Below are 111,783 nucleotides of genomic sequence, written 5' to 3'. Positions count from 1 at the left end.
GCCATTTTTTTTTTATATAGAAATTGTTACTTCTGAATTCTATTGAAATTCTCACTAGTTACCTGAATCAACAACACGTATCTCTTAACACATAGTTCCCTTTCTAGGATTAATTAAATTTACATGTCCGTTTCTATTTCTGAACACACTAAGTTTCACACGGACAAATGGTCATCCCTACCATGTCATATAAGTCTTGGTTTAAAGTTACCGCATCATGGTACATTTGATTTCCTCTGAATGAGAAACATAAGGGAAGATAATCCAGACCAAGAATTTTCTGTAACGAGGGCGGTTGTTGCTCTTGGATATCTCTTTTGTTTTTTTACTTTTGAAAGCTTAAGAATGTCCTTAATTAATAGTTTTTTTAATCGGTTTGAGAAACATTAACTTTGAAAACCTTATTCTTTTAATTAAGCAATCCAATATAAAAGCACGCAAATAAAAAATTACGAGGATATTTGGAACTTGATTCCTTTATAGTAAGACCAAATCCTGAAGGTGAAATAATAGACTAATCTCTAAGAACTGTAGACTAGGGCCACTGACATAAGATTAATCCTAGTACTATTTTAGGTTAATTGGGTTTTTTTTTTCTTTTCTGATTTGATAATGACGTATAAAATATATTTGTTCGTGAGTACCAGAGATATTTCCCCCTCCCTTTTCATTGTTCCAAATTAAATTTATTTAATGGGTAAATGGAATTTTACCATGGTTCAAATTAGGAAATGGCCATTTACCAAAAAAACAACAACTAGGACATGGCCCCTCCTTAAAAAACCCAAAAAACGGGGACAGTAGTTGGCCTTAGCTGAATAGTGTCATCTGTTTTGCTAACAAATCAATCCTCAATGTATTAAACACGTGTGAGCATTTTTAAGATTTTTTTTTCAATTATATTTTTATGGGTTTTTAATTAAATATCTAATTTAATTATTTTTATCATAAAGATATTTAAAAATTATAAATATTTGTTAGATTAATTAGTGTTGCATTTGATCTTTAAACATTAGATTTTTAAGTTCAAGTCTTGTGTTTAATACTATTTTTATTCAATATTATTTTTTTATTTAAAAATTAATGGATAAAATCACCTTAAATATATATATATATATATATATATATAGATATATATATATATATATATAGATATATATATATATATATATATATATATCAAATCAAGTTATTCTCTCTCTATATATATATTATAAATTCAAACATTTATTTATATATGTAACTTATTATAATTTTTAATTACATATAATAAATATTTAGCTTGAGCATTTCATAAGCTAAAATACTAGTTTAAAATGAAATATGATATATATATATATATATATATTATAACATGTTTATTTGTTATAATTTTGACTATTATATAATTTATATATTAAATATTTATTCATTATAAATTTATATAAATAATAAAATTTATTCGATATACAAAACTTTGATGCATCATATTCTTGCATGGCATCATATTATTGGTTTAGAGAGATTTTATTGCTAACAAGCAACGATTTGAATTTAGAACAATATCTTCTTTTATTTAATTTTAAAAAGTTAGGGTGGGGGTAAGGGGGTTGTTTATACAGAGCAATAAGTCTTATGTAACTAACGATCACTTTTGAATTGGCTAGACGGCTTTATTATATAACACATAGTATTGTATAAAGTTATCGTCATCAATCTTTTTAATCTTATTCAATCTGTCGTATTCCTCAATCATGAGTTGATCATAGCACATAATAGAATCAAATAATGTCATCAAAGACACATGTAGTTTGATTAGGGAGCAAAAGATATTTAGTAAATGCACTTAAACACCCAGTTTGATAATCATTAAAGTTAGCCTAATAGTTGGGTAGAAAGAGGTTAGAGTAGTTAGAAGCATGAAGACTTAGGTTCAATCCTTAATGCAACCATCTTTCTAATCATTCTTATCTTTAAAAAAAAAAAAAAACTCACTTTGATTAACAAAGTCTTTATAGAGTTTTTAAGAATATTATCATTCTCATGTTCAGAATGTCAGGGGGGAGACTTTCTGAAAATATAGTCACTAATTGAATTATTATCAACTTTGTCTTTTCTTTTCAAATTTCAACTTTAATTACTTGTAGTTTTTTTTCCCTTTTATATTAATATTTTTCTTAGTAATTGATGTCAGTAATAATTTATAAATATCTTCATCTGTTAACTCATCGAGATATAAATATCTCAGATGCAGTTACTTTAAAAGATGAAAACAAGATAAATAATATATATATATATATTATTTTTTCTGTTCATTGATTGGTGTATCGGTTTCGTCGCTCTTTCATCACCTTCGCGATCTTCTTCTTCGTTCACTAGCCATAACAAATTATACAAGTAATGATACAAACTTTAAGTCTAATATAAAACATTAAGGTGTTAAGTGCATATTGTATAATTTTTTCCTACTATTATATTACCCAACTTGTTTATTTTTACCAAACGTGAAACATTTTTAATCACACTTCAGGGTTGTTATATCATACTTCTTTTAATTTTTAAAGTCAAAATTTCTTCCAATACCAAAGTTTTACAGGAATCACCTCAGTTAAAAGTGCAAAAAAAAATTGAAATTAAGATTCCCCTGTGCCCTGCAAGATAATAATAGTCGGCATATAATGATTCTTCATCCTTTCGACAAGTTCAGGGAGAATAATTAGAAACTATTCCATAAGTTGTGCTATATGAAAATACATCCTTTTTAGAGCTTTAGGCACGCCTACACTTTTATTAGGATAATTTGATTACAAGCCGTTGAAACTTGAAAGTTTATTGCAAATTTAGAACTATATTTTATGTTCCTTCTGAGCATCCATCTTATTAGTCTTTTTAAAGGGCAATTAGAAAAGTCTTTTTGTTTCTTCGTTCTTATCAATATTATTATTTAATATTATTTGACAAACTGAATAATTCTTGGTACTTAGAGGAGGCCAACCTTGGGCCATGCGTGACAATTTTTTTTTATCCCCATTGAAATTTGTGGGTTTAGTTTTTCAACCATTTTTTTTTTGTTAATGAAAGTGTAATCTGGCAAAAGGACTTCTGTGGGGTATATTACTTATTAGTTAAATATTGTTCTGTTTATATATTGAAGAACCGCTTTGTCGAATTCTCAACAATAATTGTGATTCCTTGTTGATCTCATCCAGTCATTAATTGATTTAATTATCGGAAATTCGGAACAATAATGCAACACAAACATACGCGGTTGGGAATTTCTTCACCAACACTGTTGTACCTTTGTCTTGTCTCACTAGGATTCCTGTGTTCCTTGAAAAACTAATTTGGGATTGTTTTCTTAGTCAATGACTTGTTTTGATTTGGTATATGCCTCATTGAAGGGACACTACCTACTCGAAGATATACATGGGGACTCCTCAGATTCCATTTTTAAAATCCAGTATCAAACATGATCGTCCTTCATCTCTGGAATAAGTTAGGCATACATGTGCCTATGCCAACTAATTTATTACCTAAGGTCTTTCATTTTAATACGCTTCAATTCATTCTTGATCCTCATAGCATGACTAATGTGCAATTAAGATATCTAAAAATTTTATTGCACATTTTGTTTGCCATATAATTGTATCATCGTTAATTTGAGATGTGAAAAGGTTAAACAGAAAATACTGAGGTATCTATTTCATATCAGATAAGATGTGATAATGGATTATTTTAAGAATTAGGAATTACCATTTCGTTTACTTGGTCATAAATTAGTCAGTGAAAAATAATTCCATAGAAGAGGGGATTTGTTTTATCACTTCAGAACAAAAAGTCATTCGTTAAAATCAACTAAAATCTATATTTTATAGTATCAATTATTCAACTCCGATCACTGTAAGTTAATCCAACCCACATACGAAATATGAACTAGTGCAATAGAAATTGATCCTCTGTGCTTAACCATTGGAAATCATCCAAATTAAATTGCTAACGGGCAAGTACAGTCCAAATCATACATTTGATTTTGTTGTAATATTGTATTCAATAAAGATGATGTTATCATTTTGTTGAGCAAAAGGTTTTTCATGTCAATATGCAGTTATAAGCAAATGCATTGCCTAAGTGTTAAACATGATCTCGCTTGAACAGCCTTTAAGCCAAATTGCTGCACCCATTTCACCCAAGTTGTTTTTATCCTGATGCATGGTTTCCATCATTAATGCAATCCTATCCTGTTATCTGCCAAATTTGTACAAACGTTCCTTTTGCAATAATGCAAGTGTAGTGAGGACAATTTTCTCCTATTGCAATTTCAGCAGCACGGACTATGGACTCTTCAAGCTTACCTGATTCAGTACTGTTGCTGGCATTTATTTCATCAACTGCATACATAATCAGCCACAGAAAGAGGATAGAACCAGGTTTCTTAACTGCATTAAGTTTTTAATAAAAACTTGACTCTGTATCCAAGAATAAAAAATACGTATTTTGATGACTTTTCTTTATATTATCTTTTTTGTTTTTCCTATTCTTGGTCTTTGTTTTGGTTATACTCCTTTAAATTTACTTGTGTATTTTGGTCTGTTATTTTTTTTTCTCATTTGCCATATTTTCCCAAAAACTAATCTAACTCAACTGTATCTTATCCAATTCAACTGTGGACAACGGTTAAAAGAACAGTGAACATGCAAGCAGAAGCAGCATCAACAGAAACAGAATTCTTGGGCATTTAGTGCCTTATTTTAAATTGAATTATGCAGCACCTGAAATTTGAATAGGTAGATGCAAAACTTCGATAATGAAAAAGATCAAAATCCATTATCTAAAAGCATATTTACTTGCATGGTGTTGAGTTTAATTACTAAAGTGTATTTTAGGTATTGTGTGTAAAACACGTTTAGACAAAAATATCTAGTAGAAATTCATCTTATTATTGCATCATATTAATAAATGAAATGATGAGGTGAGAATCAAAAACTAATTCTAAAAAAAATCATATTCACAATGCATATAAATTATTTTTTTTAGAATTTTTAATATAAAATATTTTTATACAGACATATAATAGAAGTTTATCATCAAATCATATTAATAAATGAAACAAATAAATCTCGTTAGATGTATTTGTAAAAAAAATTTACTCGTTAAAATATATATTATTTTTTAAACATTATTAAATATTTCATATTGACTAATGAGGTAGTTAAAATAATATATAGTAGTGGAAACAATTTTTATTTTACAAATTGATTTTATGTTTAAAGTCATTTTAAGAGATATGAATTTGAAGGGTAAAAAGATGAATATTTTTGCATGCTTAGCACGTTTCATTGTATTTATAAGTTACAACTGGTTACACTTAAAAACAATGTAATGATTGATGATCAAGTTTTATCCTATGCGTTAGAGAATGTGTCGGCACGAGACAGATGTTGACTTGAATAATCCCAAGTTATTTGGTGCACTGCCTCAATGAATAGTATTCTCCATAGCCTCACTACCATTCAATCTACATGGCTAGAGAACAAAATCAAGTTTCATCAGTTAGATTAATTTATGCTGTAGGTGAAGACTGAACACTCTTCACTTCTTTAACGAATTCACGCCCTTCACATAAAGTAAGACTTTCATATTTGTTTAATATAGGCAATTTGAATGCAAAAACAAACTCCATCAATATTGTACCAAAAAATAAACCGTGTAACTTTTGGACATACGATCTAGTAAAGTTGACGAAGGATGTGGAAATGTAGCAAATAATGATGCCATAAGTTCCAACATTTTCCAAATTGGCATCCTTTGAGTCTGTAAAGGTGAATTCCAGCAAGGTAGAACAGATTTTCAACCCTTTGGGGCAAGACAATTTTTTTTTTTTATTCAATAGAAGTTTCTTCGTTTATACATTTATTTTGTTATTTCAACGCTTGTTGTGAATAAGTAATGAAAAAAATTAAAAAAATGCATAAGCACGACTATTTCCTGGCATTTTTATATATAAGTATGTTTGTGCACTGTTTCCATACCAACTATTTTTCCCTCCTTCTCTTATAGTCTGCTTTTAGAGAATCAAAGCCTACCATTGAAGTGATATTCCGTGAGGCGAAGTAAAATGGGGTGCCAGCCATTGGAAAAGGCAAAACCTAAACATAAGAAGGGTTTATGGTCACCTGAAGAAGACAATAAGCTCAGAAACTACATCCTTAAGCATGGTCATGGATGCTGGAGTTCTGTCCCCATTAAGGCAGGTTGGTTTAATTTCTTTCTTAATCCCTGTTTGTGATCTTTTGTCAATCATATCACAGTGACCATATTCCTAGTATGTACTAGACAAAGGGGCATTATTGCATAATCTTAATACTGTTATATAATTAAATGAAGACATCCTTGGTTTTTTTTTTTTTTTTGAAGAGTTCATGTTTCTCTTCTTTGATTTGAAAGTTGCCTACAACTTATTTGAACTCAGATTATGTTGTCAATGGGAAATGTGGGCATGTTTCACTGATTTTAACATCAATAAATTGGAGATACCTTATAAGCTTTCCTTTTCCCTTTATTTGAATTTATTCTAATAAATTTGTCCAATAAATTATGGTAAGAAAAGGTTGTATTGATTAGGAAAGTAATATTTGTACGAAGAGGTGTTTGTGGCACGATAAGAGCTAGAGAAAAAAATTCATAAATAAGCACTGACAATATAAAACGCTTTTAACTAAAATATTAGTTTAAAAAAAATATAAAATTTGGATATGATTGGTTTTTAATTTGAATTTGAAAATCAATCCGATTCGATATTATTTGTTTTAGTTTTTGAATTGTTCAGTTTGTTTATAATGTTTTCTGATGATATTGATGGGGTAAATACATTGTGTACAGGCTTGCAAAGAAATGGAAAGAGCTGCAGACTAAGGTGGATTAACTATCTAAGGCCAGGATTAAAGAGAGGGAAATTCAGCAAACAGGAAGAGGAGACAATTCTGGCCCTTCACCACATGCTAGGCAACAAGTAAGCCACAAGAGTAAATCTTCTTCCACTTTATCAATTTTTATTAGTTTCAGTCTAAAATATTGATCTAGACTTGTCAGGAGTAGGTGTTATATGTTAATTATGCTTTAATTAGTGCAAAATGATTCAAATATATAGGAAAAAAACAATTTATCTAATTCAATGTTTGTGGCTTAAGCTAGAGAATGTAATTGGATTGGGAGTAGCTTCATATTTAATTCTATTATAGAAGCAACTGGGTCCTTTTCAAAACGAAAAATAAAAGAAAGAACTGGTAAGTAAGTCAAGCCATGAATTGCCTTCGATGACATGATCATTTTTTTAAAGGGGTGAACAATGAAAACAAAAAAAGTCTATGTTACTATTCCTCAATTCTGTATATTCAATTCAAGTCTGCCCCAACCCAATGTTATTTGTCCATTTTATAGTGCCCCTTCTTCAAATATTCTAATCACATAGCATCAAACATCAAACATTTACACATTGAAAATAAACTATTCACATAAAGAATGTGTGTATACTGAATAACATTAATTCACAGTTGCCATCCTTAAATATAGAATAGAATTCAGTAATATGGAGGGAAGGAATAAAATAAGAGAAAAGAAGATTGTCTCTCATAAGTGTAAAATAATTTTATATTAGCATCAAATTATAAATGATCATGTATGATAATTTTATTAATTTTTATAATTAATTTTATAAAAATCATATCAACAATGATTTCTAATTAATTTATAGTAGTAAATGATCATTAAATTCATAAAATAATTTTGTGTAAATTCTTTCCTTATATAATTTCTTCCCATTTTGATTAAAACAAGTTGAATATATTGACTAGGTGGTCACAGATATCACAGCATTTGCCAGGAAGGACAGACAATGAAATAAAAAACTACTGGCATTCATATTTGAAAAAGAGAATGGCCAAATCTAAGGAAATGGAATATGAAAACCAAATGAAGTATGGTAGCTCAAGCTCAGATACCATGGACTCTTCACATTCTTTCCAAAAACTTGCAACTCAAGGCCCTCAGAATTATGGCTTCAACAAAGAGGCTTGTCAAAGCTCATTACCAAAACTTTTATTTGCTGAGTGGCTTTCATTGGATCATGTAAATGGTGGGAACACAAATTCAGTTGACTCTTTGGGTTTGAGAAATGGATTTGATCAAAATTCAACTTTTCAAGAAGCTTCAATTCATGATATGTCAGAGGTACCCTTTGGTGGAGAGTATCATAGATGTGTAACCAACATTTCAGCCTCTGAGATGTTCAATTCACAGCTAAAGTATGCAAATCAAACGGTGGAAAATGGTTTCCTCCATTGTGTAACCGGGGTTGACTTATGTAGCAATTTCAGCGTGAGCAATGATGCAATAATGTACGTATGATTGAGAGCTAAGGCCTAAGAGTGAGGAATAATATTTTCTAATTATACATACTTAAAACAATCAAACTATAGCCATATAAAATAATAGTTCCATTTCAAGTTGTATGTACTATACTCCTACCCACTTCCAATGAGTTCAATGCCACCACACTTGATTAATTGTTATTGTTCCATGATTGTCATTGCATAAATATATGTAATTTCGTTTCAAATTAAGAAGTCAACTTCCAGAGGTCTTTAATGTTTTTACTGAAAATCTTTGCCATTGATTTAATTGCTATAAGCGTTAATGTGTATAAATTTGGTCGTGGTTTATAACAACTTTAATGTACTTAAATTTTTTTTCTTTTTTCTTTGGTAACCTCTAAGAGTGTCTTTAATGTGAAATTCATTAAAATAGTATTTGAAATTCTCCATCTAAATCCCAAAACATTTGAAAATTTTCATAATGTGTACAAATTTGGTCGCGGCTTGTAACCTTTTTTTTTTTTATAAAAATTCTTCATATATTTTCTTTCTTATCTCTTTTATCTCTTATGTTTCCTTTTATCTATCTTTTTCAATTTATTTTCTTAATTATTTAATATTCAAAAATCAATAATTTTTAATTATTAAATATTTAAAATTTGACTAATGTTTATTTTTATAAAATTTAATTTTAAAATCTTAATATATATATATATAATCAATTTTAATCATGGTAAAAATCAAATTATCATATCAAAATTAAGAATTTAAATTAAAAAAAAATTGGAATAGAATTATTCAAATAAAATATTTTAAAAATGATAAAAAAAATTAAAATTAAATTAATTTAGATTTTAAAAATTTTAAATTCTTTAAATTTCTTAAAATTTTCATAGAAATAGATGATGGAAGTTAGAAGAGTGCCATTTTAAAATGTACTGTTCGAAGAGGATAGATTGAGGTGATAGGGGGTCCGTTTCAAATTCAACTCAACATGGTGCAGGCCCAATATCACAATTTAAATGCAACTTTTTTTTTGGCTTGTTGAGCAGTCAATGATGCCTCTATCATCTAGTCAAGAGGTATCGGTCAGATTTGGTTGAGCCCATAAATTTGAAAATTTAAACCAAATTAATTAAATTAGTCAATTGTTTTTTATTCTAAATTTGAGCTAAATAAATTATATTTATTTCAGCGTTCGACTTATTTTCTCTCTTATTTTGCTCATTTATTTGCATTTTTCTTCTCACTTATTTTGCATGTATAATTATTTATAATAACATTAAATCTCAAAACTTAGGTAGACGTATCTTTTTTACTTATACTACTTTACACATCAACGACACACATATTCTCCATATTTTTAGAGGGATTTTCAATATAAAAAATAATTTCATTATTGAATTTTTTGCCAATTTCATTATTCAAGATTCATACTTCTAGAAAGATTTTCAATACAAGGGATCATCTGCTATCAATTATGTTGGGTCAAACTTCAACTCTGATATCACTATTGGGTCAAAGTGTTTAAACACCTAGAAACATATCGATGAATTGTGAGTAAATTACATAAGTAAGTTTGACAATATAATTTAAAACTTTAAGACATTAAGTATGTGATTCTAATTCTAATCAATGTGAGGCTCAATTTAACTTATTTATTTGCATAATTTTTCCCCCACTTATTTTACATGTATGATTATTTATATTTTAATAATACATTATGATTATTTATATTTTAATAATAATTACACAATCTAACAAAATTTATATATAAAAAATTATGCGAATTTTTCCTCTCATTTTACAAAATGTCATAATTTTACCCCACATATTTAAACTATCATAACTAATATATTTTGGTGACAGTTATTCCTCTAAGCTACCATAATAAGATAATTTTGTGACATTATTCACCACAAACAACTTGTCTTATTTATGGCAGTTTAAATACGTGATGATAAAATTCGTGATATTTTAAATTGAGAAGTAAAACTCATAAAAAAAAATTTTAAAAGCAAAATTTGTAAAATTGTGTAACTTTACGATAAAAAGTACAAGTCTAATAACATAAAATAATATAATATTTTAAAACATTCCTTCATATATATATATATATATATATATATATATATATATTATTATTATTAATTTTCTTCAGTTTTAGTTGATGAAGTTATTATCATTAACCTTTTTGAGTCTACAGTGAGAGCTCCTGTAGCAGTCGATTGAACTTCTGAATTGTGTACGTGTAAATGCCAAATTATTACTATATTTACAAATCATTTAGTACATACTTAAATATCAACGCAACTCGTGCATCCACAAGTCAATGCACCAGTTCATTTAAAAAGGAAACATTTCACTTTCAAGCTAAAGAGGAGAAACACCGTCACAATGTATCTCTCCTTCTCTGTTTTTCCTGGATCATGTGTTGGGAAGAGATGGCAGTTGGTAACCCCATATCTTTATTTTTTTCCTCCAACATCGATTAATGTTGTTGTATCACTAATGGGCCATGACATTTCTTTAAGTCCTTGCAGTGTTGAAGTTTTATCGTATTAAATCATCATCTTTAGTCATGATCAGAGGGATTAATTGTCACCACCTTGAAATAATAAAGTCGTCAGTGAGGGCTAGGCTAGCCCACACAAGAGCCATCGAAGTAATTACAATGATCATAATAGGTGTCCATTTCAAAGCAATCACCTGTGCCCCAAAAGAATGAAATCATCAATTAATTAACATTTTTTTTTTCTTCTGCTTTCTTGTCTAGGAACTGGTGGAAAGAAAATTCAATTTTCAAGAATTAGTTTCTAATTTTCTATGAGAAAAAAGTAAATGCACCGAGAGACATTCAATCACAAATCACTATATAATCAATTTGTTAAATTTTACAATATAAATAACTATTTTTATTAGTTGATAGAGTAGAAAAAAATTTATAGTAAAAAGTACATTACAATTAAACTCGTTTTCTACTATAGCATACCTCAAGGCGTGGGGAACACCATATTGTGGATTCAGGTTGAGGAGTAGCTTGTAACCTTCTCACTATTTCTGTCATTACAAGATATTGCCGTGTGACCAAAAAAGTTGCATGACTTGTGTTTGCATTTTGTTCATGCTTCTTAGTGCAAACAATCAGAAGTATCAAGTTAAGGAGGGGGAATAATCTTACCTGAGTTTCTCTTTCTTTCTAAAATGTTGTAAATATCTTCAGTAGCAATATCTAAATCTTGTTTCCGGTTAGCTTTAAGTTTTGACAGGTTGGCCTGGGTTCTTGTATCAGTGTATTGTCTACTAAAGTTTGCAATTACACCATCTGACAATAGAGATTGTGATTAGTTTGACAAGGAAATATGGGGAAAGCAAAAAATTCACACAAAGAGGAAATGTTAGGGGGAAAAAAAAGTGAACCTCCATATCCATTTCCTAAGTTAGCAAACATTAACACCAAGTGCTAGACAATGAGATCATTCATTGTAGCAGACTAATGGTTTAAGGGAATTACCAAATTTGACAAAGCTGTATGGCCTTGTGATTTTGCCTATGAGGGTTTTATCAAATTTCTCAAACTCCTTTTGTATATCTTGTAGGTAATGGAAAGCCAGTTTTCTTGGGTACGTGGACTCACACAAGACAATGAAAACAACCCCGTTCTCCACCAAGTAACTTAATGCCACAAGAGTGTAATCACAATCAAATTTATTGCATTGCAATTCAAGAAACTAGAGAGGAAAAAGAAGAACCAAAAAAGGCAAGTTTCATTTATTTAAACACCGTGGTTTAAATGGAATGTTAATAGACTCAACACAAACTCGACTTTTTACATTTTCTTAAAGATTGGCCTGTGATAAAGGGTGCAAGTAAAAGAACAGAAAATTGCAAACATGACAACAACTTCATCGATAAAAGAACCAAAACTGAAACTTAAAGAACAGAAAAAAGATAAAGAAAAAAGGAAGGATACTTGAAGCAGAAATGATCAGCATGAATAGTCATCTTGGAAGCCATCAATGCCCCCCTTGAAATTTCTTGGAGTATGAACTCTGCTTGTTGTTTGTAACATGCAAGATATCCATTCTCTTCATTCATATATCTCAGTCCTTGTGCTAGAGGCAATCCATCGCTTACCCTTCCAACTATAGTTACCTTAACCATTTCCTTTGAGCTAAAACCAGCCTCTGAAAATTTTTCTTTTATAATTATCTCAAATAATGATTTGGTTCTCCTTTCTTAATGACTTAGATATAGATGGATTTATTTGCAAGGCCTTTTATAGAATGTGTGAGGTGAAGGAATGAGTCAGAGAACTTGGAAAATAAGTTATTCCTAGTGTGTGCAAAAGTAACCATTATGGATGGACAAAAGATAAGGGCGGCAAAACTTAATATGATAAACCCCTTAAGAAGAATATGCATTCCCCTTCTTCACTTTTTCCATCTTTTCAATTGTCATGGTACTCGTGGAAAATTGTTACATTTTCCCCCATTTTTTAGTGCAATGCGAGTATTGTGATTTGGGGAATTGATCATTCGTAACCATAAAAGATAAACTATCCGTTTTAAAATAAATTAAGAATAATATACCCTTACTATATTATAGTACTGTATATACTCAAATTTAGAAAAATATATAAATTCTTAATGCGATCGTAGTGCAATGTATCTTAAAATATTAAAGCATAAAAGCAACCACATGAATACATTTGAAATGTGTTTGATATAAAGAGTCGAGTAATGAAATTTTTAGTGAACAAATAGACACAGAATTTAGTTTTTAAAATAACTATTTCAGTGTTGAAAAATTATTAAAAGAAAGTATTATGATATTCCATTATCATATACAGGGATCACTTTTTCAGCTGTGTTTTGGTTTTCATTTTTATATACACATTTTTTCCCTAATTAATTTTCTGCAAACCTCTTCTTTTACGTCAGTATATTTTTTTTAGTTTATACATCTATTGTTTTATTTTATTTTGAAATGAAACTGCTCGTAAAATTAATTACTGAGAGATGAAATGAGTAAAACTTGAATACAGACACCTCTTTCATAGAACTATCATTATTATCATTTTTATTGTTATTATTATCTTAATTATTATTATGTAATGACAATAATAAATTGATAATAATAAATATAATAATAATAATAATGAATATTATTATTATAATCAATATCATTATTATTAATACTAGTATTTATATCATTATTAACAATCATCATGAGTAATTGTAAAGATAATAATAATAATCATCGATATGTTTATAATAGAGTTTGATTTTTGATTTAATCTTAATCATAGCCTATTACCTAACCTTCTCATCTTTTATGAAAAGTCATATTTTCATTTGATAATTTGAGAACCTTCCTATGTTTGTATTTGCTAAGATATTTTTATTAGGATGACATGTTTTGTCTTTTCCATTATTAATTGATTGAAAACCAAATATTTTGGGGGTTCCCACTTCCCACCATTGAATTAAATAAGATGTGCGACTCAAAAAATTTACTTTTTTAATATTTTTTATTATAAAACACTCTTAATTGAATTACATAAATTAATTTAAATAATCATGTTAGTTAATTTAATGAATTTATAAAATAAAATTATAATTTAATAATTTTATCTTTTTTATTTGTCATTAAATTTTCATGACAGGTGAAAAATTATTAATATTAATAAAAATGATAAATAATAATTAAAATTTAAAAAATCACCTAAAAACACATATTTGAATAATTTCTTAACGAAAATGCAAAATTAAAATGATTTTTTTTTATAAAAATTGTAAACTGCCTCGTATAAAACACTTCTAGTTCTTTCTAATTGTACTCTCTAAATAAAATATTGTCTAAAATGTTTAAACTTAAATACTATTTTCAGTAACATTTAGTTTTTTTTATAAAATTAATAAATTTATCTAATTTCTTTAACACGTGAAACTTTATTTATACTTTGTTTGATAAAAAAGAAATATGTAAGAAATAAAGTGAAGAAAATAAAAATAAAAAAAATAAAAATGAAAGAAATTGTTTGGCCAAAAAAAAATTAAAAAGAATAAAAATAAAAAAAATGAATCTCATCTTTTTATTTATTTATTTCTCTCTTCTCTTTTATATATATAATCAAATAATTAAATTTTTTTCCTTATTTCTCTTCATTTTATTTGTTTTTCTCCTACTAAAGGTGAATGAATAATAAGAAGAAGAGGATGAATGTTGAATGAGAGAAGGAAGTGCAGTCGGTATTCCTCTGGCTTTATTTATTTATTGTACCACATGCACCCATAAAATGTGAGGAGAAGAAGATTGCTTGTATATGAACCATGAAAGGAGAGTCGGCCCCACATTCATTCTTCAATTCGGATCCGGATTCTCTGACTTTAGAAAAATAGAGTTATGATAACTTAATACATTTCAACCGTTAAATGTATAAAAATAAATCAGATTGTGACACGTGTACAATATATATTTTAACTTAAATATACACGTGTCACAATCTGATCATTTATTACAAATCTAACGATTGAAATGTATTAAGTTACCCTAACTTTCCTTCCAATTCCTCCCAAGTGAGATGAAGGGACGTTGACTTTGGTTTGACTGTAGGGACAGTTCAGAACATAAATGCAGAACCTCGTCAACACCGTCACTCTTCACCTTAACCAATAAGCATTCATTAGATTTGACGGGAGGGATTCCAAATTCCAATTCCATTCACCACACCACACTGACACTCTCTCTTCTCTTGTCTTTTCTTCCACCGCTCCGAAATCCTCTTCTCCTACCCTTTTGGCCTTTTCCTCTCCTCCTTCAACATTCCACTTACAAGAGTATGTATGTTTTCTTTCTCATGAATCTTCCTCTGTAGCCGCCCACTTGTCCTATTATCATATCAACACATGCATTTACATTTACTTCTGCAACACTCTTCCTCTCTCATCACTCATCACTCATGACATGTCCACACCCTCAGCCTCACCCAACCTTTTTCTTTAAACCACTTACCAAAACCACCTTATTAACTCCTGTTAAGACTAGATGGGTAAAGCACCTTGCTGTGAGAAACATGGAGTCAGAAGGGGAGCTTGGACCCCTGAAGAAGACCAAGCTTTGGTTCACTACATCAACAAACATGGCCATGGAAGTTGGCGTACTCTCCCCAAGCATGCAGGTCACTTTCTTCTTCTCTGCTTTTTCTATGATGCTTTTCTCTATTTTTTATTTCATGCAAAATTTTCATCATGGGGAAGGGCATGGCTTATTTGCTTATTACTAAAGTTTTCATTTTTCTTCAGAAAAATCTTGGCTTGCTCTTGAAGTAAGCCTGCTTGTTGCTTTTAGGTGTGTTCTACCAGCAATTTCTGCATGTTACAGTACTATTTTGGGGGGTTAAGTATAGTTTCTTTATAGACATGGACTATTCACTATTGAGAACGTTAAATTGTTAATTTGATTGTGCTCTCATTCAATACTTGCTGTAACCAAATTTGTTTTGCCATATGCATGTAGCTTTATTTTGATCCAATTGTACTTTCCCCTTTGGAAAAATATTTTGGAAGTTTGTGTTGCATGGGGGATTTGATGTGCTATGGAAAGGGTGAAAATTTGAGTCATTGTGAAGAAGGTGAAGACGTAGATATAAAGATGGTGAAATTATTCAATGAAAAATCACCTAATTAATGTGTTTTTTCAACTAGGTCTTCTACGATGTGGGAAAAGTTGTCGGCTTCGGTGGATAAACTATCTTCGCCCTGGCATCAAGCGTGGCCCATTTACTAATGAAGAAGAAAGTACAATTGTTCAACTTCATGGCATGCTTGGCAACAGGTACCACGGTGCTCCATTTGCTTATTCTCTTCAACATGCTTATACAGAAACCCTTGGTCCTGAAGCCTTATTTTACTTATAAGCTGCATAGTATATATGTTGCATGCTTCAAAAAAATGTGTCACAACCATTGGATATTGTTTCAGTTGGAGTTTTGTTGCCATTTCTCTCGATCCTTTTTGTTGACAAGGACTCTTATGTGCTATTTAAAACTTACCTTAGACTTATATACTGTAGTCTCGTGCTTGTACTTTGATATTTGTTTGAATTATCTATACTTGTGATATTATATTCACTTAGGTGGGCTGCTATAGCATCCCAACTACCTGGAAGAACAGACAATGAGATTAAGAATTATTGGAACACCCATTTAAAGAAGCGCCTCGTTGGACCATCTCATTCCCTAAGAGCAAAGCAACCATGTGTCATTCCTGATTTAACGATTATCAAGTCCGAATCTCCTTCAACGCGTCACATGGTACAATGGGAAAGTGTGAGAGTTGAGGCAGAGGCAAGGTTGTCAATGGAATCCTTGTTGATTAATTCATGGCCAACGACTAAAACATGCTCTGATCACTTTCTTCAACTTTGGCATTCTGAGGTTGGACAGTCATTTCGCATGCTCAAGGGAAAGGAAGGAGTACTGTGTCAAAGTTGTGTTTCACAACCATCATCCTCATCAAAATTGGAGTCTTGTTCAGATGAGTCATTGCAGGTGAAAAACACTGGAACCAGTAGTTGCAATCCAAATCTTGAGGATGTGAACATAATTCATGAACAAACAAGTAGCTACAAACCAAAGCTTGATGATGACACAGCAGGGTCAGAGTCTGGCAATTATGAATTTCTTGATATTTCTGATTCTTCACTAAAGCACCTACTAGATATGCATGATAGTGATATAGGATTCTTGGGACAGAATGGCAATTTCCTAAATCTCCTCGATGGTACATATGACTAAGATAGTCCTCTTTCATATTTCTTCAGAGAAAGGCAACCAATACTTTGAACTGATGGGAAATTTTTCTTTGCCTTTTTATGATTTCTTCATTTTTGTAAATGCACTCACCATGTAGCTGGCTTTCAATAGTTGGTCTAGAGTGGGAAAAATGGTAGATATATTGATAGTTGCTAGAGTTTAAGTTTATCTTCCACTCGATGACAGTAGCTAAAAGTTAAAATATTAATGGATTCAGAATTAATGATATTGTTCTTGTCCTTCAACTGCTACTGCATGTGTATATGCTGGCTCCATCTGTTGGTGATGTGTTCTTTGGTTCACAAAAGTACAGGGTTGAAATGTCACGAGTAGGAATTATAGTATTGACATGCTAATAATTAACATGAAACAGCCTGAACTTCAAATCCTCATTCTGTTATGCTGAGATGAGGCTTACTGAAGAGAGTCAAGAGACTACAAAATTCAAGGGAGGTAATTTATTATCTAGTTGAGTAAAGATTTAAGAATATTACACCTTTTGAATAATTATTTAATTAGAAAACAAGTTAGTCTAAACTAAATTTGCTTTAAAGAGAGTAAATGTGTTTTAGTTTTGAATTTTAATAAATCACATTACGTTTTAAATGTCGTGAATTATTTACTCTAATACAAGAATACTTGAGTAAAATAATCTAATTCTTAAGCAATGTCCTAATTTGATAAATTGTCCAATAACCTAACTTTTAAGTTTGTTGTTAACAAAGAACTAACGGGGTGATAAATCGACTTAAGATCAAAATTAAATCCGCTGAAAATTTGTTCTTCTGGATCATGAACAGCCGTATGTCAACCATCAAATTGTCCAACAAGGCTAAAATACTTGGAAAAATTGCCCGTTTGGGACTGAGAAGGGTTAGTGGCCTAATGCTACAAGAAATTCGAATTACCCTAATTGAATAATTCGATTTATTTTTATACCCAGTAATTGTTATATATACACACCAACATATCACTGCACACGACATAATAAATGAATATGAACTACAACACACTAAAAGACAACCAAACCACACTGTACTGACTTGAACTATCAAAGAAAATACCTAATAGTAACAAATAATAATAATAATAATACAACGTTATTGTTAATGAGACTAGTTAGAAACAACCAAAGAGCTTCTTAGGGGCTGTTCCAGTTGCTCTGTACTTTGCAGCTGTCTCCTCTGCCTTCAGGAAATCTTCTCCTTTTTTGGCCTCAATAAATGCCCTCTTTTCTTCGGCTTCTCGGTGGATCGTAGCTATTTGGTTTTTCAATTTCTCTCCATATTCAGCCTTTTTCTTCTCCAGTTGTTCCTGCTCACACACACAGTCAAAAGTCATTTTTCCTCCCCATCTTTGCCAAGTTCAGTATGTCGTCTGTCAGCCATGAAAATTGGAAATTTTATTTTGCTTTTGACTAGGCATGTTAGAGTTTGATGCATTTTTTTCTTTTGACTCTAAATTTTTCACACCAATTCTTATTTCTTACCTCTACATTAGTTTTCTTCCTCTCCTTTTTCTTAGTATGTCTCTCTATCCTAATGTGTACACTCATTGGGGTGTGCTAAATTTTCATTTTAAGTTGACTTTGGAATAAACATTTATAATAGAATATGCAGATTGCATTCTAATAAAAAAAAAATATTTGGGGAGCTGAAATATTAATGTAAGACCACTTTTCTGAATAAGGAACTGAAATAATTATTCTATATTTTTATTGTAAGAAATGATTGATCCACCCAACCCTCTTATTCTTCAGAGAGAGCGAGTAGAAATAAGTTTGTTCGTTGCAATTCAAAAGATAAAGACAGATACAATACCAGTTCCCAAAAGAATGGACACAATTTTAAACAGTACTCACTAAACAAGTTACAAAATATAATGAGTTCTTACTTCAGTCTTTCTCAATTCAGCCTCCGTAGCAGCTTTCTTACTATTCTCCCATGCTGAAATGGCTGAAAGCTTTTTGTGAGCTCTGCTCATCAAATTCATTTAAATTAGTAAAAGAAAAGAACTAGTTAAATAACATCAAAGAATCAAAAATCCTGATAAAATAATATGAATATCTAATGTTAACATCAAATACATGGTTCAAGCTCTTACTTGTTCTCTGCTTTGGACTTTTCACTTTCTTCCCATGCTTTGATTAGTGACAGCCTCTTCTCGGTTGCTACTCTTGCAAGGACCGCATCTGAATAAGAATGAGGGAACATAGGAATTAGGATGTGACGTCAGCATATGAAATGCATAAAGGGATATCAAGTTTCACAAAGACGAACAAACACACCTCGGTTCACAGATTCCTCAATTGGCTTCTCTTCAGCAACTTCATTAGTCTCTGACAATAACCAAATTCACAACAATAACACAAAAATTACTTCGTTTGAGCCTTTATAGCAATAATCATGATGATTAAATAGGAAAATGAATTGTGGTGAACTGAAGAGACAAGAGTGACTTAAAAAAATATGAACACGAAAAATGAAAATATTAAATATATCAAGTGATTTGTTTACACACACATATGTAGGCAGAGTGATCAATTTGACTTATATTAAAATCATCATGTTACTCAGAAATTTAAAACTGGTCACCTTATCTGGTTTTGGTAACAGATACTAATTAAAAAGATAAGAGAAATGCAAATTAAGGTGAGTTACAGTGTCATACTAGTCTGAACTATGGCAAGAGCTTTGGAGTCATCAACAGGCTTGTTATCCGGATGAGAGGGTTGTGGAATTACAGATTTCTCCTCAGCCACATCCTCCTTTAGAGAGTCATCAACAACATGTTCAGGTTCAGGTTCAGGTTCAGGTTCAGGATGAGAAGGAGTACTCTCAGTTTCCTTTTTGGATTGCTCCTCTGTCATTTTAATTTCCTAAGGGTGATGGGAGAAAGTTGTGAGTTATTAAGGAGTGTTAAAAATAAAATATATATGTATATTGATATATATGTAGTAGAGACTAGAGAGGTTGAGGAAGAAGGACAAAGTTGGTTGGGATATTATAGTTGAAGGAAGGTAACTTAACTCAAATTCCAAAGCCTTAGCTTAGTTGGGTGGGTGTGGTAGGTACTTGTGTCCTCGTATGAGTTGGCACAGCACACCAATGGCGACACCACCTGCACAGATTATTAATAAATAAAATAAAATTTTCATTTTAATTTACTTGTTTTATATAAATGAATTTTACACAAATATGTTTTCATTTCTTAGAGTTCCTTTAATTATTTAGATTATACTTAGCATAAGTATTTTTTCTTATCATCTCGAAACATATTCTAATATAATCATCTCTTTAGCCTGTGACTCATTAATGCAAAATAATTTTTAATCGTTAGTTTTGAAGTATGGACCATATTTATGAAGAAAAAAAATTGTTATTACCTTCTAAACTGATCCCAGTTTTGACTAGGCAATAGGCATGTTAGAGTTTGATACATTCAACGTGTTTATGACGAAGTTGCGGCAGTGCCGAAACGGCACTGCATTTAGTGCCTTACGACTCATAAACATTGAAATTTGGATTTATTCATTAAGATATTTTATTATTTAATTAACTATTTCGTATTTACTATTTAGTATTATATTCGCTTCAACATTTCGTTTAAAATTTTCTATTTCATTTTTTTTAACTTCTAGTGTCAATATGAATATTTTTAAATGTTTTAGTTCTTTTTAATTTGTTAACTATATAAAATTATTATAAAATAGAAACATTATAGAATCTTTATGCATAGGAACAAAAATTATATAAAAAAATTGGTACAAGTAAAAAGACTGAATAATTGATTTAAATTATATTTTATTTATATTCATTTTTTTTAGTGTGATTCACGGATATCCTTTGTCACTTGTTTCTTGATGGCAAAAGAATCTTCATGTGGGACCTAACTTGTAAAGATGATAATTATCTCTTGCAACCAATCATATTACCAATCACATTGGTTAATTTTCTCAATTTGTAAAACCATCACGGCTTTCCATAATGCATAGTAAAGTTATTTTCCTTGTAGCTGAACATGTTTTTGATAATATTTTTCATAGTTGATTCACTGTTGTTACTATATACTGTATATTCTATAATATATATATATATATATGTGTATATATATATATATATGAATTTTATTGAAATTTAATTTTATTCGAACCCACTAATGCTTGTCATGATTTGGTTTTTTTGTCATTTGCTTTTACATTTTTTTTTTCATACGAAGTAGCTGAATAGTGTGGGTCTCTTACTATATACTGTATGAGAGAAAAAAAAATCATGACTAACCATTGCGTGCACGTAAGCATAACGAATTTGTGGCCACTGAACAAATACATTAAATACGTTAATAACTTTTAGTCACTCTTCTTTTAATGGATTTAGAATCTCTTTAACGTTAATCTATTCGAATCGCCCGAATCTTACTAATATGGCATGTGACATGTAAAATATATATATATTTTTAAAAATATTTATAAATGAGACTATAATGATATATTTTACTTTTAACATCACTTGTAATAATTTATCTTAATTATTATACTTAAAGGTTCACTTATCACAAATAACAAAAATTATTTAAATATTTATATCATCTAGACATATGTGTACGTATACACACATACATACATATATATATATATATATATAGAGAGACATACATATGTTATAAACTTTAAGTTGTTGGTCAATATAAGACCTCCAAAAGTATCATCTAATCATGAGCCGTCAACATGGCTTCACACGACATTCATCTCTAACTAATTTTACTTTGCTTTCATGAAAACATGAAAACACTAATATCACAGTCTAACTACCAAAAAAACATGCAAAGATAATATATATATATATATATATATATATATATATATATATATGTGTGTGTGTGTGTGTGTGTGTGTGTGTGTGTGTGTATTAGTGAAAATATAAACTTTAGGTTGTCGGTCAAACAATGTTTATACAAGATCTCTTCAAAAGTACCATCTAGCTACATGCCATCAACATGGCTCCACACAACATCATCGCCTCTGACTAACTCTGCTCCACTCTTATAAAAATATGATTATCCCAATCTAGCCACTAGAAAAACATGTAAAGGTAAGTTAGATTTAAAAAAAGAATGTAGGTGTAGGAAGAAAATATTTATACTACCATCAACATCAATGCGCAAACCAACAATAACACCACATGATTCATAAAATTCACCAATTCAACAAAACACCAACATGTTTAAAAGATAATACTCAAGCAATTCAAACATTCACCACCATTATACCATACAACAAGGTATTCATCTAGTGCATATGAACAAAATCAACTCACGCCACATCACATGCACATATTACAACTAATATGTTGTCATGCATTCATTTGCAGAAATCCCCTAACACACCTAAGTTGTTTAAGTAGCTTAATCATATCGAATCAACTGAGCATTTTCACGCCTCATGGGCCTGTTAGATCGACAACTAAATTAAGATACCAATCCTTATCCTCTAATTTCCTGGATGTTGTCACTTTTTGTCCTACCTATGTCTCGTGCCATTAAACTCGTGCTTGACGTGGCTAAGGTAGAGAGCCCTTAGGACCTTACACTCAACCCCATTTTAGGCAAGGAGCCTCCGTCTAACTCATGCTCGACATCACCTCACTAGCACCTGGTGTTGTCTAGGCAGAAAGTCTCTACCTTGGTCACGCTTGGCGCCACCCATATGGGGTCCAAGGTCACCAAGTTAGAGGCTTTTCTAATGCTCTCACACTCGATGTCATCCCAACCTGAAATGAGTCTCTCTCCTCACATTTGACACCATTGATCCTGCCCTTAGGTTGAATCGAGATAGAGGTCTCTGGTTGAAACCGTGTCCGACACCATGAAGGCATGCCTCATGCAACATCATAAATCTTCAATTTCAGAACACAAATTGTCCCAAACCATCTGAAAAATAGAAACCTCTGAATATGCAATGCATCAAACCACACATATACATCAATAACAATTGATTTCACGCCAAAAATCTAGCATGCAATAGCAAATGTGATCAAACCATCAAATTTGTACCATATGCTCAACACCAAAACCCACCCCCTTCATCCAATCATTCGAAAATCCAACACATGCACACATTATGGGTCAAAGAAAGCAACATACAACTCATCCATTCAACCATAAATTATTTTAGCTTTCCTTACTTCAACTTCAAGCAACTAAAAACGAAGAAGAGGAAGAAAGGGAAAGAGAACTTCAAGCTCCAAAATAACAAAAGCTCCACATCAAAGGCTCTGATTCTCAATTAAGATTTAAGACTATCAGGACTTGAACCCAAAACATATAAATCGATCAACAATTATTGGGAAAGAATCTTCCTACAAAGAGAAGGTTTAGAGAGAAGAAGAAACCCACAAACTTAGAACACTTCTCTCTAGTTTATCTATATAAAATTATGAAAAATTAAACTTATGAGACTCAATTCTTAACAGAAACCTTAAATATTATTCCCCTCGAGGTCAAATTGAACTTTAAGTCAAAAAAACCCTCTAAACATCTCAACAACTCTTTGAGAGTTCCTTAATTCCTTGGAGTTATTCAACCACATCACAGACATCAAACATACAATTGTTGATAAAAATAATAATAATAAGGTACAATATTACACCACTCAACCACTAAACTAATTGATTTTTCTAATAGTTTTATAAATATAAATGTAAATATATTAGAAGAAATTTTAATGAAAATATTAAATATATGCTATAAATATTGAGTATCTAATTTATATATTTTAGTCACTAAAAATTATTTTCATATCATATATTTCTAGTTAACATTCTTTCAATGATTTATGTTTTTCAAAAAGTATATTAATGTATATTAATTTAAATTTATTAAAATATTGATTTATCAAAAAATATATTATTAATACTATTAATATTAATAATATATAAATTCTAATTATTTAGTAGCATATATATATATATATATATATATATATATATATATATATATATTCTATTTAACATGAATAAAAATTATAATATATAACTTAAATAGACAAACAATTACATAATTTTACAATATTATGAAAAATAATAATATATTATTTTCGTTGATTCTCTGGTTGCTTATCATGATTCCCAATTGCTTAGAGATGGCGTGGCGAAACCACTAATTGATAGGACTTGCTTAAGAATAAAACAACTCAAAATATTAGGTTATTAGGTAAGAAAGTCTTTGTTCAAAAGAAAAATGTAGAAGAGTATCATGACTTAAGTATCACATTATTTTTTATTTTATTTAATGTGAGACTTTTATAAATTTACTCCTACTTATATATGATTTACTATTATCATGTACTTTATAAAAGACAACAGATCATTCTTATTCCTTTTCTGTTTTTATTTTATCTTATCAAGTAGTTGGTTGTGGCTTGATCTTAGGAGCAGTGATTCTTATCTTTCTGTTAGAGTTTGTTATTTTCAGATTTATATATGTTCAATGATGTAACACATTCTATATACGAAGAAATACATACAACAGTTTCTTCCAAAGATTTATTATGGCATCAGAGCGGGAAAGTAAGGGACCGGAGAAGAAAACTAATAACCTTGTGGGCAAGGATGAAGCAGCTGCCATCACGCCATCATCTCCTTACTATCTTGGATCTTCCGATAACCCTGGAACGCCGCTGGTAGCAGTAATGCTTAAAGGCGATAATTATCGAAATTGGGCAAGGTCTATGAGAACGTCACTGAGAGCCAAGATGAAGTTGGGATTCATTGACGGGTCCATTAAGAAGCCGACTTCTACATCACCAGACTATCAACACTGGGAGAGGGCAGATTCCATGGTGGTTGCGTGGATCATTAACTCCACTGATCCGGTTTTGCATGGAAGCATATCACATGCCATGACGGAAAAAGAAATATGGCTTGACTTGGAAGAGCGTTTTGCCCAAGCCAATGCACCGCGGATACATCAATTATGGCGCAACTTATGTCTAATGCAACAAGAAACCAATGTGACAGTCACCGAATACTATACAAAATTCAAAAGCATCATTGATGAATTGAGCGAACTTCAACCATTGCCAGAGTGTACCTGTGGGGCAGCAAAGAATTTAGCACAAAGAGAAGAGGAGCATCGTGTGCATCTCTTTCTTGGAGGACTAGACAGCGATCGATTCGCTCATGCAAAGGGGATCATTCTCAATACAGATCCGTTGCCGTCCTTGCGTCGTGTTTTCAATCACGTACTTCGAGAAGAAACACGAGTCTTAACGGAAAGAGGCAGGGACCATAAAATGGAGTCTGGAACAGCTTTTCATTCCTCAAATTTCAACAGGAACAAAAATCGTGACGGACCGAAGCCAAGATGTGATCATTGTGGAAAGATCGGTCATGACAAGACGAAATGCTTTGAGATAGTGGGTTACCCCGCCAACTGGAACCCACGGAGGAATACCAGAAATTCAACTAAACGCACTGAGCACTCAGGTGGAGCAAACTTGGCATGGGAAAACAACCAAGGGACCGATGGGCATGCACTTAGCGGCTCTCATGATAGCGGTGGCTCCCATGGTAGCAAGAATGACTACATGTATGGTAATCAAATGATAAATAATGTTTGGGTCTTGGACAGTGGGGCCTCCCACCATATGACCTCAATATACTCACAGCTTGATGAAGTACAGGACTTCAGTATACCCCTTCGCATCACTGTACCCACGGGCGATGTTGTCCTAGTACACAAAAAGGGGACAATAAAGCTAAATGAAAATATTAAATTATATGATGTTCTTTTTATTCCAGAATTTCGCTATAATTTAATATCTATTCATAAGCTAACGCATGACTTAAATTGTGTTGTGACTTATTCTGTTGATGAATGTGTAATTCAGGACCAAACCAGGAAGAGGATGATTGGATTCGGTAGATTGCATGATGGGGTTTACATTTTCACTCAACAAGTAGATGGATACTCCCTTGCAGCGAGTTCTGGAGACATCACAGCTCTTTGGCATGCAAGAATGGGCCATCCTTCAGATCTGTAACATTGTAAAAAAAAAAAAAAAAAAAAAAAAAAAAAAAAAGAGGCTGATTCAGTAGCCCAGAACGGGCCGTTCCCAAACTGGAACGGGCCGTTCCACACTACTGAATTGAACTACATATTGTAGTTGAGAACGGGCCGTTCCGGCAAGGAGAACGGGCCGTTCTAGGAAGGAGAACGGGCTGTTCCTGAGGGAGAATGGGCCGTTCCGGAGGGAGAACGGGCTGTTCCTGAGGGAGAACGGGCCGTTCTGGATGAGTCCCGGAACGGGCCGTTCTGTTTTCAGAACGGGCCGTTCTGGGCGTGGATTTTGTGCGTGATCTGGGAGTTCAGAACGGGCCGTTCCGGTATCGGTACGGGCCGTTCTGGCCACTCCGGATTGCCTATAAATAGGGGTGAAGGGGGGGCCGTGAGGAGTTATGGTTCTAGAGAGAAGTTTTAGAGAGAAGGTCTCTGGGTCAGTGAGCTCCTTTCTCTCCCAAATTTCTCTGTTTAACTCCTTTTCTCCTCTAGATCAATAACTCCTTCTGTCTTTTCTTGAATTTCAGATTAGAAAGCTTGTTTTGGGAGGACTGAAGTTTCGAGTTGAGCCTCGAGGGGAAATTATACTTTTGATTCAGTCTTTGGCTATCTGAGCCAATCTTCAGGTAAGGGAAGCTAGATTGTTTGCATGTGGCTGAATTTGTTAGTTTGGATGAGAATTTTGAACTCTCTGAATAGTTTTAGGCCGGGCGCAGGTTGAGCGTATCAGGCGTGGAAGAGCTTAGAGCTCTTGGGTTGGTGTTAGGCCAGGCGCGAGTTGACGGCACTGTGCTTGAATATATTTATGAATGAATTGATGCTTATGCATGTTTAAAGTTGAAGTTTTAGATCATGTATGTATGATATATGATGTATGGTGAGGTGTGATTCATATGTATGCTTTGTGATGATATATATGAATGTTTGAATATGATACGTTCATATGGTATGTATTGATCATAATGGTAGGTAGACCATTTATGATGTATGATGCATTATTGCATGTGATGTCTTATGACATGTGTATGGTTGTTGATCATGATGGTGGGCAGACCATTATGATGTATGATGCATGATTGCATGTGATGCCTATGGCATGAGTCTAGCCTAGGACTTGAGGAGAGGAAAAATATTTCGAACTGGAAGAGCTCACATAGAGTCTCTTGAGAGTGGTGCTTGGATAGGCCACTAATATATGAGAGTGGTGCTCTGGGAGGCCACTGGATTTGGGAGAGTGGTGCTCAGATAGGCCACTGGGTTGGGTGAGTCTCCTCTAAGTCCTTAGCTAGTGTTGGAGCGGGGTATGAGGTCGAGAGTTATTCCCTTAACCAAGTACTCGGGAAGGTGCGTGGATCCTTGCGGATAGTCGGTGGGCGAACTCCACAATTGACTTGGTTAATGCATGCCAAGGTCGTGGTAAGCCCGTACCCAGCTGTGCTATACCTGACGGTGGATCTGGACTTCCAAGTGTGTAAGTGACATCATCCGAGTAAATCCAAGGGAGGATTATATCCTGTTTAGCTGTGACCGAGCGGGCGCTTTGGGCGTGAAAACGGTTGGGGTGGTTTCGGTAGGATGGAATGTCACTTATACAGCTCTATTGTTATGGAGATCTCCTAGGTGTATGCGTGACGACGCATTAGATGATTGATATGTATGCCTATCTGTCATGAGTTGCATTCATTGCATGATTATTAATATGATGAAGTGTGGTGTTTGACTTCATGTTTGGTGAATGAATGATTGATTGAGATGAAAGGTTCCTTAGGGACAGGATTTGGGATGCATGTGTAGTATAGAATTTTTATTCTGTACTTGTATTATTGATCTTTGAATTCTAGCTTACCCTTCTGTTTTCCATGTGGTGGAACTGCGATGATCATACTTGGTATGGGAGCAAGTCAGGGATAGCTTGGGAGTAGAGATGATCGTTGTGAGACGAGGAGCTGAGTCTCGTGTTTTGAGTTACCATTCTGGGTAACATTTTTTTTGTCAGTGCTTGACCGGCACTAAGGAATATTTTGGGATGACTGTACATATATGGTGCTATATTTTATATACAGAAACTTAATTATTTCGATCTTTATATTTATGCCTGTATGTATGTGTTATCCAGTTTAATATTCTCTTAGTTAACTTGTTGTAGTGCGATTCCACTAAGTGTAGAGACCGTGGCGGGTCGTTACACTTTTATGGTATCAGAGCCGGTCGAGTCTTTTAGGATACTATGTGGGGAGTGATCCTTCTAGGTTTCTGTTGTGTCATATCTCTGATATGTGTTAGCCTTTGGTGAATTGTGGGGGTATTATGTTACTAATAGGATGTTTGAATTCTTGTAGTATGGTGAGACCCCAGTATGACCAGATTGCTAGGGCCATGGAGATGATAGCCATGGCGATGCAGCAGTAGAGTGCTCACTTTGCTCATATGGAGGCAGGTAGAGCTGCGGCTGAGGCAGCTAGAGCTGCGGCTGAGGCAGCTAGAGCTGCGGCTGATGCAGCTAGACCGGTGGTCTCTCAGGAGGGGAGAGATTTAGCAGAGTTCAGGGGATGTCAGCCTCCTCAGTTCAGAGGGGATTCAGATCCTGATGTGGCGGATCAGTGGTTGAGGGATATGGAGAAGATTTTTAGTGTTTTAGGATCTTCTGATGAGAGAAAGTTGGCTTATGCAGTTTACATGCTGGGGGGCGAGGCTGAGTACTGGTGGAGAGGCACCAGGCAGATGTTAGAGAGCAGGGGTGTGCCTGTTGACTGGGATTGCTTCAGGAGGGTCTTTTTGGAGAAATATTTCCCGGATAGCGTTAGATACGCTAAGGAGGCAGAGTTCATGAGATTACATCAGGGGAGCTTGTCTGTTTCTGAGTATGCTATGAGGTTTGAGCATCTAGCTCGTTTCTACTCTCAGGCCATATCTGAGGCTTGGAGATGTAGAAAGTTTGCGGAGGGATTGAGGCACGAGCTGAAGAGGGTTATAGTCCCCATGTCCATAGTAGAGTTTCCTGCCTTGGTTGAGAAGGCAAAGACTGTTGAGAGTTTGGAGAGTGGTGGTAGCAGCGGTAAGGCTGCTAGAGTTCAGGAGGGATCATCTGGGTCCAGGAGGGGAGGCCAGCAGAGGGGACCTTATGACAGACCTGTACAGTCTCAGAGAGGAGCTGTTAGTAGGGGACCTCGACCTGTTACTCCTCAGGGCGGAGCACAGTCGATGCGGTGTTATCGATGTGGAGGAGCACATATGGTGAGAGATTGTTCCCTTCCGGGGAATGTTTGCTTCAGATGTGGTAGGCCAGGCCACATCTCTAGAGATTGTCAGACACCGGCGACTTCATCTGGGAGTGCCCCGAGGCCACCCAGACCTACAGCTGCGGGGAGAGTGTTTGCATTGTCAGGTGCAGAGGCTTCTACTTCATCAGACTTAGTGAAGGGAAAGGGGAAGGCAGCAGGTGAGGATGTTTTATTTTTATTCGATTCTGGAGCCACGCATTCTTTTATTTCTGTTGATTGTGTGAAGAGATTGGGTTTGTCAGTATCTTCCTTGCATGTTGATTTGTTTGTGTCTACTCCGGCTTCAGTTTCTGTGGTGACGTCGGAGATGTGTGTGAGATGCCCGATAGAGGTGTCTGGTAGGAGGTTCCGAGTGAACCTGATTGTGTTGCCCATGGTGGATATCGACATAATCTTAGGGATGGATTGGTTATCTGCCCATCACATCCTTATAGATTGTGCTCGGAGAGAGTTGATGTTTCCTCAGTTGGAGGATGAGGTGTTGGTATCAGCGGGTCAGGCTGAGCAGTTGATGAGGGATGGAGCTGAGTGCTTCATGTTGTTTGCAACTTTGAGTATTGAGACAGAGAGAGCTATCGCTGGGATCGAGATTGTCAGTGAATTTCCTGAGGTGTTTCCAGATGATGTGCCAGGATTGCCACCCAGGCGTGATGTTGAGTTTAGCATTGATCTGGTACCAGGTGCAGGACCGGTATCAGTGGCTCCTTATAGGATGGCTCCAGCTGAGTTGGTAGAGCTGAAGACACAAATTGAGGATTTGTTGGAGAAACAGATGGTGAGGCCCAGTGTTTCTCCTTGGGGTGCTCCGGTACTGTTAGTGAAGAAGAAAGATGGTGGGGCCCGTTTGTGTGTTGATTATCGGCAGCTGAATAAATTAACGATAAAGAATAAATATCCCCTTCCAAGGATTGATGATTTGATGGATCAGCTGAGGGGAGCTTCAGTGTTTTCAAAGATTGATTTGAGATCCGGATATCACCAGATTAGGGTGAAGGAGAGTGACATACTGAAGACTGCCTTTAGGACTAGGTATGGTCACTATGAGTATGTGCTTTTGGTGTCACTAATGCTCCAGCAGTGTTCATGGATTACATGAACAGGATCTTTAGACCGTTCTTGGACAGATTTGTGGTGGTCTTCATTGATGATATTTTGGTGTATTCTAGATCATTGGAGGATCACCGTGAGCATTTGAGGTCGGTTTTGGAGGTGTTAAGAGAGAGACAGTTGTATGCCAAACTGTCCAAGTGTGAGTTTTGGTTGTCCGAGGTGAGATTTTTGGGGCATGTGATATCGGCAGAGGGGATTGCAGTAGATCCAGCCAAGGTGGAGGCTGTGATTCAGTGGGAGCGTCCGATGACTGCTACAGAGATTAGGAGTTTTCTTGGGTTGGCGGGTTACTATCGGAGGTTCATTGAGGGTTTTTCTCGAATAGTAATGCCTTTGACTCAACTGACTCGAAAAGATCAACCTTTTGTTTGGACGGACGCTTGTGAGCAGAGTTTTCAGGAACTAAAGAGACGGTTAACCACTTCTCCAGTTTTGGTGTTACCTAACACTGGTGAGCATTTTGATGTGTTCTGTGATGCTTCTCACCAGGGGTTAGGTTGTGTGTTGATGCAGGGAGGGAGAGTAGTGGCATATGCTTCGAGGCAACTGAAGACCCATGAGAGAAATTATCCTACTCATGATTTGGAGCTTGCAGCTGTGGTATTTGCCTTGAAGTCGTGGAGGCACTATCTGTATGGTGCGAGATTCAGTGTATACAGTGATCACAAGAGTTTGAAATATCTGTTTGATCAGAAAGAGTTGAATATGAGGCAGAGGAGGTGGATGGAATTTCTAAAGGACTTCGATTTCCAGTTGATGTATCATCCTGGAAAGGCGAATGTGGTAGCTGATGCATTGAGTAGGAAATCCATTCACATGTCGGCTTTGATGATTAGAGAGTTGGAGTTGATTGAACAGTTCCGAGATTTGAGACTAGAGGTGGAGGTTGTTCAGGATCACATTAGCTGTGGTATGATCACCATAACTAATGAGTTCTTGAAGCAGGTGGGAACTAAACAGTTACAGGATCCAGAGTTGTTAAGGACTTTGGGATTACTTGGTACTGAGAGGGCAGCTGGTTTTGAGCTTGGTACTGATGGGATTCTAAGATTCAGAGGTCGAATTTGTCTGCCTTGTGATTCAGAGTTGAGGAGAGTTGTTCTAGAGGAGGGACACATGAGTCGTCTTAGCATACATCCTGGTATGACTAAGATGTATCAAGACATCAAGAAAAGTTTTTGGTGGCCTGGTATGAAGAAGGAGATAGCAGAGTTTGTAGCCGCTTGTTTGACTTGTCAGAAGGCGAAGATTGAGCATCAGAGGCCCGGAGGGGTTTTACAGTTGATGGAGATTCCTGAGTGGAAGTGGGATAGTGTCACTATGGACTTTGTGGTTGGATTGCCTAGGACAACTAGGAATAGTGACTCTATCTGGGTGATTGTTGATAGGTTGACAAAGTGTGCTCATTTTCTTCCTGTCAACAAGAGGTGGTCCTTGGAGAGGCTTGCACAGTTATATATCCGAGAGATAGTACGGCTGCATGGAGTGCCTTCCAGTATTATTTCTGACAGAGATCCAAGGTTTACTTCAAGGTTTTGGCAGACTCTACATCAGGCGTTGGGAACGAGATTGAGGTTGAGTTCCGCCTATCATCCACAGACAGATGGTCAGTCGGAAAGGACAATTCAGTCACTAGAGGATCTTCTGAGAGCTTGTGTGTTGGACCATCTGGGTAGCTGGGAGGAGGTGTTGCCATTGGTAGAGTTTACCTATAATAATAGTTATCATGCGAGTATTGGCATGGCACCTTTTGAGGCTCTATATGGCAGGAGGTGTAGGACTCCATTATGTTGGTATCAGGAGGGTGAGTCAGTAGTGGTTGGTCCAGAGTTAGTTCTTCAGACTACTGAGATGGTGAGACAGATTCAGGAGAGGTTGAGAGCTACTCAGAATCGACAAAAGTCTTATGCTGATAAGAGGAGGAGACCTCTAGAGTTTGAGGAGGGAGAGCATGTGTTTCTCAGGGTGACACCCACTACTGGAGTGGGAAGGGCTGTAAGGGCCAAGAAACTCACACCGAAGTTCATTGGTCCTTATCAGATCCTTCGTCGTGTAGGTCCAGTAGCTTATCAGTTGGCGTTACCTCCGATTCTGTCCAACCTGCATGATGTGTTTCACGTTTCACAGTTGAGGAAGTACATCAGAGACCCGAGTCACGTGATAGAGATGGATGAGGTGCAAGTTAGAGAAAACTTGACTTACGAGAAGAGACCGGTAGCTGTAATTGATCACAAGTTGAAAGAGCTTCGAGGCAAGTCTATTAGCTTAGTGAAGATTCTTTGGGATGCAGCTACTAGTGAGGCAACCTGGGAAGAAGAGAGTCGGTTCAAGGAACAGTATCCATTCCTCTTTTCAGGTAAGCCTATTTTCGGGGACGAAAATTCTTATTTGTTGGGGAGTATTGTAACATTGTAAAAAAAAAAAAAAAAAAAAAAAAGAGGCTGATTCAGTAGCCCAGAACGGGCCGTTCCCAAACTGGAACGGGCCGTTCCACACTACTGAATTGAACTACATATTGTAGTTGAGAACGGGCCGTTCCGGCAAGGAGAACGGGCCGTTCTAGGAAGGAGAACGGGCTGTTCCTGAGGGAGAATGGGCCGTTCCGGAGGGAGAACGGGCTGTTCCTGAGGGAGAATGGGCCGTTCCGGAGGGAGAACGGGCTGTTCCTGAGGGAGAACGGGCCGTTCTGGATGAGTCCCGGAACGGGCCGTTCTGTTTTCAGAACGGGCCGTTCTGGGCGTGGATTTTGTGCGTGATCTGGGAGTTCAGAACGGGCCGTTCCAGTATCGGTACGGGCCGTTCTGGCCACTCCGGATTGCCTATAAATAGGGGTGAAGGGGGGGCCGTGAGGAGTTATGGTTCTAGAGAGAAGTTTTAGAGAGAAGGTCTCTGGGTCAGTGAGCTCCTTTCTCTCCCAAATTTCTCTGTTTAACTCCTTTTCTCCTCTAGATCAATAACTCCTTCTGTCTTTTCTTGAATTTCAGATTAGAAAGCTTGTTTTGGGAGGACTGAAGTTTCGAGTTGAGCCTCGAGGGGAAATTATACTTTTGATTCAGTCTTTGGCTATCTGAGCCAATCTTCAGGTAAGGGAAGCTAGATTGTTTGCATGTGGCTGAATTTGTTAGTTTGGATGAGAATTTTGAACTCTTTGAATAGTTTTAGGCCGGGCGCAGGTTGAGCGTATCAGGCGTGGAAGAGCTTAGAGCTCTTGGGTTGGTGTTAGGCCAGGCGCGAGTTGACGGCACTGTGCTTGAATATATTTATGAATGAATTGATGCTTATGCATGTTTAAAGTTGAAGTTTTAGATCATGTATGTATGATATATGATGTATGGTGAGGTGTGATTCATATGTATGCTTTGTGATGATATATATGAATGTTTGAATATGATACGTTCATATGGTATGTATTGATCATAATGGTAGGTAGACCATTTATGATGTATGATGCATTATTGCATGTGATGTCTTATGACATGTGTATGGTTGTTGATCATGATGGTGGGCAGACCATTATGATGTATGATGCATGATTGCATGTGATGCCTATGGCATGAGTCTAGCCTAAGACTTGAGGAGAGGAAAAATATTTTGAACTGGAAGAGCTCACATAGAGTCTCTTGAGAGTGGTGCTTGGATAGGCCACTAATATATGAGAGTGGTGCTCTGGGAGGCCACTGGATTTGGGAGAGTGGTGCTCAGATAGGCCACTGGGTTGGGTGAGTCTCCTCTAAGTCCTTAGCTAGTGTTGGAGCGGGGTATGAGGTCGAGAGTTATTCCCTTAACCAAGTACTCGGGAAGGTGCATGGATCCTTGCGGATAGTCGGTGGGCGAACTCCACAATTGACTTGGTTAATGCATGTCAAGGTCGTGGTAAGCCCGTACCCAGCTGTGCTATACCTGACGGTGGATCTGGACTTCCAAGTGTGTAAGTGACATCATCCGAGTAAATCCGAGGGAGGATTATATCCTGTTTAGCTGTGACCGAGCGGGCGCTTTGGGCGTGAAAACGGTTGGGGTGGTTTCGGTAGGATGGAATGTCACTTATACAGCTCTATTGTTATGGAGATCTCCTAGGTGTATGCGTGACGACGCATTAGATGATTGATATGTATGCCTATCTGTCATGAGTTGCATTCATTGCATGATTATTAATATGATGAAGTGTGGTGTTTGACTTCATGTTTGGTGAATGAATGATTGATTGAGATGAAAGGTTCCTTAGGGACAGGATTTGGGATGCATGTGTAGTATAGAATTTTTATTCTGTACTTGTATTATTGATCTTTGAATTCTAGCTTACCCTTCTGTTTTCCATGTGGTGGAACTGCGATGATCATACTTGGTATGGGAGCAGGTCAGGGATAGCTTGGGAGTAGAGATGATCGTTGTGAGACGAGGAGCTGAGTCTCGTGTTTTGATCTACCATTCTGGGTAACATTTTTTTTGTCAGTGCTTGACCGGCACTAAGGAATATTTTGGGATGACTGTACATATATGGTGCTATATTTTATATACAGAAACTTAATTATTTCGATCTTTATATTTATGCCTGTATGTATGTGTTATCCAGTTTAATATTCTCTTAGTTAACTTGTTGTAGTGCGATTCCACTAAGTGTAGAGACCGTGGCGGGTCGTTACAAGATCAAGTTTTATCTAAATTGTCCACTATAATTAGTTTTTCCTTTAATGCAAATAATAAGATGGAGTGCTGCGATATATGCCATCGCTCCAAACAATGTAGACTTCCCTTTTCCTTGAATTCTAATAAAGCAAGTAAAGTTTTTGACTTAATCCATTGTGATCTATGGGGGAAGTATCATACTGCATCACATAATGGGTCACACTATTTCTTGACCATTGTTGATGATTTTACTAGAGCTGTATGGATTTATCTATTAAAGGATAAGACAGAGACAACCAATGCAATTATCAACTACTGCAGAATGGTGCAAACTCAATTTGACACTAAAGTAAAGGTTGTGAGAAGTGACAATGGAACAGAATTCGTTAATTCTAAAATTCATTCTTTCTTTCAAGAAGTAGGTATATTGCATCAGACTTCATGTGTGAGCTCACCGCAACAGAATGGCAGGGTAGAACGCAAACACAGACACATACTCAATGTGGCACGAGCACTAAGATTTCAAGCAAATTTGCCTTTGACATTCTGGGGAGAATGTGTGCTAACAGCAATACACCTTATCAATAGAACTCCGACAGTGGCTAATCAAGGTCTGACACCCTATGAAATGTTATATGGCAAACAACCTTCTTATGCTCACATCAGAGTTTTTGGATGCCTCTGCTATGCCAAAACACTCACTAAGAAAACTGATAAGTTTGAAGCCCAAGCTGATCGTTGTATCTTCATTGGGTACCCTCAAGGCCAGAAGGGATGGAGAATATACAATCTACAAAAACAGCAGTTCATGGTTTCAAGAGATGTGATATTTTATGAAACTGTATTCCCATACAGTGCAGGGAATGAAAGTCCCACAAACGCTCTTCTGGACACGGTGCAAGTTCCAGAAATAGAGACTACATATCACAATGAGATATCCCATGATCCCTTTGAAGGCAAAATCGCACAGGAAGACAATAACTCAGAAATAGAAAATGAAGGAGTTCTTGAAGAAATTGGAGTTAGTAGCCAGGGGGAGTCAAATGCTGAAATTAGAGCTTCAAATGACAAGAGAACGAGACGGTCACCATTGTATTTGAAGGATTACTATTGCAATGTGGCAACAGCTAACCCCTCATGCATGACACCAAAGACATTATCCTCTCCTGGTAAGTTCTATCCAATTTCACACTATATTAATAATGATCAATTTTCTTCTAACCACAAGGCATTCCTTGCGGCAATCATTACCAATGATGAGCCTAAAAGCTATTCAGAGGCAGTTCAACATGCACATTGGAGAGAAGCAATGAAGTTTGAAATTACAGCTTTGAAGGACAATCATACTTGGACACTTGAAACGCTACCTTCTGACAAGAAATTGATTGGTTGCAAGTGGGTTTATAAGATAAAATATAAACCCAATGGAGAGATAGATAAGTATAAAGCACGCCTAGTGGCGAGGGGCTATACACAAGTGGAAGGGGAAGATTTCACAGAAACGTTCGCACCTGTGGCCAAGATGACGACGATACGATGCCTCTTATCAATTGCGGCAGCAAAGGGGTGGGATTTGCACCAAATGGACGTGACTAATGCCTTCCTTCATGGAGATCTCGATGAGGAGGTATACATGGCAATCCCCCCTGGATACAAGGTGCCAAAATCAAATCTTGTATGCCGACTACGCAAGTCATTGTATGGTTTACGACAAGCATCAAGAAACTGGCATGCAAAGCTATCTCAAGCACTAATTAAATATGGCTTTGTTCAGAGTTCCTCTGATCATAGTTTATTCACATACTCAGCTGAACACATTTTTTTGGCTGTGCTAATATATGTGGATGATCTTGTGATAGCTGGAAATGATAACAAAGCATGTTGTAGTTTCAAGTCATACCTAAATAGGTGCTTTCATATGAAAGATCTCGGAGCTCTCAAGTATTTTCTTGGTCTTGAATTGGCACGTGGTTCGGAAGGTATTTTTGTTTGTCAAAGAAAATATACTCTTGATGTTCTAAAGGAGTGCAAAATGCTAGATTGCAAACCATTTGGTTTTCCTATGGAACAAAATCATAAACTGTCAATTGATACAGGAGAATTATATGCTAATGCTCCACAATATAGGAGATTAGTTGGACGTTTGATTTACTTAACTATTACGAGACCAGACATAACTTATGCGGTCCACATATTGAGCCAGTTCATGCAGAGTCCACGACAAGACCACTGGGATGCAGCCATACGTGTGTTACGTTATTTAAAGGGATCTCCAGGTCAAGGGTTATTCTTACCCAAAAATAATGACTTGCGTTTACAAGGTTTTTGTGATTCAGATTGGGCAGCATGTCCCACAACCAGACGTTCTGTTACGGGATATCTGATGAAGTTAGGATCGGCTCCCATATCTTGGAAAACGAAGAAGCAAACAACAGTATCACGATCATCTAGTGAAGCTGAATATCGTGCCATAGCTCATGCCACGAGTGAAATAATTTGGCTGCGTAATCTGTTAACCACATTACAAGTTTCATGTGATATGCCAACACCACTTTTCTGTGACAATCAAGCAGCACTCTATATAGCTGCCAATCCAGTTTTTCATGAGCGGACAAAACATATTGAAGTGGATTGTCATTTCATTCGGCAACATCTACAATCAGGCAATATTGCTACAAGCTACATACGTAGCGGACAACAACAAGCTGATATATTTACAAAAGCTCTAGGGACCAAACAGTTTCATCATCTTCTGTCCAAGTTGGGAGTTTACAATGCTCACTCCCCAACTTGAGGGGGAGTAATAAAAGACAACAGATCATTCTTATTCCTTTTCTGTTTTTATTTTATCTTATCAAGTAGTTGGTTGTGGCTTGATCTTAGGAGCAGTGATTCTTATCTTTCTGTTAGAGTTTGTTATTTTCATATTTATATATGCTCAATGATGTAACACATTCTATATACGAAGAAATACATACAACAGTTTCTTCCAAAGATTTATTATACTTAACATTTTCCATTCCAACATTAAACTTGAATCAATAATTGCAAACTAAATAATTAACAATACAAGGTAACTGATTATATGAACTAGGATCAAGCTCAGCTGAAAACAGTGTGTATTCGCTTGATGTAACCATTCAATGTTGTGAAACTAATGTATTCAAATTTTCGCCCCTCCTTTCAACCCCTCGAAAAAAGTGTTAGAAAGCATCATGTCAAGTAATTTCACTTTCGGATTGGATAAGAATTAAAACAATGTATTTTCTTTACTACCCTTACCTTACAAAAATTAAATGAATAGATATAACGTGGATTGCAAGGGTGTTGCGAAATCCGAAATCACGATTAAGGGGATAATAACACGGGAGCTAACCCACGAAAACTATGACTAGTGAGTGATATATTCACGTCAAAAAGAAAAGGTTTGGGTCAAGTCGATCAATCAAAGACAATACAAAATGTGAAAACAAAATTGATGGTAAGAATAGTCCCCCTGTGTTGGTTCCTTCAATTGGTAACGACAAATTCCAAAAAAATCCAGAAGTCACTCTTTGTTCTGTCTCGTCTCCTTTTATACAGGTTACCACTCAACACTCTCGATAACACCTAGAATGTAACATCATAAAATAAAAAAAATGAAAGTACATGATGTATACATTTGTTCACTACTTAAAAATTTCAACGTTCTATCTAAACGAGAAAAAAGTGAACGTAAACGATTAAAAGTACAAATAGACTGAATTTTCAATCAATGGCTGCAAATTATGAGCTAATCTCAACTGCTGATACAAGGAAAAGATAACAGTTAAAATTACTGATGTAAACCAATAACTAATTTCACAATTTAGGATTTTACGTGTTAATTACAAGCTTTGTGTCCAAGAATACAAACATCAAGTTATTTCCTTCTTCGGACTCCCAATACAAACTAATAGCAGACATGAGATTATTCAATAAAAATAAAAATATGGTACAAATAGAAGTCTATATGGCTTCATAGTCATCTGCTGCAGGGGGGGCATCAGATACAGCAGATAACACAACAAAGGCACCAAATAGGACTGTGATGACAGCAGTGAAGTTGACAAGCAAAGCCTCAGAACCATATTTTGCCAATCCTGAGTTCTCCAGGAATGTGAGCTTCTCCAGAAACCCAAGAGCAGCAGTGCCTACAGCCAAGACATATACAAACAGCCCAAATAGCACATGCCAAGGAAGTGAGTAGCGTCTAATGTCTGGTGTCCCACCAGGGAAGAAAAATATTACAAACCCATATATCCACTGCAAGTAACCAACACAATGTTAGTAGATAATTGAGTTTCATCCAGATTTTCAATCCAGAGCTTGCACCATAGAATTTATGCCTAGTGCTCAAACTGTAATAAGCCCAACTTGTCATATTTAAGAGAGGGTTGAGAAAGCAATGCTTAAGTAAGGTATTGGCAGTAAACAGCAGAGTCAGTGACAGACTGAAATTATAAGCTTAAGGACTTGAATATACTTTTACTCTTTTAGCCCTTCAAATATGCGATAAAATTGATTTTGGTCACTCAAATTAAAAATTGATTTTAATAATTTTTTTATTTGCCAAAAAAAAATTAATCCTTCCACTCAAACGTTGTTACTCGTTAATGAAACTGTACAACAAAATTCACCTCTTACTTAATCTGTTGCACAAAATCTATTAAAATATTAAACTGAACTGATGTTACACAATTTTATGTTTTTAGTGGTTTTGAGAAACTTAAATAAGTATTTTTAAGAAATTATAGAAACTTAAAAGATCAATTTTAAATTTCAAGAATCAAAAATAAATTTACACCAAATTTAAAAGACTATAAACTTAAGACTATAATCATATCTTGTGTGTTCAAGGAATACTAAAGTTATAGGATAGTTTAGTCTTATCAGTGGTTTACCTGAATGCCATAAAGGACAATAACCCCAATTCCAAGCCATGAATGCAAGCTGTACAAATTGGCAATCCCACTTTCATTATGATACTTGAAGGCAGTATAAATTCCCACTATTCCAAGTATTAATGCGATGGCATGGAGAACAAGATGTATCAATTTCTTCACTTCCTTCTTCAGGGGAAGAGCTTTGTAACTTATAATAGCTGCAATTTTTTTACATATGAGAAATCAGAGAAATAATTAGTGGGTCAATAAAATCAAATGGAATTGATTCATAAAGCAGTTCCTTGTAAACGTATTTTGATTACCTTCACCTCCAGAAACTATTAAGCCAATAATTATAAGAACTGGATGAATCTGTACAAAGAAAATGTACGTAAGATGTTGGACTTCCCAAAAAAGTAATAGCACAATTTCAACTATAAATACTCTATATATATCAGCTTGTACTGATAAGTATATTTATTCTCGGCCAGAAGGAAACAACAGATGCAAATAGCACACAGACGTGAGAGTATGCGACACTGCAAAATTCAAAACTCTATCACAAAAAAATAGACAAGCAGCACATAGAAGTGTCACGTGACAGCTCATTTCTCATTCTAATACGAAACAGATAAGCACGTGGGGTCCATGTTCATACCACTGGTTAGAAATTCTGGACCCCATGAATTATTATATTAAAAAATAAGTAGTAGGTAGAGAACGTGGCTAACAATTAGTCAAAACATAAAAAATAAATAAATTAATTAATTAATCTTCAGAAGCTCAAAAAATCCATTTAATCCTGAAAGTTTGTTGATAAAGCATCGTTCTGAACTTCTAGTGTTGTTTGAGAGAAACGCAGAGTTTCCAGTTAACTCCTCTGAACCTTAGAAGGCAGAAGAACTTAACCCACGAAATAGCAGAAGATAAAAAATCACTTAGAATCCAATTTGCAATTGCAACACCTATAATCACTAGAACAATCCTTTTTAAATACAGTTTGAATGTGGAGCTTTTCCTATCTTAGACTGTATCCCCTTCACCATAATTTTGTTAAAAGAAAAAAAGCAAAAGTAGGCACCAACGCAGGTAATTTAGCCATCAGAATTAAAATGGCTCCCCATAAAAACAAAACTTGTTTTCATTTAATTTACCAAAAGACAAATGAGATCTGGTACTGCAATGATGTGAATGACTTTTAAATATAAAAACAATATCTCATATTTAATTTATTCACAACTTGCAGCAGCCTCGTACGGATTATACATATAGATATATATCACGAGGTACATGCACTCAGTTAAGAAATGTTTCAGTAAATAGTTTTTTTTTTCCTTTTTGAGGAACAGTAAATAAAATTTGTAATAAATGAATCATATCAAAATCATTCAAATGTTTGTAAGCTAAAGAAGAAAAAAAAAAATCTTTAATGCACCAGGTAGTCAAAACAGTTGGAATACATTCAATCGCATTAATTTTATGATTATTACTCAAACAAACAGAAATTATAACCAAAAAAAACCTTAAACTAGCTGCATCTTACGTTTCAAGCTATTTTTAAATTGATAAAACTTATCTGGAATTGGTATTCTTCTCCAATGAGAATTGTAATTTTACTTCAATATTATACAAATTCATTTAATGCATACTATGAAATTACGAATACTATGAAAGTAAAACTCTAACTCTAATCGAAAAACAGGACCAAACACATATTAGAAATGGTAACTAAGTTTTATAATTTTTAAGGATTCAAAATACATAGCTTCTGATGAGTTTTTTTTTTTTTTTTTTTAATTTTAAAACAGATAGTTATAAGGTTAATAATTTAGGAAAATTAAGTAAATATACAAACGCCATTTGAAAAAGCAGCTTACAAGTTACAGCTACAGTTGTGGAACAGCCTAACATGTTATTTGTATGCATATAAGAAACAAAAATAAGAAGAAAAAAAAGAGAAAAGAGAAATTGAATGAGGGTGAACGGGGGACGTACATTGAAGATGAGGGCTTTGTTGGAAGAATTCCATGCCAAGCCACCCCTGAAATATAGGTTCCAAACCAAGACGAGGATGATGGCAACGATGCCCAGAAGGTGAACCACGTATGTGAAGGGAAGAGCGGATACACCCAAAGCCATCTTCTTCTTCTCTCTGCTCAAGGGAAGGGAGTGTGGCTGGAAGTTCAACAACAACCGTAGACCAACCCCTTTTTATTTGACCTTCCCAGGCCCATCCAGATCTTTTTCCTTATTCGCTCGATGTTTGCCACGTGTCTCTATCTCATACCACTCTTTTACCTTTTCAATAAATCAATTATATTTTCTCATCATGATTCATGATTCATGATTCATGATTCATGATTCATGATTCATGATCATCATGCCTCGGATAAGGATTCAAATTGATTTTTACCAAGCAGGGAATTAGCTAGAAGTGGGTCCCACTCCCTTCATGGCTTCATTTCATTTTCTTTGGTATCAGTGTGGTTGGTTTAACTTGTAGTTTGTTTGGAACCAGGTTGGTTCCCAGCTTTTTGCATTGACGAAGTTAACAACAGCATTAAGCATTTCATTTGCACATCCATAGCAGCCATGTCATCATGTGCGACTCTAGCCACGTTCTCTCTTATAAATATAAAATAAATAAATAAATTTTAATGACTTCTCTATTTCCACACAGAATTTATTAAATACTTTAACATCTTCGCGATGTTTATTATTTATTTATTTACCAAAAAAAAATATAACACGTGCATTTATGAAATAAAGTATTTTAATAATTATACATGTTAATAAATTAATAAGAGATATTTATTATTTTTTAAAAATATATTATGCTTCAAAACAAAGCTGGTAGAATGAGCTGATTTAAACAAACTGATGAGATAAATGATTGAATTTAAACTCTAAATTTTAAATGTGAATTAAATGTATGTTTTTTAATCTTATGAGATAAAACCCATGAGATAAACAAGTTTATACTAAGCTAGCCTAGTCGGACCACCTATTTGCTTTATTTAATTTTGACAAAGTGACTAAAATATGTTTAATAATCAAGAGACAAAAATTAAATAAATTAATATTTTTTTGTCCAAATAGTTAAATATAAAACACTTTTTCACTATAATTTTTTTTATAAAATGATAATAAGATTGATATGTTATATATAGTTAGATTTTATATTAAAAATAATTACAACAATTGTCACATCATCCATTCTTATTTTTTTAAAATGTAATAATAGAATAGAATAATTAATTATATTTTATTTAATGCATTAAAATAAATATGTCAATAAATTATTTTTTACAACTATTAAAAAAATTTGATTATTATGACCGATTTCAAGAGGATGCATGATTTAGCTCTCAATAATCCATAATCACATAAAAAATCTAATTAAACGTGCTTGAGTTAATTATTTCATATGACGTGTGGCGTGAATGAAAAAAGGGTGTGAGGAGGGAAAAAAAGGTGAGTGGAAATGGAATCAACCTTTTAGGTGTATTGAATTTTGTAACCCAACAAATTAGGCTTTGGATCATGATATATATATCTCCTTTTTTTTTAATTATAAGTACACCTTTTATTAAAAAATAATAATTGAATTCTTAAAATGTTCTTAATTTTTTTTTAAAATTTATACTCCAAATATTTAATTTAATATTATTTTTTACATACCTTTTTTTCTTAATTTTACATGCACTTCTTTAATTTTTCTTCACTCCCATCTATTGTAATAGGTAATTTTAATTCTTTTAGTTTTACATTATTCTTTTTCCTTCCTCTTTCAATTTTTTTCACTGATTTCACTATTCGCATAATACTCTAAAATAGTGAATATGTATTTTTTATAACACTAAACTTAATATTAAGGTTTTTGGAAAGGTGAAAGGAAAGGAAGTGTTAGAAGAAAAAATGTGTGTTTAATTTGATAGAAACTGTCAAGGAAGCTACATATACTTAGAATGTTGTCGCCTACCAGTTTTATGATTTGGGTGCATGTGAAAAAGTGAAAGTGATAAAAAAATAAGAGAGTAATATAAGAATTTAGAGAACTAAAACTGTCAACTGAAATTGGTGAGGAATTAGAAGAAGATAAGATAGTACATGTAAAAATTAAAAAAAAGAAGGAAAGAAATGTGTGAAAAGAAAAAATAATAAATTGAAAGTTAAAGATGTAAAATTAAAAATTTTAAAAATAAAAAAAATTATAAATATTTTAGAATTTTTTTAAAAATAAAAAAAATGTACTTATTAAAAAAAAGGAGGTGTATATATCATTAACTTTAGGTTTTTCCTGTTGGCCCAATGATAAGGCCCAAAGTTTTTCCAATGCTCATATAATGCAATACTTAACCCATAGAACCAATATCATCTTAATTTGGTTAAAACCCTATTTTGGTCCCTTATAATCTTTTTTATTTCAATTTAGTCCCTCATTATTTTTTGGTCTCAATTTGGTCTCAAATTAATTAATTGGTTTCAATGTGGGACTTTCCGTCCAAATTGCTTTAACGGTGTTAACTTTTGGCCACGTGGACGCCACGTAGATGCATACGTGGCATTCACGTGGATAAGAATTTTTTTGAAAACACCTGGACCCAGAACGGCTCGTTCTGAAACCGGAACGGGCCGTTCTGGTTGCAAAATTAAAACACCACCAGTGAAGCAGAATGGGCCGTTTTGAAATCAGAACGGGCCGTTCTGCTTTCAAAACGGGCCGTTCCAGAACTGTTAATAAAATATTCTTTACTTAATTGTGTTTTTGATATTATAATTATGCAATTTTGATCTCTAAGGTTTTAGTTGAGTAATTTCAGTCCTTAAAAGATTATAATTGTGTAATTTTAGTCTCACAATTTTTAATTGAACAATTTTAATCTCTCAAATATCATAATTGTGGAATTTTACTCTTTCTCATTAAAATTTTAATAATTTTAAAATTTTAATATATATATATATATAATGTTTTAAAACTATATAATTGTTTGTTTATTTAAATTAACGTATATTATTTTTTTTAATGTATCAAATGATATATATTTACTATTACTGAATAAATAAAATTTATATATTATTAGTATTTTAATATTACTGATAAATTAATATCAATAATATTTTTACCCTTTTTATAAATAAACTAATAATTTGATAAATATAACTTAATATATATTAATATACCTTTACAAAAATATAAATATATAAGATCAGATATATATTTCTAATTAATATACTTATATATTTGTAAAAGTATATTAATATATAACAAGTTATATTTATCAAATTATTAGTTTATCTATAAATATATTAATAATATTATTGATATAATATCGAAAATTATAATATACGTTAATTTGAATAGATAAATAATTATTTAATTTTAAAACATTATATATATATATATATATATATATATATTAGAATTATTATTTTTTAATGGGAGAAACAAAAATCATACTATTATGATATTTGAGGGACTAAAATTGTTCAATTAAAAATTGAAGGACCAAAATCGCGCAATTACAATTCTTTAAGGACTAAAATTATGCAATTAAAATCTTGGAGATCACAAAACTGCACAATTGTAATACTTGAGGGATAAAAAATGCAATTAAACCAATATTTTTAATTAATTTTATTAAAAAATATAATAATTAATAAGATAAAAGGAATATCACTTTATAATTTTTTGCAACTTATTTAAGATTAAAGGAATAAAATGATAAAAAATTAATAAGATAAACATAATAAAATAAAATATAAAAAAAATATTAATATATTTATTTTATTGGATATAATAACATAATTAAAATATAATTAATAATATATATTTTATAAAATTATTAATATTTTATATATATAAAAAATAAAATAAAACCGGAATGGCCCGTTCTGAAACTGGGACGGGCCGTTCTGGTGCATTTTGGGTGTGTTAATTTTGCACTTGGAACGGGCCGTTCTGGATGCAAAATTAACACACCAAAAGTGCACCCAGAAAGTCCTGTTCCGGTTTCAGAACGGGTCGTTATGGATCCAGGTGTTTTAAAAAAAATTCTCATCCACGTGGATGCCACGTATGCATCTACGTGGCGTCCACGTGGCCAAAAGTTAACACCGTTAAAACAATTTGGACGGAAAGTCCCACATTGAAATCAATTAATTAATTTAGGACTAAATTGAAACCAATTAATTAATTTGGGACCAAATTGAGACTAAAAATTAATTAGGGACTAAATTGAAACAAAAAAGATTATAAGGGACCAAAATAGGGTTTTAACCTCTTAATTTTGGGCTTTTATATATCATATACGAATTTTAAAAAAAATGACATTTTGTGCTCGTAAAAGTTACTTGAACAAAAAAAAAATGTGTGTATATATATATACATACATAAAAGTTAAAATAAAATCGAAAATTCACGATTTTTAACTTTATTATATAGCCGAAATTCGACAAAAAGAAAAGGAGAATATATAGCCTAAAAGATGGATATCAATATAATGAATTTAGGTGGTTTTGAATATTTTTTTTTAGTATTGTAAATTGATGTTGCAGTTTTATAAGAAGAAAATAAGTCGTAACATTTGAAAAAATGTTTTAAATTTTTATTAGATCTGTAAAAAAACATACTAAAACAAAAAAATAACAATCACTATAATTAAAATAATTAATTATGAATTATTATTCAAGTAATTAAAATTTATTTTGATTTGATGATTTATAATATGTTATTAACTTCATGACTGATAATCATGGAATATCATCTCTTATCTATCATATTCATGTATAAAAAAATAGAAAAAAAACTAACTCATAATTTAGCTATCATTAAAAAATAATTAACTTGTATTGATTAAATAATTAAAAACTAAAAAATTATTAATTATCTATTTTACATTGATTCACATATGATCTATTTGTCTATTATTTAGCAATGAATTTTAAGATTTTACTTATAACAAAAATTATAAGTACAAGTATTTAACTTTTACTTACACTGAATATTTATAGGTAGATAAAATAATTTTTGGTTTTACCCACAGTTATTGTGTATGTAAAAATAAAATATTATTCATGTGTCCATAAATAGTAAAATAAAGTTTTGAGTCTTTACAATAGTATAATATTCTATTATATATATATATATATATATATATATATATATATTTTTTTTTTTTCCTCCCATGTTAAATATTTTTAAAACTTTTAAATTAACCACATCTTTTTTTTTTTATATTATCAAGTTAATTAATCCAAAATTATTTTTATGTAGAAAATTTATCCCTCTCTTAATGTTAGCAAATTATATATCTCAACTTAATGACTTTTACATCTAATTTCATACACTAAATTAAAGTATATTCTTTCAACAATGACTTCATATTTTAGAGTGAATACTCATGGAAGATTCCACTGAAATATATAAATATAAAGCCTAAACTAACCTTTTATTTTAATATTTATTTTTAACATTATAGATGAATTAATTATGTATACTTTTTTTGAAGAGGTGGAAATGAACGGGTATTTCCTATTTCCTAATATTGTTCATATTCGAATCGAGTAAAATATTATAGTTCAACTAGATCAATGGTTTAATAATTAATACTGCTCCATTTACTCTATTGGGATATGGGTAAGAATTAGTAAATTGCACCTAAACGGTATATGTTAATGTAGCTGTATCAGACAAAATATTTAAATCAAGTGCACACCCCACTTCCTGAATCCTGATCTACCCAAGATTCGCCATCTTAGTCTTCTTATTTATTAACTTTTTTAAAAAAAATTTATAGATAAAAAGAAAACAACTAACCAATAACATCATGATTTGATTGAGATAAATTGAGTGAGAAATAGAAGAGCGGAAAAATTTTAAAAATGGGTTCCACGCTCTTTTCTCTTTCTTTTTTAATATATTTTATTTTTCATGTATGTATTTTCTCTCTATCAAATCCATCGTAAAGAACAAAAGAAGTTATAAATAGTCAACAATGCCATATCTATCCTTGTTTTTATATGTGACATTGAGAGTGGGAGATAAGATTAAGAAGCATAGATTAAGATAGCATGTGCAATGAGGGACCAAGCATAGCCAAATCATGGTATTGCGTCAAAAATTAAGTTTGATAGACGATAGGTCGTGACCTGGAACTTCTACTGAACAAGGCAAGTAGCTTATGAACAAACCTCACAAGTAACGAACTTCACTTTGTTACTCTTTGAAAGAGACATTGCAAGGGATTTCTTTTCAATTTTCCTAATCCTAGTTCTTTGCCTATGGTATCAACGTACCCCATCTAACACAACAAAACGAAATGATAAAAACAGAGAGATTCACCTTTTTATAAAGATTGATTCTATCTTTATGCTGATTAAAATTATTGATACTATTTTGTCCCAACCGGAGATAAAAGCTAGATTTAGTTGTTGATCTTTTTCGGTTTTGTTTGATTATGTTTTCATTTTGCATTGTTATTGGATGTACTTTTATACTTCGTACAGTGGGTTTAGGGAGTTGGTGTACGTAATATATGTCATGATATCACCTTCATTATATTTATGACATTTTTGTTTGCTAAATATAAAATTATTATATGTCCAAGCAATCTATTAATCAGCAAAACAACAATTAAGTAATTATTGTATTTTATATCTATATAAAGTGTGTTAAATTCTCACTTTGTTGTTTTTTAAATCAAGGTATTTCATGACAAAAAAAAAAGGACTAATCTCTCAATAAGAGGTTGACTTCTCTTTAAAAAAATTGTACACATTGATTAAGGATTGAACCTACCAAAATTATATTGAATGAGTATTTTTATGGATTGTTCTTTAATAATAATGTTTTTAGTTATTTTTTTACGATAACGTTTTTTATATATATTTTTTGATTTGTTATCTCTATTAATTTATCTTTTTATATTTATATTTATATTTTTAATTTTAATATTTTTGAAAAAAACCATTCATAGTTAAAATTAATTTTGTATTATAATATAAATTATTTATAAAAAATATAAAATGTGATGTAGATGTTCAAAATTTATAAAATAAAAAATTTATCCAATATATTACACACACTAAAATACTATCATATAAAATGATTTGGAAAAAGGAATAAGTTGGATATGATTTTATTCACCGTAAATAGAAAAATAATTACTTTTATATATTAAAAGACTAACTATCAAAAACATAATTATCAAAAAAAAAAAAAAAAAACTGTTTCACTTACCAATTGAGTCTAATTGGTTGAGTAATGTATATGAGTGTTGTGGGATTTAATCGCATTTTGTGTTTCAACCTTTCACTTTGTTACAAATTTTGTCCCCCATATTTTTTACACAAAATTTGCTCCCAAGTTATGTTGCAAACTATGTCGCTCCATCACATTATCTATTTTATATTGAGTTGTGATCAACTTTATAATTTTAACGTTAATAAATAGATATTTAAAAATAAAATTAAAATTGGATTATTGGAGAACTAAAATCGCTAAACTAACAAACAGAAACCAAAATCATGAATTGAATATCATAAAGGAAAAAAAGTAAATTTAGCATTAAAATAATTGTTTTGGTTGTTAAGTTTATTTTTTTTCCAAATAGTTATTTTTATCTCTAAAACAAATATTTTTAATTTCTAATAATAATTTAGGTACACATCATTTAATATTTTAATAAGTAATTAATATTTACTTATTAAAATTATATAAGATTTAGAAATGTGTATTAAAGGGCTTGGAGATGGAGAAACAATTACATTTTTGATGAAGAAAAGTGGGATATTAACAAAACCATCTGCTATGTTTACACTAACCTGTCAGACCTAAGCTCCATGAAGAAATCACACGGGATCAGTGATGAAAATAAACAATGGCATCCCCCAGCTGATCTGTTCGTCAAGGTCAATGTGGATGGAAGCTTCAACCCATCCTCTAGCAGTATGACGATTGGTGGAACTATTCGGGACTGTAATGGCAAATGGCTCTTTGGCTTCTCGAAACACATGGGAAAAGGAGATCACATTTTAGCTGAATTACTCGCCATTAAAATTGGCCTGAAGACTTGCTGGAACAAAGGTTGGAGAAATATCATATGCGAATCTGACTGCCAAGAAGTCCTGAAGGGAATAATCGAAGGTGATAACCCGAGACACTTACATTTTGAGGTTATTGAAGAGATCAACCACTTCCGGAGAAGAACCTGGAATACTAAACTCAACTGCATAAATAGAGAAGCAAACAAGGTAGCAGACATACTTGCGAGGAAAACCAGCAGCGGAGGAGAGCTCACTTGGATGTCACCGCCTAATGAAGTGATTGAACAACTCACGTTTGATTGCATGGGAATTACATAGCTGTCTTGTCGACACCTACCCTTCTTTTGGTATTTTCGTTTTGTGTTTTTGTTTTTTTTTTAACTTTCCACAGTTGCCAAAAGAAATGTGTATTAAATTGTAGAAAATAATCACCTTTCACTTGCAATATTATAAAAACTCTTAGAATAATGATAATGATGATATTGTGAATGAAATTAGTTTTTAACTCACAAGTCTCCCATCCAAATACAATATTATGGTGGTCAAATATAAAAAATAAGGATCAAAATATGTCAACTCTTTTTCATGTACTACGTTGATTCTAGTAATTTATATTGATATATATTTTCTTAAAAATCATAAAGTCTTTCATGAAATATTATCTATTTTTTTAAGTAAGGTAGGATTATTATAAATGATAAAAAGGTGTTTAAAAAATACTGACCAAATACATTTTAAAGAGTTTGTACGATCACTAAATATTTATTGACATTTGATAAAAAAAAAGTATTTTTAAAAGTAAAAATATCAATTAAGGTAAGACACGATAAAAAATATGTTTAATTTTGATGCATTTAATTATATTAAATTTATATTAACTATTAATTAAATAACTTTTGTTATACCCACCATATATTATTTAAGAGAGACAATCATATTTAAGTTAAATTATTAAATGAGAAAACCTATTAAACATAATTACTTAAAACATAAAATTGAGATTATTGTTTAAGTTAAATTAATTTAAATATCGATGGCAACACAAAATTGATGGTAATTAATAACTTACTTAAATGTCTATTTTAAAATGAGTGATTTTGATTTTGGTTATTATAATTTTTTTTCCTTTGTTTTTTCATGTTTCTAAATATTGATTTTATAATTTTAAAATGAGTAAATTTTGATTTTAGTTATTATTAAATATTTTTATTTAATTTTTATTCCTTTAAAATATAATTTTTTTTATCTTTAATAATAATTTTTAGGTAGATAAATATCATTAATTTTAAGAATTTATAAAAAAATTTAAAAGCATTACATACTAATACATTGTCACCATAGATAAATCTAGAAATGATTACTTAGTCTTTTAATGAGTAAAAAAATAATTATAAATAATTGCATAACAATAATTATTCTAAATTTTAGTGTGATAAAAAATAATTTTTTAAAAAGGATCCAAATTAAAATTCACTTAAAGGCTAAATTCAATAATAAATTATATATAAAAATAAATAATATATTTGAATATATAAATTACATTTAAAATTTAAATAAATATATTTTTTAAATATATATATATATATATATTATATTATATTTTCAATTTAAGATAAATAACTTATATTGCTGCAAGAAATTATTTTTAATTATTGATAAATCATTAAAAATGTTAATTTTTATTTATATATAAAAAAACTGAATTTGATGATGTTTTTCTAAAAATACTTTATACAACATAGCAATTCGCACTTAATTAATATATATATATATATATATATATATATATATATAATTAAAAATTAAAAATATTTATACTTTAACAAGATTTGTGAATTTTGATTTACTTAAAAAGAAATTACATAGCCCCGTAGCTGGCAAACATAAATGGGCAATGGCACGATTAAACTGAAGATATTTGTACCTATAAAAAAGAAGTGAAGATTCCCGCATTGAATAGGGAGAACTGATTTCATTATTTCATGAAATCTCAAAGCCTGATTTTTGTGAAAGTGGGGCACTCATTTTTAATTCTTTGTTAGCCAATTTTTATTCGTCAGCTTTAGCCTTTTGGTCCTACCTCCATTACCACTAGTCCAACCACATACTACCTCTTATCCCAATTCCACGCCGTGCTTCGCAATCCATGATTTGTGGTCACTTTTGAAAAGGTAATTCAATTTTTATTTTTATGATGATGATGATGATGCAAAACCAAAGTCTGAGACATGGGAGAAAAGTTGTAGCCCTCAGTGTGGTAGGAAGAAAGTGAGTTGTGGAGACAGGTAACCAAGAAAAGATGAATGAGGGAGGACCTATATATATTTTTTACAATGACCAAAAAAGTAGCAAAAGAAGTTGGTATTTTGATTTATGGCAAATGAATGGCTTCAAGGGTTGGATACGCATCCAACTAGCTGCTACTAACTACACTAGACTTGACACTGATATCTCTAATGGAATGGGGCGTTGGAAATCACTCTTAAATTTCACTTCTGCAACACCAAGACTTTAAATTTCTATGGGGCTATGTGGATCACTACGTTCTTATTTCTCATTCTATACGCCTAGGTTCTCTCTCATGGTGGACCACACTAGCCACTTTTTCTAGATACCTGATGCTCGATTATTTTATATAATGCTATACTGTTATTATTTTTTTATTTTATGCGTACCACATTTGAGAAGACCATTTTTCCTGCAACTAAAAGACTCTATTTTACGTTAACTATGTTCATCAAGTATGTGATAGGGTTCCTTCATCATGTGTATGAAAAAATATTTATTAAAAGAGGCATTTTTTTTTCGGATTTACACATTTTAATTAGTTTGTAACATTTTTTTAGGATTTAGGGCTTGCATAACATTTTTTTTTTCCGGAAAGGATGTATCTGTGTGTATATATATAATTATAATTTATTATATTTTTCAGATCTTGTGAAGTGAGTCTCATGTCATGTGTTAGGCACCTAAATTTTAATTAAATTTATTGATTTGTTTGAATTTTCTTTTCAATGATATGCATCAAATAATATGTGGTTTTTATTTTAAAGGGTTTCTATCTTATTGTTGATGTGTTAATTGCTTATTATTTAATATACATGAGAAAAATAATTTCAACACGTTAAGGATCTGTTTGGCCGCCGACATGGCATGTGCTGAATTTGTGTTCAGTGTTCACAAATGCCTAGTTTGCTCTGCCTTGTTTTACGAATGCAGTTGTTGTATTTTATTTTATTTGCATATTGCCTCTTAGAGACATGTTGAAGAAGGCTCAACACTTGTGGGGACCATACCTCTTTGCATTTACAACTCATTTCTGAGTAAACTTTCTTCATCATGCCCTTACAGCAGAAAGGTGCTACATTTATGTCTTGGTGGGTTGGTGCTTATCAAAGACAGCACACAGGCACATGGACACTGTTATTTCTCTATCTTTTCACTAAACCCTTTGGAAAAAAATTAGATTTCTTGGTAAATTTGGTCAAATGAAATGTCTCTCTCATTCCCATTTAAATGCCGGAACAATTACAATCCAGCTGCTGATTTAAACCTCTTTTCCTAACTCCATTTCAAGATAAATCTGAGTTAGGTAATATAGTAAAAGTAATTATTTTATTGGAATTTTAACTCAAGACAAATATTAATATTAATAAAAGGAATTTGTTTACCGTGATTTACACTCATGTGTTTGGTCAATGTTGTCATTTTGATTTTCCTCACTCCTTTGTCCTTGAAATAAAGTAAAAAGTCGACCATAATGGGATTCAGCTGTGTTCCCTTTACATTATCTTTGGTGCATGAAGACATGCGGAGAAGCTTCTAATATCAGTTTTATTTTCTCTATTGCTTTTTTGTTAGTTTGCTACTAATGCAAGTTCAGTATCTTAGCCAAGAAACCAGGAGGTACACAACTCACAAGACTCTTGGCTTTCTGAAGACGCTGACACTTCATTCCTGTCATTAATTGAATTTGTCACGCTTAATAAATACCCCAGTTTCAAAATCAACACATAGCATTTCCTCACCAATGAGGTGCCGCTTATAAGAGTCTGGTCTTGCATCTGCATCCCTGCAACCGCCATATTTATCAACCTGAAAACATGTTCAAGTCATGGAGCAAGAAGAACAAGATCAAAGCTGTGTTCAAACTGGATTTTCAGGCAACTCAGGTGAGTGTAAGACAGACAAAAACAAATCCCTAGAGTTTAGTCGCTATTAAATCTAAAAATAGGTTGTTAGAGTTTGAAATTTACACAGTATGGCACAATTGTTTTAGTTAGAAGAGTTTGACAGTTTGTGTAGTGAAGGAAATATGTTATGCACAAACCAATGTACTGATTCTGCAGGCAGTGTTTTTGAGCTTGTTCTATGTCTCTCCTATTTTATCAGGTGCCAAAGATGAAAAAGTCTGCAATAATGGTGTCTTTGGTGCCAGATGATGTTGGGAAGACAACAGTGAAACTTGAGAAAACTGCTGTCCAAGATGGGACCTGCTCATGGGAGAATCCAGTTTTTGAGCCAGTTAAACTTGTTAGGGATGCAAAGTCAGGAAAAATTCATGAGAAAATCTACCATTTCATTGTTTCAACTGTAAGCAGTAGTTGTAATTTCACACTGTCCTTTACTCAAGTAGGATGTTGGTTGGTTGGGATGTCTAAACTTTGTGGGCTCTTGCAGGGATCTTCAAAATCTGGCTTTCTTGGAGAAGCCTCAATTGATTTTGCTGATTTTGTTGCAGAGACTGAGCCATTGACTATTTCTCTTCCCCTAAAGTTTGCCAATTCAGGCATAGTTTTACATGTTAGTACTCTTTATCTCCCTCCATCCCTTGCTTCTTGTCACACTCTCAATTCTCAACAAGCACTTTCACATTATTCATTTCTTAACATGTCTCAAGGATTTGAGCTTTTTGAGAGCTTTGTTTCCTTTCACACTAAAGAATGAAAAGTACTTTAACATAATCAGATTACAAATACCACTCAATTTTATATTTCTCACATAAGAATTGTTGAGACAGGTGACTATTCAAAACGTGGAAGGATATACTGCTGAAAGGTGAAAATGAACCATTACAGCCTGTTAATTTAAACATTACAATTTTCCCTACGTTTCTCACTATGTTCTCTTAACCTTATACTTAATTCCAGCAATGGGGAATATAATGGAGCTGAGGGGCTTTGCAGTGACGGAAGCTTGAAACACCAGCTGAGCTATGGCAGTACAGATCATGAAAGTTATAATGTTGATGAAGTAAGGTCTTATAAGATACTTTTATATGGTTAACAATTCTATTTAACACTGTTGAAACTTTCCTAATTATAAACTTCTGAAGAGGATAAGTTATGCTAAGAAATAACTCATTTATAGAATTTTAGTTATATTAGTTTTTGTTATTATCTTATAGAATGGGCACATGGCGAGGACCAGATCCGAGTATTCTGAGCAAGATGCATCTAATGGCATTAGTCCCGGGGTAGCTTCATGGGAGGATCCTTATAGCTTCAGACAAAATTCAATGCCATCAAAAAGAACTGTTAAGGAGGCCATTGCAACAGAAAACCAAGTGCATGAGAGGTCAAACACAAACTGGTCAATTGGTTCAGCATCAGATGGAAGTTTAGGTGACTGGACTAACAGCCTGGAAGACAATCTCCCTAGAGAAAGATTACATGAGCCTTCAGATAATGCCACTGAAAAGCTCAAAAGTGAAATTTCTTCCTTAAAGAGGCAGGCAGAAGTATCAGAAATAGAGTTACAATCACTACGAAAACAGATAGAAAAAGAAAGCAGCAGGGGACAGAATTTGTCAAGACAAATAATCAGCCTCAGAGAGGAGAGAGATTTGCTTAAAACCAAATATGAGCAACTAAAGTCCCAGCAGAACTTCAATAGTGAGAGTAAAACCCCTAAAATCTTCAAGTCTGAGATTGAAGATACTAAGCTTCAGTTAGAGGCAATAAAGGAAGAGCTTGTTTATGAAAAAGAATTGAATGCCAATCTTCAATTGCAAATGCGGAAGACACAAGACTCAAATTCTGAATTACTTTTGGCTGTGACAGACCTTGAAGCAATGCTGGAACAAAAGAATAAGGAAATATTGGATCTATCTACCAATAAAAAATCCCAAAGGACTTCTAAACAGTACGATGATGCCACAGAATTAGATCTCTTGCGGCAAAAAATTGCAGACCAGAATGATGAAATAGACAATTGCTATAAGCAACGTGAGGAACTAAGTGAGCAAATAAAAGATCTCACTTCAGAGTATGATCTTCTTAAGAAGGAAAATGTAGAAATCTCTTTGAGGTTAAAGCAAGATGAAGCACAACACATCATGTTACAAAGTGAACATTCATCTTCTTTAGTTACAATACAACAACTTGAATCCCAAGTAGAGAGATTAGAAGAAAAGCTAAAGGCGCAGGAAGATGAATTTTCAGCATCCCTGGTCTGCATCAAAGAACTTGAAAATGAAGTCAAGTCTTTGGAGAAAGAACTGAAAATGCAGGCAGATAAGTTTGAAGAAGATCTCCATGCTATGCAATGTGCAAAAACTGAGCAGGAAGAACGGGCAATCCAAGCAGAAGAGGCCTTGAGAAAGACAAGACATAATAATGCTGTTGCATCTGAGCGTTTTGAGGAGGAATACAGATTGCTTTCTGTTGAAATGTCTCAAAAAGTTGAGGAGAATGAAAAGATGACTATGAAAGCAGTAGGAGAAGCTGATGAATTGCGGCACCAGAACAAGCTAATAGAAGAAATGCTTCATAAATGCAATCAAGAGCTCAGGCTTATCACAGAACAGAATGATTTGAAAATGCAAGAGCTTTTGGATCAAATAGATTCAAAATCAAAAACAATAAAACAGATGTCACAAGAACTAGAAGTTAAGTCTAAACAACTTGAGGATGCAGAAAGGCACAGGGAAGAAAAGGATGCTTCATTTTCAAAGCAAATACAAATGCTCAGATCTCAAATTAAAATGTTGATGGAAGAGGATGCATTTGAAACCAAGCTAACAAAGAACTTGGCTGACATGGCAAGGGAAGATGCAAAAATAGCCCATAAAGGAAGACCACTTATGATGCCAAATGATGAGATGATACTGGGCACCCTACTGTCTGAGGTAGAAACATTTAAGAACCAGCATAATGAAATAAAACACAGTTTGCATAAAGAAAAAGTGGAGAAAGAAAATATGAAGAAACATATATCTCAATTAGAAGGAGAGCTGAAGAAGAAGGAAACAGAGTTAAATGCTATGGAAAAGAAGCTCAAGAATAACAAAGGACGAGCTGCAGTTACAAATATGAATTTGGCATCAAAAGACAATGAGTGTGCTGAGCCTCCTACCGCTAAGGCACATGTCCAGAAGGCAAAATCCGTAAGGCATAAGGTAATTGTTCAGATGCCATATTTAAAATCCAATGTGAATAACATGAATATTGCTGTTGCATATTAGGACAGGTTACATAGTAACACTACTCCCTTATAGCTTATGCGCCGCTACATAATATTAAAGAGAAATAAGTAATAACATTAAAATCCGCAGAGATCAGTACAAAGTTTGGAAAATGATATAATATGTAGATTTTTCTCCAGTATATAATAACTTTTTCTCGGGGTGGTGGACTAGTGGTGGTTTTATAGAGTATAACAAACATTTAAACTAATCGGATTTGTAGTACTTCTCTTGGAATGATTATATTCTTTGCTTTTAATCCAGCTATTTTAGGTGTTAGGAATATCTCATTACCTGCTGACAACAGGTTATTTGAAAAGTACATTTGCTTTTCATTTCTCAAGATTAAATATGTGTCACATTTTACAGTACTATGAAAAATAACAAACAATGAAAAACACCTTTTTATATAAACAAATAAACGTACATTTTAGTCTTCGTATCAACAAATAAAATTCAAAAGCCATGTGAAAAATTATTGCAAAATGGAACCCACCTTTTTATATAAAAAGAAATAATAGAATCCCCTCATTAAATCATCCTAACCGAGTGAGGATGGTGATGCAGAGTTAAATATTCTGTGTATTTCAGAAAATCAATAATTTCTTTGTCACTTGTGCAACTATTAAACAGTTAAGTCAATTCTTAAGGAACTGGATACACAATGACTGATGTATGTACAGAAGCAAGCACAATTTAAAACCAGTTATGGAGCTTTAGTAATGAAAAAGTGATTTTTTTTCTTCCTGGTCCATGAATCATGATACAACTATACATAACAAGGTCAATAAGCAGAAAATCTCTAACTTAAAATGGTTCTAAAAGAAAATGTCTGATCAAGGTTTAAATTTAGCATTGCATTACATGCAGTAGTTAATCTTGGTTCTCTAGAATAATAACTCAGACTGTTGTTATATATGTCACATGAAAAGGGAACGGATGCTGCAAGTGCTGCTGTTAGTAAGTCTGAAGCAGGAAAAATAGGCAAGTCAACTGAGAACAAAGTTTGTCTGGCTCCTGGAAGGTAAAATCAAATTCATTTCTTTCCTTCGGAATCCTAGTTCCCTTGAACATAATGAAGTGAAGAACCTTTTATCATTCTTTATCTTTGTAATAGAAAGTTGGTGCAACAGATGTCAAATTTGTCATAAATCATAATGTTGCTCATGTCATCCAAGAAGTAAGTACTAACTTCTATTATTTTGTCTCCTTACTCTGACAGTGAGGATACAAATGAATTGTTGAATGAAGTTGCACTGCTAAAGGAAAGGAACAAGACTATGGAAAGTGAGCTGAAAGACATGGAAGAAAGATATTCAGAGATTAGTTTGAAATTTGCAGAGGTAGAGGGAGAAAGACAACAGCTTGTTATGGCTCTACGCAATCTCAAGAATGGTAAGAAGAATTAGAATTCTTTGCCGGAGCTGTGGCTTATAGAAAACATACATGAGTGGTGAAGCAGGCAGGCTATCATCATAACCCGAATGGAGGAACCAAATTTAGATAGTACATTGCAGTTTGCACTTATGTTTTGACCTATATCCTGTACATCAGTACATGTACTAACAGTTTTACCTCATCCAATTTTTTTTCTGGGCCACTTGGTCCATCCAATATTCTTGTCGTATGATACGTTGGCAAGTGAGCCAGGGGTACAATGCTGTAGCTTCATATAGGTCATGTAGCCAATGATTATCATCAGTTTGACATTTTTGGCATGTGTAACATATACAGTTAAGATCTATGATGCTCAGAAGAATGTTTTTGATTGAGAGTGCGATTAGAATAAAGAAAAACAGGCTTATGAGTACAAGTAACTGTCAGGTTACCTTGATTAGTGGTTTTCATAAGCAGTAGTTAGAAGCTTATTTTAGGAGTTCCTATTATGTTTAGTCATCGAAAAATTAGTAATTGATTTTTGGTACTTGAGTACTTTGCTGCGTTGAAAAAATCAAGTTTTTCAGTATCATTTTTGACAATACAAACATCAATAATAAATAATTTTGACGAAAAATAAAAAGTAGAGAAACTGTTTAGAGTATGTTGGAGAAAGCCAACGGGTGGGGACAAGGAATTTGTCCAACTTTGTTGCCATCTCTATATTCCTTTCTCCACCTTGCTTATTATCGCTCTCTAAGTTCCAACTAGCCATTACCATAAAAGAAATTTGACAGACTAGTCTTGAAGATTCACGCCATGGCTTGTGGCCTGATTTGTCACAAAGCCTCAAAGTTTCATACCACCCAATAATCGTGAAAAGAGACCCACATTAAGACAAGTTTCTAATTGCTGTATATTGCTACTAGTAAGAAATATGTTTGGAGAATGAGGGTAGTTTGTAGAGAAAGTTAAAAAGTGGTCAGAGAAAGATAAAATTAATTAAAAAAAGACTATTATTTTTATTATAGTTATAGATAGAGTAGATAGATATAGATAAATTGATAGATCATAATAAATAGTTATATAATAATAATAATAATTATTTATATATATAATGTAAAAGAATATTTTTTTAATAATTATTTTGATATTTGATAGATTATTATATTTTTTATAATTAAAAAATAAAAATAAAAATATTTTATGAAATTTAAAACTTTAAAACTTAAACATAAATTATCGTATTAATTGAATTAACATATTTTACTATTTAATCTTATTTTTTAAATTATAATTTTAATACAGATACGAAATATCTTGATATTACTAGTTACTAGATCATAAAAAATATATAAATAGTTATATAGTTATAGATTATATTATAGAAGATATATGATGGGATATATATCTAGTTGTGGAGTATGAACATAGAAGTCTCTTAATAGACTTGTGCCGTTGCCGACAGTTGTTATGATCATTTTTTTAAAACAAAAAAAAAAAGAGTGAAAACTGTAGTACCCAAATTTTCTACCTGCACAATTATTAGGAAAATGACACAAAATAACTGCCATGTACTCCTAATTAGTTCTTGAACACAACTTTGTACCCCCAGCCTCCCATTTGGCATAAACAACAACCAGTTCTGTCGTTGACATTTATGCCCATCTAAATTCGGGAGCTTAAAGAAGTTGAAGTGTCCACAATTTATCCGATCAATAATAGAAAAAGAATCAACTAGACACTGTGTTTACCGTACCATATCCAAAGTTGTCGAATATTGCAATTATTTGTGTACATCAGTTGTCAAGAAATAATAAAGAAAACTACTTCGTATGTTAAGCTTTCCTCTGCTTCCAAAGAGGCAGGGACACTTGTAGTGTGTCATCTGAGAAAATGACAGTTTACTTTTGTAGATACTCACATTTGGACGAACCATCTAGGAGGGGGCCAATTTCCATATCAAGACGACAAGAATAGTTTTGTTAACGAGACCACGTAAGCACAACTACTCAACACGTGTCAAATGATAGAGACATGTCGGTTATGTCACACGTGTCTCCACTTATGAGATGCCACATGTGGCATAGAATGTAACGGCCTTCTCTATATAACGTTTAAGCCTTTGATTTCTTTGGTAATTATCATTAGCAGTTACTTTTCTTTTGTTTACAATAATGGATTCAAGAGTAGTTCAAAATCAAGAGCATGAGAACGATGAACAAAGCCCCCACATTGTTGCCTCGGAGCATGGTATGAATCACATTTAGAAACAAGTTGTATTATATTTTAAGACATCTTCTTTAATGTTACAATATTTTTTTCTAATGATTTTTTTTTCTTCTTCTATTCAACTTTTTGGATATAATGACACATGGTACTGAAGAACAATATTCTGACCATGATAAGAAGTCTGTTCTGAACAAGGTCAAAGCAAAGGCTAAGAAAATTAAGGACACAATTAAAAAGCATGGCCATCAAGTTCTTGATCGTGGTCATGACGATCAACACACCATTAATGATCATGAGGATGAAGAAATGACTGAAGATCCAGAGGTTCATGAAACATTAAGTATGTTCATTTTCTAAATCATCTCCAATTAGATATGTTAAAAATTAGAATACAAGGATTGTAGTTTTTGTTTTGTTCTTCAATGATGGCGTGAATCAATGCTATTATTTTGAAATGGCATGTAACATGTATGTAGATTCGAAAGTAATAGTAGAAGTTACTTTTAAGATTTTAAAATTTACGAAGAGAAAAATAAATTTAACTATGTTTGGAGTACTTAAAAACATAATTTACCCTATAATTTGGCATTTAGTTGTAGATACTTCTCTAGTTTCTCTTCAAAATAGAAGGAACTCAGAAACTTTTTTTTGGTAAGAAATTGAAACCTTTTAACAAGGAAACTGATTTAAGTTGGACAATTTGCTCAAACTTTCTGCAGTTCATGAAAGTGAAGATGTTAAAACTATTACACCTACATCTGGGAAAGTCGAAAATTTAGGAAAGTCAGGAAATGATTTTGGAGGCACAACAGTTAAGGGAGAAGAACCTGGTCACGATGCACTGCTTGGAGGCGTTTCTTCAACTACTGAAATTGATCAAAACACAGACAGTGAGTCAGCCGAAATATTTTCTGTGGAAGAGAAAGCAGTACCAAATGACAATTTGGAGAGATCAATAGGCTTGGAGGAAGAGCATCGTGCTCCAGAAAGTACACCTGAGACGTATAAGCCTCCCAGTTATCACACCAAAGTCCCTGATCCAAGTGGTGTAGGTAAGTAGGACGATTGAAAATAGTTGATGACTCAATTTTTGTAGAGACTTAGCATTATGCATTAATATCTTATATTAGTGTACTATTTAAAAGATTTGATGGTTAAATTGAAAAAATTGGATTTAACTCCTCACAAATGTTGACTGGAAAATTATTGGAGCAAATATTTCCAACTTCATATTTTTATTTTATTATATAAATCATGCATGCATTTTATCACTGTTGTAATTCCGTGATTAATATTTTAGAGTTGAAAGGGGGAACTTATTAATTAGAGTAGAGTTCTTTTACTGACTTTCTATTCAACAAGGTTACCAATTTTCTTTTCCAACTGCACCTTCAATTTTTTTTTTTTTCATGCTTAATGATATGGCTTACAGAAAAGGATGAAATAGAAATCACACCAGTTGAGGAATCTTTTGGGAGAATGAATGTGAAGGATGAGCCAGAGCCTACTCCAGAACCAAATGTCCAGCCATCTGTAGTTGTTGATCCTGAATTCCCTCCTGCTGGAAGCCATGATCAGTTTGTGCCACACCTCTCTGCTGCAACACAAACTCATGATCACTTCACTAAGGATAACATATCATCCACAAACATCAATACAAACCCTGCAGAAACTGGACAAACTTTTAACACCATCACGACCCCGGTTGAAGAACAACCACTGAATGAAGCAAGCACCGATGAAGTTGTCTTTCCTAAAGAAGTCATAGCTTCTGAGGTGGGGTCAGGAGAGAATGACAACATAAAGGAGAAGGTGATAACAAATGAAGAGCACCAAAAAAGTGGGGATGCTTCTCCTAACATGTCTGACTCAACTGCACAAAATGGAAAGAACATTGCTCACTCTCTGACAGAGAAATTAGCTCCAGTTTATGAGAAGGTTGCAGGGGTAGGAAGTGCAGTGAAGTCCAAGGTGACTGGTGGTGTTGGAAGTGAAACAAAAGATGGGGTTTCTGTGAAGGACTATTTGGCTGAGAAGCTAAGGCCTGGTGAAGAAGACAAGGCACTTTCTGAGGTAATCTCAGAAGCTTTGCATAAGCGGAAGGAAGAGGCAGTGGCAAATGAGGATGAGAAAATGTGTGAAGAGAAAGATTGCTGTGTGAACACAAACAGTCAAGGAAAAGGTGTGGTTGACAAGCTTAAGGGTGTTGTTGGCTCTTGGTTTGGCAAATCTGAGGAAAAAGGTGATGAATTAATTTTGCAAAATATTTTGTGTATAATTCTGATTTTGATTTTTATGTTGTTGTGGTTGCTTGCAGGAGGTGGAGATTTATCCAAGAATACAAATTCTGGTGCAGAAGTGGAACAGGTTAACCAAGTTGTGGGTGAAATCAAGAGTAGTCAAATTGAAGATCGCTGAATTTCTTCCTGGATATTGGATACTACACTTGTGCAGTGCTCGTAATTAGATATATTTGTATATGGTGGATTCATGTGAAAGTTATTATATGTTTGTGTAGATGTGGAATTTAGATTATAATATTAATTAATAATTAATAATTAATAATGTTTATGTAGGAGTTATTTTAAGGTTAAGAGAAAAAACTGGCTATATATAATTTTGTATTCTGTCATGTTTATTTTACTTAGTAGCTGAACTCTGTTCCATATGATAATATGCATATTTTCTATTTCCATTTCCATTTGTTGGTGTCTTCATTGCTTTTTTCCTGTAATTTTTTTCTTCCTCCTAAGTAATGCTTTATATTATTTTTCCCCTAGCATTCGTTAATTCTTCTTCTAATTTGTTTCATGTCAAACCTATTAACAAGAAACATAATCCATTGTATTTATTTTCGAAATAACGATTCTCCACCGTTGATTAGAAGATCTCTATTACAAAATTTCAATTAGTACAAAAGTTAATTGAAACAAATTTATGACATAAAAACTGTTGGATTTAACTGTACCAACATACTATCTGATTCTGGAAGGCAAATGATCTTAAATTATTACTTTTGAGATGAAGTGCATGTTTAGTATTACTAGCCGATTTTATATTTTGGAAGATGATTTTATCAAATATAAAAGTAAAAAATTAATCGGTGTTTTCTTGAGAAAAAAATTACAGCTTTATTTATTTAGAAACGACTGTTGACATCTTTGCTATTTTGTATCTTTCATGTTATGTTGACTTATTTTGTATAAGTATGTTGAATTATTTTGATTTATGCATATTTTCGTTTCTTTTGTTATTTATATATTATTCAACTATTAAAGCTATTTAAAACAAATAAGAATTAAGTGTTAAAATTGACTAAGTTAATTAGTATTTTATATAAGAGTTATTTAAATGATTAAATTAAATATTTAATAAAAATAAATATGCAAATAAAATTTTAATTACACAACACAAATTAATTTCCTTTAAAATATTTTTGTTTAAAAAATGTGGAAAGAAGGGCAGTGCAAACATCAAAGGCTGGTGATAAACACACCTCCATTGTTATATAAATACACCCTTTTTTTTTTTATAAAATATATGAAATCCTTAAATTATCCTTATTTACACCTCTCTTTTTCTTTTTTCCTCTGTGCACCTCTCTTCTTCTTCCTCCTCTGCACGCACACCTCTCTTCTTCTTTCTCCTCTGCACACCTCTCTTCTTTTTCCTCCCTGCACCTCTCTTCTTTTTTTACACCTCTCTTCTAAAAAATTTTATTATTCCAGAAAATTCTTTTCATAATAAAAACTTGATTATTCCAGAAAGTACTTTCTGCAACAAATTTTTCCTATTATTCCCCTTTTCTGCAACAAGAATATAAGCAAGTTAGACACATTGCTTTCAACCCAGTGTTGAGATCACAACTTCATTATCTTTCCTTATTGTTCAAATGACTATGTGGGTCTGCTTTTTCTCATTACCCTCGGCTGTAACATTTGACTTTTTGGGCGCAATGTGGGCCGTTTGTGAGATTTCCCCTCCAAATCATAAGGTTCTCTGCAAGTTTTTTTTTCTTCTGTATTTTTAATTTATTTTATTGGATGTTGGTTTTCTGCTTGATTGGTGGTGGTCGAAGTAGTGTTGGAAGCTTCGTTTATTCAATAATGTAATTGTTTTTCATTCATGGGGTATTCTTGAAATATACCAAAAAATTAAATGCCAACTTGTTGTTATGTATGACCTCAAGCAATTTCCGTCTACTTATGTTTTTAATTCGGAATAATGGATCCTGGGTCTACTGCTCCAGGTTTACAGATTGGCACAAGTTTGAAAAAAAGAAGGAGAGGTTGCGGAGGAGAAAGAAGAAGAGAGGTGTGCGTGCGGAGGAGGAATAAGAAAAGAGGTGCAAATAAGGGTAATTTAAGAATTTCATATATTTAAAAAAAAAAAAAAGGGTGTATTTACATAAAAATGGAGGTGTGTTTATCACCAGCCAACATCAAACTGGACTTGAGCCCAAAAGGCAATTAACACTACTTTAAGCCCAAACTCATTTAACCAGAAAAGGCCCAAACCCATTAGTTTTAAAAAATACACGTTAATGAAACGATGCGTCAAGAGTTATGCACCTTCTTTTTCCTTGCTCCACCGTGTTAGGGTTTTGCAGAGTCGCCATTTTTGTTTTCTTCACACTTCACTCGCACCACAGACAATGAATTCCGGCTCCATATAATGCCACTACCCGACACCGCAACGTTGTTTGGACCAATACTTCAAAATATCGTTCGACACGGTACGCTATTTTGCCCCTTCGCGTTTTTCTCGTCGATCTTCTAGAATCTATCCGTTTCGCGAAACTTGGTTTTCGATTTGATGAATATCCATCGACTCGCTAGCACAGTGGGCTTCTGGAAGCTTTCACCGCAAGGAAACTCCATTCCACCATTGCCCAAATCGCGTTCGTTGCGCAATTTTCGGAGATGATGGGTTCGAATTCGAACCATGAATTCAATAATCCTTTTAGGTCCAAAAATGGTCCACAAATTTTCCCATTCGTTGATTATTTTGCGTAGATTATGCAGCCATCCGTTTGATGGGGATGATGGATTTGAATTTATTGAGGAGCCTTTGAAAAAACTGGGTTCAGATTATGATGAAAGGCTCCATTTGAAGGATGATTTTGGTGGTAACCAAAAGCAGTTTTCACTTAGGAAAGGGTTCATAGAAACTGTTAAGTTAGATGCTAAGAGGGTTCTTGAGGTACTCCGGCAAGATGGTCCTGGTCTTGATGCCAGGTTGGTTTTAGGTGAGTTGCATGTAAGGCCATCGGGGCTTCTTGTGAGGGAGGTTCTCTTTGGAATTTTGAAGAACATAAATTGTGAGAATAAGACCAGGTGTGCGAAGCTGGCATATAAGTTTTTTGTGTGGTGTAGTCAGCAAGAGGGTTACCGGCACACTGCGAATGCGTATCACTTAGTTATGAACATATATGCTGAGTGCGATGAGTTTAAGGCGTTGTGGAGGTTGGTTGATGAGATGATTGAAAAAGGGCTTCCTGCTACTGCTCGAACTTTCAACATCTTGATCCGGACTTGTGGTGAGGCGGGGTTGGCTAAGAAATTGGTGGAGAGGTTCATAAAATCAAAGACGTTTAACTTTAGGCCTTTTAAGCACTCATACAATGCAATCCTGCATGGTCTTCTTGTTTTAAACCAGTACAAGTTGATTGAGTGGGTTTATCAGCAGATGATGCTTGATGGATTTTCTTCGGATATTTTAACTTACAATATTGTCATGTATGCCAAGTATAGACTTGGAAAGTTGGATCAGTTCCACAGACTGCTTGATGAGATGGGTAGAAATGGATTTTCTCCAGATTTTCATACCTTCAATATTCTTCTTCATGTTCTTGGCAAAGGGGACAAACCACTTGCAGCTCTCAATCTTTTAAATCACATGAGAGAAATTGGTATAGACCCAACTGTGCTTCATTTCACTACATTGATAGATGGACTCAGCAGAGCTGGGAATCTGGATGCTTGCAAATATTTTTTTGATGAAATGATAAAGAATGGGTGCATGCCAGATGTTGTGGCTTACACTGTAATGATAACAGGATATGTAGTGGCTGGTGAGCTTGAGAAAGCGCTGGAAATGTATCAAGATATGGTTTCTAGAGAACAAATTCCAAATGTTTATACATACAATTCCATAATTCGGGGATTATGTAAGGTGGGAAAATTTGACGAGGCATGCTCAATGCTCAAGGAAATGGAGACCAAAGGTTGTAGTCCAAACTCTGTTGTCTATGATTCATTAGCGAGTTGTTTGCGAAATGCTGGAAAGACTGCTGATGCTCATGAAGTGATACGACAGATGACGGAGAGGGGGAAGTATGCCCACATGCATTCAAGATTCAAAGGGCATAAGGCATAAGCTAGATTTTCATGTTGTATTAGTCAACTCATGAGACATCGACATTTTATCTGGTTAATTGAGACCAATGACCTGCTGCTTGTTCAGCTGATTAGAAGCTGGAGAGATAAAGTATGTAGTACCCCCTTCCCTAATATATATATTTCTTACTTATTTCTACACTCAGTAACTGACCTGTATGCCCATTTTTTCATAATATGATTAATATTTCTTGTTCTTTATTTTAGGCTTTGCTTCTTTTCCTTCATATCTGCGTGAATTTGTCAGAGCTTATTTATCAAGAACAGGGTGCTTAAATCGTCTTTGTTTCTTTATAGTGTAAACATTATGTACATTTGGTAGTAACTAGTTTTATTTGAGCTTAAGTTATCTAAATTATAACTGGTGTATGTAAACTTATTCATTGGCTTTTGCTGTATCTATTTATAACTTATAAAGTGCATAAAGGATTTATAATCTGGATGCTTGACAGCCGATTGATTAATTTGGTACAATATCTATAGATGTACCCGTATTTCCCTGGGAAAAAAAAAAGAGAATAAATAGTGTATTAGATTTTAAAGTCATCTTCTTGCTTTGGATTTATCACTTGTATAGTCAACAGTGATATGTTGAGGTGAAATGTCTTTTGTATAGTTTATAATATGACTGTTTTCTATAATCCTTTTCAAGTATGGCCTTTGTTACAGGATGGACTTTTTATTTATTTAATAAATGATCCATTACATATTTAATTATCGTGCACATCCCCTTCTTTTGATATTTAAAATGACATCATTTTCATTGTATGTTATTGATTATTGTTTTATATCAGCTGAAACTTATGTCTTTTATTCATGATTTTAAGATTAAATTTATAATTAAGTCCTTTTAATTTTTGAGTTCCAAGACTAAGTCTCCTGGTTCATTGGTGCATTTCCCCAAATCCAGAGCAAGAACCAGCTGCATAAAGTGTTGCCAATTTTGTCTGCTGGCTTCTTTGTTGCTTTCCACCAACATTCTTTAGCTGGTTGCTTTTCTGTGGATTCAAAGACAGATATTTACTCTGCTGCCACATTCAAGATGAAGATTGGAAAGCTTATCCCCTCTTATTGTCAGGTTATTGTTATGATTCATTTGTTCGCTTGATATTTTGCACTGAGTTCATACATGATACTTGATAGGCATGCAGAATGGGAGCACCAAGTCCAAAAAATTAGGATGCTATGCAATAATGCAATCTTCACCTTGCATGAGATCTTTTTATTGCAGATGCCTATGCTGTTAGGCATATTGAAGTTTATAACTATTTACTTATAGTAGATAACAACTCTTTTTGGCCTTAAAAACACTATCATCTGCATAATCAATAGCATTGAAGATAAAGTACATGACTACATGTTTTATCTTCTCTTGTGGAATTGCCACTTTCCAAATTGATACTTAGAGCTGCTTTTATTTTTCATAACTAATTGCACTTGCTTTTGTTTTGTTCCAATTTCCATCTTTGTTCTCTGGAAAATTTTCATAGGTAGGAACCACAAATGCCAGTTTCAATTATTTTTTCCAAGGGTTCCTCAATTTCCTACATACAGATTTTGGCTTAATTTTCCGTGATTTATCATACTAAGTGATTCTTAGGTAGGCGGCTTTGGTGCGGTTTTTCATGTATCGTGTCAAGGCTTCCCCAAAGGCTCTTTTTTAACATGATTAGATTTACTTTTGAAACTACATTTACAAAAATTATAACTTACTGCAATTAAAATTATACAGGGTGGTACAACCTCATACGGGGTGAAGTTCTTCAATTTTCTACCGATGGAATTGGCAACTCAGAAATTCGAACCCAAGTGTGTACATTCATCATCCAAGTCCAGGGGCTCGTGTATCTGGCTGCTGTCTGTAATGATGAACGCGGACATTGCTTCTTTGGTCTCAGTGGCTCTTGGTCGTTTCTACCATGGTTTTATACGTATATTTATTTATTCTTGATTGAGTTGTTCAGTTGAGAATGATTAAAATATTACATAGTTGCCGTATGGCATTCCTATACATACAATCAAGGTATAATAGCCTAACAGGACAATTGATCAGTACAATTTTTTTGGGTACTAGAGTCCCTAGAATGTAGGGGCTAGGACCCAGAGGGGAAGAGGAGAGACTAGGAGAATAGAAAACGAATGTTTCATTTTAGGGTGTTGACCCCTACTGCAAAGCAAGAACACTGAAATTTTGATCTTATTTTTCTCATCCAAGAAAGGACTTAAAATTGCTGAAATAGAATGGCAGATGAGTAGTTAGTTGTCTCAAATTCATATTCTATGTAATTTGAATTAATAAGACAAATATCAGATATGAGTGCGTATGGAAAGAAGAATGTAGAAAAACTCAACTATTGAATTTCCAATATAAATAATCACGTTAACTATAATTTCTGTAATTTTTTTTTTAAAACTTTGAAATCAATGGGCCACAACAACCTGCTCATGTCGCAACGGATGCTGCAACAGTAAAGGTATTCAGAGTCACCATTATTATTCAAATCCACTTTCGTCAAAGTAGTCAAAATGTCTCTTTCAGAGATTTGAAGGATCTGATGCTGTTCCTAGTCATGTAAAGAGAATTCTGTTCACAGGCTGAAGTAGTGAAGGCCCTGCCTTCTCATAAAAGTCATGCATACGTTTGTTGTTGACATATTCTAAGCATAGAAAGACATGAGTGATTTATGGTGGAAATTACGATTCACGATTATACATAGAACGTGTCTGTTGTTTAACATAGACCTCCTGCTCCTGCCTCGCCCACCCCGTATTTTCCTTTTCAGTCTTGTACTTCTCAATTCTCATGATATTTTTGCTCACCACACAGAATTTATCAATCTTAGCCTGTAGTTTGTATTAGTAGTTCCACCTATTTTAAAACATTTAATGTCAGCAAGTACAATTTATTGAAGTGGAACTTGTTAAACAGTGGCGTGCCTAACATTTGAAATTAATAACTAACTAAAATTGGCTTGACTTTCGGGTTAGAACTTAGAACAGCCATAAATTTAATAGACGTTCGTGTCATTGTTGACCATATATATTTAGTAGCCATAAGATTTAGAGTTATTACACTGGCACTTTATTTAGATTTTATAAAATTGTACACACTATTTTTAACGTTTAAATACAGGGTTTTTTTCCCCCAAACATTTAAGGGCGTCAGTATAATAGCTTTTCAATAATTAAGGCAATTAAGGAGTTAGTTTAGGGGTTGAAAAAGTATGAGTGTGTAATCTGATAATCTCATAAAACTTGATGTGTATATGCAATTTACTCTAAAATTTAATAGTCAAACCTAACCAAACTATTCAATAAATGATTCACAAAATTATTTTAGGACTTGTTTGAATAAGTTTCTCTATAAACACTTTAAAAATAATTAAAAAAAAAGAAATTAGATTTTTCATAAGCTAAAATTAGTTCATGAGTTTATTTGAATAAACTTTTCTAGAAAATAAGAAAGAAATGGTAAATTTAATTTAATTTTTTTGCATAAATTAGTTTGTAGAAATTTTTTCATACCAGCTTATCCAAAATGTTTTTTAATTTATGTACAAGTTAATTTTAACCTGTGAAAAAAAATTTAGTGTTAAAAAAAACTAATGAAAAAAATTATTTTATTTTTCTTTTCTTAAAAGCGTTTGTTGAAAAGATATTTTAAAATACTCTATACAGAACTTGAAAACACATTTTGAAAAAATTAATGAGATAATTTCTAAAAAAATATTTTACATATAAGTTAATTTTAATTTTTTTAGAAACTTGTTTTGATTTTTTTTTCCTACGGGTGTTTATGAAAAAAAAAAATTATCTAAGCATAACCGAAGCATGGATGTGCACCCATAGCCCCCTTTTGGACCTTGCTTCCCTTCGCTCACAGAAAATGACCCACAATGGAAGAGGATTTTCACTATTCCATTAATTTTGTTTTGCCTTGTACACACTCTTGGTACAATTTAGAAGCAGGAGATTAATACCATCATACTCAAAAAAGTCATCTGAACCAATAAAACTTTTCATTATTCATAATTTATATGAATAATTTGCAGCTTAGTATCTATCTATATAGGAAAATATTAAAGAAGGGGGATGAATTTGTAAAGAAGAAAAAAAATTGTATTTTATTTTTTGTCTTCCTGTTTCTCTTCTGGCTTCTCTTCTGCTTTCTCTTCCTTCTTTTCCTCTTTCTTTTCTTCCTTCTTCTCTTCCTTGGCAGGTCCAACTGATACTATATCCACCTTCCCTACTTTCTTCAGCTTCTTCACCAATGCCACTGCATCCATTTCACCAATCACTGTTAACTTCTGTTCCTTCACATCTGCAGCAATTGAATCAACCCCTGTTGTTCAAAGTAACAACACTTAATTAACACAGATTAATATCTATCCAAGGCACAGATAGAAAAAACATGTTACAGTATCTATTACCAAGATAAACACAAATGAAATTACCATAGATATCTGCAGCTGCTTCTATTGCTTTCTTCTTTGTTTTCTCATCTATCATAGTGAGAACCTTTAACACCACCTTCTGCTTTGGATCCCGTGAGGGACACCAAATGCCAAGAGTAGACAAAAATAATTTTAAATTAAACCATACTTACAAATATAACCAAACAAGCATGAACATGTGCATGTGGAATGGAAACAAAGTAAGAAAAAAAGATCTGAAGAAAATTGAAGATGAAAATGAGTACCTGTGCCTCCATTGTGTGAAAACTAGGAATAAGGGTTGAGAACTTGTGGCCTTTGTTTTGTGATACAAGGTAATGCGTCTGCTTGTGGATATCTTCTTTTATTTGTGTGTGCTACATCCAAAAGCAACACAAACTTTTAAAACATTTTATTATCACTAAAATTTATTACATATTATAAAAAATATATAAGTCTCACTTCATATTTAATGAGATACATAAAATTTAAAGAACAGTAAAGACAATGTCGGAAAGAATGAATGATACCTACTTATACTTTAAATGCAAATTTCTGGCCAGCATAGCACAACTCAATAGCGCACACACGACAAATGTTGACATGTTCATTATGGTGTGTTACTTGCCATTTAATTTTTCTTTATTTTTTCCTCCTTATCACTTCCTTTTTATATCTTCCTACCAAAAGGAATAGAATTTGATCACGTCATGGAATAGATCAATAGGAATGTGTTTAAAAACCAAATATGATTGGAAAAAAGAAAAAAAAAATAATTGCTTTATAAGATACATATATTTTGATTAATTGGTTGTCATCCAAAACAAGCATATATAGATGTGATAAGATAAACGGCGATATTCAAATTTATACTAATCCATATCACTACAAATTAGGATTTCTTTATACCAATTTCAATAGCACGAACCCAACCGGACAATTTTGCTTTTGTTTTTATTTTTTAAAATCATATAATAAAAAGTTGTCTATGAAAATAAATTTGACTTTAGAAATTGATTATATGTAAGAAAAATATTAATACCTTACAATGTTTGTCATAAAAATAGTTACCTCTAATTAATTAAACAAACTATTTATAACTTTTAAAATATTTACTTTATCCAAATTAATTATGACACTCAAATATATTTATATAAAAATTTTGCTTATTTTATTTTTATAAAAACTAAAATTATTATTATTATTATTATTATGAAAAAAGTGTCAATATTGTTATTTTTTAATTTTTGGTTTGACAGGAATGATTTTCCTTCTCCTATGTATATGTGTAATGGAGAATTAGAATCACATAATTATTTTGTGTAGAAAATAGTCGTGTGTTCATTTTTTATTTAAATATTTGTTAAATCTTAGAATTTATGAATTGTCACATTTTATACGTTCTAAATTGTAAAATTAACAGAGGTGTACATCCAAACCAATTTATTTGAATATTTTAATTATTATATTTATTATATAAGGATTATAAAAATTAATCAAAGAAAAAATTTGAGTATACTAAACTGCCTCAGCTTGTATTTTCTAAATTTCAGGAAACTAAAAGATATCACATTTATTTAACTCTTTTTTTTTTTTTTTTTACTTTGATAAGTTCATTTATTTAATTATTATTATTATAAAATTTACAAGAAAATAAAATTTTAATATTAAATAAAACATTTCTAAAAAAATATATATATATACTTATATATAAAATAATAAAAAAAAGATAAAAGGCATTAACCTCAAGATGATAATTTGTTATGACATCTCACTTTTTTTTAAGAACATCTTCATTTACTGGACGATCCACATTTCTCCAATGGAAGTTAAAGAAGAAAAAAAAAATTATAGGCCTAATGTTTTTCATTAGGCCTCTAAAAAAATTACCATGGGTCCAATGTTCCCACAAGTTCTACTAGCCCTAAATGCTTCCTATGCCCATTCTTGCTTATAATTTGGGTCCTAGAACCTACTACTTTCAACATTTTGGATCTTCGCACTAATATTTTTTACATTTCGGGTTATTGTGCCCAATGCTTTCTATATCGGGTCCATGTGCCCATAACTTTTATCTTTGCTTCATGATATATACTCCTCCTTTTTTTCATAAGTATACCTCAATTTTTTTTTAAATAATTAATTTTTTTAAAATATTTTTAATATATTTTTTAATTTTTTAATTTTACATTAACAATATTTAATTTAGTACCTTTTTTTTATACATCTTTCCTCATTTTTTCAATTTTTAAATGTACTTCCTACCTTTCTTTCATCTCACCTATTTTGGTAAGTAATTTTAATTCTTTTCGTTTTATATTACTCTCTCCCCTTCTCTTTCAGTTTTCTTATTCTTATCTTCTCTCTTCCCGGTTTTAGTTTTCACACACATGTAAAACGTAAAACTAGTTTTCAATAATATTATAGGTGTGTATAGTTTTCTCGATAATAGATAAGAAATTAGAGGAAGACGAAATAGTGTATGTGAAAACTAAAAAAGAAAAAAAATTATGAAAAAAAAGTAGCAAATTAAAAATGAAAATAGAAAATTAGAAAAATAAAAAAATTACAAATATTTTATAATTTTTTTTAAAAAAAAATAAAGGAGGTATACTTATGAAAACTTTTGGGTTCCCATGTCCAATGTTTTTTATATTGGGTCCTTGGGCCCATTGGTTTTTATAATTCGGGTCCTTATGCCAAATACTTTCAACATTTCGGGTCTCTACACCCACAACTTTTATCTTTTGGATACCTGCGCCCAATTCTTTCTACATTTTGGGTCCTCACGCCCACTGTTTTTACATTTTGGGTTCATGCACCTACTGTTTTTTATAATTTGGGTCCTCACATCCAAGGCTTTCTACATCGAATCCCTGCACCCAATGCATTCTATATTCTGGGTCCCTGCACCCACTAATTTTACATTTTGGGTCCTTGTATCCATTGCTTTTTACATTTTGGATCCCTGCATACATTGCTTTTAAATTGAGTCGTAATGATTATTGTCCTTGTTTTTAAGCCTCACTATCAACTTTTTTATTGGTCTTGTGTCCAATTCTTTTTATTTTATTTTTTTATTTATGTTTCAAATGAAATTGAAGTTATCTTATGGATTAGTTTGATCTTTTTGCACACTCCTAATTTCAACCATAAAGAAATCTTATAATATTAATGATAACGATGAAAATATACACATTTTCATCACAATTTTTCATTTTCAATGAAAATGAAAACAAAAAACATGCATACTAAACAACTTCTAAACCTCATAATTTTTAGTTTCTCTTTATTATATTACACAATTTTTTTTATTTTTTTATCTAATTAATTTGTAAAAAATTATAAAAGAAAAACCACCTACATTAATACAGTTTCTCCTTTTTTTCTTATATAGAAGGAGATAAACAAGTAAATAAGGTAGCATAACATTAATTGCGACATACATAAACAATGGACTATAGAGTCCATCACCCTTATTTGGCTTGCGCAACTTACTTACACATGACATTCATGCATGCATGCATAAACAGTTGGCTTTATTGACACACCATAATCTACACATGGAAAGTGACTGATCAATCACACAACGCTTACAATATTGGTGTCTTCTTCTTCTTCAATTTTACTGTTCTTCAAGATTGTAGAGAAAGCCCAAGAGTGAATGGAATTTTTTTGTTTATGCTGTCCCGTTGAAGCAGAGAATCCAACCCTAACCCACTGAGGAAGGACAGTGCTAAGGTCAATGGCATGAGAGATTGAGACAACTTCAGTGCCTGTGCCAGGATAGAATGTAGCAGCAGTGAGTGTTTTAGTGAGAGAGTTATAGTTTATGCGTGCAGTGGCTGTTAACCCATTTCGCCACACCCACTGAGCTGTTCTTGCTGAAGTGATAGAGTTCACATTGATTCCAATGTGTACAAAGTTTGGATCCCTTATATCCAGATTAGGGTAAGTGTCAAATTCAACAGCAACAACTCTGTCGGATGCTTTGAGATTATCAACATGGATGTCGTGGTTATTGTTATCGTTGATATTAGAGGAGTTTGTGCGTGCAGTATTTGTGCCGGGAAAGAGTCCAAGGAACTTGCCATTGGAATTAGGAGGGATGACAGTGTCATGTGATGCAATGAAGAAGGTAAGACCATCGCCAGGAATAGTGTCAGGTGATGAGATGGAAAAGGTGAAACTAGTTTCAAAGGCTCCAACAAGTTGTATTGGGGCAGAGTATAAGACTCGCCCTACACTGGAAGGCAGTGGTTGCAATTGACTGTCTAACCTTGTGAGTTGTAAGGCATTGCGTAAAGCAGTGGCATCACCTTGAAATATCAGATCCTTTTGGTCTAGACCAAAGCTGTTGAAGCTGAAAGAGAGTGAATCTGCTGAGTTCACCCTATTCACTGCCATCAACAACATAGCCACCAACCCAATTACGGAAATTATGGACTTGTTAGAGATAGCCATGGTGTTCAAGTAGATGTGTGTTTGTGTTACTTCAAGGATGCAAACTCCTTCCAAACTTTCCAACTATTTATAGCAATTCTGAAGTGAATATCACCACAAAAATTCTATTCTACCCTTATTTATGGGTTATCGGTATAGTTAGAAGTTAGAATTACTAATTTCATCCATAATTTATTATTTTTAATAATTTATTTGTATAATATTTTTTTATTTTCTTTGGTAGATTATCCTTCCATTTCCTTTTTAAATCTATTTTAATTATACATGCTGTAATTTATTTGTAATAGTATCATTATATACTTAAATAATTTGGTTTTAGTAATTTTTTAGCATATTTTTATTTTTGTCTTAATTTTTTTTAAATTTTATTGTGTAAATTAATTTTTCACTTCTATTATTTATTAATTCTTTCAATATTTTTATAGCATTATTACAATCTTATAATTTTAATCTCTATAATTTTGTTCTACTTTTTATTGTATAATAATCTAGATTGTTTATTTTTGTAATTAAGTTTCTTAAAAAATATTTCTTGAAGAAAAAATAAGAAAAATAATTTAAAATAATTTTTTTATAAATTTATTTTTTAAAATATGTATATTTTTTATAAGTTCAAAATTAAATTTTTAAAGAAAAGAAAGAATTTTTTTACAAATTAATTTATACATAAATTAATTTTGAATTTATAAAAAATTTATTTTATTTTATTTTTTAAAGTATCTTTATGTAAGTTTATCCAAACAATATTACGAACTTTATATATAGGAATATATGTGGAACGCTGCTGGATTATATATGCACCGATGAGTTTCTAAGAAAACGAGAAAAATTAAAAGTGGATTCAGTTCCAATCTTTATAGAACTCACTTTTCATATTGGGTTTGAAATGAATGCACGTGGAATTCATTTGCACCTACTTTTTTTCATTTTCAAAATAATCCTTTATTTGAGTTTCATGAATACACGTAACACGTGGAATTCATTTGCTCCTACTTTTTTTCATTTCCAAAATAGTCCTTTATTTGAGTTTCATGAATGCACGTGGAATTCATTTGCTCCTACTTTTTTCTATTTCCAAAATAGTCCTAGTTTCATCATATTAATTTTATCTTAAATTTATTACTTTTAATAATTTATTTATATAATATTTTATATTTTTGAATTATATATATATATATATTTTTTATTATTTCTATATTTTTTTTGTTATGTTATTCTTTCATTTTCTTTTTTAAATTATTTAGCATTCTATTTTCTATATCTCTAATTAATTTTCTTTGTAATAGTATGCTTAAATAGTTTAGTTTTAATAATTTTGTAGTATATTTTTGTTTTTTTATCTTAAAATTTTGAATTTTTATAGTGTAAATTAGTTTTTTTACTTTAATTATGTGTTAGTTCTTTATTGAAGAATTTAGTTGATTATTTTTAGTGGAGTTTTTTCCCAATCTTAATCACACTTAAAGTTTCTCGAAAAACATTTATTGAAGAAAAAATAAGAAAAAAATTGAAATAAACTTTTTATAGGTTTATTTTTCAAAAGTAATTATTTTATAAGTTAAAAATTATATTTTTAAAGAAACTATTAAGAAAGAGTTTTTTTTACAAATTAACTTATACATAAATTAATTTTTAATTTATAAAAAAATATTTATTTATTTATTATTTAAAAAAAAATGTAAGTTTATCCAAACAATATTACTAACTTTATAGGAATATATGTCGAACATGCTACTGGATTATAAATGCAGGTAATTATGCTCTGAGTTTCTAAGAAAAAGTTTCTAAGAAAACGAGAGAAAAACTCAAAATGGATTCATCTGTTTATTAGTTCCAATCTTTATAGCTTGCACGTGAAATTCATTTACTCAAAATGGACTCATCTGTTTATTAGTCCAATCTTTATAGATTGCACGTCAAATTCATTTACTCGTATGTTTTTCATATTGGATTTGAAAAGAATGTTCTTGAAATTCATTTACTCGTACTTTTTTGCATTTCTAAAATAGTCTTCTATTTGAGTTTGATTTTTTTTGGTATATCCTCTATTTGAGTTTGATTTAAAAACTATGAATAAACTCTTATATATTAAATATTAATATTTTTATTATATAAAAATATTTTTTAAAAAAATTTTATAAGGGAATTTCTAAGATTTTTTTAATTTATTTAATTTGATTTTTATTTATGATAATTATTTATGAATTAAATTTTAATATTTTTAATATAAATTATTCATAATAAAAATAATCTTGTACTTTAATATAAATTATTTATCATAAATATAAAATATAATTTATATGTTAAAAATATATTTATATAAATTTTAAATATAATTTATATATTAAAATATAATATTTATTTAAATATATAATTATTATAAATTTTAGTTATATATAATAAATATTTAACATGTATATTATCCAGACTAAAATATTAATTATATTTTTAAAATAAACATTCAGCATTCATAGAATTCATTTTAAATTAACTTAATTTTATAAAAAAAAATTTAAGTAAATATGAGTTTATAGTGATTTTTTTCACAAAATATATTAAAAAATAATTTTTGACACACTATTATTTATAAACTTGTAAATAAAGTGTATATAATTGCCTAAATGACTTGATGTACACATAGAACAAATAACATAGTTAGAGGTACATATGAAACAAATAATCTGACTCGAAAAGTTAGTGAGAAGCAACTTCTAGTGTAAAACTTGAGATTATATTTGCAACACAATGCTAAATATCATGATAAATGAAAAAACCATGTTTGAGTCTTATACTCATTACTGAAGTGAAAGTATGACAAACGTGAAGCCAAAGTATAGAGTTCTGTTTGCGTATCGCAAAACTGGTGAACTGTGATTCAGCAATTCATAATTTACAAAATCACAATTTTTGTGGTATCATTTAAAATTTAAAGACTGTATTGATATACTAAGAAACTCTTTCTTTTATATCTTCACCGGATTAGATTAATCGGATGGACTTAATAATTTAAACCAAATTAATTTAATTAAATCTTATATTAATTGGTTTAAATATCAAATTTATATATTTAAAATTTAAATCAATTTAAACCAATCAATTAATTTATATATTATTATTATTTATTTAATTAATAATTATTATATATATATATATATTATTTTCAAGACGTTTTTGTGTTATAATATATATATATATATTTTTTTTTTCATTTCTTTTTTTCAAAGAAATTGCTCATATATTAAGTATCATTTTTATATATTATAGTACGTTTGAAATTATTAAGAGATTAAGAAAAAGAAATTAAGAGAAATTATATTATAAATTTATTAATTCAGTTAATTTTTAACTATATATTTATTTAGTTAATATTATAAAATTTATCTACTTTAAGAATGAGAAAAACAGCTAGGTAAGAAATGATTTCTTTTTCTAGTGATATAAATGTAAATTAAGTTGGTCAACTTGTTTAGATTCTTAAAATTAATAAATATTTCGATTCTTAGTTCAAAGAATTAATTAATAGTAATGAAATATGTTTAGACTTTAGAGTTTGAAAAATTAATGACAAATATATATATATATTTTTTAAAAATAGAGATTCGTTTGAATTTTTCCTAGGTTCAATAGGGGTATTATTCTAAGGAAATTATTTGAATTTTAAAAAAAAAATTATGTATAATTTGTTTAGAACAAATTATAATCTTTCATTTTTCTTATATCATTCTAAGAATTAAATTGCAACTTGTTCTTGAATAAATTGGAACTAATGATTTATTTATAGTTCACTGAGTGTAATGTTTCTAATTTAATAACCAAATTAATAATAATTAAGTCATTATTAACATGTATAAAACGAGTATGGTTATATGGTCAGTATTTTAATTTTTTTGGTAGCTGGAGAACTGCAAATTTGGATATGAAATTGAATTGAAAAAACATGAGTTCCACGGGATATTGCATTGAATTGAAATAGTACGCACGGGTAGAGGAGGGGGGACCTAGGTGTCGTGGTCCCCATTTTCTTTTCAATTGTGTCAAAATTATTATTATTTTTTAGAATTTATAAAAAAGATATTATAGATTAATAGAAAAAGAGAGATAAAAAAATATAAATGATAATAAATTATTTATGATATTAAAATATTTATATATAAGTGTTAAAAAAAACTGGTCCACTTACTAAGGAGTGCATTGAAGTGTCAACATTATTTTCTCAAGTCGTAAGTTTACCAATATGTTTTTATGTTTATAGCATTCTCAACATCAATATCTTAACATACATCATTTATATACATTACTCCAATTCAATGAATATATAGATTAAACATCATCATATAAGTTAGGGATGTTCAAAATCGAACCTGATCGAAAAGAAAATCGACAAACCGATCCAAAAAAATTGAAAACTAAAAAAATTTGATAAAGTTTGGATTTTTGGATGTGTTTTTCAGAGAATCGACCAATTCAGCTCGGTTTTCGGTTCAATCAGTTGGAACTGAACCAAAACCTACCAAATCGTAGTGTTGCCAATGATTGCATCTGCGTTTGTGAGTGTAGGTTAAACTCTAGGTCTCTCACTCTCATTTCCAAATTAGAAGTCTTCTCTACCAATGTCGCCTCTCTCCTTCTAACCTAAGTGCCCTCCTTCGTCATTCTCTCCCTCTAGCCTCTGCACCTTCGCTCGCCGTTGTCTCTTTGTTCACTTCTCTCTCACCCGAGTGCCCTCTTCTACGGCTTTTCCGTTCTCTACCTCTGCACCTTTGTGTGACTGTGTCACGCGACTGATGTTCTCCTTTGAGAGCGAAAGTCTCTCTCTTTTGAGTCTTTTCTTTTTCTTTTTTATTTTTTTAAAAACTCTTTCTTTTTACTGTGTGGGTATTGGAGAAGAGCACATAATTAACAACAACAAAATGTAATTATGATTCTATACAAAAAAAAATGTGAAAAAATCGCAAAAATCGAACTGAACCGCAAACTATTGGTTTAGTTCGATTTAGATATTATAAAAACAAAAATCGAACCAAACTGAATCTCACATATTTTTGTTATTCAGTTCGGGTGACTTTTTAGTTAAAAACCGAATCGAACCAAACCACAAACACCCCTAATACAAGTATAGCATACCAATACTCAATAATTCAACCATACAATCATCACATAATGCATTACCCATGTCAATGCCTATAGAGATCAAATCACACCAATCAAATAGAGCATATCAATGCTTAACGACTCATTTAAGTATATCATACCAATGCTTAACAATTCAACCACACAATCATCATCTATATGCATTATCTCAGATCAAATGATACCAATCAAATATAATATACCAATGTTCATCAATAATTCAACTACTTAAATATCTATATATATTATCCCATATCTATATACATAGAACTATCATCATTTAACAACATTTAACTATCAACGGTTAAATCATCAATATAGATTATCTCTGATCAATATGGATTGATTATCACATAATGTTTAATTCATAATATGGATTGACTGAACCTCCATATTATTCCACATAAATCCTAGAGGAAACACCTTTAAAACACTTTGCCATTTAGGAGTTAACTTACTCACTAAAGGATTTCTAACTTGGTCTCTCAAGGTGCCATAATTGATATCCACATAGTGTGGTATGAAAATTTTAGAAAACAACTTTTCTCTCTTCTAATTTTTTTGTATCTCAATGAAGACATGTATCGACACCACATGTCTAAACAACTTAGATCACCATTATATATCATCATAAATCAATATATAATGCATTAACTTCAATCATCATCATACACCATAAAAAACCTAATAAAACAATATATGTGAAGAATATAAGGGAAACATATTTTTTAAGTATCACAAAACTTGCTTAGAGTAACCAAAATTTGCTCAAAGCCCTTAACATCTTGCTCGGAACTACCAATAGCTAGCTCGAAGCTACCAATACCTATCTCGGAGCTAACAACACCTAACTCAAAGCTACCAACACTTTAACAAACATCACACACAAAGGAAACATTCAAGACATATCGTTTAGCTCAAATTCAAACAAGTCTAAAAAATTACATAAACCAACAATTACCAAATGCTATCAAATAAGAAAGTCATTCACCATCTACTCGCCTACTTTTCCACCTGCAGCTCCAAAACCTTCACCTTCATTATTCGACGTTGATCCATTGACCACTAATGTAGCATCAACAACATCACCTTCATGTGCAGTGTGCATAATAGAAGCTCCCTCAGTAGTACTAGCCACTACGCCACCCTCGAGCACAAATGCTTCTTCATTCAACTCAATAATCACCTTTTTCTTAGAACCCATTCCTACCAATAGCTAGCTCGAAGCTACCAATACCTATCTGGAGCTAACAACACCTAACTCAAAGCTACCAACACTTTAACAAACATCACACACAAAGGAAATACTCAAGACATATCGTTCAAGTCAAATTCAAACAAGTCTAAAAAATTACATGAACCAACAATTACCAAATGTTTTCAAATAAGAAAGTCATTCACCATCTACTCGTCTACTTTTCCACCAACAACTCCAAAACCTTCACCCTCATTATTCGACGTTGATCCATTGACCACTAATGTAGCATCAACAACATCACTTTCATGTGCAGTGTGCATAATAGAAGCTCCCTCAGTAGTACTAGCCACTACGCCACCCTCGAGCACAAATGCTTCTTCATTCAGCTCAATAATCACCTTTTTCTTAGAACCCATTCATACCAAAGGCACCTTTAATACAACATTAGCTTGCTTCTCATCCATAATAACTTCCTTATTTACAAACTCTCCTTTGAATATGTGAAAATCAACATTCAACTTACCACAAGAAAGCTTTGGAGCAAAAAATGTTATCTGGCGAATAGCCTTGTGGAAACTAATTTATAAATTAATAAATGAGGGTAATTTAGTCCACACATATGTAACTTAAATGTTTCTTAATAGCCAAAATAGCATTCATGAAATTGTGAGAATCTAATTCCCGAGTTAAAAAGAAAATGTTCTTATTATAAAAATATTGCATTACCGTTATTTAGTCTAATGCAGTAAAAACCTTGATTTTTGAATAGCATAAATAGTTTTCTCAAAAACATTTATAATCAACTAAATACAATCCAATCATTCTTAAGAATCATGATTTTCGATATTTATAATTCTCGTAAATCATGATTCTCAAACATAAAATAAATTTCTTCTACCAAACATTCCCATGAAATTTTTATATTTACTTTCTTTTTATATAAGAGAGATAACATTTTTTTTCAATAATAAGGTAGTCACTTGTAGAGGCGGATGCACATGCAAAAGGGAAGGGGACAACTACCCTAGTAACTTTTTTTAACACGGTATAAATATAATAAAAATCTATAATTAAAATTATTTTTTATAATTTAAAATATAGTAAAAAATATATTATGACTAATATTGCTCATACAAAATTTCTCTAAATCACATTATTTTCACTTTTGAGTTAAATGTATTCAATATTATCTCATTATTCTTAAATTCAACTAGAAAGTCTTTATCATAAAATAAATAAATTCAACTAGAAAAATTCTCTTACAACAATTTCAATCTATCTTTATTTTATTTTTATATGTATACTTAAGTATTTTAACTATATAATCCTTTCAATTAACTTTCTTTTATCTTTATTTTAAAATTAATATTCTTTTAAGAAATTATTAATAGTTAAAGAGAATTCAATATCAAAATCTATTTTGCATTATGACTCTGAAGTCTAATTTATATATTTAAATTTATTTATTTTAATTTTAATTAAAAAATAGTTTAAATTAAATTAATCTTTTGACCCTCATTTTATTTAATTGGTTCAATTTGATTTCTCTATTATTAAAAAAGTTTAATTTGGTCCTTGTTTTTAATCATGCAATGTGGTGTTTTTCATTCATTTGAGAGTAACAACATCTTGTACATGTGGCACAATTAAAAAAATGGCACATAAATAAGTTTTTTTTTTGTAACTATAATATTGGTACGAAATATTTACTATCAAAATTAATGACTAATCTCCATTGAAGATCGTAAGCACACACAAGGTGAATATTCTTCCTCCCAACATAGTTTGTTTCATACCCAAGATCAGAATTCGAATCTTAGACAACTTGGTTAAGAAACACAAGTCATTACCACTTATACCAACCAATGTTGGTTCACATAAATAAGTAATTGAGTGTGTTAGAAGTAGTTACATAAATAAAATAGTCTAAAATAAGCACACACACAAAAAAAAAAAGACATTCAAGAAATATTATGTATAGTGATAAACAAAAAGTGTCATCATAAATACAATATATGTATAAATATATTTAACATATATCTGCAATTTTAGTGTTGATTTTGAATGAGATTCAACAATATATATTTAGAAAGGAAAATCAAGAAGGCAAGGGCAAAAAGTTGTCTATTTGCTTGTGTCTCACAAAATGTTTTCACCAAGATCATGACTCTCAAATCACCAAAAGCAATTTGGGATTACATGAAGGAAGAATATGTTGGAGATGTAAGGATTCAAAGCATGCAAGTGCTAAATTTAATAAGAGAATTTGGTTACAAAGAATGAAGGAGTCTCAAACAATCAAACAATACTCAAGAAAGATTGCAATAAAAATCATAAGAAAAATAAAAGGAAGAAAATGATCAAAAAGAGAAAAGACAAATTTTGAAATTTAAATTCAAATTAAGTGATAAAGATATTCAATCAAGGTGGAGTGTTAGAAATATGCCTAAATATCTTTAGGAGAATAAATTCATTTTTATAGGAATCTTTTATTTATGTTTCAAATATTTAGATTGAATTTGTTTTTATTATTTTAAGACTTTTTTTGTTTTTAGAATAAAATAATATCAATATTTGATTATTATATCACAACTTTTCTCTATAAATAGAGAATTCATAAATAAAATTAAATTATGTTCCTCTGATTGTTGAGATATAAACTAAACAAGGTCTCACATTATAGGAACAAAGAGGAGGCATTTTAGGTAATGAACAAAGTAAAATTATGAGTGTTTAAATTCAAAGTGGACAATATCTAATCATTGTGAAGTTGTGTGTACTTTATAAACTCTTTTTTCTTCTCTTATTCTAATGATGTGGGATCTTATTTTTATCTCAACACTTATGAGATGGTATGATACCCAATGCATTAACCATCTAAAGTTTATTTTCAAAACCTTGCTATACTCTAACCACGATAATTATTCTTGTTATGTAATCAACAGAAAAGTCATATAAGCATGTATATATGAATCATTATAGTTCTTGTGGAAAAAGAAAAAAAAAAACCACCGGAGTATAGAAAGTATAAGATTTGAAGTTTTTTTTTAATCTAAAGTATGAATAAGCACCGATTAAACATTCAAATGTGAAGCCTCTAATATTCTACCTATTCAAGCTAAAACGTTCATCTCCATAGGCCATATCCGACCAACACAGTATAACTGAAAAAGTATCGCAAGTTCATCACTAAACTAAAAGATAAATCTCTAGTACTGTAAGGTTTTTCCACGGTTGAAATTAGGAGTGTGCAAAAAATTCAAACAGATACATGATAGATCAATTTTTGTATATTTTTTTTCTATGCAATATTTTTTGTTTATTTAACTTTTATTAGTATCATATTGTGATATATTAACTTTGATTTATTCTAGCTAGTCATTTTGGTTTTAGTTGTAAATTTTAGTTAATTTTCATATTTTTTCCTATTTTGACATTATTTTTTGTGTAGGCCATATCTATAGCTCCTGACATCAGATTTGGATGTTTTTAGTGTCTTTGAAAAGATAAAAGAGAGTACAACTTCTCTATTGGGAAAAAGACCAGTTCTGACATTAACCGACCCAAAACTGCGTTGCAAAATAGTAAATGACTGCAACTAAATTGAATAAATTAAAGGTATAATTGTTTTATGTCCAAATAAATAAAACAAATGCACATATATATAAATTACCTTATGAAAGCTAATATCTAGTTTATCGCACTTGCTCACAATCCTTAAACCATGAATATCCACCTATGTATATAATTGTTGTGTGTTGTTAGCTTGAAATGTCCAAAAGAAATATACTTGATTCAAGGACATACTTGAAGGTGTAAGGAAAGCCAAAAACATGCCACTATTTGTATGTAGGAAGTCTTTTGATACAAGGTTACATGTCCAGTGAATTTGGTAAAGAAAAAGTCCTATCCAAAATGACCATTTATCATAGTTAATTAGTTGTACAAACTCACATGGATAATATATAAATCATAGTACGTAGCACAGGAAGATACTAATGACTTACAAGACCAAAAAAAAATTCAAAAAATACACACAAAAAAGCCTAGCTAACATAAACATCAAAATCACATATCACTGTATTCGTGAAATGTGCACCTCCTTTGCACCATAACTGTGAAGTGAATGTTAAGTAACAAGAAGGAGATAAAATTGTTGCATTCTTTAAAATTCAATTATTTAACAAAAAATTATCTTTCAGAAGGCATTCTTTAGAGCATTCAAAAGGTTGAGTTTATTTATGAAACTAGTGTCTTAACAAATTCTTTTCACAACAAATTGTGTAGCAAAATATATATATATATATATATATATATATATATATATATATATATATATATATAGAGGAAGGTTCAAACGACATCAGTATAACTTTTACTAAATGTTACACCGTTCAATAACTTTATATTAATTGTGAATTTTGTAAATCCAACCGTTAGATTGAAAATTCCTTACTCTTAGATCATATATACAAAATTTTATATTAATCTAAGATGATTTGATACTCCATTCTTATAAAACAAAATTGACGTAATATATTCATTTCAAAATATACTAAAATATGAACACTTTGATTACCTTCAAGTTGTTTTTCAATTTTAACAAAATTTGATATACATATAAAGTGATATGAACTTTCAATCTAACGGTTAGATTTACAAAATTCACATTTAATATAAAGTTATTAAGTAGTGTAATATTTAGTAAAAGTTACACCAGTATAATTATAACCCCTCTAAAAAAAAATATTTGAATTCGGTAAAAGTTGGTTATGAACTCAAAATAATTTGATAACCGTGAGGGCCTTCTAATGCCCTGTCAAACACACGGTTAGACTCTTGTCCCGTGAAAAATACGTTGGAAAACATTTACCTAATGCTAGATGCAAGGCAGGTTCTTTCTTGGAAATTGCTTATGAATTTTAGTTCTTCTATATCCAAGAAAACTGCGTGATATATCCATCCTTATTGGTTTTGCACAAACATGAGAGCAGACTCAAATGTTGGGTTATTCCTTGTTTCTTTGTTGTTGTTCATCATTGCACTTGCACCTCAACAATTGTGCTTTTGCGGAAGTTCAACCTCTGGCCACGCAATGAATGAGCGAGAAGCTCTTCTAAAACTGAAAGAAAGTTTCTCCAACAGCTCCATGTTTATGTCCTGGGAAGGAAATAGGAAATGATCACTGCCAATGGGAAGGACAGGGATGTGATGGCAAAAAAACATGTAGTTGCCGGCGCATCTTAATTTGCACGTGCTCATCATAAACAGCTAATGGTGTTCACCCTTCTACATTCGAGTTGAAACACTTGAACTATCTCACCAACATGCACTTTGCTGCTGGCCATGTCAATTCTACATTTCTTGCCAGTGTTCAAGTTCTGAATCTTGCACAAAATTTACTTTCTGACCCTATTCCTGATGTTTTTATGAACTTAATTGAGTCCAATTCGAGATCTTAACCTTGGTTATAATAATCTCACTTCACTTCCTAATTGGTTGGTTAATCTTGATTCCCTTGTCCATCTTAATCTTTCTAGTAATCCCTACAAGAGGGTTGAAGCATCCGTGTTATCTATCTTGATAAACATGTGCTCTCTCCGATCATTAGACTTGTCATCTAGCATGGCTATATTTGAAGGGTCGGGACTAGGTCATAGAAACTATTGTTTGCCCAGAGAACGTTAGATCCTTCTGATAATCAATTACATGGGTCAATTCCAGCTACCTTTGGACGGTTGTCATCTTTAGCTGTGTTAGATCTTTCTAACAATCATTTGAATGGAAGCATTCCTGAAAGCCTTGGACAATTGGGGAATCTAGTGACCTTAAGGGTAGCTAATAACTTTTTGACAGTTATCATATCAGAGATTCACCTTGGTAACCTCTCAAATTTGATATATTACAAATAGGATTCAACAATCTTGATCTCAAGACAATCCGATTGGACACCACCTTTCAAGTATTTACAAGTCCTTGGAATGGCCTACAATAATGTGACACGTTTTCTTGCGTGGCTTCAAACACAGGAGCAACTTGTTACGTTAGACATCAATAACAATCAGATGAGTGGATATATTCCAAAAGATTTTGGTCATCATCTTCCAAACACGTAAAGGCTAAATCTCTGTAGTAACAATATAGAGAGTTCAATATCAGACTCTTTGTGCAAGATGGAAAGCTTGTTCTTTCCTGATCTCTAGGAGAACAGATTTTCTGGCACAATTCCCAATTGTTGGGGAAAGCAATTTTTCTGAGTCTTAAATCTGGCCTCAAATCAGCTATCGGGCACCATTCCGAGCTCATTTGGGAATTTTACTGTGGGATGGTTGAGTTTGAGCAACAAGAGTCCCTCTCCATGGAGACCCTTTTCAAGCCTTGCAAAGCAACCCTTTGGTTGCAAATTTTGGATCTAGGTGAGAATCAATTTACAGGGAAAATACCTTCTTGGTGGGCATATATGTTCTTGAAAATATAAGGCTGAGGCAAAACTTGTTTAATGGTGATATTCCAACATCTCTCTACAAGTTTTATAATTTGAAAATCATGGACCTTGCTGATAATAATTTCTCAGGTTCAATCCCTCGTTGCATTGGTGATCTCCGGGGTATGATGATAAAAGGAGTTGAAGCACAACCAGCATTCACTTATGATGCAAATGAATGGGGAAAAAGGAATTTCAAGCAAGTCTTGAAAGAAAATGAATATGATTACACAAAAGAATACAAGTATCCATATTTGGTAAACATAGACTTGTCAAGTAACAATCTCATGGGATCAATTCCTGATGACTTAACCTCTCTTTCTGGATTGACTGGCTTGAACTTATCACGTAATCACTTGTCAGGAAATATCCCAAGTAATATACAGAAAATGAAGTCACTGGAATCCCTTGATTTTTCTAACAATAGCCTTTCTGGTCCTATCCCAACCGTCATGTCCTTCATGGATAATCTAGGCTTCTTAAATTTATCCTACAATAATTTTTTAGGTCTCATTCCGATAAATGATCATTTTCTCACCTTTGATAATCGATCTTTTCTTGGCAATTCACGTCTCTGCGGAGGACCCCTAACGAATAAATGTTCGATTGGTGATGGGGTTAGGGTACCTACCAGCGTTGACCATGAAGACAAGAATGACAATAATGATAAGAAAGAAAAGTGCTTTTTAACTTTGTCATTGTGCTTGGCTTCATAACAGGGTTTTGGGCATTCTTTGTAACTATTGTTGAATAGGGATTGGAGTTTGGAGACACATTTCCCTTACGTGGATGGGGTTGTAGATAAGATGTATGTAGCCATAATGGTAAGGGTAGCAAGGGACAGGCAGAAAAGGTGAATATGAACCATGGGACATAATCAATTCATCTATCAAATAAATCTTGTGGTTGGTCCAGAGTTTGTGATTGTGTTTTCAAATTAAGCTTGTAGATGGTCCAGAATATTTATAACTCCGTTGTTTCAGTTCGAATTCAATGTCCAATAGTGTTACTGCGTTCATTTTCATCTTTATGCTATGTTGCTTCTCTTCATGGTTCATAGCGTAATTAGTTGTTTGTATTAACATGATTTTTGCCTGATGGTGCATTCTGAGATGATGTCAGTTTTCCTTTTAATGCTTTTTTGTTTTGATCTTTCTATAGGTTTAATTTGTGTCATGTGCTATTGGTGTTCCAAGTTGTGAAGATGATTATTATTTCAGCCATCGAAGAATTTGATTTTTTTTATCATTTTTTTGTGACCTGTCCTTCCAGGGAGATCATTGGATAGCACTTTCAAGTAGGTTTATTCCTTACATTCTATAATATTTTCTATGGAAACCAATAAGAGAAGCAAGAACACTTGAAACTTTGATAATAAAGTTCAAGCAAGCAATATAATCGCATGCATGCATCATTATTTATTTTTAATGAGTAAGAATTACAAAAAGTAAGAAAGAAACAAAAATTAAAATCCCAATATAACATTTTTATTGCATCAAATAATAATAGAAAAGTTAGTTGAGGTAGACAGTAGTTCCAATGTTAGAAAAAAAAATATCATAAGTTGTATCATATTTTGCAAGTCAATCAACACATGAATTAGTTTCAGGAAGTATGTGTTGCAAGGTGACACTCTAAAGTAATTGCAACAATTTTTTAATTGCAATGATCAAGTAAAAATACGGATGAAACTTTCATGATGAAAGTGATCCTAACTGTTATGAACTAATGTAAGATCATGGTAGAATCCATATCACACAACATATAACACCATAAACTTCCTTTCAAGTTTTATAAGAGCATGAAAGAGAGCAAAAGATTAAGTCTTGATACTAATTGAATTTTTACATGAGATAGAGAAATTAGTAATTCAGTTTCTCATATGATCCTGAAAAAGACCTCCAAAACTTGTTCTTCCTGAGTTACCAAATGAGTTGTCATCAATGTTGATTTTGATTGCAAAAGATGCAAGTGTTTTCCTTTTTGACTTGATGACTTTGTTATTGATGATCCTAATTAATGGTTAAACATCTTTTTAATATTGGTCAAAAGAGTTTGAATTTGATTAATAATATGTCAAAAGTCTCAAAATTGATCTTGAAATATAGATGCATTTCTAACTTTCCATAGGATCTAATTGGTATGTTATAAAATTTTAGTCCTTTGAGATCGTTAAGCTACCAATCATAAATATTTATATGTTGATGATAGGGAAGAAAGTTTGGATAAGGGGAAGAGAAAGAAATTGAGATTTAGTGTGAGTAGGCAAATGGAGACGTGATTGGATTATAAAATAAAGATATGAACCATTACGTGAAAAATATACATTAAAGTTTCATATTTGTTCCCTTGTTGTCATTTTATTCTTAGAAATCAAGAGAATATCCTTTGTAACATTACTAAAGGCTAATTAGTTGTGGATATAAATAAATAATAAAAAGAACAGCCCAATTCAATTGACCCCAATTATTGCATTTATAAACTCTTTATAATCAGTTAGTAATCCCAAAGTATAACATGTTGCCTAGAAGATTTTGTATACATTCATTGTAATAACTAGTGTAAGGTACGATATAAATTAAAAATGCTAATGGAAGCAAGAGTCATATCTATCTATAAATAAATAATATATCCAGAACAATTTCTTTTTTTCAATAACTCTCTCCAAAATAATTTTTTTCTTTCAATAATTTCTTCTTAAATATTTCTTCCCTCCAATAACTCCCTCTTAAATATTTCTGTATATGAATATTATTATAAAATAAACTAATATTAAAAATAAACAAATATATCAACATAAAAAAATTAGATAAAAAATATTTAATAATTACTAATCATTATTAAAATTATGTAAAATTCAATTGTTATATATTATAAAAATTATTTCCATAAATAAAAATAAAAATTGAAAAATAAATATATAGATTATGTAAAAGAAAATAGTTTTTCAAATATTGACTAAACTAAAAAAATATATCATTCTGTATATAAATATTATCATAAAATAAATTGCCATTAAAAATCATTAAAAATAAATAAATATATTAAAAACAAATATATTAATATATATATATATATATATATAATTGGATAACAATCTATAAATAATATAAAGTGTTCTTACCGGGAATCCGAGGTAGGGATGATCCGCTGGGTAAGATCGGTGAGCCTCCTTCACTGGTACGCTGATGCTCCAAGATGGGGGTGTTACCTGCAAAAAAGACTCCGATGCTAAAGTTAGGGTTTGTGTGAATATGAGTCTCGTATAAATAATGCACGTAGCTTTGTGTGTATTAGGGTTTTGTTGGGCCTTGGGCCCGAGATCAGTTTATGACCTAATTGGATAGCGAGCCGATGTCACATAGCGCGTGTCCGAAGTCGCTCCGCGCTGTGATGTCGAGCTCAAGCTCGGCATAGCAGTACGGATAGTACACTAGCCCCCCGAACTCCGAAGACTGTAGGTCGAGGAGTTAAGACCGAGCTCGACAAGGGGTCGTGACTTTTCACGTACGCCTATTTGTCATGACGCCATGTGTCATAACCGTCACCTCGTTCCCATAACGCATGGGCGGCGCGGTGACAAGATTGTATTTTTATTTGTTTTATGACGTGGCCTCTTTGGGCCGATGTGGTGTTCCGATGTCCATGTTTCATGGTCGGGCTGAGGAGCTCGGCAATAATGAGCTTACTGCTTGGTTAGACTGGTAAACCTTTGACCGAGTCAGCAGATTAGTGAGGGACAAGTCGGCAACTCGGCTGGCCAGTACATAAAGGAAACAACTTCTTTTCTCTAAAAATATTTTAATAATTTTTACAAAATTCAATTGTTATACATTATAAAAAAATATATATAAAATATTAAGAAAAAATGGATAAAAATAAACATATTTTTATGTAAAAAAAACTAATTTTTTTAAAATATTTCAACAAATTTTACTAAAAGTAAAAGAAAAAAAATTATATATGTTAATATTTGTGATTATACGTCTATTAAAAGTAAACAAATCTACAAACACTTCTCTAAAAACTTAACAACGTCATCCCTCCAAAAACTTCTTTCAAAAACTCCTTCCAAAATTTTATAATAATTAAACCATATTCCGATTAACCATTGAAAGGCTAATATATTAATAAAAAAAATATAAGAATAATAAATATTTTAATATTTGTTTTTGTAAAATATTTTATAGTGTAAATAAGAATCAAGAAAAATATTTAATATTTATTTTTACTAATATAAAATTAAATTAAATTATAAAAGAATGTTTTTTTTAGATTTAGGGTTTAATATTAAATTATTTAAAATATTTGGACAAATTCAATAAACATTTCATAATTTAAATGATTATTGATTATTATTAAATTTTCATTTCAATATTATTATGACAAATTATTTTCCGTTTTAATATTATTCTTCATTTCATCAAAATTTAAAAAAAAATATATATATATATATATATATATATTTGTGAATTTATAATATTTTAATAACAAAATAATATTTTAAATGAATTCATATTATATATATAATATGATTAAATTATATAATATATTATATTAAAGTATAAATTATATTGTATTCAAAATATTATTTGATTTAAAATTCAAATAAAACTATTAACTATTACAGTTTAAAGAAAACCATTAAAATATATATGCATATATATATATATATATATATATATATATATATATATATATATATCATAAAAATATTAATTTATATATATTCATAAAATTTTATAACATAATATTAATAAATATTTATATAAAATCTTAAAATAGAAACAGTAATGTTATTACAAGACTATTAATTATTGCAATTAATTAATTGGAGTTTTAAAGTATATGGAAAAGAAAATCGCATAAAGTATACTAATTATTTCATTAAATTAACATTAATGTATTAAAAATTTATGTATAATATTTATATTAATTTTTAATATTTCACTTAAAATATGTAAAAAAAATATTAATTATAAAAATTATTAATTATTAAAAATTTACTTTAATGCATTACAAATTCATGTAAAATATTTTTAATATTTCATATAAAATTTAATTAATATTAATATTTTAAATAAAAATAAAAATATTGATGTATAAATTATTTGCCAAAAATTTGCATAAAAATTGAATTATATATATATATATATATATATATATATATATATATGTATGTATGTATTCTCCGTAAAAATACTGATAAAAATGTTTCTTGTAAAAAATTATAATTTAATATTAATAAATATTTATATAAAGTATTAAAATTATTAATAAAATTAATAATAATAATTTTTCATATAAATATTGCTAACGTTTTTTTAATAAGATTTCATTGTCTGTTTATTACTCTTTTCATCTCTAAATTAAAGCTTTATTATATCAAAATACAAAATGTGGTTAACGACAGTCGACAAAACACCCTTGTATTTAATATTTAAAAACATATTTAATTTCAATTAAAATGCATCTTTATACAAAATATTTTTAATTAGAACAATCTATTTTGAAGGAAGTACAACCGATAAATAATAGAATTTTACTTCAATTAAATATGAAATTATATAATAATATTAAAATAAAAATATAGCTCACAAAAGCATAAAATAATAAAAAAGTGTGTATATATATATATATATATATATATATATATATATATATATTCACATCTTATTTTTTATATTTTTTTTTTTATATCTCTCCCCTTCAATAACATAATCTTCATGCTATTTTATTTTAATTTTTATATTTATCTGACAATTTTGAAATAAAAGGAAAGAATTCTTGCCCATGATTTAGACATAAAAAACTATATTTTTTTATTAAATTTATATAATTGTATCATCTTTTAAAATGATATAAAATATTAAAATATATATATTTTACTAAATAAAAATTAATTTATTATTAATAAAAATAATTAAATTTCTGTGCATTACACGGATAAATCGACTAATTACCATTAAACTATACAACTTTTGTATGTTATGTTTTGTAATATACAATTTTATTTCTATTATTTTTTATCTTAAATTATGTTAATTATATAATTTTTAGTTTTTATATAGACCCATTTAACCATTTTAGCAAATAACTCTATATTGTTTACTAAACCATCAAGTATCTGTCGACACTAGTTCGATGATCGATTTGGTGGAATATTAAAACGCTACCATTTTTTAATCTTCATTTTTGTAGTATCACACTACTAAAATTTCTCTTATTACATGCGACTTTTTTTTTTTGCAGGTAATACCTTCGTGGATAATATATTTTTACGAATTCGCAGGAAAGTTTCCTAAAAAAAAATTTTACAGGAAAGTTTCCTGCAAATTTTTTAGCAAGAAATTATGCAGGAATATTTTTTACGAAAAAAATTAAAGAAATTATTATAAAATCTATCAATAATTCTTTAACTTTCAAATGCTCACAATGAATTCATCCGAAACATTTGTTTTCAATTTCCATACCTCCAACATGTGATACAATCTTTTAAATTCTAAGATTGTAGATTATAAGCCTAACACTCAACCATACAAATCAACTTATAAGGTAAGTCTTACCCCAACTTATATACTCTTTAATTATTTTATTTTTAATCGATGTGGGACTTGAAGTTTTTTTAAAATATTAAACATAAATTTAAATATTTTTTTTATTTTTCCTGCGGATTAAAATTTGCAGGAAAATTTGCAAGAAAAGTTACTTGTAAAATTTTTCTACCATTTAGTAAACATTACTTGCGAATTTATTTTTGCAAGTAAATTTGCAAGAAACAAAATAAAATTCTTACAATATTTTTTGCAAATTTTTACCATGGAAATTTTTTTTTATGATTATTAAAATTGTAACAAAATTTGTAAGAAATATCTATAAATTATTTTTCGCAAATAAATTCACAAAAAAAATTTACGAATATTTTTTGCAGAAAAATTTACAAAAAATTTCTGCGAATATTTTTTTGCAGGAAAATTCGCAAAATAATTTTGTGAATATTTTTTTTGCAGAAAAATGACACTTTTCTAGTAGTGTCATTTTAACTTAAAACTACATAAAATTTTTACACAAAAAAATATAATAATTATTCTTATTTCTCTTTTACTACTTTTAGCATTTTTTTCTTTCACGTACGATAATTAAAAGAGATACAGGTATCTCTATTCCCACTAACTGCTTTCACTTTTAAAAAAAAATAATTAAGAGGGAGGTTTCTTTTTCTTTAATAAAAATAAAGATAACTAATATTAACGTGTTGAAATATGTTTGGTGGTGTAAGCCTCTTCGTTTTTAGCCGTTTAAATGATTGAATTTTATTTTTCTTGTGTTTTATTATATTCTTTTGCTCAGACTTGCTCTGATCTAAACTTTCATTAAAAAGATAATTAGTAAATAAATAAATAAAAAGAAACACGTGTTTGGCGGTGCGTCAACTCTATAGGTCCGAGTTACATGAAAAACGGGGATGCAATCAATTAAATACGCTATGAATATATTCACATTATGGATTTGCAAGAATGTGGAACATCAGGCATATAAATACTTGTGGTGGGTGGTGATTACTTACCAATTACCATCCATATGATTCAATCATCTATTTGCATGATCATGGATGTCTTTCCTTCTAATGTTAAATTTGTTTTGCTTTGGTTACTATGTACATTCATGTTCAACTCCGTTACATGCAGTTTGAAGGTTCATTGCAACGAGAAAGACGTGCACATACTCCTACTCTTCAAAGAAGGAGTCACAGATCCTTCAGGCTTCCTCTCTTCATGGATCACTCAACAACATTGTTGTCAATGGACAGGAATTAAGTGTGACAGCATCACAGGCAGAGTTACCGAGCTCAATCTCCCTTGTCATGCAGGAGACAAGGACCACAAATCACACTGCCTATCAGGTCAACTCAACCTATCTCTGCTTGAACTTCAATTCTTAAGCTACTTGAATTTGAGCAATAATGCCTTCAAGGGTATCCAACATAATCCAAAATGTGTTAATATGTCAAGAGACGCACGTTCTCATCACTGTACAAACTCGTCCAACCTCCAAGTTCTTGATTTGTCATATAATCGTGATATTCTCATTGATAATCTCCATTGGATTTCCCATCTTTCTTCTTTGCAATATCTTAACCTTGATGGAGTTGATCTTCACAAGGAAATTAATTGGCTTCAATCCGTCACCATGCTCCCTTCACTTTTGGAGCTACACATGGAGAGTTGTCAACTTGAAAATATCAATCCATCTATTCAGTATGCTAATTTCACTTCACTTCAAGTTCTAGATCTTGCTGATAATATTTTTTTATCTTATGAGTTGCCCACTTGGTTATTCAATCTAAGTAGTGACATTTCTCATATTGACCTTAGCCAAAATCAGATACATGGCCAACTGTCTAATATGTTGTCAAATATTAGAAGCATTAAATTCTTGAATTTGTCTTATAATGCTCTCAGTGGACCTATTCCAAACTGGATAGGACAACTTGAACAACTACAAGAACTTGATCTTTCTCACAATTCATTTTCTGGCCCAATTCCCACAAGTTTGGGAAATCTTTCATCCTTGGTTGTATTGAAACTCAACTTAAATAACCTGAATGGAAATCTTCCGGAAAGTTTTGGGCAACTCTGCAACTTGGAGGTCCTTACAGTTGCTGATAATTCCTTAACAGGAATTGTGTCTGAAAGAAATTTAAGGTCTCTTTCAAAGTTAAAGCACTTGTACTTGAGCTCACCAGCCTTAATATATGATTTTGATCCTGAATGGATCCCTCCTTTTGACCTTCAAGGTGTGTGGCTAGGATATGTGGGTGGCAAACTTCCTTCATGGCTATTTACCCAAAGTTCTCTCAGAACTCTAATCATTACAGACTCAACTGCTTCATTTGAACCTCTTGACAAATTTTGGAACTTTACTACTCAACTTGAATTTTTGTCTTTATCTAATAACTCGATCGGTGGGAACATGTCAAATGTGTTGCTAACCTCCAGAATTGTTTGGTTGACTTCCAATAATCTGGGAGGTGGCGTGCCTCGATTGTCACCAAATGTGGTTCTCTTGAATTTAGATGGTAACTCTTTGTCTGGATCCATTTCTCCTCTTTTATGCCACAAGATGACAGAAAAAAGCAATCTTAAGTCCTTAGACTTGCGTTATAATCTTTTATCCGGAGAACTCACAGATTGTTGGAATAACTGGGAATCATTGGTTCGTGTTAGTTTGGGGAACAACAACCTAACAGGCAAGATTCCTCACTCCATGGGATCATTGTCTAACCTTCTTTCATTGAATTTGAACCGCAATAACTTGTATGGAGACATACCTTTGTCTCTTAAAAATTGCAAGAACCTATTAATCCTTGATCTTGGTAACAACAACTTTTCTGGAGCTGTGCCAAGCTGGATGGGGCAGTCTCTAGAAACTCTTCAACTAAGATCCAATCAATTCAGTGGCAACATTCCCCCTCAGATATGCCAACTTAATTCTCTAATGGTGATGGATTTTGCAAACAACAGCTTATCAGGACCAATACCCCAATGCTTACATAACATCACAGCCATGCTTTCTGATTCAACTTCAACTTATGAGATAAGATTTCGCGTTGAAACAACCGATTCAATAATGGATTTTGTATTTCCTGTGGGTTTGCTGATAAAAGGAAGTGAATTAATATATAAGGACATGGTCTATGTTATTGATCTTTCAAGTAACAGTTTGTCAGGAACCGTGCCTTCAGAGATATTTATGCTCACTAGATTACAATCCTTGAATTTGTCCCGTAATCAATTAGTGGGGACAATACCAGAAAAGATTGGCAACATGAAGCAGTTGGAGTCCATTGATCTCTCAAGCAATCGTTTGTGGGGAGAAATTCCTCAATCCATGTCCGGTTTATCTTTTCTTGGTGTCTTGAACCTGTCTTTCAACAATTTTATGGGCAAAATCCCATCAGGGACTCAACTTCAGAGTTTTACAAATCTTAGCTATATGGGTAATCATCAACTTTGTGGACCTCCACTTACAAAGATCTGTCCAGAAGATGAAGAATCCAACAACACAAAACCGATAGTAGAAGATGAAGATGATGATTATACATCTGCAGTTCATTCATGGTTCTATATGGGTTTGGGAATTGGATTTGCAGTGGGGTTTTGGGGAGTTTTGGGAGCCATTTTCTTCAACAGGAAATGCAGGCATGCCTATTTTAGATTTCTTCACCGACTATATGACATGCTGATCCAAATATAAGAAATTGCAACTGCGGTAAGCAAAGAATTTTTTTTATTGAACTTTTACATCAATCTTTTTTTTTCTTTTCTTTTTGTCTTATTTTTTGAATAAACTAACTTATTACTTACCCTTGCATTCTCTATGTACGTAATTTGCAGGTCCTTGATGTTCATCCTTGGACTACCTATCTCACCCACAGGTTTACAAGAGCCACAACGTGGCATGCATTATCGACCACATATATATCAATAATAATAAACTTGGACCAATAATTTCATGTTTCTATTTATCAAGTTACTTTGCCTATTGCAAATAGTTATGTTTCCTCGGTTAGATCTCTGCTCTGTGGTAAAGTTGTATCGTTTCTTTACACTAGACTGTGACAAATATAAATATATATATATATATATAAATTATAATTATCCCGGTGTAACTTTTATTAAGTATTACATCACTTAATAATTTTATATTAATTGTGAATCTTCTAAATTCAACCATTAGATTAAAATTTCATATCAATCGTTAATTTAAAAATTATTTGATATTTCGTTTCATTAATTCAAATTAATGAATAATCATAAAAATATTTTATACGTTGATTTAAATTAATGAAATTGTACTATTCGTACTGCGTAACCGAGTTCCGAGCTCGACACCACAACGCAAGCCGACCTCGGACGCGCACCGCGTGACATCAGCTCGGCATTTAAGTGAATCATAACTGATTCCCGAGGATCTCGCCCCAGACGAGGTCCGTTATCTAATCATATTACATCTCATCTCAGGCCCAAGGTGCAAAGCAACCCTAAATCACACCAAGGTACGTGCATTACATATACGAGACTAATACTCACACAAACACTAACTTTAGCATCGGAGTCTCTTTTGTAGATATCACCCCCATCTTGGAGCACCAGCGTACCAGTGAAGGAGGCTCACCGATCTTACCTGGCGAATCACCTCTACGGCAGATTTCCGATAAAAACAGAAATAAAGTATCAAATAATTATTTTTAAAAATTTATAAACTTAATTTATATATTAAAAAATTTTAATTTAACAACTAAATTATTAAAATTTAACATTATCCATAAATTATTAACTAGAGAAATTTTATCAAAAGTTACTCTTAAAACTTCTTTTCTCTCTACATATATATAAAGATGCTTTTATACCAAATCCTATTTCAGCATATGAGCCAAAGCATAAGTAGGAATACTTATTAATCTCCAGCAGCTATTTTTTGAATTCTGCTTCATCATTTATAATACATTAATTTTGACATCAACCTTCAGCTAGCATAAGCTACTCATTATATGTTTAAAAGTATTATTCATTAAATTACACAGTCGTCAATGAGTTCGTTGTTAGTGTCTCTGAACAGCTATCCTTTGCAAAATTTAAAAGGGGAAAAGGGTGGGGAAGAAAACAAAATCATAATAGATTTGCAGTGAAATGCAGTGGTACATTTATAAGGCAAAGAATGTAATGTATACGATAAACAAAGCTGTTTGATATAGTCTGAAATTCAATGCACGATGGCAGTGACTTTTTCTTGGTGTCATATTAAACTACTGGTTTATAGGCCAGTTGACAAAGAAAACAAAAACAACAGCAAAAGTCAAATAAAATAAAATAAAAAAACAAAAGTATAAATAAAGAAAATCAGCAGTGCCGCCAAAGCTAGCTGTAGGGTAAAAGGGTGAAATCTGAATAATTGGATGACATTATTATATTGCCCTTGCTTTTATGATATCAAAGCTCATCTCACTAGAATCCGTTGCTTGCAACTCAACTTGAATGCCATCAAGTTCCCTCTTGAATCTGTCCTTGGAGCTGGCATACACCATCTTTTCTCTCACCTTTGATGTATCCGGAGCCCTAAATATGAGAAACAAGGAAGTAAAAACAAATATATGATAGCAAATTCAGTAGAGTTATTTTCCTTTGTAATATGACAGTGTCATAGATATGAACAAACTACGACTTTAGTATGTATGCTGCGTACAGGAAGAGAGGGGTAGGAAATTACCATGCAATGAAAAAAATCTTGCTTTTTTGGCAGTTTTCATCAGTGGTGAAATCAAAATCAAAGACAGCATAACGGCACTCATTGGCAGGTAGAGCGGCATTGAAGTCCTCATAGGTTTCTTCTGGGCTTCCAAGCTTCTCCACTACCACTTCAAAGTTCTCAATCTTAAACACAATGAAACGGTAGTTCCTCTTTGCCTTCAGCTCTTGGAACTTTAATTTACACTGATCAGTAACAGCCATTCCAGATGCCGCGTTCGCCTAAAAGCATTTTTGGCAACCAAGAGAAATGCATCAGTATGAATTCATATGCAAATAAATAGGTTGGTTACGTCACATTTTATTGCCAACTCCAACACATAAAACAAGACTTTGGAAAGGAACACAAAAAAAATAACTTAATCCTATTCGTATGAAACTAGTAGAAGTATTCGTGTTAGTCCCATACGAAATTTTAGGTACGCTTTCCATAAAGACTAAAACTTCCCCCTGTAGCAGATCTAGCAAAAAAAATTCTAGTTCTGCACCAATGAATCAATGTGCTTGCAAAAAATTTATAGAAACAGATTAACAATTTTAAAAATTAAAAAATTAGACACATCCAACGGAGCTATAAGCATAGAAATAACATCATTTGTGCCACTATATAACGCATTTTATGGAATTGTTCGCATTGACCTTCGCAATGTGTACAGATAGGCATCATTAAGGTCAAATGAATATTTGTCGATGAAAAAAAGAATGTTGGATGTAATTTACATATTGCTCTGTCTAACCTGCCATTTCCTTATTCAATAAAAAATTGGTTATCCTGTAGATCTTATTATGCATCAAGAAGCATAATATATCGTAGAGGGTTAGCGACACAGAGAACGTACCATGTTGTCGCGATTGATAGAGAAAGCCTATGGAGAAATGAGAAAGAAAGGAATTGGGAAAGAGACAGAGGAAGAGATCCTTATTTTGGGTGGAGGCAAATGGCAATGAGAGCATTGAGACAAAAACGGAGAAGCAAGAGAATTTTGAGGAAGGAAACAGAGGTTGACATCTCTCAAAAACTTTAATGGGTGATAATATCCAATCCACCAAGGAACAACGTACCCATGCATTGCACGTACTGTTAATTCTAGCCAACCATGCTCTATAAAGAACACTTAAATCTGTTAAAATTAAAAACAAGTTTGTATACACATTTTTGTTCATTTTACAATATATTTTTAAACTCCTATTATAATTTGTGAAACAGTATTGCTACAATTTTAATTGTTAAACTTTTTTGCATTTTTGACAAAAGTTAAACTAATGCTTTTAATTTAAAAATACAATCTCTCACATAAAAAAAAGCCGTTCGAATCAACAACAAAAAAATTCATTTGACCTTATAAAATGTAGTTCAGAACAAATATTAGAAAGATTGCAAACTCTCTTAAAATGTTGGTGACAACATAGAGATGGATGCAGTTTTAACCGGGCAAAACCTACATACTTAACTCTATATTTTATAATTAAAAATAAAAAAATTTAATGAATATACAGCACCATAGAATTAAAACAGCAAAATCCTGTACCTTGAGGTCAACATCATTTTGTTTTATTATTTTAAGAGTGAGTTGTCATATCATACGCAGTTCTCATTCATCAATTTATAAAACTGCAGCTCGAAGGCAACATTGAAGAACTTTTTAGGTATGCGGTCATCGATTGCCAAATTAGTAACTAACTAAATTTGACCGACCGACATATTAATAATGAAAAAAAAAATCATAAACAAAAAGTTCATATCAGATAATATTGGAGCCATTTCTCGCAGTCAACTTATAACTTATTCACCACAAATCTTTATGATTTATGATAACAATAAAATCATTGCACGCAAACCCAATGTAAAAAAGTAATACAAAAAAGTATACGAAAGAACATTTCAGTTACAGAGAATTTTAAAATAAAAAATTGGAAACCATGTCCACCAGACATGAAATAGAATCGTCAAAACTTCAGGCCAAGGAACCGAGATGCGTGTGCAATTGACTTGGGAATCATCCGAAAGACCATCCCAGCCCCCATATTAAACCTCGGCAAGAGGTTCTTCTCTAGCTTCCATCCACTGCTGCTAAAAATAATGGAGAACTGAGTTGTCAGACATAATAGATCAGAAGAAAACAATGCCAGAAGACACATGAATACGAGAATTATGAACAGATTATTCAGAATCAAAAGAAAGTAATGCCATGAATCATTTTTACCAAATTAATTCCAAAGCAGAGAATATGAAATTGGAATTTACTTTCCATTTCTGCAAAAGTGGTTGCAGAAAACATGAACAAAAATTTGCCAAAGAGAACTTATACACATGTTTGAACATGTATCTGAAGTCCAAAATTTTAATAATCATGAACAAGTGTCCTTCATATGTCTGTCAACGGACTAAACCTCGACCAAAAATCTATGACAGTAACTAAGAACACTTGCAATTGCACTGATGAGATTGGATCAACACAAGCATGGCAGAAGTATTATCCATTTCCACCCGCAGAAAGCTTGTGAATAAATATTTTCCCGGGTATTCTATGAATAAACATAATTTTAATAACATCCAGGTAGATGCTTATTTTTTAAAAATGATGCAACGTACATCCCATTTGGAAGATCCAAGCATCACCCAAAAATATAAACGTCTAACTAAAGTACTAAACCAAATCAACAATGTCCATTTCAAGATGTTTCAAGACATAAAATAGATATATAATTTAAAACAAGATTCTGAAATTCCAGGGTATTCTCAGAACATCATAGATATACATGAAATACAAATAATATCATAAACAAAAATAAATAAGGACATTAGACCAAGTTTATTGTTGAAAGACTTACTTCTGTTGATAACCCCATCGGCTGCAACCACCTAAGGAATAAAATTGTATGAAAGGATTAGACTTAGAATGATGGGGAAATGTTGGGATATCGAATCCAGAGTATCCATACACTTAAAATATTCCAGGAAAAAAGAAAAATCAATACAACACAACAATTGTGTAAAATCCAAAATATTAAAGAACCTTCTGATCAATTCCATGACCATTTCGAGGGCAGTTATAGCTGAAGTGTCTATCTTCATGACAGAATAAGCAATTAGCAAACATTGCTCGCTCTGCATCACCAATGAAACAATTTTGAATCATAAGATAGCAGATGAAAGAAAGTAAAACCTGTTACATTACATATTTGTGCTTATATTGTAACAGAGATAGAACGTATCTATACAAGTTTCAGGGGAGTAGATTGCAAGTCCAAAGAAAGAATGAATATTCCGTAGGTGTGTTATGTCAAATTTTAAACATCTTAAATAAGGAATCTAATTATCTATTGTAAGAGAATGGCTACAAATCTGAGCTAATGGAGCAAAAATCAAAATGTTTATCACTCAGATAAGATCTCACTGATTACCTATAATAACATAAACATTTACCAATTGTCCATGCATTACTGTTATTTATGTGAACTTCAATTGAAAACTGTATAATTAACAATTTTCATATAACATACAATTTTGACAATTCTAATATTAAAAATTGAAACTGAAAATTAAAGCATTTCATGAAAAGCATGAAAATTTTAGCATACCTGCTCGAGCCGCATGGCATTTTCCAAGTGAATGTCCAATTTCCCCACAAAAGAAGCAAATTTCCTCATTATTGGATAGATTTCTCAGTCTGGGGCATTGTTGGAATTTGTGACCCAGCTGTCGGCATGCCTGGCATCTCTGGACACACCAAGTTACTATTCAGTATTTACATACTACAATGGGCTAATTCTAATAATAATAATATTAACTTCAAATGGAGCCTTTAGGAACAGTCTACAATTATTCCAGGCTAGAGCAACATAGAATACAACCACGGAAACTAGATATATGGATCCTGCTACATACCTTAGAATTTTCAGTAGTGGGTCCTCCAGTTTTCCGAACACGGGCTTGTACTGGGGTTGCTCGGCTAGTTGGAATTTTTGGGTCTATTGAGGGTGCTGGGTCTTCAGTTTTCTGAACTGGGGTTTCAGTGGTTGGATTCGCATTGTGTTTCTTAGATTCTAACCCTTCATTTTTTAGTGAACTCTTCGATTTCTTCTTTTTCTTGGTCATCTGTTCTGGGTCTAATGGGGTTGATTGGTTAGTTGAAATTGTTGGGTCTACTAAGGGTGCTGAGTCTTCAGTTTTTTGAACTGAGGTTTCTGTGCTTGGATCAGCATTGTGTTCCTCAGATTCTAACCCTTCATTTTTTAGTGCATTCTTCCTTATCTTCTTTTTCTTGGTCATGAGTTCTAGGTCTACTGGGGTTGCTTGGCTAGTTGGAATTGTTGGTTCTATTGAGGGTGCTGGATCTTCAGTTTTCTGAACTGGGGTTTCTGTGGTTGGATTAGCATTATGTTTCTCAGATTCTAACACTTCATTTTGTAGTGAACTCTTCCTTTTCTTCTTTTTCTTGGTCATCTGTTCTGGGTCTAATGGGGTTGATTGGCTAGTTGAAATTGTTGGGTCTACTGAGGGTGTTGAGTCTTCAGTTTTTTGAACTGAGGTTTCTGTGCTTGGATCAGCATTGTGTTTCTCAGATTCTAACCCTTCATTTTTTAGTGCACTCTTCCTTTTCTTCTTTTTCTTGGTCATCTGTTCTGGGTCAACTGGCGATGCTTGGCTAGTTGGAATTGTTGTGTCTATTGAGGGTGCTGCTATAGGATATAAAGATCTCTGAACTGGGGTTCCAGGTGGCTCAGCATCATGTTTATTGAGTTCTGCCCCTTCCCTTATAAGGTCGCTCCTCTTCCTCTTTTTCTTGCTTGTCTTCTGACCTTGGTCTATTGGGTTTGCTGTGTCTTCTGGGGGAGCTGAAACTGAGATAATTGGGTCAATTGAGGGTGCTACTATAGGATATACAGAATCTTGAACTGGGGTTTCAGGTGGCATGCCAATGGGTTCATTGGGTTCTGCTCCTACACTTGTGAGCTCACTCCTCTTTTTCTTCTTCCTCTTTTTCTCAGTCATCTTCTGACCTAGGTCTAATGAGATTTCTGTGTCTACAGGGGGAGCTGTGCCAATTGGGATGATTGGGGGGTCAATTGAGGTTGCTGCTATTGGGTATATAGATTTCTGAACAGCGGCCTCAGGTGGGGCTTCAAGCAGCTTGTCATTCTGTTCGATGGGTTCTGCCCCTTCAATTTCTAGCGCACTATTCTTTTTCTTCTTCATTTTTTTCTTTGACATATCCTGTACTGGGTCTGTTGAGATTGCTGGGCAAATTGGGATTACAGGGCAAGGGTCCATTGGAATTGCTGGGTGTATTGAGGGTGTTGCTATAAGGCATGTAGCTGTCTGAATTGGGGATTCTGGCTGTTCTGTATCGTGTTTACTGTTATTAGGTTCTTCCCCCTCCTTTTGCTTCTTCCTCTTTTTCTTCTTCATCTTCTGATCGGTGTCTATTGGATTTGCTGGATCCACTGGGATTGTTTGGTCTGTCAGGAATGCTGGTTGTAGGCATATTGGGGTTGCTGGGTTTTGTTGGACCTGGTTTGGTGCCTGGTTGAGGGCTATGTCCACATGCAATGGGCTTCCTTGGTTCTCCACCTTCTCTTCTGAGCACATTATTTTAACTCTTCCTCTCTTACTTTTTTGTTTTCTTCGGCTCTGGTCAACTGGAGTTGTTGGATCATCCAGAGGCTCTGCACTAGGTGTAGAGCAAGGTTGAGGTTGAGCAAATACTTTACTTGGCTCCACCACTTTTTTCTTTTCTGGGTTAATTGGAGTTGGCAGGTCTGTTGGGGGTACTAGTTTAGGTTCCGAACACACTTGAGGATGCTCTAGCCTAGCTTCAGTTGGTTCTGCCCCTTTTTTCACGTCTGAGTCATTTGGGAATGGTATGCCTAACATAGGTGCCAATTCAGGTTTGGGGCAGACTGGAAAGTTCTCAGCATTGGCTTCTGACTCTTTCTTCATCTTAATTTTCGGTTCCGAGTCTGGGGGGCATTGTTGAAGGTTCTCTGTATTGTTGGCCTCCTTTGATTCTGGTTCTGGTTCGGCCCCTAGAGGCTTAAGCACATTCTTCTTTTTCCTAGACTTCTTTATCTGGGGAGTGTCTTCTGGGGTTGTTGCATCCGGGACAGGACATTCTTCATTTATTCCTGAGACCACAGGTACATATTTAGAGCAAGGTTGAGGTTGAGGATGTTGTGCATGTGCTTCACTTGATTCTGGCTCTTTTTTCTTTTCAAGGTTCATTGGCACTGGCAGGCGTGTTGGGGATGCCAATTCAGGTTTGGAACCTGCTAGAGGATGCTCTACATTAGCTTCAATAGATTGTGCCGTTTTTTTGAGTTTTAAGTCACTAGGAATTGCTATGTCGGATGGGGGTGCCAATTCAGGATTAGGACACACTCGAGATTGCTCAGCGTCATCTTCTGCCCCTTCTTTCATCTTATTTTCCAGGTCTGGGACTAGGGAGCTTAGTTCTGGGTTCTCAATATTATTGGACTCCACTGGTTCAGCCCCTTTAAACTCAAGCACATTCTTCTTTTTCCTCGTCTTTTTCCTGGGAGTGTCTTCAATGGGCTTTGGATCAGGTACATCTGGTTGGTTACATGTCTGAAGTTGTTGTGCACCTGGCATGTTCTTCTTCTTTTTCTGAAAGGTTGGGTTAACATTCTGTGCAGTTCTTTCAGCATTTTCGTCTTGCTGTACAATTGGGATTGGTGTGTCTAATAAGGCTTTAGAGCATAAATCCCCATTTAAATCAGCATCACTTGGTTGTGCTCCTTCTTCCTTCATAATGTTGGGTTCCACACCTATTAGGATTGAAGGATCACATGCTTGTGAACCTTGCACACTCTTCTTCTTCTTCTTCTTGGGGGTTGAGTTAGGGTTCTGTGAAGTTGTTCCAACATTTTCATCTTGTGCAACAACTGGGATCGGAGTGTCTAATAAGGGTTTAGAGCATAAATCCCCATTCAAATTAGCATCAATTTGTCCTGCTCCTTCCTTAGTAACATCTGCTTCCACACCTACCGGGATTGAAGGATCACATGCTTGTTCACCTTGCACACTCTTCTTCTTCTTCTTCTTGGGGGTTGGGTCAGGGTTCTGTGTAGTTGTTCCAGCATTTTCATCTTGTGCAACAATTGGGATCGGAGTGTCTAATAAGGGTTTAGAGCATAAATCCCCGTTCAAATTAGCATCAATTTGTCCTGCTCCTTCCATAGTAACATATGCTTCCACACCTACCGGGACTGAAGGATCACATGCTTGTGCACCTTGCACACTCTTCTTCTTCTTCTTCTTGGGGGTTGGGTCAGTGTTCTGTGTAGTTGTTCCAGCATTTTCATCTTGTGCAACAATTGGGATAGGAGTGTCTAATAAGGGTTTAGAGCATAAATCCCCATTCAAATTAGCATCAATTTGTCCTGCTCCTTCCTTAGTAACACTTGCTTCCACACCTACCGGAATTGAAGGATCACAAGTTTGTGCAGCTTGCACACTCTTCTTCTTCTTCTTCTTGGGGGTTGGGTCAGGGTTCTGTGTAGTTGTTCCAGCATTTTCATCTTGTGCAACAATTGGGATTGGAGTGTCTAATAAAGGTTTAGCCCATAAATCCCCATTCAAATTAGCATCAAGTTGTCCTGCTCCTTCCTTAGTAACACTTGCTTCCACACCTACCGGAATTGAAGGATCACAAGTTTGTGCAGCTTGCACACTCTTCTTCTTCTTCTTCTTGGGGGTTGGGTCAGGGTTCTGTGTAGTTGTTCCAGCATTTTCATCTTGTGCAACAATTGGGATTGGAGTGTCTAATAAAGGTTTAGCCCATAAATCCCCATTCAAATTAGCATCAAGTTGTCCTGCTCCTTCCTTAGTAACACTTGCTTCCACACCTACCGGAATTGAAGGATCACAAGTTTGTGCAGCTTGCACACTCTTCTTCTTCTTCTTCTTGGGGGTTGGGTCAGGGTTCTGTGTAGTTGTTCCAGCATTTTCATCTTGTGCAACAATTGGGATTGGAGTGTCTAGTAAAGGTTTAGCGCATAAATCCCCATTCAAATTAGCATCAAGTTGCCCTGCTCCTTCCTTAGTAACACTTGCTTCCACACCTACCGGAATTGAAGGATCACAAGTTTGTGCAGCTTGCACACTCTTCTTCTTCTTCTTCTTGGGGGTTGGGTCAGGGTTCTGTGTAGTTGTTCCAGCATTTTCATCTTGTGCAACAATTGGGATTGGAGTGTCTAATAAAGGTTTAGCGCATAAATCCCCATTCAAATTAGCATCAATTTGTCCTGCTCCTTCCTTAGTAACTTCCACACCTACCGGGATTGAAGGATCGCATGGTTGTGCAGCTTGCACACTCTTCTTCTTCTTCTTTTTCTGGAGGGGTGGGTTAGAGTTCTGTGCAGTTGTTTCAGGTTTTCTGTCGTGCGGAACAATTGTGATTGGTGTGTCTAATAAAGGCTTAGGGCACAAATCCCCACTCAAGTTAGCATCACTTTTCAGTGCCACTTCTTCCTTGGTAACATCGGGTCCCACACCAATCTGCATTGAAGGATCACATGGTTGTGCCTCTTGCACACTCTTCTTCTTCTTCTTCTTCACGGTTGGGTTAGGGTTTGGTGTTGTTGTTCCAGCATTCCCCTCTAGCGGCTCAATTGGGATTGGTGTGTCTAATAAAGGTTTATGGCATAAACCCCCATTCGAATTAGCATCACTTTGTCCTGCTTCCGCTTTTTCCGTAAAATCGGGTTCCACACCAATCGACAACGAAGGATCGCATGGTTGTGCTCCTTGGGCATTCTTCTTCTTCTTCTTGAGGGTTGGATTAGGGTCCTGCGTAATGGCTTCAGCTTTTTCCACGTGTTGAACAAATGGAATTACTTTATCGAGTAAGGGTTTAGGGCATACCTCAACCTGGGGCTCTTCGTAAGATTCCTCTGTTTTCTTCTTTCTCTTTTTCTTCTTCTTCGTACTTCCTTCTTCCGGTGAGGCGAGTGTTTGAAGATTCTCATCCTCTATGCATTTCTTCGTATCCAATAACTCGCTCGGGACATTGCAATGGCTATCAGCCATAGCCATGGCAACAGAGTAAGGACTCGAAAAACTGTTCACGCAAGCTAGGGGATGCGGCTCAGTTACTTTGCTAATGCTGTAATGCAACAGAGGGAAACTAGGGTTAATAGGGTTTTTGCATTTTTTTTTTTTTCAATCACCAGAAAATGGAGGAATGCTTCCTGGATTTTTATTATTTTTTAATAATTTAATTATAAAATATTAATTTGAAGATAATAAATTTAATATATTCTGTATTTATTTAACATTGTTTTTTATTATACTAATATTTCAGTTTAATGATTATATATAATTAAAATTTATAATAAATTATTTATATATATAAATATTATATTTATATTTTATAAATGTTATGTAAATAAATATTTCAAATATATAAAATATATTTTAAGTTTATAATAAATATTTATATTATGATAATATTATTTTTAAATAAAATAATTTATTTTATAAATAAATTGTATTAGATTAAAAAAAATAAAAAAAATTTAAAAAAGCATTATTAAAGAAAAATTTGTAAAAAAATTCTCATACAATATAGTTTTTTGTATTTAATATATAATGATAGATATATAAAATAGATTTTTATATTTACGTTGTATAATTTATATTATGATACATTTTTTTTATCATTGATAAATTATTTTAAATTTATAAATAATTAATTTTAAATAAATAGGATAAATAAAATTTGAAAAAGATTAGAGGTTAGAAGAAGTTCTAAAAACTCTTTCGTTAAATATAATTTTTTTAAAATGCATTTTCTTATAAGTTGTTTCTAATATAAGAGTTTATTTATATTAAAAATTTATTCAGAAATAAGTATAATAAATTAAATTAAAAATAAATAAGAGATTTAAAAAATACCTAAAAACTATCTCATTGAAAATAAACTTTTAAAAATGCTCCTGCCGAAAAAACACATATATAGGGATTGATAAAAAAAAAATCTCTAAAAACATTTTTTATTGAAAAAAATTTCCTAAAAATGTTTCTGGACAAGATAATTATTCGTATTTATGTTATATGACTTATATTGTGATACAAAATT

General features: G+C 32.3%; 13 protein-coding genes across 20 annotated transcripts; 6 read left to right on the top strand and 7 right to left on the bottom strand.

Annotated features, from left to right (window-relative positions):
- Positions 1-5,328: 5,328 nt before the first annotated feature.
- LOC109794194 (transcription factor LAF1) lies at positions 5,329-8,546 on the top strand. The gene is made up of 3 exons (XM_020353667.3): positions 5,329-6,230; positions 6,859-6,988; positions 7,830-8,546. The coding sequence occupies exons 1-3, from the start codon at positions 6,095-6,097 to the stop codon at positions 8,380-8,382; spliced, it is 819 nt and encodes a 272-aa protein (XP_020209256.1). The 5' UTR covers positions 5,329-6,094; the 3' UTR covers positions 8,383-8,546.
- Positions 8,547-10,604: 2,058 nt separating this feature from the next.
- Positions 10,605-13,417, bottom strand: LOC109794203 (SNARE-like superfamily protein). The gene is made up of 5 exons (XM_020353676.3): positions 12,322-13,417; positions 11,863-12,023; positions 11,530-11,673; positions 11,341-11,408; positions 10,605-11,057 (listed from the first exon to the last, which is right to left on the bottom strand). Exons 1-5 carry the CDS (start codon positions 12,510-12,512, stop codon positions 10,950-10,952), a joined length of 672 nt encoding a protein of 223 aa, XP_020209265.1. The 5' UTR covers positions 12,513-13,417; the 3' UTR covers positions 10,605-10,949.
- A 1,549-nt stretch (positions 13,418-14,966) lies between these two features.
- LOC109794186 (transcription factor MYB17) lies at positions 14,967-17,417 on the top strand. The gene is made up of 3 exons (XM_020353663.3): positions 14,967-15,531; positions 16,058-16,187; positions 16,488-17,417. Exons 1-3 carry the CDS (start codon positions 15,399-15,401, stop codon positions 17,146-17,148), a joined length of 924 nt encoding a protein of 307 aa, XP_020209252.1. The 5' UTR covers positions 14,967-15,398; the 3' UTR covers positions 17,149-17,417.
- Positions 17,418-18,055: 638 nt separating this feature from the next.
- LOC109789686 (remorin) lies at positions 18,056-20,249 on the bottom strand. Its single transcript, XM_020348720.3, has 5 exons — positions 19,837-20,249; positions 19,454-19,504; positions 19,270-19,357; positions 19,060-19,141; positions 18,056-18,480 (listed from the first exon to the last, which is right to left on the bottom strand). The coding sequence occupies exons 1-5, from the start codon at positions 20,033-20,035 to the stop codon at positions 18,286-18,288; spliced, it is 615 nt and encodes a 204-aa protein (XP_020204309.1). The 5' UTR covers positions 20,036-20,249; the 3' UTR covers positions 18,056-18,285.
- Positions 20,250-39,063: 18,814 nt separating this feature from the next.
- On the bottom strand, positions 39,064-42,343 carry ACYB-2 (Cytochrome b561/ferric reductase transmembrane protein family). Its single transcript, XM_020367458.2, has 4 exons — positions 42,140-42,343; positions 40,468-40,516; positions 40,163-40,362; positions 39,064-39,524 (listed from the first exon to the last, which is right to left on the bottom strand). The coding sequence occupies exons 1-4, from the start codon at positions 42,281-42,283 to the stop codon at positions 39,228-39,230; spliced, it is 690 nt and encodes a 229-aa protein (XP_020223047.1). The 5' UTR covers positions 42,284-42,343; the 3' UTR covers positions 39,064-39,227.
- A 9,879-nt stretch (positions 42,344-52,222) lies between these two features.
- LOC109791090 (uncharacterized) lies at positions 52,223-59,428 on the top strand. Its single transcript, XM_029270588.2, has 9 exons — positions 52,223-52,362; positions 54,053-54,363; positions 54,584-54,784; positions 54,872-54,994; positions 55,212-55,249; positions 55,342-55,444; positions 55,599-57,590; positions 58,589-58,680; positions 58,879-59,428. The coding sequence occupies exons 2-9, from the start codon at positions 54,295-54,297 to the stop codon at positions 59,063-59,065; spliced, it is 2,805 nt and encodes a 934-aa protein (XP_029126421.1). The 5' UTR covers positions 52,223-52,362; positions 54,053-54,294; the 3' UTR covers positions 59,066-59,428.
- A 1,698-nt stretch (positions 59,429-61,126) lies between these two features.
- LOC109788420 (uncharacterized) lies at positions 61,127-63,966 on the top strand. 2 transcript variants are annotated; one of them, XM_083060082.1, is made up of 5 exons: positions 61,127-61,286; positions 61,420-61,605; positions 61,985-62,317; positions 62,698-63,447; positions 63,583-63,966. In XM_083060082.1, the coding sequence occupies exons 1-5, from the start codon at positions 61,211-61,213 to the stop codon at positions 63,681-63,683; spliced, it is 1,446 nt and encodes a 481-aa protein (XP_082916208.1). In that variant the 5' UTR covers positions 61,127-61,210; the 3' UTR covers positions 63,684-63,966. The 2 variants fall into 2 exon arrangements, with proteins under 2 accessions (XP_082916208.1, XP_020202734.1); XM_020347145.3 differs by having other exon boundaries at positions 62,698-63,507.
- Positions 63,967-64,456: 490 nt separating this feature from the next.
- On the top strand, positions 64,457-69,863 carry LOC109794849 (pentatricopeptide repeat-containing protein At1g55630). Of its 4 annotated transcripts, none has more exons than XM_029270585.2 (3): positions 64,457-67,754; positions 68,533-68,741; positions 69,396-69,863. In XM_029270585.2, the coding sequence occupies exon 1, from the start codon at positions 66,210-66,212 to the stop codon at positions 67,641-67,643; it is 1,434 nt and encodes a 477-aa protein (XP_029126418.2). In that variant the 5' UTR covers positions 64,457-66,209; the 3' UTR covers positions 67,644-67,754; positions 68,533-68,741; positions 69,396-69,863. The 4 variants fall into 4 exon arrangements, with proteins under 4 accessions (XP_029126418.2, XP_020209879.2, XP_029126419.2 ...); XM_020354290.3 differs by having other exon boundaries at positions 68,526-68,741; XM_020354283.3 differs by having other exon boundaries at positions 64,462-67,754; positions 68,574-68,741.
- A 1,797-nt stretch (positions 69,864-71,660) lies between these two features.
- LOC109795448 (heavy metal-associated isoprenylated plant protein 39) lies at positions 71,661-72,593 on the bottom strand. Its single transcript, XM_020354952.3, has 4 exons — positions 72,559-72,593; positions 72,363-72,473; positions 72,118-72,196; positions 71,661-72,005 (listed from the first exon to the last, which is right to left on the bottom strand). The coding sequence occupies exons 1-4, from the start codon at positions 72,577-72,579 to the stop codon at positions 71,788-71,790; spliced, it is 429 nt and encodes a 142-aa protein (XP_020210541.2). The 5' UTR covers positions 72,580-72,593; the 3' UTR covers positions 71,661-71,787.
- A 2,907-nt stretch (positions 72,594-75,500) lies between these two features.
- On the bottom strand, positions 75,501-76,614 carry LOC109788332 (lectin). Its single transcript, XM_083060083.1, has one exon. The coding sequence runs from the start codon at positions 76,558-76,560 to the stop codon at positions 75,679-75,681; it is 882 nt and encodes a 293-aa protein (XP_082916209.1). The 5' UTR covers positions 76,561-76,614; the 3' UTR covers positions 75,501-75,678.
- Positions 76,615-87,359: 10,745 nt separating this feature from the next.
- Positions 87,360-100,052, top strand: LOC109795187 (receptor-like protein EIX2). Its single transcript, XM_083061007.1, has 3 exons — positions 87,360-90,079; positions 96,912-99,644; positions 99,770-100,052. Exons 1-2 carry the CDS (start codon positions 89,435-89,437, stop codon positions 99,627-99,629), a joined length of 3,363 nt encoding a protein of 1,120 aa, XP_082917133.1. The 5' UTR covers positions 87,360-89,434; the 3' UTR covers positions 99,630-99,644; positions 99,770-100,052.
- A 1,049-nt stretch (positions 100,053-101,101) lies between these two features.
- LOC109814971 (actin-depolymerizing factor 7) lies at positions 101,102-102,654 on the bottom strand. 2 transcript variants are annotated; one of them, XM_020379518.3, is made up of 3 exons: positions 102,520-102,654; positions 101,643-101,902; positions 101,102-101,491 (listed from the first exon to the last, which is right to left on the bottom strand). In XM_020379518.3, the coding sequence occupies exons 1-3, from the start codon at positions 102,520-102,522 to the stop codon at positions 101,341-101,343; spliced, it is 414 nt and encodes a 137-aa protein (XP_020235107.1). In that variant the 5' UTR covers positions 102,523-102,654; the 3' UTR covers positions 101,102-101,340. The 2 variants fall into 2 exon arrangements, with proteins under 2 accessions (XP_020235107.1, XP_082916207.1); XM_083060081.1 differs by having other exon boundaries at positions 102,418-102,525.
- Positions 102,655-103,405: 751 nt separating this feature from the next.
- LOC109814949 (uncharacterized) lies at positions 103,406-110,828 on the bottom strand. Of its 3 annotated transcripts, none has more exons than XM_020379491.3 (6): positions 110,568-110,828; positions 105,570-110,492; positions 105,263-105,401; positions 104,698-104,789; positions 104,513-104,543; positions 103,406-103,751 (listed from the first exon to the last, which is right to left on the bottom strand). In XM_020379491.3, the coding sequence occupies exons 1-6, from the start codon at positions 110,736-110,738 to the stop codon at positions 103,732-103,734; spliced, it is 5,376 nt and encodes a 1,791-aa protein (XP_020235080.2). In that variant the 5' UTR covers positions 110,739-110,828; the 3' UTR covers positions 103,406-103,731. The 3 variants fall into 3 exon arrangements, with proteins under 3 accessions (XP_020235080.2, XP_082916206.1, XP_020235088.2); XM_083060080.1 differs by having other exon boundaries at positions 110,574-110,828; XM_020379499.3 differs by having other exon boundaries at positions 103,406-103,748; positions 110,568-110,827.
- Positions 110,829-111,783: the final 955 nt, after the last annotated feature.

Source organism: Cajanus cajan, chromosome 7 (genome assembly GCF_000230855.2).
Source record: "Cajanus cajan strain Asha chromosome 7, NIPB_CcT2T_4, whole genome shotgun sequence".
NCBI lineage: Eukaryota > Viridiplantae > Streptophyta > Magnoliopsida > Fabales > Fabaceae > Cajanus > Cajanus cajan.
The sequence above is the reverse complement of the archived record's forward strand: the minus strand, read 5'-3'. Positions and strand labels throughout refer to the sequence as shown.

Excerpts from the sequence above, each read along its gene's own strand:
- LOC109794194 (XM_020353667.3), top strand. The coding sequence starts at position 6,095 with ATGGGGTGCCAGCCATTGGAAAAGGCAAAACCTAAACATAAGAAGGGT. Across the intron at positions 6,231-6,858 it reads TTCTGTCCCCATTAAGGCAG|GCTTGCAAAGAAATGGAAAG; the intron begins GTTGGTTTAATT and ends CATTGTGTACAG. Across the intron at positions 6,989-7,829 it reads CACCACATGCTAGGCAACAA|GTGGTCACAGATATCACAGC; the intron begins GTAAGCCACAAG and ends TATATTGACTAG.
- LOC109794203 (XM_020353676.3), bottom strand. The coding sequence starts at position 12,512 with ATGGTTAAGGTAACTATAGTTGGAAGGGTAAGCGATGGATTGCCTCTA. Across the intron at positions 11,409-11,529 it reads AGAAAGAAAGAGAAACTCAG|AAATAGTGAGAAGGTTACAA; the intron begins GTAAGATTATTC and ends TTGTAATGACAG. Across the intron at positions 11,058-11,340 it reads GGTGTTCCCCACGCCTTGAG|GTGATTGCTTTGAAATGGAC; the intron begins GTATGCTATAGT and ends TTTGGGGCACAG.
- LOC109794186 (XM_020353663.3), top strand. The coding sequence starts at position 15,399 with ATGGGTAAAGCACCTTGCTGTGAGAAACATGGAGTCAGAAGGGGAGCT. Across the intron at positions 15,532-16,057 it reads TACTCTCCCCAAGCATGCAG|GTCTTCTACGATGTGGGAAA; the intron begins GTCACTTTCTTC and ends TTTTTCAACTAG. Across the intron at positions 16,188-16,487 it reads CATGGCATGCTTGGCAACAG|GTGGGCTGCTATAGCATCCC; the intron begins GTACCACGGTGC and ends ATATTCACTTAG.
- LOC109789686 (XM_020348720.3), bottom strand. The coding sequence starts at position 20,035 with ATGACAGAGGAGCAATCCAAAAAGGAAACTGAGAGTACTCCTTCTCAT. Across the intron at positions 19,505-19,836 it reads TCTTGCCATAGTTCAGACTA|AGACTAATGAAGTTGCTGAA; the intron begins GTATGACACTGT and ends GGTTATTGTCAG. Across the intron at positions 18,481-19,059 it reads CTGAATTGAGAAAGACTGAA|GAACAACTGGAGAAGAAAAA; the intron begins GTAAGAACTCAT and ends GTGTGTGAGCAG.
- ACYB-2 (XM_020367458.2), bottom strand. The coding sequence starts at position 42,283 with ATGGCTTTGGGTGTATCCGCTCTTCCCTTCACATACGTGGTTCACCTT. Across the intron at positions 40,363-40,467 it reads AATAGTTTCTGGAGGTGAAG|CTATTATAAGTTACAAAGCT; the intron begins GTAATCAAAATA and ends AAAAAATTGCAG. Across the intron at positions 39,525-40,162 it reads TTGTCCTTTATGGCATTCAG|TGGATATATGGGTTTGTAAT; the intron begins GTAAACCACTGA and ends GGTTACTTGCAG.
- LOC109791090 (XM_029270588.2), top strand. The coding sequence starts at position 54,295 with ATGTTCAAGTCATGGAGCAAGAAGAACAAGATCAAAGCTGTGTTCAAA. Across the intron at positions 54,785-54,871 it reads ACCATTTCATTGTTTCAACT|GGATCTTCAAAATCTGGCTT; the intron begins GTAAGCAGTAGT and ends GGGCTCTTGCAG. Across the intron at positions 58,681-58,878 it reads GTTTGTCTGGCTCCTGGAAG|TGAGGATACAAATGAATTGT; the intron begins GTAAAATCAAAT and ends TTACTCTGACAG.
- LOC109788420 (XM_020347145.3), top strand. The coding sequence starts at position 61,211 with ATGGATTCAAGAGTAGTTCAAAATCAAGAGCATGAGAACGATGAACAA. Across the intron at positions 61,606-61,984 it reads AGAGGTTCATGAAACATTAA|TTCATGAAAGTGAAGATGTT; the intron begins GTATGTTCATTT and ends AACTTTCTGCAG. Across the intron at positions 63,508-63,582 it reads TGGCAAATCTGAGGAAAAAG|GAGGTGGAGATTTATCCAAG; the intron begins GTGATGAATTAA and ends GGTTGCTTGCAG.
- LOC109794849 (XM_029270585.2), top strand. The coding sequence starts at position 66,210 with ATGAATTCAATAATCCTTTTAGGTCCAAAAATGGTCCACAAATTTTCC.
- LOC109795448 (XM_020354952.3), bottom strand. The coding sequence starts at position 72,579 with ATGTATCTCATTAAATATGAA. Across the intron at positions 72,197-72,362 it reads TTCACACAATGGAGGCACAG|AAGGTGGTGTTAAAGGTTCT; the intron begins GTACTCATTTTC and ends GATCCAAAGCAG. Across the intron at positions 72,006-72,117 it reads AGCAGCTGCAGATATCTATG|GGGTTGATTCAATTGCTGCA; the intron begins GTAATTTCATTT and ends TTTGAACAACAG.
- LOC109788332 (XM_083060083.1), bottom strand. The coding sequence starts at position 76,560 with ATGGCTATCTCTAACAAGTCCATAATTTCCGTAATTGGGTTGGTGGCT.
- LOC109795187 (XM_083061007.1), top strand. The coding sequence starts at position 89,435 with ATGGACCTTGCTGATAATAATTTCTCAGGTTCAATCCCTCGTTGCATT. Across the intron at positions 90,080-96,911 it reads TAACTTTGTCATTGTGCTTG|ATACTTGTGGTGGGTGGTGA; the intron begins GCTTCATAACAG and ends TCAGGCATATAA.
- LOC109814971 (XM_020379518.3), bottom strand. Across the intron at positions 101,492-101,642 it reads AAGATTTTTTTCATTGCATG|GGCTCCGGATACATCAAAGG; the intron begins GTAATTTCCTAC and ends TCTCATATTTAG.
- LOC109814949 (XM_020379491.3), bottom strand. The coding sequence starts at position 110,738 with ATGGCTATGGCTGATAGCCATTGCAATGTCCCGAGCGAGTTATTGGAT. Across the intron at positions 105,402-105,569 it reads CCACTACTGAAAATTCTAAG|AGATGCCAGGCATGCCGACA; the intron begins GTATGTAGCAGG and ends TGGTGTGTCCAG. Across the intron at positions 103,752-104,512 it reads CGATGGGGTTATCAACAGAA|CAGCAGTGGATGGAAGCTAG; the intron begins GTAAGTCTTTCA and ends CATTATTTTTAG.